The sequence below is a fragment of the Rattus rattus genome, chromosome 10 (assembly GCF_011064425.1).
Source record: "Rattus rattus isolate New Zealand chromosome 10, Rrattus_CSIRO_v1, whole genome shotgun sequence".
NCBI lineage: Eukaryota > Metazoa > Chordata > Mammalia > Rodentia > Muridae > Rattus > Rattus rattus.
The window spans coordinates 33,167,174-33,292,046 of record NC_046163.1 but is presented as its reverse complement, the minus strand read 5'-3'; the positions used below and the strand labels follow the sequence as shown (position 1 = coordinate 33,292,046).

Genomic DNA, 124,873 nt, shown 5'->3' with positions numbered 1-124,873 from the left:
TTTTTCTTTTTTTTGGTTCTTTTTTTCGGAGCTGGGGACCGAACCCAGGGCCTTGCGCTTCCTAGGTAAGCGCTCTACCACTGAGCTAAATCCCCAGCCCGGCTGAAATATTCTTAGACACCCTAAGAAGCAATGGAGTGAGATGGTGAATTATGTATACTCTGAGAGACTGTCTACCCATTTGCTGGAACCCCACTTTTATCACAGAAACTCTGAAAACAACAACAACAACAACAATAACAACAACACCCTTGGCGGAGAGCAAGAGATTCAGAAGTGGTGCCTAACACCAGCATGAAGCATGTTAGCCCAGGCCAAGGATACCGGACATAACCATTTCAAACAAACTTCCCGAGGACAGCTGCGTAGCGCCTCGAAAACTGATGTGTCTCTGAACACCCGAGTACATCCTCTGAACTTTTTACTTACTCACTTTACATCACGCCCACTGCCCCCTCCCAGTCACCCCCTCCCACAATCCTTCCCCCATTCCTCGTCCCCTTCTCCTCTATGCAGGTCCCCGCCCCCCGCGCCCCCACCCCCAGTATCCCTCCGACCCTGGCACTTCCAGTCTCTGTGAGGGTAGACGCTTCGTCTCCCACTGAAGCTAGACAAGGCAGTTCAGCTAGAAGAACATATCCCACGTACAGGCAACAGCTTTTTGAGACCCACATGAAGACCAAGCTGCATATGTGCTACATGTGTGTGGGGAGGCCTAGGTCGAGCCCGTGTATGTTGCTTGCAACTTTTGCCCTATTTTTACCTGTTTTGTCTGAGGTTGCTGAATTAGGAAGGCCTGGCCTTAATGAAATATTCATTCTCGGATCCTTTCATGTCCCAAATTAACTTTAATGAGCAAACAAAGAAAGATCAAGAGGACCGCGGCTGGGACTTGGGGGAACTTTGAAGCAGAAGCCAGGCTGGGGTAGATGCCCTCTGGCGATCGGCCAGCGTTTGCTTTTGATGACAGCAAACCCTCAGATCTCATCCATCTGAGCTGCAAACAGGGGGCTGTGGTACCAGAATACCAGGATCTCATCTTTTGCAATGCCTCTGTGTGCCGCACTCAGCAAACAAGGGTCAGACATCTGCTTCGAGCAAGAAACTTGACCTAACGCCCCCTACTAAAGGTTGCGGGTAGCACCTGAAGAGGAAGACGCTGTTATCCATGCTCAAGCACCACGTGTTCAGGAAAGCCATCGGGAATTACACAAATAGCACATAGTCCCCCAGGAAGAGGGGGCTGCAACGTGTCCTAGAGGAGGAGGTTCAAGCCTCCACCAGGGAGAGGAAGGCGCAGCTGCACCCACTTTAGGGGGACTCGGGTAGTTCTATGCAGGACGTCAGACGGGCATTACCTTTCAGGAAAACAAAATCTAAGTGAATGTGCAGATGAAGTATGTTTTATAAGCTGCTTCAAGTCCAGAGAATGTTCTGTGAACAAGAGTCGTACCTTCCCCGATTTCTTCCCTTTGCTTTCTGGCATTTAGATTTAGGGGTGTGTATGTGTATAAGTGGGGGTCTTGCTTCTTGGCTCAGGCTGCCACAAGCTCCTTATCTTCCTAATTCCAAGGGCTAAGAATATATGTGTGCACCACCGCACCTGGCTTTATGTGCAATCTTAAAATATTTTTGGTGTAGACAGGAATATATATGGTATATGTATGTGTGGTGTATGTGCATATGTACACATGTATAGAGATATCTTCTCTCCTAATCTACTACCTACTTTCACTTCTTTGAGATAAGGTCTCTCCCTGGAGTTGGCTGACAGGCAGCAAGCCCCAGCCAGCCATGGTGCTGCATACCATGTGCTCAGAAAGTACTCCCGGTACTGATCCCAGGACGCAGAAAGCAGAGACGGGAGGATCTCTGAGTTTGAGGACAGCCTGGTCTAAAGAGAGTGTCCCAGAGAGCCGGGGCTACATAAAGAAACCCTGTCTTGAAGACAGACAGACAGACAGACAGAGTAAAACAAAACTAATGTTTCTGAAGAGCAAAGGAGATAATCACCTAATAAAAAGACTTCACGCTGTCTGGTGAGAGGAGAGAACCCATTCCCTCAAGTCGTACTCTGACCTCCACTTGTACATAACCCACGTACACACAAAACAAATAAATAAAATGTGATAAGAAAAGCTAAACGATAACATTTGTAGAAAAAAATGGATAAAACAAGCCTGACCCAGGATGACAAACATTCTTTGACAGGTGAAGCTTATATTTGCAATTATATATAAGTGTCATTTTATTTCATAATTGTATAAATTTAATTATTAATATAATAATTTATATTACCATATAATATATGTGTGTCTGCATGTGTTAAAAATGAAATTAACAGCCTCCTCAGGGGATTCCCTCTCACCATTTTGGTGGTAGCATTCTCCTTGGGAACTCTTTGCAAGCTGTAAGGTAGGCTATCAGTTTCATAATGATTGGAAATGCTACTGCCGTTCCATGAGCCTGGGCTAGAGATATTGAACATTCCTACTGCACGAGATGGTATCAGGCAAAAGGAATGTTTCATGCCCCACACAAGTTTGGAATGTTCTGTCAGGCATCTGTTTAAAATGCAGAGCAGGGGAAGAGATACATTGCTATCCTAATCCCCAGGCACAGAACTTACAAGTCACAAGTAGTTGTGAGCTGCCCAACATGAGCGCTGGGAGTTGAACTCAGGTCCTCTGCAAGAGCAGCAAGCACTCTTAGCCACGGAGCCATCTCTATACCCATGCCCAGTCCTTTCCATTTTAAACTTCATGTCCCCGTCCACAGTGCACACCGGGACCGTGCGGCTGAAGTGAGTCCTTCTGTAGGAGCACAGCCCACAAAGGCTCATGACATCTTGTTCATACTTTTGTAAGCATCTCTGTCTTCAGTTTTCATGACACCCTAGTGACTGAGAAGAATTAGTATTCATATTAAATAGGTGGTAGGGGCTGGAGAGATGGCTCAGTGATTAAGAGCACTGACTGCTCTTCCAGAGGTCCTGTGTTCAATGTCTAGCAACCACATGGTGGCTCACAGCCATCTGTAATGGTATCCAATGCCCTCTTCTGGTGTCTGAAGACAGCTACAGTGTACTCACATACACACAATAAATAAATACATCTTTAAATAGGTGGCAACTATGGCGTTCAGATCACCAATGCTGTTTTCTGGGTTTATGTAGTGAGAAACAACTGGGAATTGAATGTTACAATCTACTCTTGCCATCAACATAATAGAGACGGCACGGGAGAGCATTCAATGAAAAGACGGAGTACACACAGAAAGGAAGAATTAGAAGGTGCCCTAAATTTGTACTTGGAATTAGATATTAAATAATAGGATATTTTAGGGAAAAAAATCTAGTTATATGCTACTGTGTTATAATAGGTCAGCCACAGGGAAGTATCCAGATTATAGAGCACATCCACAAAGAATAGAAGTCACTCTTACAAACTTTCATGTCCCTAAGTTGTAAGTATGAAACTTTCGCAGATAACCACATAATGTACAACCGGTCCACTCCCTCTTTAGACACAGTGTTAACCAGTTTACTCAGCTAATTCATTTATAAGGTTATGGAAGATTTTAAGATGCACATAATTGAAGAATAAAACTGAAATTGACTGCAGGAGGGATTAGAAGATGTACTGACAGAAACGTACGCTGACAGGCAGAGCAAAATCTGAAATTACTAAAAGTTTGGGATCCAGTGTAGATAGTCACAGGACCCCACCCCACCCCCATCCTGTTTCCCTTACCACTGGTTTCCAGTGTCTATTCCATATAATAGAATAGGACAAGCATGTGGGACAGAAGAAAAAAATTAAACTAGATCCAACGTACCTTATTAAAAATGTGAGGAAGGGCTACAGCTCTTGCTGGGCATACGGGAAGCCCCAGCACTGATGAAAAAATTACTAGTAGAGGGACTGGAGAGATAGCTTAGCAGTAAGTGAAGTTGCTGCTCTTTGAGAGGACCTGGGGTTGGGTCCCAGCACCCACATCAGGTGCCACGCAATTGCCTGTAATTCCAGGTGGAGAGAAGCTGGTGCCCTCTTCCGGCCTCCATGGGAGAGCACCTACTTGCATGGACAAGGCACACAGACATGCACTTAAACACAAGCATGTGAAATTAAACAAATCTTTTAAAAATAGTGACAAAGATCTCCAAATACATTTTTAGCAATGAATTAAAATTGAGGAAAAAGAAAAAGAAGACTGTCTTAACCACAGTTCTCTAGAGTCACAGAACTTATGGGTAGTCTCTATATAGTGAGAGAACTGGTTGGTGACTTATAGTCTGTGGTCCAACTCTCCAACAGTGATCAGCAGCAGCTGTGAATGGAAGTCCAAGGATCTAATGGTGGCTCAGCCCCACAAGGCAGGCAGGTTAAGAAGACTCTTCCTTCTTCCGATGTCCTTACGTAAGTATCCAGCAGAAGGTATGTCCCAGATTAAAGGTGTGTACCACCACGCCTGGATCTGGAACTTGCTTTGTCCCAGGTTGACCTTGAACTCAAAGGTCCCCTTGCCTTAAGCTCCTGGGATTCATAGCCACTTTGCCTCAAGATCTCCATACCAAGACCCAGGTCAGAAACTTGTATCTCCCAGCCTCAAGATCAAAGGATCAAAGGTGAGCCTTCCAATTCTGAACTGTAGTTCATTCCAGATAGAGTCAAGGTAACAACCAGGAATAGCCACTACAAAGACCTTTATCCTTTATTCTGTCTCTATTCTAGTCTTCTGAGCAATTTGATGGCAGTTAAGTTGGTTTTATGACCACTAAGAAGCATGTCCCTGTACATTTTTATTCTTAGAGGACTAGCAGAAATGTCAACTCTCAAAGTCACAGTACATCATTTTCTATGTGGATAAAAGTGGAGATCAACCAAGACTTTGAAGTAACAGGAACACACACACACACACACACACACACACACACACACACACACACCTTTCCCTGTTGTGAGACAAACATTAGCAGATTAGCTCCTGGCTGAAGCGATGCTAGCAAGAATGTGAAGGTCACTAACAGATTACAGGGTTCAACTGCTACAGTTCGGCTGCCTCTAACACTGCTTCACGTACATTCTGGACATTCTGTTCTTGGTTTCCTTCATCTCTCCTCCCAAAAGAGGAGGTGCAGAGCTCCCTTTCAGGTGACCTGGGACTCAGTTGCTATGCATCGATTCTCTGTGACTCCCTTAGTACTGAAGGCCAGCGATGGAAAGGCAGAGGAACTTCAGCCCCCAGAAGCAGCTCTTTCCAGACTTTGAATCACCTGTAGACCCATCCCTGAGAAGGAAGAAGAGGCCCATGTAAATGTGAAGTCTGTTCTAACCTACACACCTCCCTTCTCCCTAGAAAACAAGAACCTCTTTACGTTCCATTCCAAAGACCTATGCTGTTCCACTAACCTGCCACCTCCCACTTCCTTCAGGAAAAGACACTTAGGGCTGAAAAAAAAAAAAAAAAAGAAAAGAAACACAATGGGCAGATTTGTTTATTAGTCAAAATCAAAAGAAAACCCCAATTCTGATGGGAATAAAATACTAAATACTACTGGTAATTAGATGCCAATCTTCTGGGTCGATTCTGGGGTAAACCAGGTGGAAATGGGCCCACCTGTGGACATTTAATGCTAGTGGGTAAAAGGTCTAGCCTTAGTGACTAGGAACAGATTCCTATGTAAAAGCTGGATTTGGAAGGTTGGAAGTGTGGGCCTCTCAGCACAAGAACTAAACAAACCCATATGTTCACAAAAGACAAGGAAGCTGCTCTCTGCTAGTCCAAGGCAGAAAATGAAAGAAGGGGCTTTGGATGTAGCTGGTAGCTCGTTTGGTGTTTTGCTTACCCAGCATGCATAAAGCCCTAGGTTCCATCCCTAGCACCACACACACACACACACACACACACACACACACACACACACACATCCAGCAGTGATGCATACCTTTAATTCCAGAATCGAGGAGGTAGAGGCAGGAGGATGGAATGTTCAGAGTCATCTTTGAAAACACAGCAAGATCAAAGAGGGGGAAACCGAGAAACAAACAAAGCAGGCTTCTGTGAGCACCTGGAGCTTCACCAAATTCATGCTTAGGCAGTGCACAAACCCTACCAAGATATTGATGTGAAAGAGCCTCAGGCAGAGGAGACTCTCGCTCCAATCCTGAGGACACCCACCACCCCACGAACACACGGGACTTAGTCTTGATGTAAAAACAAGAGGTTTACTCAGGATACCAGCGCACTGGGGCTCCACATGGTCCTCACGCAGGAGGGATGTGCAGAGCCCGGAATGGCAGGAACACACAGTCTATATAGTTCCCACAAGGTCACACAGCTTCATTAGCTCAGCTATTTTGGTGCCAAGGATACCTGACTAGGCAGATGTTTCTCGTCCTGGAGTTCCTGGGACAAGGCCGCAACCATATCAGCGCAGCTATTCCAGTACCAAGGACGTCCGTCTGACTTGACAAATGTTTTTTTGTCCTGGGGTTCCCAGGACAAGGCCACAGCTATCTCATCTGTTCTTGTGTCTGGGTAGCTTCTTGAGTGAGTGGGAATGTGCGTTCCGTACTTTCTGGTCTAACGTCTAGGAGATAAGCAGAAGCTAACTTAAAATTATTCATTTTTAAGAAATGGCTGCACTAATGTCAAGCAGGGATCCTTCAGATGAAAATCCAGGCACCAGATTGGCGAGGTTTAGGGGATGCTTGCAGAAACAGAGGCGGCTCCCGGAGGACAGTGCATCCTCAGCTGCGATGGGTCCCAACTGACTACATAGCTCTGACCCCTGAGCTTGCTGGGGCTGCTGAATAAGGGACAAAAGACCGAGAGATTTAAACAACAGAAAGCCACTGTTAGTTCCAGAGGCAAGGGTTAAGAGAGCAAGGTACACGTTTCTGAAGGCCACAGAAATATCACCCGGGTTGTTTGCGTGCTGGCCCGTGTGTTCTCGATGTATATCCAGATCTTCTCCTTTAATAAGGACGCCAGTGATATCGGATCGGGGCCCCCACCCTACCCCAATAGGACCTCAATTTAGAAGATCACATCTCCAACAAACTCTTTCTTCCCAAGGAGATTGATTATCCTCTATGTTACTGGAGACTTCCTTCTATGACCACACAATCATATAATTATTATTATATATGTTGTCCACCCCATAACAGAGCTGATCCACAAGGAGGGTCAGCTGGCATTCACTCATGGTGGAAAGGACACGCCTCGGCCATGAAGTAGAGCAATCCCCACAAAGAAAGCCTCTGACCCTCGGGCTTAAACCCAGCCTCTTCCGCTGTCATGGAGAGGGGGCACCCTTCACACAGTGCAGTTGTTACGACGATCAGACTGGACAGAAATCCATGGGAGCTCCTTGCAAACTGTGGTTTGCTGCACAAGATTCTACGTTTAAATCAACTTGGTTCAGAGTAATAATTTTCATTTATCCAGCATCATGATAACTGTCTTAGTCAGGGTTTCTATTCCTGCACAAGACATCAGGACCAAGAAGCAAGTTGGGGAGCAAAGGGTTTACTCAGCTTACACTTCCACATTACTGTTCATCACCAAAGGAAGTCAGGACTGGAACTCACATGGGGCAGGAAGCAGGAGCTGATGCAGAGGCCATGGAGGGATGTTACTTACTGGCTTGCTTCCCCTGGCTTGCTCAGCTTGCTTTCTTCTAGAACCCAAGACCACCAGCCCAGGGACGGCACCACCCATAGGGGCCCTCCCTTCTTGTTCACTAATTGAGAAAATGCCTTACAGCTGGATCTCATGGAGGCATTTCCTCCAGGGAGGCTCCTTTTTCTCCAGCTTGTATCAATTTGACACACAAACCCAGCCAGTACGATAACCCTACATGTTGTGGCAGGGAAGGGCCTCACCTGGTCAGTCATGTTTTTTCCCTTGTCGGTAGTATAAAAGGAAGAGCTGTAAAATGGAGACCCTGTCAGAGAAATTGCAGGGGTAATTGGCTAAAGGGCCTCTGTGTGAGTCTTTTCCCTAACCTGTATATGAGGAATATGAAAAAGAATGCATCTATGCAAAGACAACTACACCTATGTAAAATAAAGTTGTAAGAGTGTGGGATCTAGAAGTGTGGTGGGCATCTTGAAACTGATGCTTGCTGGTCTGAGGACAAAGGTCAGTAAGACTAACTGAGAGAAAAGCTAGAAATAACCTGGCTCGTAATCACTTCTTCCTTCAGAGCAGCCAGCTCAGAGTTTATATTTTCTCTTGAAGTCTTGTTAAGTTAGTAAATGTTGGCTTTCAAAGAAATTATCTGCAGGTGATGATGGCACACGCCTTTAGTCCCAGCACTCAGATTACAGAGGCAGGAGGATCTCTGAGTCTGAGGCCAGCCTGGTCTACAGAGTGAGTTCCAGGACAGCCAGGGGTACATAGAGAAACCCTGGCTTGAAACACAAACGATAAGAAAAGAGAACGAACAACAACAAAAATTTCCCAAACCAGTGAAAATTTTATAGCCCAAATCATGCAAGATTTGTCAGCTCATAGATTTGTGTGAACAAATGAAATATTTCCTATAGAGCGTTTAGCTTTGTGAAATGTTAAAATTGGTTTTTTTTTTTTTTTGTTTTGGTTTGGTTTTTTTTTTTTTTTTTTTTGTTTTTTCTGTTTTTTTTTCCCCGGGTGGGGCTTGGGGAGGGAAAGGGACCCCCCGCCCTGGGGTATTTCGTCCCCGGTCTTTTTTGTTTTTTTTTTTTTTTTTTTTGGTAAAATTGTTAATGATACACTTTACTGTGAACTTTCCATTGTCTCTTTATCAGTAAATATCAGACTCTCCTAAAGACACGCATCAGAACACTTGGCCAGAACATACTGTTTTCAAACAAATACTATAGTAGTTTCAGTTCTAATATTTATGAAGAAGAGTGATATATTCACTCACTAGATGGTTAATAGCTAACACATCATTAGCCAATAAACTTTCCCCCAGAGGTACCCGTATGGACTCCCCAGTGCAAACACTTCCTGTGTGATCTAGGTGGAGACGATGTCTCCGAGAAGAATGTTTTAATTTTGACACTCATAAGTGAATTAGCGAATTCAGAGGGAATGCAAGCACTTTGACAAAGAGAAAAATGGAAGACCTTCCCAAAACTGCCTAGATGATGCCAGAACTCTAGGCTATCAGGGTTGGAAGGGGCACATGAGCCCAGGCAAGCATTCCCTTTTAACTACTTTTACATTCATATCTTTTACATACATATCTTTTAACTACTTTCTCTAAAGTCAGCTTCCCTTATGATCCACATGGGAAGAAACCTCCTTCCCATAGGCTGTTTGGGCTGCCTGGAATTCACGTGGATCCTGCACCCACATCTTACCACATCTTCAGAGTTGCTGCCAGGGACCAGATGGCCTGGCACGAGATCTGAGACTCGGTACCCAAAGCTGATTGCAAACATTAGCCCCTTATCCCTGAGGGGTCACTGAGGGTGAGGAGCTGGGAGGCTTCCTCACCCATGCACTGGTCAGCAACTATCGAGGAAGTCAGGTGACAAGGACCTAGAGGGACTCATCACACAGGTGGGTGCCAAGGCTATATGGGACCTACCTATTGGGCAGTGCTATCTATGCCAGAGAGAAATTTGGGAACTGTTGAAAAACTTTGTCCCTATTCTGCCAGTGTGATCTCTTGCCCCTGCACCCTCTCTCAACAATCCTTACCACCAGAAATCTCCTACACTTCCTTACTGCCCTCCCCCTTACCAGATGCCAATCTATTCAACTCTAATTTCAAAGCAAATGTCAACTGCTTTGTAAGGATTACCCTGACTCCTCCCATCGGAACCAATCACACATGTATGTTTTGACTATATACCACCACCATAAAATCAAAATCAAGACTTTTCAAATTTATTGTGCACCTGAGTCAACTAGAGAAGTTGGTCAAATGCAGGTTTGGACTCAGCCGGTCTGTGATTCTACCTATCCCTCTTCCCCTGGGGTAGGGTCCCTGCCCCCCCAGTTCGTTTTAATTGGTAAATAAAGTTGCCGGCAGCCGATGGCTGGGCAGGGAGACAGGTAGGACGTTTAGGATTCCCAGGCAAGGAATGGTGGACAGAGAGGAGGAGACAGAACAGCCAGGATAAGAAATGTGTAAGGACCAGGCCCGAGCAAACCAATCACGTAAGGGGCAGGGAAGAGCGGCCCTAGGTGGCCCCTGATTGGGTCTAGGGCAGCAAAGATGGGTTATAGATTTTAGTAATAATATCACGGGAATATTGGAGGGGAAGTGTTAGCTAAGCGTACCTTTAGAAGTGACCCAGCCATTGAGCTGTGTGTGTGTGTGTGTGTGTGTGTGTGTGTGTGTGTGTGCGTGCGCGCGCGCGCGCGTGTGTTTCATTTGAGACCCCAGAACACTGGGGTGGCTATGGAGGAATGTGTGCCACCAGCCGCTGCCTTCACCGCCACCGCCAGATCGATTTGATTAATTGGCGACTGTAACAGTAGGAATAACTGAAATAGTCCCACACTGCCTTGGAACATAGATAAGTGGACGGCCCCATGGAAGAACTACAGCAGATGAAGTTGACAGCTTGACAAATTCTCTTCTGCAAAAAGAGCTCACTTCTGGGGAACAGAATTTTTCTCCTGAATAAAGCATTTGTGCTTAGGCAGCTCTAGGGGGAGTCAGGCGGATTCTTGATTTTAAAGTCTCTGTGTTTCAGGACTGCTGTCAGCAAGCCTCCCCCTCCTCAGTTACATCCGCATGTCTCTGCTTTGTCTTTAGAACGTCATCTTGTGGCGTTTTATGACACCTGGTAATTTACTTGTTTAGCATTCATGACCTCTGGGCTTAGATTGGATTCTAAAGAGCCCAAGAGGATAAACGCATGCTAAGATCTCCCAGTAAATAAATGGGATGAAACTGTGAGACAAAGGCAATGATATTGACATCTACAGTTTGCACAGAGAAATGTCCTGTCCAGCTCGGGGGGAAGCAGATCTTAAGCCAAGCCTTAAAGGACAGATGAGGAAGCAGAGCTTCCCAGATGCAGAATGAGTCCGGGACAGAAATAAACGAACCAACCTAGAGCTTCAGACCCTCATGGAAAGCAACTGGAAATGAGAGCGGCCAAGTCAGCAGGTGACGGTTATTCAAGTGTGGATCTTACCTGTGCAGCCCCAGGTAAAGTCAAAAGGTCACTGAAGAGTTCATATCAGGCGCCGGCGCTGGCGTGATTAGCTTTCCTTCCTCAAAGCTCACCTGGCTGCAGTAGAAGTAGCAATAAAGGGAGATTTGAATTGAGATATGTTTTAATAAATACAGAGTTGTTGATGCCCAAACAAAGGACGTAAGCAAGGATAAAGTAGAGGAACTAACTAGAAAGTTATTTGGAAAAGAAAGTGTGTTGATTAATAGGCCGTGAGGAGCTGGGCAAGATGGCGCCTGCCCTAAACCCAGTACATAGGTGTCTGAGACAAGTACATCTAAGCCTGGGTTGAACAGCAAGACTAAAATTTAAAAAGAAAACATTTATAAAAAAAAAATGACTAGCAAGCTGCCCAACACATTCCTCAAGTCAATATTGGCTAAATTGATCCTATTTAAGCAATGGAAGGCATTGAATTTCTTGGGCTGGGAATATAGCCCAGTAGTAGAGCACTTGTTTACATATGGTAAGCAGTTAGGGTGGGTAGGTGGAAAACTCTATTTATCATGATTCTTTCCCCATTATATATGGATGAATGAGACAGAGAGAGAGAGAGAGAGAGAGAGAGAGAGAGCGAGCCTGCCTATTGAGAGCCTAAGTGACATCATAACAGCTGATGCCTTAGGACAAAACTAATTTTGATATTTTGAAGAACTCTCTCTTGCTGTAAAGTAGTTTTATCAGATATTAACTATTGCTTACATGTATAGTATTACCTAGTTTTCTAATTAAAAAAATATTGAGTATATATAAAATATTTCTAGAAAATACCTAAATTACACAATGTGACCCAATCCATGGCCTCACATACACCACTAACTCTAAGAGCAGAGAAATATTATCATATTTTCAATGTCTTCTGTGTCCCTTCCAAATCTCTCCTCTTTCCCCTGTTGGGGGTGACCATGTTCTTGAGTCTTTATTCCAAATGCTTCTCACGTTATTTATCTTTGTGTGGCTTTTGAACTTTACAAATGGAATCACACAAGATACAAAAGGAAAAACAAAAGTCCTCTAGAAGGAAATGCATTCTATTCTTTGAAGATGTTATGATTATATTAAACCATTGAAAATTAGAGCAGAGGCAACCCAACAAGAGAATCAACATGAAATTCAATTCAAAATTATAGTTTTTCATATCAACAATGATTACCAAATAAAATAGATCTCTCTGTCTCCATCATCTTTGTCTGTCTCTCTGTATCTGTCTCTCTGTTTCTGTCTCTCTGTCTCTGTCTGTCTCTCTCTCTGTCTCTGTCTCTCTCTGTCTCTCTGTCTCTCTCTCTCTTTCCCCCCCTCTCTCTCTTTCCCTCTCTCTCTCTCTCTCCTCTCTCTCTCTCTCTCTCTGTCTCTGTCCCTCTCTCTCTCTGTCTCTCTCTGTGTCTCTGTCTCTCTCTCTCTCTCTCTCTCTCTCTCTTCTCTCTCTCTCTCTCTCTTTCCCTCTCTCTCTCTCTCTCTCTCTCTCTCTCTCTCTCTCTCTCTCTCTCTCTCTCTCTCTCTCTCTCTCTGTCTCTGTCTCTCTCTCTCTCTCTCTCTCTCTGTCTCTCTCTCTCTCTCTCTCTCTCTCTCTCTCTCTCTCTCTCTCTGTCTTTCCCTCTCTCTCTTCAGGGTTTCTGTGTTGTTCTGGAACTTGCTCTGTAGACCATGCTGGCCTAAAACTCAGAGATCCTCCTGCCTCTGCCTCCTGAGTATTAGGATTAAAGGTGTGCACCGCCACTGTCTGGCTAAAATAAAATATCCTTTACAGCAACAAAACAGATAAACCAAAAGGGAAGTCTACCAGATATTTGTGAAACAGAACTTGAGACATCCCCTGTATTTGGCTGGCTGTCATGAAGGGTAACATGACCACCAAATTCTAAATAAATGTTTACTTTACAAGAGAAGATATTTCACAGCAAACTCACACTGAGTTTCGTGCCTTAAAGGGTTTCGTGCATGTGAGGAAGCATTGTGTCCACTGAGCAACAGCCCCAGGCCTCAATAAGGAATCTCCAGGAGCATAGACTGTAATGTACACGTTCTCTGAGTTCTTTACATTCTATGGGTTTAGAGATGTCACGATCAGAAGTTTGTATCTCTTAAAATTCATGTGTTGCAAGGTGAGCCTGTCAACTACCTGTCCCAGAAGAGACAGATGGTGGGACTCACGAGGTCCCAGCCCTCCCTGAGAATTTATGAGGGGTTACGGGTGGATGGTGAGGAAGAGACCTTTTCTTCTGTATTATAGCCACTGTCCGGTGCCCATGCTTCTGTGGAGAAATTCTCGTGTGCTTATAAACAACCCCAGTGTTACTCATTGGATCACATACACAAAAACACATGAAAGGAGAGATGAAGCTTGCTGGGAAGAGGGAGGTTAACTCAAGTGCGAGGAGGCCAGAAGAAATTAACATGATTGAAATCTTATGTGCCTGTTACAATGTCTCTGCTATAATGAAACCTGCTACTATTTATAATTAATCTGTGCTAATAAGACATTTTTTTAAAAAAAATTCCATGTGTTAATACAAGATGATGGTATTAGGAAGTGAGGTGATTTGAAGATGATATGATTATATTAAATCATTGAAAATTAGAACAATGGCAATCCAACAAGAGAATTGACATGAAGATCAATACAACATATCATCAATATCAATAATCATAACAGCAATGATTACCAAAGAAAGTAGACTCTCTCTCTCTCTCTCTCTCTCTCTCTCTCTCTCTCTCTCTCTCTCTCTCATTCACTCAATAGGGTTTCTCTATCTAGCCCTGGCTGTCCTGGAACTCACTCTGTAAACCGTGCTGGCCTCCGGGGAAGTAATCAGGTCATAAGAGCAAAACCTTTATAAGTGGTATAGGTACCCCTGTTAAAGAGGCCCCAGAGAGCAGGCTTGCTGCTTAGAAGATGTGCGAGCACAGGGAGAAAGTGCTGCTTGTGGGAAAGCGCAGCTCCCCAGATACTGAATCTTCTAGCATCTTCATCTTGAACAGCCAACTCTAGAAATTAAATATTTTCTGTTTATGAGCCACACGGTCTAGTAATTGGTACTATTCATGGTATTTTACCTCAGTGGGCCAAGACAGGAAGAAAGTGAGGAAGCTAGTGAAGGGACCAAGAACAGATGGGCAGAAAGACAGGGGCCCCAAGTTATGGGATGTGAAGACAGCTGATAGCCATGCATTGTGCTGGAGACACGCTGATTTCATTGTTTGCCGATGGGGAGCTGGTTATCAATGAACCAGAGCAGAAGACCAGAACGGAAACCACGACACCCACCCCACCCTAAGTTTGGGTTTCCTCCAGAGCCATTTCCCTTCTGCGGGTGGGTGCAGTGGGATGGGTAGGAGTTATAAGCAAGCTTTAGGAGGCTCCTGCCATGCTCTAGAAGCCCTGGGTGAATGACCATTTGCTTTTGTTTCTGCCTTTGATCACATCTCCCTTGGGATCCATGGGAGGGTTTGAGGGTCATCTGTTTCCTGGCCTGTCCTTATTCCTCTATGGACTTTATCATGCAGTGCTTCTCTCCAGGGCTCTGATATGCAACTCTCCTGTCCAATATCCACCAAGCCGTCCTTGGAGCAAAGGAAGATGGGCAAGGTTACGGCAAATGTACTACATCGGCTTTCTGAAGATACTGAGTTCCTGCGTCTTAGTAGCCCAAGAGTTGAACAGCATTCACTGGCAGTTGGTACTCATCACCAAGAAGTATCACCTGAGAAACTTCATGTACCGCAAACAGTGGCAGCATCTCACTCTCTACGTGTCCTTCTTTCTGAGTGGGTGTGCAGATGTGGTCAGCCAGAACCTGCTGCCCAAGCGGTGTGCCGTTCTGGAGCAAGGTGCCCAAGTGTTGAGCATGTATCTGTTTTTGCCCCTGATGGTGTCTCATATGCAGGATACAGAAGGAGTGGAACTGCAGACTCACATGCTGCTCATCCAGGCCATGTTCCTGCTGACCCTCGTGGGGACTGTAGAGCTGTGGGCTCCCAATGTGCTGCTGATCTGGGTGCTGAAGGCCTTCCTGTACATTGTCACCGGCTCCTGGCTGATACAGATAGGCTTCATGCTGTACAAACCAATCTCTGGCTACAAATGGATGGACGATGACGAGAACGATGTAGCATTTGCCACCACTTTCTTCTGCTGGCACGTGGCCTCTGGTGCCTTCCTGGTGATCTTGGCCTACGGTTTCTCCTTTTTGTGGCATCGTTACCTCGGTGCTGATGCCTGAACCTGGACATGCCCAAGTGGTTTCTGATTGCCTGCACACTCCAAAGACATCTGGGTGCCAAGCCCTAAGAGGGGAGCTGTCAGGAGGATCAGACGTCTTTCAGAGGTGCCCCATCTTGAGAGAGCAGACTGTGGGGGGGATGGGCTTATCTTCTCTCCCCTCTGGCTTCTTTTCATCTAATTTACTGAATGGTGCAGAAGAAAGATGCGTGAAATGAGATCACACAGCTATGACCTTCCTTCTCTCTCTCTTTTTTTTTCTTTCTTTTTTTCGGAGCTGGGGACTGAACCCAGGGCCTTGCGCTCACTAGGCAAGTGCTCTACCACTGAGCTAAATCCCCAACCCCGACCTTCCTTCTCTTAGTACGCCCCTGACCCCGCAAGCCTTTCCAATCCCCACCTCCAACCACAGCACCTGCTTGACTTCTACCTCTTTGCACCGTTCCCCCCTGGACCCTTCACCACCAACATGAGGACATAATGAATTTAGTAAACCCTGCTTTTGGAACTTTTGATAACCATCCTTTACGTTATTGTATAGAATATTAGCCAGAAACCACATTTAGCACGTCAGAATCCAGCCATCATAATAACCATTCCCTCATCCTTTCTTGTCCTTGACTTCCGTGATGCTTATTCCAAATCCAGACTGTTTTCTTGGCTATGTGAAATTCAGGACTGTTTCTGGTTTGTTCCTCACATCACTTTGTGATTTGTCTGAGTGAAGATCAGACCCTTGTGAACAGTGCCTTCCTCTGCAGAGAGTCCCTACACGTGGCAGAAGGCCACAGCCTCCCCAAGTATGGTCGTGTTTTCCTCCTCAGCCTCTCAGCCCATTGTCTGGACTGATCTCAGTAAGTTTCTAAATAGTAGACTTGACCAGACCCAGCCCTCTCTGTTTCCCATGGATAATAAAGTCTAACAGCTTGTTTTTTCTGTCTCACAATGATTCTGTCGGGAAATGTTACTCAAAGGGCCAACATCACTAAGTGCTACCTATATTCCATAATGCTATAGCGGGGTGCCCAGGGAGTGAAATTCCAGTTGAGCTAAAGCACCAGAGAGCCTTGGTAGAAAGAACATTCCTCACTCCAGATGGAGAGTAAAATATCCAGTTACACAAAGTAGGCTTGGAGTAAGGTTTTCAAAGGGTTATTCTGTTGATTATTGATTGATTGATTTAGTTTCTAGGGGAACTAGATATGTCCTCTGCTTCTGATCCATCTTGCTAACTTTCTTGTTTAGAAGGCAAGGTGCGTCAGGAGTAAATTATTATCTGGTGATTAGGAACCCTCATCCTCTGGTTTTGCGGTGGGTGGGGGGAGCTTGTGAGAAGTCTGAGCCCTGGCTAAAAGGAAAGTGATTTCCAGAACCACTTTGTGCATGCAACCACATCTTTGCATGTGCTCAGATCTCTAGCTCGTGGCCAACAATCCACAGTGGCTTGTCCTGCATCAGTAGGATCACTAAGCCAAAATATTCCTCTCGAATGGAGGAGAGGGGCCTTGATACGGAAGGAAGGGGCTCCCTTACACTCATTTCCACGCTTCTAACTAGTGCTGGGTCCACTGGGGCACTAGAATAACCCACGAGGGTTCTGCCTTTTCCTAATCATCACAATCCCAGTCCCCGTTTCCCCTCCACACCATGGATGTCTTTTCAGGTTTTGATTCAGTCTCTGAGGGTTTTTTGGGGGTGTCTTGAGATTGGGAACCCATGAGGTTCAGAACCCACTTTTCTTCCACACATTTTCCTGTGGGTGTAGCACAGCTCTTACTTCTGCCCCACTCCAATATCACTCTTTTTTTTTTTTAAGAAGAATATATTTTGGAGTGGGACATGGTGGTACATCCTTGTAGTTCCAACACTTGGCAGAAGCAAAACGATTCCATAGTTGAGGGCAGCCTGGACCACACAGCAAGGTGGTCCACACCTGTAATCCTCGCACTTGGGAAAGTGAGCTCAAGAGAATCAGGAGATCAAGGGCAACCCAGGCTACATGAGACCCAGGCCCAAAGCAGCAACAACACAAACAACGTGAACTGTACAGTGAGCTATTTAAAGAGGGAGGGAAGTGCTGGCAGTGTAGCTCAGTGGTAGAGGACTTGCCCAGCATGTGCAAGGCCTAGGTTCAAACTCTAGCACTATACAAAAAAATCACATACACCACCACACACACACCCTCTAATATCTCATGAACTGAACTCTGTGCTTACTCATGTCTCAGAGCTGTTCTAAGATGATATCTTTAATTAAACAGGGAGACACCAAAACCAGCTCGTGCTAAGGCTTGTCCAGCATTGAGCACTTTGAAGTTCAGATACAGATGACCCCATTTCTTGTAGCAGATTACTGATTGTGTATCTCTTATCACATAACTTCTAAGTAAGGTCATAAATGTCAAAGCCACAAAGAATTCTAGTTGCAATCTGATAGAGTAGTGAGATAAATAGGTAGGCTTGCTATTTAAATAACAGGGATCTTACTTTCTTTCTTGTTTTTTTTTTTTTTAAGATTTATTTATTTAATGTATATGACCGCACTGTCCTTTATACACCAGAAGAGGGCATCGGATCTCATTACAGATGGTTGTGAGCCACCATGTGGTTGCTGGGAATTGAACTCTTAACCACTGAGCCATCTCTCCAGCCCTCTTTCTTTCTTTTAAATTTTATTTTTTATTATTTTTAATTTTGTCTAAGTGTGTGTGTGTGTGTGTGTGTGTGTGTGTGTGTGTGTGTGTGTGTGTGTACATGTGAGTGCAGGAGCCCCTGGAGTTGTGAGCTATCTGATGTAGGTGCTGGGGACTGAACTTGAGTCATTTGGAAGAACACTAAGTGCTCTTAACCATTGAGCCATCTCTCCAATACTGACAAGGCTCTTTCTGCACTCATCTCTTCATGGTCGCTAAGAGCACTGGAGAATCCTAATCAAGGTTGAAGGCAAAACTAAATTACAGGTTTCGAGAGAACGGCGTACTGTTTTTCATCTTCCACAAGAGGGCGCCATCTTCACGGGAGCTGGAAAGACACACGCTCCCTTGTTGGTATTGAACTACCGATTTTTATTTAAAAAGGGAAGAGACAGGAGGAAGCTAGGACAAACATGTTAGCAAATGTGAAAACATCCAGAAACGTGGCGTTGATCTGTTTCATGACAGATGTGTGAACACAAAATAAGCACAGAATCCAACTAATGTACTCTTAGAGGGGTGCGTGTGTGCGTGCGCACGCATGCGCGTGCGTGCCTATGGGCGTGCGTGTGCGTGTAACCCTTTGGTCCTTTAGTCTCTGATAATCCGTTATAACTTGTGTGAAAAATAACTGAGTTTTTAAGGGAAAAGAAAATCTATCATGCTAGGGATGCCAGAGGGAATCGTTCATTTCCTCTTTTAGCCCAAGAATGCTTTCTTTGGCGTTTCTGTGTTTTCCATTCTCTCTGGAGGTACCTCCCACTTGCTGTGTAGCTGTTTGCTGAACTTCCCTGCCTGACTCAGAAAGCTGTGGTTTCTCCGCTCCTCTTCTCCATTCCCCTCCTCCAGGCAGTCGCTTAGATTTCTCACTTTGCCTGAACTGCGGCTTTTTTTCAAACATTAACAAAAGTGTTTCTGATTTTCCTTCTGTGTCTGTTGTTAAATTCTTTTACTAATGAGACTAAGAACCCTGAGAGGGGAATCCCAGTTTCCTTGGTAACCTGTGGTACTCAATGGAATCCCCCAAAATTTCTAGAAACAGTAATTTATATTTTCAATTTTTTTTTTTTTAAAAAGTTGTATATGTCTTCCTGTGTCCCCAGGGATATGTGGAAGCCAGATGTCCCTCCTCTGGAGTTTAGACAGGATCTTACTACGTAGCCTTAGCTATCCTGGAGCTGTAGACCAGGCTGGTCTCCAAGTCCCAACAACGCCACATCTCTTAGGTGTGATAATGAACTATTCTGTTCTCAGGAGTTTGGGAGACATTCTTGGTTAAGTCGTTGATGTATAAAGAAAGGCCTTACAGTCTTTCATCTTAAATCCTTATCAGAACAGAAAATCCTTATCAGTGTTAGAAAAAAATAATTTTAAAGGACAGAGAAACAAAGAATTGATGATGAAAACTAAGTGCCTGAGGAACTTTCAGAGATGGGAATTCAAGATATCAGAAACTTGATGGTTTAAGTCAGAGGTTCTCGAAGTCGGATGACCCTTTCATAAGGGTCGCATATCAGATATCCTGCATATAGGATGTTTGTGTTATGATTCATAACAGTAGCAAATTTACAGTTATAGACTAGCAACAAAAATTGGTTTTATGGCCGGGGGTCACCACAACTCGAGGAACTGTACTGTAAGGGCCACAGCATTAGGAAGGCTGAGAGCCACTGCTCTATGTGGACTGCATAGGCAGGAGGAAGGTTTTATGAAGGGTGCAGGCCAAGTTCAGTGCTGTGACTACTCGGGTGATTGGAGGAGATCTTAGACGTGGGAAGACCTTTCCAATGCGTACGTGAGTATAGGATGGGTCTGGTTTGTTCAGGGGGATCCCTCCCAGCGATGGAGGAAGAGAGGCTTACCGTCACATTCAGGTCTGCACCAGAGAGGAGGTGGATGGAATGGAATGCGGATGGAACACTGCGGCCACCTCACTGTGTGCTCACATTCTGTTCCTAACCAATCCGTGTCAGGAGGAGCATGGCAACATGAGCAACGCGGGTGAGTGTGTCTGATAATGTTCGAACCCAAGCTCGATACAGCAATGCATACAGCTAACGGCCCGCCCTCCTCCTTAACAGCCGCTGAGAGGCCGCTGGGTGACAGCTCCTGTGACTTTGATGTCATTCCTGGAGATAGAAGACATAGTTAATTGGGTTTCTGTTTCTGTTATTCAAAGACAAACATTGCCTGGTATCAATCATGAGGGAAAATGTCAGAGGCCATTGCTCAGTGTGCTTTATTTGTTTGTTTTTTTAAAGATAAGGTTTTTCTACATAGCCCTAGCTGTCCTGAAACTCACTCTGTAGCCCAGGCTGGTCTCAGACTTAGATATCATCCTCTAAGATGGCTGCCTCTGCCTTTGTCTCCAGAGTGCTGGGATTAAAGGCATGTACCACCATGCCTGGCTATTTTGTTTTCAAATTGTGCTATTTATTTATTTACATATGTATGTGTGTGTATATGTATGTATGTATGAATGTATGTATGTATGTATGCATGTATAGAATCTTGTGTGGTCTTGGCTGAGCTCAAACTTGGTATACAGATGAGGGTAGCCTTGAACTTCTGCTTCTCCTGCTTCCACTACCTAGGAGTTGAGATTACAGGCATACACCATCATGCCTGATTTATGCAGAGCTGGGGAATTGAACCCAGGACTTCATGAGTATCAGGCAAGGCTGTCCCAGCTGAGCTATGTCTTAGGCTCTCCCTTTCCTTATGTTTTCAAAATTGCACTCAGTGACATTAATTTCCCTCATCAGATGCCTAATTATTCTGAGACCAGGGCATAGTCTGGGTTACTTAGCTTATGCTTTGGCTCTCTGTCGTTATAAACCTCGGCTGTGACAGAAAACAGTTGGGCCATTGATGAAACGATCAGTTCGATATTCATGAAACCTTGATGTCTAAAGGGCATAGATCAGTCCTGGCATGGTGGCTCAAACCCATAATCTGAGTACATGAGAAGCTGAGGCAGGAGAATTATTGTGAGTTTTATTTTTATTGTTGTTGTTATATTATCATCATTATCATTATCATTATTATTGGGTTTGTTTGTTTTTGAACCAGGGTTTCTCCGTGTAGCCTTGGCTGTCCTGCAATTCACTTTGTAGACAAGACTGGCCTCGAATTCAGAGATTTGCCTGCCTCTGCCCCCTAACTGCTGGGATTAAAGGCGTGAATCACTACTAGCTGGCTGATTATTATTATTTAGGCTACATAGTAAATTCTAGGCCAGATCAAAAAAGCTTGCTTCAAAAGTCAATCAATCAATCAATCAATCAATCAATCATAGCTTAGACGGTGAACTGGAATAGCCTTAAAGGGATCATATCACCTAGCCTCATGCTAGACCTGTAGTATGACACTTAACATGTATTTTGTTATTTTACAATTTTCATTTGTTCTGTGTGTGACACACGTGTTGGTCAGAGACAATGAGCAGGAGTGAGTTCTCTCCTCCTACTGACTCAGGTGATCAGGCTTGGTGGCGAGGGCCTTAACGGCCACTGAGCCATCTCACCAGCCCATATTTAGCAGTCATATCCTGTGATTCATTTGAGCAGAATAATCATCACAATTGAGCTGAGGAACAAATGACTCACAAGCCCAAGTCAGTATCCAAGAAAGCTGAAACGCTGGACTCAGACTGGCCAAGGGAAAGTCTATTGGAATACACATAAATCCCTTCCCTTGTTTTCTGCAAGGCAACAGATTTAGGACGGTGGAGGTAACAGTGTCATGTGAGACCTTGCTCCCCGACCAGGACAACCCTGACTCAGGATACACTAATGTTACATGCTTGCAACACAGGTAGCCGTTCTCCCCCGCACCACCCGGGGAAGCATTTGTGGAGCAGTTCTAGCCAGAGAGCGAGGAAGTGGGTAGAAAGAGGCCAGCAAGGGAGATGGAGTGAAGCAGAAGGCTGGGGGTGTGGAAGGGGTTCTGAAAGGCTAGAGTCCTGTCTGGCCTAAGCGGAATCCTGTTAACAGCACACAGGGCCGAATGCCCACAACAAGATAAAGGCAGTGCATGTTAAAACAAAACAAAAACAAAAACAAAAACAAACCACAAAAAACCCTCTTGGTTTGCATCTCTTCATAAACAGAGCAGGCTGTTGTGTAAGGTGGTGAGTTTCCTACGGCTAGGATTCTATAAGAGAGAGACACTGGAAAAGAGGGCCCTGGAGGAGGGACACAGGGGTCAGATCTAAAGGCCACTGTGCTGAAACTTAGCGCGGCACGTCTGCCACCCATCAGCTTCGTTCTCTCCACCAGATACAGCCCCATGATCGGCTGTTTTGTTTTCTTTTCTCCATACGTAGAAATCATCTGTTCTACAAACCTTATCATTCTTTTGGAGGATGAAACATTTGCTGATTTTTTCAACACATTTCTTTCTCTCCCGGTAAGCATTCTTAGCCTGAATCCAAATGTCCCATTTGCATGCCTAAGTGTCTGTTTTGTTCATTTCCTTCTCAAATTGAAAGTGTTTCCTGTCTTTAAATTTCTTTATTACATTTATTTTGTGGGTGGGAAGGACATAGTGCATATGTGGGCGGGCATAGTGCATATGTGGGAGGGGCATAATGCATATGTGGGAGGGGCATAGTGCATATGTGGGAGGGGCATAGTGCATATGTGGGAGGGGCATAATGCATATGTGGGAGGGGCATAGTGCATATGTGGAGGTCAAAATAAAACTTGTAAGAAGTCAGTTCTCCCCGTCCACTCTATAAGACCCAAGGACCAAATTCAGAACATGAGGTTAGTGGATACTGACTTCACCTACTGAGCCACTTGGACTGCCCCGAAATTTGATTTGAGCAAACAAACAGGAACCAGAACCAACTCTCAAGTCTCCAGGAACTTCCCAATCGAATCATAAATGCGAAATCTTCATGTCCTGTCCAGAACCATACCATGCTTCTGCCACTGTCCTGGGTCTCAGGAACCAATTTAAGACATGATAATTAGTTCACAGTAAATGTTCTAGAAACAGTGGAGTGAAAAGGAGATTTTCCAGCCAGGGGTACAGGAGATAAAAAAAAGCTATTTCTAATTAGAAACGGGTTTAGACCATCATTTTCTCCATGAGAAGGTACATATTGCAATGCATTAGCAAATGCATTCTACCGTCAGGGGCCTTCGCATTTACACACAAGCAAGATGGCTCCTCGGACTACACAGGGTGTATATCCAAATGAAAAGTAAATCTTGGGGTTAAGTCATCTTGATGTTCCCGTTCATGGCAAGCGGTTAAAGTGCAAAATACCACTTGAAATTGTAAAGCCAGGGAGCACCTCTTTCCCCGTGGCTGCAGAAGAACTCTGCTATATGCACGAAGGCTGCTTCTGCTCTCTGGACTAGCTGCTTTTCTATTGCTGTGACAAAACACCGTGACGGAGGCAACTTGAGAAAGAAAAGGTTTATTTTGGCCTGTGCTTCCAAAGGGATGCAAGTTCACGATGGTGGCGCAGACACAGCAGAGCAGAGCAGGTGGCAGGCATGATGGCTGGGGCGGGAGCTGAGGGCTCACATCTTAAACCACCAACACGGAGGGGTGGGGCTGCGCAGAGAGAGACAGAGAAAGACAGAGAGAGACAGAAAAGACAGAGAGAGACAAAGACAGAAAGAGAGGGAGACAGAGACAGAGACAGAGAAAGAGGTGGGAGAACCACAAACACAGAACAGAGAGGGGTGAGGGAGGGAGGGAGGGAAGGAGGCAGGGAGGGAGGGAAGGAGGGAGGGAGACAGGGAGGCAGGGAGGGAGGGAAGGAGGGAGGGAGGGAGACAGGGAGGCAGGGAGGAGGGAGGAAGAGAGATGAGAGTACAAGGGAGAGAGATGACTCTGAAACCTCAATGCCTACATCCAATGACTTCCTTCAACAAGGCCACCCCATCTAAACCTACCCAAACAGCGCCACCAACTGGAGATCAAGCATTCAAACACCTGAGTCTATGGAGGGTATCACCTTTGTTTTTGATAATGTATTTTAATTACATTTCTCCCTTCCCTTTCCCCACTCCATATGCCTCTGCATACCCTCCTTCAAACTCATGGCCTCTTTTTTTTTTTTTTTTGATCTATTTATTTTTTTTTTTTTTTTTTTTTTTTTTACTAATTGGTTCATTTGAACTCAGGATAACCACTGAGCCATCTCTCCAGCCCTAATAGACTTTACAACCTTTATTTTGTCTTTTTTTTTTTTTTTTTTACTAATTGTCATTGCATATGTGCATTCGTAATATCACATAGATTCCCAACTATAACCTGTTGGGCTCTAATGTTACTTGCAGGTATATTTTCAGGGTTGACCATTTGGCACTGGACCACGTTGTACTCGTCCCCAGTGTTACTCAGGTGCCCACCGTTCTCTGTGTGGGTTGAAGCCCTGTGAACTTTTCCCTGTCCAGTTTGGCTCGCCATTATTGCCTTACTTTATTCAGCTCACATTTAGGCAGTCATGTTGGTGAGATTTTATAAATATGACTTCTGATGTTACGAGTAGACACAGTCTCCCAGAGAAATCTCTGATCCTCTGGTCTTACAGTCTTTCCGACCCCTCTTCCACGGTGTTCTCTGAGCCTTACGTGTGGGAGTGTTTAGGAGATGCACGGATTGGGATGGGGCTCATGGAGGATATTCTTATTCAAATTACCACATTCTTCTTCACAGGTCTTTGGTCAAACACCATTTTATAATGTTGAGTTATCCCAATGGAGCTTGTGGCCAGAAATACCTTGTGACTTGGTAAGATTCTTAAATGGCAAAGGGCTCAGGGCAGAAGAAGGGGTAGGGGGTTATTATCTGAAGAATTTAGAGATGGAGAGGAAGAAGATGACTGGAGGATGGTCCTAGAAGAAGGTGAGAGACAGGTGAGTGGAAGAGGTGGTGTTGAGGCAGGAAGACAGTCCACAGGTTTACCCAGCCAGGATAAGAAATTGCTGCTAGGGGTTGGGGATTTAGCTCAGTGGTAGAGCGCTTGCCTAGCGAGCGCTTGCCTAGCAAACGCAAGGCCCTGGGTTCAGTCCCCAGCTCCGAAAAAAAAAAAAAAAAAGAAATTGCTGCTGAATTCTCCCTTTATATTCTTGTGAGTAGTTAGGAAACCTTTCAGGCCTACTACAGTTGTTGTGTAGTAGATGCTTGGACTCTGCTGAGAAGTCCGAGATCACACACCTAAGCAAGAAAGAATCTAAGACTTAGTTGGCAATAGTATGAGGTGGGGAGCTGGGGCCATAGCTAAGATCAGATCTGCACTACAGATACAGACAGAGGTCAGGGGCCTCTCTTCTCAAAGCATGACTTTCTCTTACATTTCACACCTTGCTTCTTTTCCCTTTTCTTATAAGTTATTCTTTTTTTTTGTTCTTTTCTCATTACGTAGACATTAGATATGCCAGTGGCTTTCTGTGCTCTGTTAGTGGTATGCATTACTGGAGAGATCACAATGGGCCTTGTTCACAGCAAGAGTTTGTTTCTGGGTTTTAGAGACCTAAGAGAAGCCGTCCTGTTGAAATAATTAATAAGTCTTGGCATTCCGTGGTTTCACTATCTGCCTTAGTGGTTTACATTCTCAAACAAAAGACATATATACTCACCCCAAGATTTATATATATAAAAAAATTACATCATCATCTTACTTCAATTACTAAGTTCGGTTTCTCTACTATAGCTCGAAACTTCACTTTTTTTCTTTCTTTGGTGGATTATCTCTCAGGATCTCCCCTTCCTCTAAATGGTGGTATGTGTATGTTTTTTCTAAATGTATTTGTTGTCGTTGAAAGAGGAACTTGCTATGGAGCTCAGGCTAGGCTAGAACCCTGGATTCTCCTGCTATGAGCTGACGTTAGAGCTATGAAGTATCACATGGGGCTTCTTTGTGTAGTTCTTACATGTGCAATTGACATGGGTTGGGGACTTCTAAGAAATGATTTGGACAAAGAAACAAGCTAGTAGAATTGGACCTGACATTGCAAGCAAGAGTTTTGCTCCTGCTGCTGCCTCTTCCTCCTCCTCCTCCTCCTCTTCTTTCTTTTCTTCTCTTTTTTCCTCCCCTTTTTCTTCTTGGTAAAAAACACAGCTGTTTTCTTAAACAAATTCACTTAAGAATAAGGAAAACTTTCTGGGAACACATTGGTGTTTAATTTAGGGGGAGAGAGAGAGAGAGAGAGAGAGAGAGAGAGAGAGAGAATTTTATTTCAAACTGAACAACTTTCATCTTTGAGAACCTCAGCTCAAATCTCCACTCCCCTTAGGCACAACTTTTAGTCAGCACTAATCCAGCCAGATATGCAAATAGAGCATGATTTGATGACCCTTCCTGTGCTGCATTTCTTAAGGGTTCAGTTCCATTTATCTTTCTGTTATTTTGTTTGAACTCTAGATTACCAAGTACAAAGGATTATTGACCTGGTTGGAAAAATACCGGTTACCTTTCTTCTGCAAAACAAACTTGTGTTTCTATTACATCCTCTGTCAGGAGCTCATCAGCTTCGTTAAGTCCCCAGAAGGAGGTGAGCACTGGTGTGAGAGTGTGTGGAGAACTCCGGGAAGCCACGCTGCATAGTGATTCAATGCTTATTGGTTTTATGGTATGATACAGATACAGCCCAACAGCTGTTGCATCACTGGCCTACATATACCCACAAAAACTGGAGGATAGAGGGACAGGTTGTGATATGTCACTTTTAGGTATGGCACAACTATTACTATTATGGACACAGCAGCCTTGGCTACTTCCTCTAGACCTGCACAATACCAACCCTGTCAATAATCAATTATAGATGGAAGAAGGGTTCGTGTAATTCAGAACAGGCACACATCTGCTCAATGCCTGTCTTTTCCAACCCCTTCCTACACACAACAACTCATACTACACACCAGTAGTTCCTGTCTCTGTACCGTTCCAGTACCCCTGTACCCTTAGTGGCTTTTCATCTTGGACCTCATCTCTTCTCCAAGTCCTTGGTCACTTGGTCCACCCCAGCCTCACTGACTGCCAGCAGCTATCAAGCATGTGGACATCTTCCTACTGCACTGTCGTGCATTAGCTGTTCCTCAGCCTGGAGTGCCGTCCCCAAGATAGCCACAGGTCTCTCCCCTGACCTTCTCATAGAAATCTCATCTCCGGTGAAGGCTATTCTAATGGTCCCTGGAATCCTGTCCATCCCACTCACCTAAAATTCCCAGTATGCTTTGCTTTGCTCTACCATATTTTAACTGTACTTACTACCTTTGTTCTTACTAAATAATGTACTCATCATATATATTTATGGTGCATCCCTCTCATGGACATATAAACTCCTTGGGGGCAGGAACTTTTGTTTGATATTCTAAGCATCTGGAATAGGGACTGGCATTTAGTAGCCATGTAATCAATGCTTATTGAATGAAAGAACAAAACTTTTATTTGGGGTCGAATTGGAAACTTTTGACTCACTAGCCAAAGAAAGTGACATTCAGGGGCATCTGTGGGGCTAAATACTGTACCAAGCACCCTGCTATACTCAACTACCATTTCAATTACATTACACACACACACACACACACACACACACACACACACACACAAAGAGACAGACAGACACCGTGGGGGGAGGATAGAAGTAGGAGAGAGATTCAAATGGATATTAAGGGCACGTAGGGAAGAGGGTATTTTTGAGCTGTGGATTATATGCATACATGTAGCCCCTGCATATGCCCCTGACATATGTTACCAGATGGTCCAGTGACTAGTTTGAAAAACATGAGTCAGGACCTCCATTCATCCAGCTGACTCGCCTTGAGTGAATGGGACTCTGGTTGTGTTCAAGGCTAAGAGAAAAACAAGAGTAAGAATTTACACTCCCTCTCTTGTGGACTTTTCCTCGCAGCCAAGATGATGAGATGGAAAATGGCAGACCAGTGGCTTCTGGGAAAATGTATCGCTGGAGTCAGAGGGATGTGGCGGTTCTGCTCCTACCTTAAGGGCAGTGCAGGTGGGTTTCTGAGATTGTTCCCCAAATCTGAAAGCTCTCAATATGTTAAGGGTACCTGAACCCCAGATAGCAGTTATGTGTGTCGATGGAAAATGCAGGCTATATTTAATGGTGCAGTTCGGGTAAAAGCCTGGGAAACTAGGATCCATAAGATTAGTTGCAGCAAAAGCAATCCCAGTCCCTTTCATTCATTCATGTGACAGCATTTGCTAAGCGTCTCTAAGTGTCAGTCACTGTGCTAGACAGATGGAACGCACCATAAGTTCCTGATTCTTAAAGCTTCCTCTGAGGTAGGAGGCCGACACGGAGCCTCTGGTGAGAGGGAAGCACTACTTCCTGTTGCGTTGGTTCCTGTGGTGTCAGGGTGCTGGGAGGCTAGCAGCTGGCCCAGGATGACACTCCAGTCCAGCACATTGGGTTTCATCCAGTTTTAAGGATAGAGCCCAGGGTCTGTTGGAGAGCAGTAAAGGAGAATTAGACAGGCTACCCCTTTCAGTTTACTGTTTGGGTAGGCAGAGTTATTAAATGGGTCTCTGGCACCGTTGGGCTATAGCCCATCTGCAGGCTGGTCAGAACTCATGATCTAGGAAATATTTTTCCCCAGTTCTCCCCTGACTTTCTTTTTTTGACAACACACAATATCCCATGATTTGTACTGTCATCATTTTCCCTAAAGTCACTTTGTTTTTTAAAGCAAAAGCAAAGAGAGACAGAAAGGTCCCTTTTCCATTAAGTGCCTTTCCCTATGCTTCTCATCCTCACACACTGAGGACTCTCTGGAGATGCTGGAGATGCAGTCTTAACTGGAAATTGGCTAGCGATGATGTTTGGGGCAGCAGAGCATGCCTAGATAGGAGCAGCTGCACCAAGATGTCATCCACCAAAGGGGTGAGACTAGCATACAGCTCTCGATCTCTCCTGTCTGACCTATAGGTGAAGAATTGCTGGATTTCTGGGTCCTCGCTGAGAAGATTCTGAGCATAGATGAGACGGACGAGTATTTGAAAGACTACTACCTCTCCCTCCTGCTCGTGCTCAAGGCCACTCACCTGCAGGAAGGCTCCAGGGTGGTGACTCTCTGCAATATGGACATCAGTAAGAACTGTAGAGCGTGTGTGAGATGGAATTCTTGAGGGATGGAACCAACAACTCCATCCGGTCGCTGGTCACCCCCATCTTCTGCTTTCCATGCTGTAACCTATTCCAGCAGCACGATGTCTGGGATGCAAGTGGAAATCATAACTATAAAACAGAGAAAGGTCGAAGGGCACCAGCCATGTTTAGGAGGATGGTGTTTATGTTTTCCCGAGGTACCGCTGGCCAGTGCCGGTTGGCTGGAAGGAGAGAATAAGAAATGGGACGAGAGAGCTGGGAAATTACTGTACCTTCTGAGTCTACATAGCTTTGTTTTTTTTTATGTAAATGAGATACTCTCTAGAGCAAACAACCGATGAGCCCAAGGCCGTACCTGTGACCTTGGCAAGAAAAGAATGTTTTTAATTTTGAAAGAATTCAACAGAAACATTTGTGGTTTACAGAGCTTAAAATGGCTACTGTTTGTTCTCCTGTCGGAGACTGTAATTCTTTCTCCATACCGTCAGGTTCCTTCTTGTTAGTGTGATTGAAAAGTGAGGAGGCACCTCGTTCCAGAAGATACACTGTTTGAGCTATTCTTCTCATTCCTTCTAATTAGGAACTGATGACATTACCTGGGTGTGGGTGCATGTGCCTGTAATCTCAGCACTTGGGAGGTAGAGTCATGAGGTTCAGGACTTTAAAGGCATCTTGGCTACATAAAAGTAGATCGGGTTATATGAGACCCTTTAAAAAACTGACGACTTTAAATCCGAGGCTAGCAAATGGTTGGCTATTATCTGAAGGGTTCGACTCCTTGGAATGATCCATTACAGATGCTTTGGTTATTGTTTAGAACCGTGAGCCCCATTCGCTTGCATATAACCTAGTTGTTAATCACGTTTTCTTGTAGTTTTGCTTTTGTTTCCAATACGTTCTTAAAATGTGCTCAAGAAATCCCACAAAATGTGTTGTCTCTATAGGGAAGGAAACAGTAATGAGGGAAAGCAGGCGCTGTGTACTAAGTAGACCTCAAAGGCCTGCCACTGTGTTCTACCTGTTCCTATCCCCCGGATTGCACCCAAAACTAGCAACGTGCTCTACACAGAGACATTCCAAAACTCTCCAAATCCCCTCTCCCCATCACAGCCCTCACTACTATGTTCTTGCCACTTATCTCTCTCTGTTCTTTCAGAGTCCCTCCTGAACCTGTCCATCTGGCATCCCAACCAGTCTACCACCAGAAGGGAGATCCTAAGCCACATGCAGAAGGTGGCCCTGTTCAAAATCCAGAGCTACTGGCTCCCCAACTTTTACACCCACGCCAAGATGACAATGGCCAACGAGGAAGCGTGCCACGGCCTGCTGCAGGAATACGAGACCCGCCTGTGCAGTGTTTGCTGCGCGCATGCAGGGGGGCTCCCTCTAAATATGAGCATTAAGAAGTCCCACCGCTCCCAAAAGAAGTACTCAAGCAAGAAGGCCAAGAAAAAGATGTGGCATTTGAATAATCCTATCTTTTGGCCTCTGGAAACAGACCCCAAACCAGAAGTTCCCACGAAGGCCCCAGAAGAAATGAGTCTTCCGGAAAGGGTAGTCTTACAAAAGCCTTCTCTGGAAGAAGATAGTTCAAAGGAGACCGTAGTCCATCCCCTGTGCAAAGATTTGCAGAATGCCAAGAAACCCACTGTGAAGAAGAAATCCAAAATCCAACTCCACATGGAGGGCCTCCTTGAGACAACGTTCTCTAGCCACCTGAGAACGTCCACTCCCATGATTAACCATGCTGCCCCACTGGTAGTCAAGAAGTCACTCAAGCGAAGCCTCTCCTTTGGGTACACTCACTGGGCCCTGTGTGCTGACGCCTGTGCGGGGAGTCCCTTCCGATACCACCTGAAGAAGATGAATTTGAAGGCGGAGGTCCAACTCCTGGACCTTTGGCAGGACCTACAGCACTTTGTCAGCGTTCTGATGACTAACAGACAGAACGGGAATGCACTCTTCCGTCACGTGCTGGGTAACCGGATCTGTGAACTCTACCTGAATGAACAGATCGGGCCGCCCTTACCACTCAAACCTCAGACCATTCAGGGCCTAAAGAAGCTTCTGCCATCTGGGGAGGTGAACCCCTGGATCCCCAAAGCCCAGAGGGAGATCTGCAAGGTAGGTGGTGGCTCAAAGACATGAGTTAGCATCTGACGGACTAGGTCAGGGCCCATCAAAAACGACATCTTGTTATCTGTACTCACTTGGATAAAGGTAGAATTATCCACACAAACCTTCGTACGCTGAGGACCTGGTTAATCTCAGGTAAAATCCTTTGTGATTTCTCGAAACAGTCAAACTCCAAGGAAGAGTGAGTAGATGTGTGGTCAACGTCCGTCTCCCATTCCATATCGCTCCTTATGCACAGCTTCCCCAAACCACAGAACTCAGAGTATCTTACTGAAGCAAGCCTTAAGATCTCTGCACTGGACATCAGGAAGCAGAGTCCTCTCATTCTAAGTTAATTTCTTGACTTAGTTAGGGTTTTACTGCTATGAACAGACACCACATGACCAAGGCAACATTATAAGGACAACATTTAATAGGGGCTGGCTTACAGGTTTAGAGGTTCAATCCATTACCACCAAGGCAGGAACATGCCAGTATGTAGGCAGGCATGGTGCAGGCAGGGCTGAGAGCTCTCCATTTTCATCTGAAGGCTGCTAGTGGAAGACTGGCTTCCAGGCAGCTAGGAAGAGGGTGTTAAAGCCCACACCCACTGTGACACAGCTACTCCAACAAGGCCACACCTCCAAACAGTGCGACTTCCTAGGTCAAGCGTATTCAAGCCAGGACATTTCTGTTGCTGTAGTAAAATACCCAGACAGATGACAGCATGGGAGGGCAATGTTTATTTGGCTTACAGTTTTAGGTTGCAATTCATTATTTCAGGAACGTCAAGGTAGGGACTTAAAGCCTGACATCTACAGTCAAGAGCTAAAGAGAACAAGTGTACCATGCTGCCTGCTTGCTTTCAGGAGTGTCATTCACTTAGTTAGCCCAGAGGATTCTACTCCCAGAACTTATTCTTTGACTGGGTCCAGAGCTCACAGACTACTCTTCACAGCCAGCTGCTTCAGTGTGCCCCCCTGCCTTCATATTCCAAGGCTGAAATTACAGGTCGCCTGCTACACACAACTAGCATTTGTGTGGGCCTTTAAGATGCAGATGCTGGTCCTCTTGATTGCAGCAGCAAAGCACTGTAACCACGGAGCCATTTCCCCATCCTCCTTGTCTTAGGGTTTTACTGCCGTGAAGAGACACCATGACCCAGGCAACTCTTATAAAGGACAACATTTAATTGGTGCTGGGTTACAGGTTCAGAGGTCCAGTCCATTGTCATCAAGGCAGGAGCATGGCAGCATCTAGGCAGGCATGGTGCTAGAGGACCTGAGAGTTTTATATCTTGATCTGACTGCAGCCAGGAGAAAACTACCACTCAGACAGCTAGGATGAAGGCCTTTCAAGCCCCGCCCCTACAGTGACGCAACAAGGCAACCTCTCCTCGTAGTGCCCCTCCCTGGGCCAAACGTATTCAAACCACCACAGTTCCTTACAGAGTTCACAAGACAGTTTTTCACAAAACACCTTTGGCGCCTCATTGTAAAATAATGCCCACATTGCTGAGCCAGTCATTGGACTCCCTCGTAGAGACCGCTAACCCATTGTCTCTGCTTCTTTTCTTTCCAGTCCTCCATCTCCCTGGGTCTTCTTCAGAATAGAAATACTTCAGAGATTACCCATCATCCTCAAACAACCCCTTTCTCTCCCTCCAAGCCTTTGCCTAAGCACCCTCTACTGCCTGGACTTTCCTCCGGCAAACTCCTACTTATCCCTGAAGGTGCAAACTTGAGTTTATATTTTCTTGTCTTCAGGATCTCTTCTTGGGTTTTCTTGACTCAATCAGACGCAACAGTTTCCTTCCTCTCTTCCCAGAGAACTCTGCCTTCATGTCTGTAAACCACATGTAGCAACTGCCGCTCACCCCACTGGGAGCTGAGGTCCTTGGAACAAGTCTGGGGCCAGCAATTTACACAATGCCTGGCACATGGGAGGCACAGTAGAAAATATTTGTCAAGTCCAAAGAATGTGGGTAAATAAATTCAGCTTAGATTTGGCTTTCCCTAATGTGTGGAGCAGCATTTAAAATCGGGAGAGAAAGGCCTCTAATGCGAGGTGTGAGAGCAGAGTTGCTTGGTTTTTAAAGCCATTTTGAGAACCAAAGACACAGCTTTGGGAAGGCACAGGGGCTCTGAGTTACTTTGCCCTTTCAACGCGTATGCATTACCATTTTCTGAGGCTTACACAGAGGCTACGAAAGGTGATATATTTTACAGAAATGAAGGACTGCCCACTGGATGTTACGATTGACGTTTGCCCCCTCACTAGATCTCCCACTGTGAGAAGCCTCTGCAGCCCGCCCTACTGTGTGGGGTGGCCACAGGCAGAAGGAAGCTGAGGGTCCGGCTCACAATGTTTCCTCTGTGCTTGGATTTCAGATGCTCAGCTCCCGGTATGATGAATTCCTGATGGAAGAGGACTACTGGTTTCTCGTTTTCACAGTAGGAGGGACTTTGGGTTGTGGAGGATTCAGGAGGGAAGGGGAAATACGTCCACTTTGGAGGCTTAGAGTAGATGAAATTAAGACTTCTTCCTGGAGACAGCTGGAGCTGGACACGATCCCTGGTGCTGTCAAAAATATAAATCTGAAGGGTTGGAGGATTGGCTTAGAGGTTTAGAGCACTTGCTGTATGTCCGGAGGGCGCAAGCGCCCCAAACTCACTTTGGATAGCCCGTAACTGTGTGTAACTCCAGCTTCAAAATTTCAAAGTTTCTGACACCTTCTTCTGGCCTCTGCGCGTGCGCACACACACACACACACACACACACAGGTGGGAGGGAGAGAAATACAATGTCTTTTAAAAATATATAAAGCTCTCAAGGAAAAAAAACTCAATACACATCTAACTCTAAGGGAGTTACATGCATGTAGCATTCTGAGAGTTGGTTTGGGGGCAGGCACGGCAGAGTGATGGCTCTAAAGGCTATCAGGAGAGGTCTATGTAACCCGGATACGTGGAGGACTGAGTTACCACAGATCTCTTGCTTCCAACTGACTCCGGCAACTGTTCTTGTCTCTCCCTTCTACCCCCAACTCCCCCCCAGACTCAAACACGGTTCATCAAAGCCCGGTGGTATAAAAGAGAAGCCATAAACAAAGAAGAACATGTCCTTCTTTATAAACGGCTCCAGGAGTCTCTGCTGCTAAGCCAGGCCTTGGCTAACATGCAGGAAATGGATTCTATCCAGTGGCAGAAAGTGGCTACCGAGAACCTGCGCCAGGGTGGGTCTCTCCAGGTAGAACTGACGACTCCAGTGTTCTTACAAGGTAAGGCGGTCACTTTTTCTTTCTTCCTTTAAATCGTGACCTTTAGGGAACTGGAAAATACAAGACTTATTTTATCAAATAAGTTTTATCTGGCAGGGAGTGGGGAGTCGCCTAAGTTTCAGGTGTGTGCCCACAGAGTCTCCGGGTCTTAACCTGCTCTACCTTACCAAGCTTCCTGGCATGGTTTTACCGTCCAACACCACCCCCCCATGCTTGAGGACCCTCTTTTAGAAGTTCCACTCACTATTTTTCAATGCTTTATTTTCTTTTAATAATCCTTAATAAAGCCTTATTCTAGTCAAGTGATAGTGGCGCACACCTTCAATCCCAGCACTCAGGGGGCACAGCAGGCACATGTCTGAGTTTGAGGCCAGCCTGGAGCAAGTTCCAGGACAGCCAGGGATACACAGAGAAACCCGGTCTCAAGAGCCTTATCACCTCCTCCTCCTCCTCCTCCTCCTCCTCCTCCCTCCTCCTCCTCCTCCCCCTCCCCCTCCTCCCCCCCCCTCCTCCCCCTCCTCCCCCCCCCCCTCCTCCCCCCCCCCTCCCCCCCCCCCCCGCCCCCCTCCCCTCCTCCTCATCCTCCTCCTCCCCCTCCTCCTTCCTCCTTCCCTCTCCTCCTCCCTCTCTCCCTCCTCTCCTTCCTCTTCCTCCTCCCCTCTCCTTCTCCTCCTCCTCCTCCTCCCTCTTCCTTCTCCTCCTCCTTCCTCTTCTTCCTCCCCTCTCCTTCTTCCCCTCCTCCTTTCTCTTCCTCCCTCCCTCTTCTTCCTCCTCTTCCCCTCCTCCCTCCTCTTCCCCTTCTTCCTCTTCCTCCTCCTTCTCCTCTTCCTCCTCCCCCTTCTCCTCCTCTTCCTCTTCTCCTCTTCTTCCTCCTCCCTCTTCCTTCTCCTCCTTCCTCCTCCTCCTCCTTCTCCTCCTCCTCCTCCTTCTCTTTCTCCTCCTCTTCTTCCTCCTCTTCCCCCTCCTCCTCCTCCTCTTCCTCTTCCTCCTCCTCCTTCTTCTCCTCCTCCTCCTCCCACCTCCCTCCTCCTCACTTGTATCTTTAGCATTCATTGGCAGGAAACTATGAGCCATTAAATCACATTGGTCTTGTCATCCTATATCACCCTGGTCTACAAGCTTCTAGTTCTGAAACTAATTCACAAAAAGCCCAAAACAAAGAAGATCCTAATTTTATTTGCCACATATGTAAAAAAAAAAATTAAAGCAATAGCACAATATTTGATATTCACTCTCATCTCCTCATTTCAAGAGACGATTGTTTCAAAAGGATCAAAAACCATTCAGACGAGTAAGTTACTTCTTAATATTGAATTAACAAGAGTTCCTTCAACACCATATCCCTGTCCTAGCAGAGAAGGGGAAACCTATCTCAGTCTAGAGTGGAAGGGAGTCTATGTTTCCTTGGTTCTCATTTAACTTAAAAAATGTGTGTTCTTTTAAACACCTCTGGTTCAAATAATATTTCAAAGGAAATGTCTTCAAGGTAAGTCCTGGATATTTGAACTTAGAATGGACAGCTCAACTCTGTCTCTGTTTTTCCTTCCCAGATACAAGTAAAATGTCCTTTAAGGATCTCTCCTTTAAGAATCCAAAATTGGCCATAGAAAAAATGAGTGAAGACTACAAAATATACTGTGAAAGGGTACCTCCGACAGGCAAGTATTTAAGGTTGGAGGTAAAGCAAGTGTGCTTTCTAAATCTAAGAATTCCCAGACTGCAGAGGCCTAAGTCAAAAGGGAAGTCCTACCTTGTTTGCAAAGAGATAATATTAATGCAAACAAAAGGCAAGTTTAAATCATTGAAGATGACAACAATTAAGATAATTCATTTCTTCTTTATTATCTAATAGACATTTTAAATAATGTGGCTTCATCTTCTGCCAAGTTTCCTGGAGCCAAAGATTTTTGTTGTCGTTTCCTTTCGGAGTCGGGGATTTGTGGAAGAATGTTAGGATGGATTCTTTGAGTGAGGAAAGCATCCAGGCTTTCTCAGAACTCTCCAGACTCCAATGGAAACTCAGAAGTTACAATAGCCTTTTAGAGTTGTCCCTCTAAAGGGAAGGTACCTGGGCTTTTGTACTGCCATCTTGACCCAGATGAAACGTGTTTGCCTCTGGGGCAGGGGGTACAGATACAACTGTCCACTGGGTCATCCAGTTTACCTTGGTTCAGGCACCAGAGGGAGCAGTGAGAGACCAGTAGTCTACACTGCTGGCACTAAGTACCTTAGTCCTAAAGGGAGGACGCAAGCACCCCCACCATGCCCGCTTGCTTCTTACAGAGAGTCCATCACATCTTGCAGTAACATCTCTGGAGATCGGGTTGGCACCTTGGAGAGCTTATTCTAGGAAGGAAATCGCACCACTGCAGTGTATACGGAGAGGAAGTCATCTTCCCTCCCTCTGCTCCCCATGCTGGGATCCCTCCCACTCAGCTGGTCTGGGGAGTCTACCACACAGGGCAGGGTAACTCCCGTCCCTGATGTGTGTGAGACCTACATTGTCATGAGTTCGCTGCTTATTGCTGCTTCCTTCACTTGACGATGTATCCTAGCATTGGGCCAAAGAGTACCAAAGAGTGGCAGGAACATTGTCCCTTTACCCTAACGTCCCCGAATGCTGGGCTTGTTCTAGTTGTCTCCTTTTCCACATTTATCCTTCCCTTCTCTGATAATGAAAAACCTCACTCCTATTGTCTTAAATTCAATTTTTTTTAAATAGCCCTGTCATGAGCGTAATCTGTCGTCACCACCATCCCTTTGTCTCACACATGCCTTTCCTCCCTCTCCTGGGCTTTCGTGCTTGGCACCAGTACCTTCACGCATGAGTGACTCCATATTTTGGCTAGAACTCCATGGCCATATTTAGGCCGATCCTTTAAGGGAAAGCATTCCTCATCCTGCTCTCTTAAGTTGACCCGAATCAGCAGGGATAAGGGACCTGAACTGCGAGGTACTGAGTGAGAGGGACGAGGAACAAAAGGAAGAGAAATAAAGACAGAAACAATAGCTAGGACCCCAGGGCCTTGCGTATGCTGATGACGTATGCCAATCGAGTTTGTTCTACCTTGTTCTTGCTTTTACGCCTAATGATTTTAGAACTCAATTGTTAAGAGTATGAAGCCAGGGCTAGAGAAATGGCTGAGGGGTTAAGAGCACTTGCTGCTCTTGCAAAGGATCTAGATTCCATTCCCATATGGCCCCTTACAACCATAACTCTAGTTCCAGTGGATCGGACACCCCCCTCTTCTGGCTCCCATGGGCACTGCACATATATCCATTCAGGCAAAAACATTCATACGCATAGATAAAAATCATTTTAGGGACTGGAGAAATGACTTTTGTCTAGATCTCTGTGTCCAGTAGACCCACTGAACTGGACCTCATCCAGGACTCCTTGAAATCCTACTTCTGATAAGCATCCTCTCTAATGAGGGCCCGTGGTGGCATTCTGAGTATCCAGGCAACAGTGCTGACTGGACATCACCTTTCTACACGTGGAAAGTCTCCTTTCCAGCTGTCTCTCACGATACGATGCCTGACAGAAACAACTCATAGGAGAAAGGGTTTATTTGGCTTCTCATCCAGGTACAACCGAAGTAGGAACTCGGGGAACGAGGTGCATCCACAGCCAAAGAGTAAAGAATCTTCCTCTTTGTTACTGAAGGAACGTCCGGTTTCTTAAGCTTCTCTCATTTACAGAAATGCCAGTTATCTTAAGAAAAACACGGTGTGGGAAATTTTCCTATTTTTCAAGTCCCGAACTTTTCTTTATGCTCACTATGTCCTACACACTGAAAGTTATCGTTTTTAACACGCTCTTCCCATGTTTAACATCTTTTTCTTATCTTGGTGTTTTAACTGAGTTCTTGGGGCTTATTTGTGACTTTAAAATGTGCTTTTGTTTTGTCCCAGCACTGTTTACGTGTTTAGCCTTGGGAAAGATTGTTGTTGTACACCTTGGTGGGATTTTTTTTCTTCTCTATCCCAAGTCTTCTATTGTTCGAATTTCATTTTTCAATCAATCCAGTTGCATTTATTTAGAGCCAATGTACATATCTATTGTTTTTTAAATAACTTTTGTATGCCGCCTATCACAGACATATTTTCAAATCAGACAAAAATGCCCTGAATGTGCACATTGTATTCACCACGCCTCTCAAGCCATCAACTGTTTAAGTAGACCATGCTCTGGTTTTGAACAGGGAGATAACTCTGTATCTGCTCTTGATGATCTTGTAGTCGGGGATTCTCTCCTCTAAAATTAGAGACTCTTAGGTAGCCAAGGTTAGCCTCAAACTCACTTTATAACTCACAATGGTGTTGAGCTTCAGATCTCCTGAGTCCACTTTGGAAATGCTAGGACGACAGGCAAGGACATCATATTGTGCAAGGGGTTGAACCCAGGGTTTCACGAATGCTAGGTAAGCACTCTGCCAACTAACAACATCCCAAACCCTCAAAGAGTTTTGATGACGGTGAGATCCATGGAATCTATTATCTTTCAAAAACATTTAAGTACATTTCTTCGAGTAATTGGTCTAATGTACATCCGCTGAGCTGTTCTGAGCTGTGTGAGGACTGCCAGATCGCCATTGTGGTGGGAGTCACTTCCTTAGAAAGAAAATGGTTCTAGCCAAAGCAAGAAGTCAAGCGGGGCCACTTTAAGATGAGGTCAATAGTCTTAAGTTCAAATGGCTACAAAGTAAAACTTTCAAGAGGCAAATACTTCTATTTGCTTCCAAGAAAACAGCCAAAGTGCCAACAAAGACAGGACGCCATATGCATCGTGGCTGGATGAAAGAATTACACTGGAAGGTCGGTAGCATCTCACCTTCTGTAAGGTACAGTGACTGTGCCTTACTGTACCTTACTGTACTCCAGTAAGAAGTACAGTGCACTTGGTGTCAGCAGTCTCTCAGGAAGATGGGCTCTAGGCATAATGGCCAGCATCTCCAAGGAAGGTGGCCTCTGGCCTAATGGCCAGTGACTTTAAGGAAGGTGAGCTCTAGGCCTGATGGCCAACGTGCATAGTTAATACACCTTGACCTGATGTCAGTGTCCAGCTGTGCCTGACACAGGAGTTGTGAATGATGCCTGATAAATGTCCCTTCTCATTAACTCTTTATAAACTATTGTTACCTAACTGTGTGGTCTTTCTCAGATTTTACAGTGGAAATTATCAAGCAGCCCAGGGTCTCATACTCACAAAGGAAAATATCCTTTGTCAAAAGGTCCGTCATAAGGAAGCCTTCCATGAGACCGAGGTAAGATGGTGGGTCTAGCTAGAGTAGTGTCTCTAGGCATAAACTTCATTTCTATGTTGGGGTTCCCAGACCTTTTTCTGTAGATCGTATGCATATGAACAAGACACTCTACATGTTAAGTCGTTTGTTTTATAATGTACCGTATAACATGTATTACAAAATAACTTTTTCAAACTTAAACTATAACAGACAACTTTTAAAATTTGTATGTATTTCTTAATATACATTCATACACACACACACACACACACACACACACACACACACACACACATACACACACACATCCATCCATCCATGATAGCATATTGATGGGTCAGTATTTTGTAGACCCTGTGTAGGTCACTACTGATGTCATGGGTCCACAGCCATATCTGAAAGACAGCATTTCACAGCACTCTGTATTCTCCACCTCCTACATTCTTTCTACCTTCGCTTCTGAGATGTTCCCCGAGCCTTAGAGAAGGTTGATGTAGGTTTCCTTTTTCAGGTTGAGCAATCAGCAGTCACTTTTTCTGAACACTTTGACCTGTTAGGAATCTCCACATTAACTGTCACTATCATGGATCCCCTTCTATGTTAGCCTGCATAGGTCGACTGTCTTCCACACTGTAGATGAAGCAGGCTTTGCTTAATCCTGTCTTCTCTCTCTCTCTCTCTCTCTCTCTCTCTCTCTCTCTCTCTCTCACACACACACACACACACACACACACACACACCTCGTTGTGAATAGCACATATATCCCAACTCATTTGGGGACTTTAGGTCCCATACTGTTAAAGTAGCCTCTGGTTTCTTTCTTCATATCTCTCCACTTTCTAAATAGTCTAAGAGTCCATCACTGCTGATAAAAGATTCTGTGGCATTTCCCACATAGGCACAAATGCCACTTAGACATAAAAGGTTCTCTGAGAGTTACATCTGCTGTAATTTCCTGCTCCCAACTGTATCCCCAGAGAGCATGGCCAATATCACATGTTACTTTTTAGTGCTTTATTTCTTAACTATGCTTCCTCCTTTCTTGGTTATAATTTTCTCTTAGGCCAACTTACTCATTTTACTCCATTTCTGTGTAATTACTAGCTACATGAAAAGTTCATCTCTAGATTATGAAAACATGGTAGTGTATAAAAATACAGTCAAATATCCAGAAAAATATTTTGTATATTAAAAAAATGCCCACAGGAATGCTTCTGTTACTGTAGCATTCGCCAGAGGTGGTGAATCCTCTGTCTGTCCTAAACACTGTGACTAAATCTTCCTCCCCTTGGATAATGGAAACCATTTCCTGATATGCAACCAACCATTCCTCTTTATGTTCTAGTCTGTATTAGTCACCATCCTCCACTCAGACGACGCAACTATTTCCAACCTAGTTGAGCATGGATCATAAAAAGTCTTTTCTAAACCAGATAGCCTATGACTTAAGATCACAGCTAAGGCCAGAGATGTCACATGCTATGTCTTGGCCATCTAATGATGTTGATGATAATGGTATAATATAATATGCATCATAGCAATAAAGACAGTTCTTGTCTTTTGCTATTTGTTGTTCGCTTTTGTTTTGTTTTGTTTTGAAGACAAGGTCTCATTTTGTAGCCCTGGCTGTCCTGCCTCTGCCTCTCAAGTCCTGGGATTAAAGGCTTACACCACCACACCCAGCCATTCCTGCCCTTAATCTAAGACATATACTTGGGAATTAACAAAGCTGACATTGAAGTTTTATGACTAAGTTTTGTCTGAACCCTATGGGTGTATAGTAGAAGAGAAAAAAAAATTGAGTGTGAATTAAGAAAAGTTAGACTCCAGGAAGAGTCTTAAACTGCATGTAGGGGCTCCACTTCATAGAAAAGAGACCATGTGTGGAATCCCAGATAGGACAAAGATGGACCCAGTTAGCCCATTTTCCTTGGCTTACCATAAGGCCTTAAAACTGTAATTAAAAATGAAAAGAATGGGTCCTTGAGAGACGGCTCAGTGGTTAGGAGAAGTCGCTGCTTTTGCAAGGACCTGAGTTCAGTTCCTCGCATCTGTTTGATGCTCACAACCTCCAGGATCAGGGCTCCAACACTTTATTCCAGCCTTTGCACAAGCAGACACACACGTGTTACAGACAAAGAGCTCATACACATAAAGCACGATGCATACATCTTTTACAGTACTTTTTAATTTTTTGTGGTGGATAAGCACATGAGATATTCAATAAGAAAAGTATGGGGTGCCCTAGGAAGCCCCGCAGCCTCTATTCTGAGTTACTATTTGGACTGTGTAGAAGTTCGTTGTGTTATACAGTCTTTGGGTCTGGTTTATTTCATTAGTATATATTAATAAAAATATATATTTCAATATTATATAAATTATATCTATTTTAATTTGCCGCCCTTTTATTATAAATTTTAAAAGAAACTTAAGGGAATGGAAAACACTTAAGAAAAAGCAGAGGGGGTACCACGCAAACACACTGTGAAGCGCAAGTTACTTCAATAACTTCATTAACAAGTTACCGTAATAATCTTCTAGAAATGCTCAGGTTTCTAAAAGCTGATTCGAAGACAACCTGAAAGTGTTGCTAAATTTATAGAAACAGTAACAAAATAAAAAAAAAAACAGAAATTGTGATTAAAAACTGGTCTCCTTCAAGCAGGATCAAAAAGGAGGATTTTCCAGGTATGTTGGTGCACATCTTTAATCCCAGCGTTTGGAGGCAGAGGCAGGCAGATCTCTGGGAGTTCATGAAGTCATTCCCAGTACAGCCAGAGCCACACATTTAGACCCAGTCTCAAACAAAAAAAGTGATAGATCTTTAATTATTTAATTTTTTTCATATAGCACATCCTAGGTAGTATCACTGGAGAATTCTGGGAAATATTTAAAGGAGAGATAGTACCAACATTATAATTGCTCTTTGAGGGAATAGAAGAAACTCTTACTTATCCTATGAGGCCAATATCCTCCTGATTCCCAAAGCAGAGGCATCTTAAAAGCCTCAGACTACTTCCCTTTGAATCCAGACACACAAATCTCTAACAAATAGGAAACCAAATCCAGTAACAACAACAATAAAAAAAAATATCACATAGCATCAACAACTGGAATTTGTCTAAGGAACACAAGATTCAGTTAACATCTAAACGTCTGTATTGGTCTTCCCTAGAATAACAGTGTTGATAGAATGAGTACGTATTGAAAGGAAATTTTTTTTGAGATTTCGTATACAATATAACTGGAGTAGTCCACCAATGGCCACCTCACACTGGAAAGATTGCTCAGCTCAGGAGGCTGGGTGCCTCAGGAGGTGCGGTCTGGTGTTGAAGACCTGGGGGGATTCCTGGAGAGTCACTCACTGGTCATAGTTGAGGAAGCTAATTCTAGTATCGATGAGGAAGAGCATAAGAGCGAATGCAAGTAAACAAATACAATTTTTTTTTCTTTTCCCTTATACTCGGGCTGACACTGAAAAATTCAACTTATATTTAGGATAGACCTTTCCATTTCAAATAAATCTGCTCAAGAAATAAGACATACCTTTTAGTCAATTTCAGTCCCAATCAATTCAACAACCAAAATTAACCACCACATATGCCATATTAAATAAATGAGGTAGAAAACTTACATGATTATCTCATCTGATATCTCTTAAACCATGGTTTTAAAAATCATGATTTAAGGGGAAAAAAGCCTTCAGAATGAGAATAGAAAAAAATAAAGCTATGTCATCCTGATAAACGATGCCTATCAAAAACCTATGGCTATTATCCAACATAAAAGCATACGTCCATAAATGGGTAAATTGGTCAAAAGATGGTTACATGCAGGCAGCTTTGACTAATAACTGTGACTGTGACGTAAGATGAGGTTACGCGAGCAGTTAAAATTAGAGAGGGGAGTAACTAGAGATACAGTTACACCCTGCCAATGAAGATGAAACCCCAGAGGGAGGTCAGCCTACTCAGAAAAGACTTGTGAGAGAAAAGGAAAGGGGATTGTGGGTGAAACATTAGCTCTAACTCCATTCAAGGAGCAGTCGGACGTGCTGGGGTCTCGCCTTTAATCCCTGCACTGGAGAGGCAGAGGCAGGCAGCCTCCCAGCCCCAGAAGCTATGCTGTAACTCATGTTCCACTCCATTCCCTACCCAGAACGGTCTCTGAGGTCACTATCTTTCCTCTCTCTCAACACAATGCTCCGTTTTCCAGGAACATGACAGAAATCCTCCTAAATAATGCACACCTGGAGTACTTCAGAGAGTTCCTCAAAGACCGGAAGTCTGAAAACCCGTTGCAGTTCCTGGTAGCCGTGCAGAAGATCATGACGGAGACCAATGAGAAGACGTATAAGACAACCTTAGAAAATATAACCAAGACTTTTCTCCACGGCAAGGTCCCTCCTGGTGTGTCTCTCTTTCTCTTAATTCTCCGTTCGGTTTCTTGGGAGGAAAAGTGTGGGAAGTAGCCTGACTCCATCAAAACCGCTAGAGAGAGCCGAAGAGGGGACTAGCCACATGGGGGCAATATTGAGACACCGAGGATGAATGCAGAGAACAATTTTAAGCCCAAAGTCATAAACATTGGTGAAAGGAGCCAAAGTGAGATACATTTATATCCGTGTATCATTAATTACCTTTATTTTGGGGGAATCTAATCCCAGTAAGGTAGGAATTAGTAGCTGCATTTTCTAAACAAAGAAAGTGCAACGCGTGGAAGTTAGCTAACTTAGTCCATTTAATGTAAATTCCATTTACTTATCATCAAAATGGGGCTAGCCATAAGCAAACAGGTGGTGCCCTCCGTCTTAGGAAGAAGAGTTGAGCTGGAGAACCGTCTGTCTGACAAACATTTATAAATGGTGACTTGTTTTCCTGTCTAAGATGGTGGTAAACTTGGCCTGTGGGAATACATCTTAGCTAGAGATTGCAAGTAAAGTTTAGCTTGTAAAAAAGGAGGTGAGAACACAATGCCCTTCTAACGCTGTGGCGCTGAGCTTCCTGTCTGTCACAGGAGAACAGGCAGAGTTTATGTAGGCAGAAAGGAGCTCGTTTGTTTGGTGGGTTTTTTGTTTGTTTGTTTTTGTTTTTTGTTTTTCGTGGGGTTTTTTTGGGGGGGAGGGGACTTGGTTTTGTTTTGTTTATCCAAGACAAGCATAAAAATACAAAAAAAAAATAGAAGTTCGAAAGTAACAAGTGTCTCTAGTTCATTTATTTGTTTGAAACAGGTATTGCCACATTGCAGACTGGCCTGAAACTCAACTATGTAGCCCAGACTGGCCTTAAACTCTCAAACTTCCTGCATCTGCCTGCAGGTGCTAGGATGTGCCAGTTTGTAGGTACAATTCAAATGCATTAATAATAAACTCAGAATCACCAATGTTGCATTGATATCACATTAATGCAATTATAAGAAGTTATAAAGCACTTCCCCCTTGTTGTGCCTTAAACAAGAGGGAGCCCAGATTTGAATTTCTACTTTTCCCTTGTCTTCTGCCGGGAGCTAAGTTCCACTGCCAACTCCACAGGTTCACTGACAGCCTAAACTATAATTCTTATGTCTAAGTTAACACTGAACTTTTGCATAGATAAAACCAGTCAATACTTTATCTTCTGTCCTTGCAACTACAATAAATCATTCTTTCCTTTTATGATCTTTAGTTAAGGTTTTATGGCCTAAAAGAATGTATTCCTAAATTGTGAATCTGCCTGCCTGCTTTCAGTCTAATGAGATTAACGTGTGACATGTGAAGACTGGCAGAGTTCTAATTGCAGTTTTCATGTCAGAGAGGACTTTAATTGCAGCCTTTATTATGAAGGGCTGAATAATTATTAGTATAAATTTAGGAATTCTTATAGACTCATCAGAATTAAGAAATCATCTATTTTGTCCATATTGCATCACTACAAGACAGTACATCTTCAGTGATCTGCAGAAAATCTGCCCAGAAGGGTGGGCTAATACCCAGGGATTGTTAAATTAATTTAATGATGACAGGAAGGACATATCAATAGCAGGAATCAATCCTGAGATTAGTCTCTTAGGGTCTTGCCTCCAGAGTGTGTCTACCATCATCTATGCAAAATGGTGGACATTTCAGGAAAAGTCATCCTACAGTCTTAGCCTCTTCAAGATGGCTCCTGGCAGTCTTCCATTTCGTGAGTATGAACCTGTGCCTGCCTGAATGCTGTCTTGTGGATCCGTCCCTGTGTCTGTGTGTTCCTGTGTATAACAGTCCATGGCAAAGGGTTGTGCTCTTTCTTACTGAACAGCACAGGAAGCACAATATGAAGACGGAATGGGGTACTTTACAGAAATCATTAAGGGATAAGGGATGAAGTCACTGATTCCAGCTGATTTCAACTGACCCAGATGTCAAACAAGCCAATGCTATCAAGCGAAATCCATACATTGCTCCAACATTTTTTGTGGACATTCATTTTACAAAGCTGGTTTGGTCCTATTTTCTGTCCATAGCAAATTACCATAACATACATGCATTCATTCATCTTGGGACAGGGGTGTGGGGGAGTATGTAATTTGAGATTTGCATCAGATGTAAAGATTAATTACACGGGAAATCTAAGGCAAGGAAGGTCAGTTGATATATTGTTCTCTTAAAGGCAGGTTAAACAGCCTATGTATACTGCAGTAGTAGACCTATAAAGCCGTAAGTGACCTCAGGGTACATTATTAACTCTGTGAGGTCCACACAAAGTTCCTGTCCTTTAGAATGTAAGAGATACTTTTATCCTAATGCATCAGCACATACAAGGAATACTTGTTTGCTGAGTTTCAAGATGAGTTTTGTACATCATTCCGGAGGGTCTCAGAGAGAAAGCAATATCCAGATGCCCCACAGTGCATTCTCAAGTCATTAACAAACCGACTGTCTCTGGACACGAGGAGTGTCATGGTGTACTCCACAGTGATTTCCATATCTCGAGCTCTCCTTCTGTACCTAAAGATTTTGTTTTGTTCCTTTCCTCCTAAGCCTCTCTCTAAACTGAAAAACTTCACCCCAGCTACAGAAACGAATTTAAATTTTAATTTAATAACATTTTATTTTCTTTTAAGCTTTCATCTTTGAAATGGGACTAAGGAAGTTTCCCATAATTAGTTTCCCATAACATTTGAAATGTTCTTTGGAGATTTGTAAGTTGTAGAAGGCTCAGCTCATAGTGAGGTCAGCTTAAGAACAGAGGGCCATGAGCCTCATGAAATCACCAAACGACAGACAAAAATGACCCTTCTTCCCTTCCTCCCTCTCTCCCTCCCTCCCTCTCTCCCTCCCTCCTTCCCTTCTTTCCTTTCTCTTCTCTCCCTCCCTTTCTCTAATTCTTTAGAAGAAATTCTGCAGTGTGATGCTCCTTTTGTCAAAGAAATCGTTAACACGCGCCATATCACCACCACCACGTTGCTGATGCTCCAGGGCATTGTCATGAAATCTGTAGAAGAAAAGTGGTGAGCATGCTCAGAGGGTTTGGGGCTCCTTCTAGAGTTGCTTCCTAGCTTTGAAAAGTCACATTGAACAAAGGTGTCCTAGACCTCCTAGTGTACTGCCAGAGCCGTCCTCCAACAGAAACACCAAGCTTACTTTGAAATCTCCTGCCTGACTGTGTTGTGTGTTTGCAACACACACACACACACACACACACGTACACATATACAGACACATATACACACAAACACACACACATATACACAGGCACATATACATACATACACAAAACACAGAGAGAGAGAGAGAGAGAGAGAGAGAGAGAGAGAGAGAGAGAGAGAGAGGAAGAGCACAGCATTAAGAAGGATAGATAGGCTGACTTTATATAAGAATTGAGATAGCAAGAAGAGAGCTTTTGAGTAACCCACCATTCCCATTGTAACTCCTGCAGAAGCTGACATGGAATAGAGCTTGTTGTATTTCACACATGGTGGTTCTATCCTCTTTAATGTTCTCTCTCTGGTAGGTTTAAGGAATACCAAGACTTGTTCCCACCGCGTCCTGTGGAGGTAGAGCCTGTTGAAACTCATGTCGTCCCTAGGAAGCCCTCAAAGACAATAACAACACACCTACATGATTCTCAGGTCAGTGAGAAAGAAGAGAGAGGGGAGGATGTTTCAGGCAGGAAAGCCATTGTCCAAGCACTGTCAACTGTACAAAAGATTGTCCCTGTTAGGCCACCTGATACATCACTGGAAGAAAGGATTATTCTTGGCTGTGTGAGTTGTGTTTTAAGCCCCATTTTACAAAAGGATAATCTGAGGCTCTGGAAAAACTGTCCTGGGAAGTCCCTTTCTGATCTGCCTGCCTCTGGCGCCAATACGTGAGAGTCACAAGCTCTCCGGAGATGGCACTGTCCGTGTTGCTGCAGCTCATGTTTGCTTTAAGGATGTGGATTGTCGGTCAGGACAAATGGTTTTGCTCATCTTTCTGCACAAAGATTAGATTGATTAGCCTGGGCTCATCCAGTCACTGGCAACATGAGCGTCACCTTGCAGTATGACAAAGGGTGGGCCTGGAGCATGTGTCCCACAGACCAGAAGATCCCAGAAAGATGATGCCAAGGGCTGGCAGTGAGCATGCCCACTCCTCCTCCCAAAAGCAACTGCCCCTCTTACCCTTTTTCCTTAAAAAGAGAGAAAGGGAGAAGAGACAAGAATGGCGCTCAGGGAAGTCATTTCACGAGGTTTGAAAAGGCAAACATACTCCTTTAAGGAACCTCATATTCTGTGTGAGTCATTTAGGTAGAAAAGATTGAGCCCAATTCTATCGGATCCCAAAGATCAGGTTAAAATAATATCTAAAAATAAGATTGAAGACCAGCAGTGTAGACATGAAAATGTGCTGGTCTCCCCTCTCTGCTCTCGCTGTTTATGAGCCAAAGCTGGCACGGTCTCTAAATCTGGATAGTTGGATGCTTGAGAGAATGTGTTTGTCGAATCAGCGAGCTTTGTTATAATTTCAGCTTTTCCGGGGCAGACAAAAGGAAACCAGAATGTTGTTAGTGCCTGCTGTGGGTAACACACATCCTAAGGCTCGCCACACCGCTGAAGGCTGTTGTTTTTGTGTTACACAGAAACACAAGTAAACTGACCTGAGTTACACATCTATGGAGACAGTAGAGTCTACCCTGAAAGTCTCTAGCTCCCAAATCCACTGCACTTTAGTGCTCCACCGCCATCTCTAAAGCCGTGTTTGCGTTGACCTTCCCTCTCCAGGGACTGGGGTAAAGACCTGAGCACTTTATCTCAGCAATAAGATAGTTTTTTTTTTTTTGTTTTTTGTTTTTTTTTTTTGGCTTGACTTAACAAATTTTCTGGAATGAGCCCAGTACCTATTAGAGGAATGCAGAAACAGAATGTGTTCGCTTGTACAAAGGAGGAGGAGGCCCAAGTGGGGTAATGGATACCTTAAAGTTTTCTTAATGGTTAGAAGTGGGTTCACGGCTTTCTCTATTTCTTTAACACTTTAAGATCTGCTGAGCCGTCATTTCCTCACAGCAGCTTGTTCCTTCCCAATTTTTTTGAATGCTGACCTTCGCTGCTGCCGGAAGGGTGTGTGGTAAAAGGAGTTCGAGCACAGGCTTCATGGTTGGAGCCAGACTCCTCTATTCGGCAACTACTTAGTCTGAGGCAGACTTACTTGGGTTCCCTCACCCTTAAAATGGGTGCTCCAAAGCATCCCTCTGTAGAAGTGAGGAGTCCCAACGTCACAAAAGTCAGGTTTGTGGCACACACACACACAGTAGGTCCTTTGTGAAGAGTGACCATGCTAATGGCTGCCCTCTCCCTTCCACAGAAGAGGGGATGGATGAAAATGATCAGCTTCATCAAGAGTTTTTGCAAGTACCGTAGATTCATAGCTAATGCCAAGAATCTCCAAGAGTTGACAGATTTCATCTACCTGGAAATGTACAACAACAAAGAGAGTGAGTCACTTCCCTGACATGGTGGGCAGCCCACGTGAGCTCTCTCAAGCTACTTGCTTCGTGCCAGGCCTGCATCGGCCCTCAGTGAGCCTGGGTGACTAGGCCTTCCCAGGCCTGACTGGGTAGCAGTGCTTCTCAAAGAGCCAGCTAGTGTGGGAAATAACAAGGGCACTCCAAGCCCTCAAGTTTTACATATATAATATTTTTATTTATTTTCTGCAAATCATATACATAGGTACAATATATTCTGATCATTAACTTCTTGTTAATCCTCCTCAGACATACTCTCTGCCTCTCTACCCCATTCCAACTTCATGTGTTTGTTTTGTGTTTTCACAACCCCTCATGTCCAATTTCTGCTGCTCATATGTTTATGGGTGTGAGGCCATCCACTATGGCACGGCTGTCTTAGCAAAGAGGACTCGCTTTTTATGAAATGGTTTCTTTAGGTCATTTACTGTGGTCTCTAAAAATATCTTTAAATTCTTCCTGCTACATAATCAATACATGTTATTAATAAAGAGGCAACAAAGTTACAAGAACATGTAGTAAACAAATGAAAATCTTCAGAACATTGCCAGTGCCTCGAAGCCTACATTCTGATTACATGTGCATACCTACACATCTATGTCTCTCTCTCTCTCTCTCTCTCTATATATATATATATATATTCATAGATATAGATATAGATATGTATATTTCCATATTTTCCATTTATAATTTAACATTTTCCTTACTATTTTAGATTGAACATCCTTTTCTATCAGTACACATCTATCTGCCAAGTTTTTGACTGGCATAAAGTGTCCACTGTATAGATTAATTCAACTGCTTCATTATTTCATTCATGACCCTTCCCAAGAGTGCTTTAAGGTATGCACCTCACCAGGTGCTGAGGCTTCAGTAGTAAAAATACAAAAGATATTCTACCCTTACGACCTACAGATTCTCTACAGGAGCTGTAAGCCACAGATAATAGATTGTGCCTACCACTTTTACTTGCATGAATGACTCATGCCTCCATTTCTTCATTCATAGAATGAGAACAGTAACGACTCTTACCTCACTGAATTGTCGTGAAGCTAAGAGAGGTGACAGCTTGAACATCTTTGAATTGTGCTTAGCAATACTTTGCAGCAGGATAGTTTAACCACACTCCCTATGTAAGTGTGAGGAGTGACTTCAATAATGCTGCCAGACGGACCCCAGTTGATACTGGCAATGGTCAGGACAGAAACTCTTCCCCGCAAAGGGCATGAAGTTGAGTTTTCAGGAGTGAGCAAATTAAGCAGGTGCCATGGGAGAGAAAAGAGTGCGCACCGAACCCTAAAACAAGAAAGTGAGTGGTGTGATCTAGAAACTCCAAACAAGATGCTTGGGTTAGAGATGGGACAGGAAAGTACCTGGGGTGATGAGGAAGAAATGGGCGGTGACGGACCATGTTTCTCTGGACTCGTGAGTTATTCTAACATTCACTCAAACGAACTAAGTTTCTATGGAAACAAACGCCTTCGGGTTGTCGTTGTTCAATTTGGATTATGTAGAACATTTGCACTAATTCAGACCTCTACTGAGGCTATAAATCAGGGTGTGATTCTTCACAGTCTCACCAACACAGACTATGATGTATTTTGAAAACTCTTACTGTGACCATCCTTAAAGTGCCCATGCTATCTGCTGTGGCCAGGCTGCTCAGAGTTCCCACCATGCTGTTGGTATGAACAACCCTCCAAGATGTCTAACCCCCATCCATCTACCTCAGTGGCCCCCTGAGGGCTTCTGAGAACTTCCGTTCTCTATCTTAGCTTTCTGCTCTCCTTCCCTTTAGTTTTGAGGTTTGTTTGTTTTTTTTTCCAAATTTCCTAGCCTACATAAACCTTGATTCCTCCCTGATAAACCTGGGAGTGTCCTTTGATCAGCACCACATTCCCATCTGAAAAGCTGAGCCTTCATGGGCAATTCTCACGGTCTCTGCAGAAAGCCTTACGGATTAACATGGCCCCAGACGTGATTGTCGCTCCTGAAGTCAATTCATTGCTTAGCTATCTCTTGATATGAGTGCTGTCACACAGTCACACACCTGAGCAGAGACCTCTTCAGCAGTTGTGCACATCTGTGTAAGAGGCTGCAGGAGACACAGGATGTGTCGCCTTCACTAGGCCCAGAACCTGAGCTCACAGTGGTGAAGCCCCAGGTGAAGGTTTAGGACCCGAGAGAAACGTGATCAAACCCGACTGTAATTCCTTGTTGTCTCTCTGTTAGATTTCTCTTCCTCACCCACCCCATCTGCACGTCATACCCCAATATACCCAGGCGCCCGGAACACAGAACCGGAAAATGGAGAAACAGCCCTTGTCAAACGCCGGATATTTGGCCACAGAATTATCACCATCAACTTTGCCGTTAATGATATATATTTCTTTTCTGAAATGGAGAAGTAAGTTCTCATCTTTCTTTCCTCTTGTGAGGCTGTGGAGATGCCTCTCAAACATGAGGACCTAAGATCCTCAGGGGATGGGGTGGGAGGAAACTGCCCATTTGGAATTCTGAGAAGACAGAGACCAGAGGATTCCCGGGCTTGGGGCTTGCTGGCTGAGCACCCTAGCACAAGGGGAGCTCCAGGTTCAGTGGGAGACTGTATCAAAAACTAAGGCAGAAGCTGACTGAGGAAGTCACTAGACATTGATCTGTGACCTACACACCACACACACACACACACACACACACACACACACACACACACCCCTCCTAGCAAAAGTTGGTTTGACATGTCAGAGCCACAGTGATTGTCAGGAGAAGCACAATGATTTAGCTCTGCCAGAGAAGATGCTCTTGAAAGTTCCCGGGATAGCTGTCACCCTATCAGTTTCCACCCTTCTTCGGGTCCTAGGGGATCTTCTCAATGTCCTGGAGATCCCTAGGCTATACAGAACATAGATGTTTTTCTCTATTTACAAATATGAAAGGAACTGTCTCATGGATCACCCAGGGACCAATAGTTCTTCACTTAAAGCCAGACTGTCAAAGAAGTGTGTGTGTGTGTGTGTGTGTGTGTGTGTGTGTGTGTGTGTGTGTGTGTGTGTGAGAGAGAGAGAGAGAGAGAGAGAGAGACAGGCAGACAGACAGAGACAGAGTGTGTATGAGAGAGACAGACAGAGACAGACAGAGACAGAGAGACCGAGAGAGACAGACAGAGAATGAGATAGTGAGAGAGACAGACAGACAGTGTGTGTGTATGTGTGTGTGTGAGAGAAAGAGAGACAGACAGACAGAGACAGTGAGAGAATGAGAGTGTGTTTGTGTGTGTATGAGAGAGAGACAGACAGAGAGACAGACAGAGACAGACAGAGAGTGAGAGGTGTGTGTGTGTGAGAGAGAGAGAGTGTGTGTGTGTGAGAGAGAGAGAGAGAGAGAGAGAGAGAGAGAGAGAGAGAGAGAGGTGTGAGGGAGGGGTGTTTAGATTAAGTATTTTTAAGTCAAATGTGCTAATACACATTTACTTACTTGCCAAACCTCAAGTCAGCATACAAGTAGAAAGTTTATACATTTTTTGTATAAGCTCTAAATTATGCTCCAAATACTGTCAGCCATCTCTAATTTCATTTTTTTTTTTTTTTAAATGGAACAAGGGCTACAGATGGCTTGGCCTTTAAAGGCTAGGCTTACAACCAAAACTGTTAAAGTGGAACAAAAATCTAAAACTTACTCCAAAGCAACTTAAGATTTATGGGTTTTTGTTTGTTCCTGTATGTATTCTGTAAGGGTGGGATCCTCCCCGCCCCCCATGAGGGCCACACCATGCAAAGCTAAAAGAAATGAGTTATGTTCTAGCCAAATCCTCTCCCCCTCCCAATCCCTCCCCCCCTCCCCTCCCTCTCCCTCCCCCCCTCCCCCTCCCCTCCCCCTCCCTCCCCTCCCCTGTCCCTCCCTCTTTTCTTAGGCAGGTCTGACTACGTAGTATAGGCTAGCTCAAGCCTCCCCAGCTTCTCCAGCACAGTTTGTAGTTTCAGTTGTGTCCCCATGCCCTGCTCTGGTTCATTTTTATGGAAACAATAAGTACTTTTCTTTTTAGATTTTAGATTCTGCTCTGTTCTATGAATGAGTTCAAACTTAAAGTAAAAGATATTTGGGGGGAAAAAAAGAATTAGTAACTCCTGGAAAACATCTCCACTGGCAAAAGTGTAAGAGTGAACTAAAGATAGGCCACCAATCTATGTTCACCACGCCAGGGACATTGGTTAATGTGGTTTTCCAAAATGCAGAATGTCAAGAGAGTTTGACCCACTGCACTCTGTGGAGGGACTTCCTCAGGCCTCGGTGTTCACTGATGACCTCCCCCTTATCGAGCAGAGCCTCTGTCTTTATTGACTTGTATCTCTATCAGCCCCAGACTAAGAATGCAGACAAGACACACATAAAAAGGTGGGGAAGTTGCTTGGGATGACAGGTGCTAGGTAAAGTTGGGGGACCAGAAATATAAGCATTTGTGAGTCCTCAGCCATGGTGTCTTGTCCTGGAGCTGACCTGGACCAGCCATATCAGGGTCTTCAGTGGGAGGACCAGGGATGAAGAAAAAGAAATTATGAGAGGGAAATCTAAAAGCTAGGTTCAGGAGACCTGAGAAGGCTGTCCCAAGCCACCAATGCTTCTCTAAATGGTGCAGCTCTTCTTAGACCCCTCAGATGTGGAAGCACAGAACATTTCAGCAAAGATCATCAGAAAACAGAAGAGTGCAGAATATCTCCTTTCCCTTTAACAGGGAACATGCTGGGATGGCTACCAAGCCATTTCACAGTCAGTGAAAAATGACAAGAGCCAGTTCCTGGACCCTGAGACCCCGATGCCAGTCCATAGCAGCCTTGTCTGGCAGGACTCTGGTTATGTGAGGGATAAAAAGTCCACATCTCATTGTCAGGCCCTGCCCGCAGTCTCCAGTTTAAGCTAGTTCTCAACTTACAGCCAAGAGACACCTTGACCTTGGAAGGATGAGTGACGTTAATGAGATAAGATTGTTCCCTGAACAACCATTAAGGGAAGTCATGGGAAGTGGGGAGGGAGGGGGAGAGAGAGAGAGAGAGAGAGAGAGAGAGAGAGAGAGAGAGAGAGAGAGAGAGGCCAGTGCATAGCTCCTCCTGCTGCCACCAGCTCCCCTATCCCATCTACTTCCTTGCTTTCCCTCTGCAAACTATTCTTTGTAGAGCAGTGATCCTTAACCAGTGGGTCGACACCTTCACAGGGGTCACATGTCAGATATCCTGCATATCAGATACTTACATAACATTATATTACATTACAGAAGCAAAATTACAGACACGAAACGTAATAAAATGATGCAATAAAATGATTTTATGGTTGGGGGGGGTCACCCGCAACATGAAGAACTGTACTAAAGGGTTGCAGCATTAGGAAAGCTGAGAACCACTGCTGTACAGCAACCAGGGACACCAATAAAAAGCCTGAAACCCAACTGTTCCTCTCCTTCTGAGAATGCTCGGATGGGTCCCTCATTACCACTGAGGTTCAGTCTAAGCCACTGTCTGAGGTACTCCTCATGATGGGTGTCCACCTGCATCACAGGGCAGGTCTCCAGCTAGCACAGAAGGGCAAAGAGCAGGAGAGCCCTGAAGTTCTTGAGTTAGTCATAGGTGAGACCTTTTGCAGGGCTAGGAGGAGACCAAGGGATGGAGGAGTGGAGGTGGAGATTGTGGTGAAGATGTGTACTAGACAGAGAGCCTAGCATGGGGCCTGCTGTGTTCCCTGTGCTCAGTTGATGCTAGTGGGAGAGTTGAGATTGAGTGAATGAAGTCACAATCTGGCTCAGAACTGACCCTGCCCTTTTCTTGCTAGAAATAGGTTTGAGTTAGTCCCCGTATCCAGCATCTGCTCCTACCTTCTCTTGTTGACTTCTCCCCTTTGCCTCTTCTGTAGATTTAATGACCTGGTGACTTCAGCTCACATGTTACAGGTCAACAAAGCATATAACGAGAATGATATCGTCCTGATGCGGTCTAAACTTAACATTATTCTGAAGCTTTACCTGATTTCTGATCTTCCTCCAAAGTTGAGGGTAAGGGGTAATCCATTCCTCCATAAAACCCTAAGATTGAATCACTGGGCACCTCATAGCAAAACCACAGGAAACTGCCTCTGGAGAGGTGGTGTTTTAGGGGATGCTAAGGGTCAATAGAAGTCATTTCCCCTTCCTGTGGCCTCTAACAGTGACATGCTTCCACCCCGTGGGTAGGTGAACATCTCTGAGTCTCAGAAGGACATCATCTTCTCTGCCATCACAGAAGGCCACCTAGACAGGACCATCTTCCATGGGGCCATCATGTCCGTCTTCCCTGTCGTTATGTACTTCTGGAAAAGGTACTTCCATCGTCCTACCCACTGACTACCAAGCCAAACAGTTTTTTGCCTTCCTGAGTCCCATCATCCCCAGTTTTGTGAGGAACTAGGAGGGCTGTTCCTGCCCTACCCACTCAGCTCCACCAGCATGCATGGAGTTAAAAGGAGGACAGAAGAGTGAGAACAATAAAAACCAGAATGCTGGCTCCACACCTCTCCTCCTCTTGTGCTTCCTTGGATCAGGAGCATGAGTTTGTACCTAAGCCTAAACTCTTCTCCACTAAGCATGAGGCTGACTGCAGCTCCTGAGGGACAAAAATCTGTCAAGGCGGAAACTGTCTGTAGTAAAGAACCTTAGGCCAGAGCAGTTTCCCATTCTATTTCACCTAATCATCACTGAGGCATGGAGAGAAGTTGGTACTCAGTTTTATGTCACCTCTCTCCCAAAAGACAAATGACAAACGTCACTTTAAACTTAAAATGAAGACATGGCAAGGAGCCAATGAGGGCCAAAATTCAAAACCTAAATTACCAAAATACTTGTCAACCAAACACAACTGCACCAGGAGCCAACTGGGAGAAGCTGAAAACTAGCAGGTGACCTTCCTGAGATGGTTCCCCCATGGACGCTGAGGTACGATAGATTTGCTTCTTTAGGCAAGGGGGAGGAGATTACATTTGAGGAAAGATTCCTGCTATTAATGTCCTTTTCCTTTTATTATTAAATATGTAACTATCACCAGGTATTAGCCCACCCTTTTGAGCAAATCTCTGCAGACCTACAAAGATGGACTACCTTGTAGAGACGCTGTATAGACAAACAGATAACAAGTCTATAGAATTCCTCATTTGACTCAAACAATTTTAGGAAAAAAGTTTTTAGAGATGGTCTGAGTTGCTAGAAAGATGTAATAAGGTAAGAATCAAGAAGAGAATGTGTCCACTCTTCCAAGTAGTAAGTAAAGGCTGCAAAGTAAGAAATACAATGAGCTTTCATAATTACACTAAAAAGAGAAATAGGCTTGGGTCAAATTTGTGTTCAAGGAAAAACATTTAGGCCTAAGGATAAAGTCATAGGTGTGTACTGTGATAAGGCAAGACCATGTAAAAACGGTTGCTTTCAACTTATAATGAGCATATTATAATGAAACACGGCTTTGAACTTACTATCAGCGTCCTTCTGTAACTCCAATTCTATGTAACATTTTATCTCTGAGGTAATTTTCTAGAGAACTTTTTATGTAAGAAGGTACAAAAACACCAGAGAAAAGAAAGTTGTTGGTTGAATGGTTTGCTTGGAGAGTTTTGCCCTATCCATCCATCCATTCATCTATCCATCCACCCATCCACCTACCTACCCACCCACCCATCCACCCACCCACCCACCCATCCATCCACCCACCCACCTACCCATCCATCCATCCATTCATCCATCCAAATGCATTTGTCTTTTTGTCTATATATTTGTGTGTATGCATATGTATATATGTAAGCATGCATGAATACTTGTGGAGTTGATGGTGACAGACAGTCCAGCCTGGCCAGAGTGTGGGTGTATGAATGTTTGAATGTGTATGTGTCTATACATATCTGCCTGTGTAAACATCTTAATTCTTTTCCTTTCCTTCCTCTCTGGTTCACCAGTTTAACCAGCTTAGCCAGAGAGGTTTCTGGCTGACTCACCAGAGACAGGAACACCACCACCTTTTTACTTAATTCCCCGCTGCTAAGCAGTATGTGTTAATCACCAAATGTTAGCATTTATTAAAGCACAAGTAAGAAAGAGTTAAGTTTCCCCAATGCTTAATGAGGCACAGAACAGTAAGAAAGAGTTTTTGTTTTTTTTTTTGTTTTGTTTTGTTTTGTTTTGTTTTTTTTAGCACAGAACAGTAAAAAAGAGCTAGGTTTCCCTGGCTTTTATTTAAGCATAAAGAGTTAAATAAAGCACAGAGTTAAAGAGAAAAGAAGCCAGCGGTTTTGTTTTTGTTTTTGTTTTTTTTTAAGATGTATTTATTTATTGCATGTATGTGAGTACACTGTCACTGTCTTCAGACACACCAGAAGAGGGCATGGGATCCTATTATAGATGGTTGTGAGCCACCATGTGGTTGCTGGGAATTGAACTCAGGACCTCTGGAAGAGCAGTCAGTGCTCTTAACCACTGAGCCATCTCTCCAGTCCAAGCCAGCAGTTTTTAACCATAGCTAGGACTTTCTAGAAGTTATCAGCAAGCATTCAGTATAGTTAGAGAGCTAGAAGGCCAGAGACCATCAGTCTTCAAAGCTACATCCAACACTGTGTCCCGCTTCAACCCATTCCAGGTACAACTGTGTACCTCTGGCTCATAACCTGTCCTGCTGAGTTGTCTTCACAGTCTGGCCTGAGCTGTCCCAGCTGACTGTCAAGTCTGGGGTCCTACAAGAGCCTTCTGGGTTTCTCATGTAGTTTGCATCCTCAATGGCAATCTAGTTGGTCTGGCTACTGTGTTTCCTTTTCTTTAAAAAAAAAAAAAAAAAAAAAAAAAAAAAGGCCTGGGGGGCTGGAAGATGGCTCAAGTAGGTAGAGCATTTGTAGAAGACTTGAAATCAATTCCCGTTAGGCAGCAACCAACTGCTTACCACCTATAACTCTAGCTACAGGGAGTGTGACTCCTTCTGCTTCCTTTCTGAGCATTGTATGCATATGGTACATATACAGGCAAACAGGTACACACACACACACACACACACACACACACACACACACATCTCTTAGGTGGGTAAACAATGCATCCTTGCTTATTGGAGCAAAGCAATTGTAACAGAATAGCCTGGCCCTTGGGGAGCAGGAGATGGGAGCAGGCAAGAACCATGCTTACCTCAAGCTGAGGGAGTTCAAGTGCAGACAATTAAACCTAATCTTACGAACCAAGGAGCCCTGGGAGGAGGGACCAAAGAGGAAGTGTTGAGTGTTTTTGAAATCTTCTGGGAAGTAACATTTCACAAGTAATAGTCAGTATGACAGTAAATATACAAGTTTGAGGAACCAGTTATTTTCTGGGGGAAAAGCATGCTGGGATCCAGGAGGGGAACAAGCCTCTCAGGAAGAGACACATGGGATCCCAGCTGGGTATGCTGGGTAACTTAGGCACTAGACAGAGGTTACAAAGCCCGACATTCAAAGGGGCACAGCTAACTACACCCCAGGCTGGGCATAGTAGTTCTTCACAGACTCTGTTCACTGTGGTTCCAGAAGGGAGTCTGCCACATAATGCTCAGGTCAGTCGTCCACTGGAGCCAAGCCTGGCCAAGGAGAATGTCCTTAGACAGGCAGCACTTTCAGTGCAGTACAGCAGACCATATCTCTCCTTCTGTTGAACACCCACAGTCTGAATGGCTGATCTTACCATCTCTCTCCTTCTGCTGGACACCCACAGTCTGGATGGCTGATCTTACCATCTCTCTCCTTCTGCTGGACACCCCACAGTCTGAATGGCTGATCCCACTCAAGCTGCCCTTATATTCGTCATTCCAACCCTTCTGTGTAACTGGCAGCCATTCTTCCCACAGGTTTTGTAGCTGGAAGGCAACACGCTCCTATATAGAGTACATTGGGAAGAAGTTTGAGGATGGAAGAAATCCTCCCAAATCTGTATACAAGTACCCACCATGGAGTGGAGGTAAGTCCACCCTGGGTCCATAGCCCCATTTCTCCAGCCAGAGATGGGTAAAGAGAGAACAGAAGTCTAAAGAGCTAGCTCTTAAGAGTTACAGGGCACAAAGGTGGTGGCTATTGTAGTGGTCATCACCTTAACTTGGCCCTTAGAGAAATAGCAGTATTAGTGCTCATTGTATGATATTAAGGACGAGGGGTGCCATCCAGAGCAAACCGAGCAGGGCGTCCTGGGATCCTGCTCCCCTGCTCCACATGCAGAGCCACCGTAACCTCTTTGGCAGCTGTTCAGGAGGCTCCCGTTCAACTATCACCATGAGAACCTTAGCATTCAAGAAGTATGCATTTTTATTGAGTTAAGTGAGAAAATAAGTGAAAACTAGAAACACAGTGATAAATGTACAAATTTTCATGTATATACGTGGAAATGTAAGGGAAATGTAGGAGTTAAGTTGAAAGTGTTGAGTATCTTGGTGTTATGGTTATTAATGAGATATAGTCATTGTTAATCTATATTTATAGAACATGTGTATTTATAAAATGTGCGCGTGTGTGTGTGTGGTGGTGGTGGTGGTGGTGGTGGTGGTGGTGGTGGTGGTGGTGGTGGTGGTGGTGGTGGTGATGGTGGTGGTGGTTTAAATGAGCCCGTAGGGTCATATTTTTGAGTGCTTGTTCTCCAGTTAGTGGAATTGATTGTTTGGGAGGAATGAGGAAGTATGATCTTGTTGGAGGAGATATGTCACTAGGGGTGGGGTTTTGAGGCTTCAAAGACTTGCACCATTCCCAGTGTGCCCTCTGTCTCGTGGTAGTGGATCAACACGCGAGCTCTCAGCTCCTTCCTCACCCTGCTATCATAGACTCTAAGCCTCTGAACCCATAATTCCAGTTAAACACTTTTATAAGTTGCCTTGGTCATGGTGTTTTATCTCAGCAATAGAAAAGTCACACACACACACACACACACACACACCCCACCTTATTAACTCTCTCATCCATAGGTGGTTTTCTTGGCACAAAGTCATTGTGCTGATTATACTTTTTTTTCCAACTTGACACAATTTAGAGTCATCAGGGAAGAGAAGACCTCGGTTGAGAAAATGATCTATTGAATTGCCTGGAGCCAAGTCTGTAGGGCATTTTCTTGATTAATGATTGATTTTACAGTGCTCACCACACCTGACACTCCTAGGCAGGTGGTCCCGAGTGTATGAGAAAGCAGGCTAAGCAAGCCATGAGAAGCAAACCAGGAAGCACCTTCCCTCTATGGCCTCGGCTTCAGTTTTTGCCTCCGGGCTCCTCCCCTGAATTCCTTTCAGGACCGATTGTAAGTTATCAGATGAAATAGACCCTTTTCTTCCCAAGTTGCTTTTGGTCTTGAAAATTTTGGCACCCAGATATTTAATGTTGGAGCTAAGTGATGTGTGCTGGAAGAGAAAAGGAGACCAAGGGGAGGCCTGGTCTGCACTGAGATAGAGAGGGGAGTGACCTCATGGCCAAAACCCACCCGAGTAAGCGAGTAAGCAGCAACTCATGAAAGGAAAGGGCCAAAGAATTTTCCACCCCTAAAAAGCACTAACAAGCAATTAGGCTTCCTCAAATGTGATTCAAGGGTGCGGCAGAGAGTGGAGGCCCAGTTCATTAGACTTCAGCAGAAGGGAGTGAGGACTCTATCAGGAACTGCACTAGGTGCCATTTGCGTGATGCTTTGACTAAGAATACGGCTTCATTCTACCCTTGTCCAGGAAATTTGAGTGAAGTTGGATTTAAAGACAGTGGACTAGTTTGTCTGGCAGAGGAGGTTTTAAGATAGGAGAACGTTTAGTGTAATAGGAATTAAAATCCAGCTAGTCCATATAAAAGCATGCTCTCTGGGTATTTTATTTACAATCTGTAAGCCTAGATTGGGCAGATTTGGAGCCATGCCAACTTACCTCTCAGTCATATGTCCCTTGTTATTTGTTGTTTCTCACCATGTGATCATGGTTCATGGCAGCCTCCGCCACTCTCCACATCTTTTCTTCTTCCCTTTGATCTCTCCTGAGACCGCCCCCCTCAATCTTCAAGTCCTACCTTTGACCAGTTAAATTGGGGAGCAACATTTATCACTTGCTCCTCAGGGTAACCAGATCTCAGGAGCCAGTATTAGCATTTAAACACAAGCAGCACCGGACCGAACCCCTACAGTTCAGACTGGCGCTTAGAAAGCGGATGCAATTATTTGAAGAGACTGGAGGGACCAAGAACACTGCACCAAGGCAGTAGGAAAGGTATCCTGAGGACAGAACCTCACACATCAAAAGCTCTAACCTTGGGAGGATGCAGGCTTGCTTGAAAGGAGAGCAGAAGTCAATGCAGCCGTGGTCCAAGGGGACCAGACAGTGTCATCCATGTGACACATCCATGTGTGGAAGACACAATATTGAGAGGAACATGTAGTCTTAACCCTCTGTTTCAGACTAAGGCCAGTCAAGGTGTTTCATGGTCAGAGTTCCTACAAGGAGGCACTGAGAGACCACTGTGTGGATGTGAAGGTGGAACTGAATTTGCAGTAGAGACTCTAGGATACTGGATGCCAGCACTGTGGAATGTCCAGGAGAACTGTAGGAGAGCACGGCTAGCCCAAGAGGGAGGGTATGTGCCCTGCAGATACGGAGCAGAAGTGGTGGGCCTGCCTAAGCCCAGTGGAGCCCAGTCAAATTTATCATAAGTCCTAGATGCTAAATACAGAATTGCAGGATTTGGTGTTTTCCCTGCAGGATTTGGGGCAGGTTTTGGTCTAATCACTCCTTGCTATGCCCCAACACTTCAGCTCTGTTTAGTTTTGGTTTTGCTTTTCTTTTACAAGGCAGGGTTTCTGTCTATAGCCCTGGTCCTGGCTGTCCTGCAACTCACTATGTAGGCCAAGCTAGCCTTGAACTCAGAGATTCTCTGTCTCCCTAAAGTGTGGCCACCATACCCAGGTCTGATTCTTCAGTTTTGAAGAAGGAATATTTACTATGTATTATTATGTTTTGCAAGCGAAGGGACTGGGGTAGCAGAATAAACTCCATTTTGTTTTTAAGACTCCATTCTAAGTTAACTTTCCCTTAGAGAGGCATGGTCCCCTCCCTTGAGGCCTGAGAAACAAAATTATGAAATGTCCCTGGCAGTTGCAGACACAACAGCTGCAGCTGGCTGATAACAGAGTGGGCTAAGAAAACAAACCTTTCCCAGGTCAAGGTTCTCCTTTTTGATGTATACTCCCTCCTCGTGGTTTAACCTGGTGCTATAAAACAATTAGCTTGAAAGATCAACATTCATTTACCCTCTTACTTAATGCCAAGGCTTTCGGTGTTTTCCTTTATAAACCCCCTTCACTTAGACCTGGGGGTGTATTCTTCTTCCTGTTCCATCAGGAAGGTTGGTGGCCCCAGCTCTAGCTTGAATAAAGACCCCCATGGGATTACATTGGGTTGTGATTCCTGGTGGTCCCTTTGGGGTTTTTACAATCTGGGTACAACAGCAAGTATGTATTTTGGGTTTTGTTTTAACTTTAGAGGGATTTTTAAACTTTATTTATTTTATGTAAATGAATGCTTTGCCCAAGGAGGAGAGAACAGGGTGTCAGAGCCTCTGGGACTTGAGTTTACAAATGGTTGTGAGCCACCATGTGGATGCTAGGAACGGAACCAGGTCCTCTGCGAGAGCACAGTTAAGAGTGCTCTTAACTGGGAAGCCCTATCTCTGGCCCCTGCTTTTGTTGTTTGTTTGTTTGTTTGTTTGTGTCTTTTATAGAAGCTCAACAATTAAGGCTTTGGACTTTTAAAGTTTGGAAATTTTAATGACTATGAGGACTTTCCATGTTGAGCTGAGTGCCTTTATGCTACAAGATGCTGCTGAGCCAGTGGCCACGAGGGATAGGTTATGGCCTGAGAGCGATGGTTCGATGGTTCGGTTGGTAAATATGCCTAATGACCCCGGAATCCACACAGTAGGAGAGAACCGACTTCAGCAGGTTGTTCTCTGACTTCTACAACTGTGCTGTGGTACATACATACATACATACATACATACATACGTACATACATACATACATACATACATACGCATGCATGCACTGCACATAGACACATTAATAAATAAGAACGTAATTTTTAAAAATGGTATGTTTGAGTGTCAATTTGACAGTGGGTGGAGCATGGTCATTAGTACGAGTTGTCGGCTTGGCGGAATCTCGTATCACCCAAGAGCCAAGCCCCTCAGCGCCTGTGTGGAGGAATTGAAGGGGAATACCTGTGCCCCGAGGCAGCGCCATTCCCTGACTGGGATCCTAGACTGAATGAATGGAGATGTGGAACTGGGCAGCAGCGTTCGCCTCACTGTCTTCTAATTGCGGGTGCATCCCGACCATCTGCTGCCTGTCCCCACCACCTTAACTTCCCCGTCACGACGGTCTTCCACTCTTCTTGTCTAAGCCCCTTGAGTTGAGTTTGTCTAAGTATTTCAACAGAGCAAAAGGAAAAGCCAGTAAGACATCTGCGATTGAATGACTTGCGATAAGCAACTTAAAAGAAGGGTTTGCCTTCACTTACATTTCAAGGAGATTCGAACTGTCTTGGAGGGGAATGGCAGAAGAAGCAGGAAGCTGGTCGTGCTGTATCCTCGACAGGAAGCAGAGGAAGAAGAATGCTAACTCTCAGCTCACTTCCTCATTTTTACTCAGAGGGTCTTGCCTCACGGACTAAACACCTCTGGAAACACTGTCACAGAAATACGCAATCAAACTGACAGCAAAGATGAACTGTGGGGGACAATGGAAACTGAAATTGATAGGCAGGCCAAGCAGAGAATTCTCCTCCTGAGACCAGTTGCCTTAGTGGTGGCCAAAGAGCTCCCCACTTTTACTGTATTTCCTAGAATAGGATTCCATAGAAATAAACCCCAAAGTCCTATTCAGTCGCAACATAAAAAAGAGAGGAGCAGGAGAATCTGAATCATGGGGTCAGGGCCCCAAGCCTAGAGAGTCACATGGGCCGAGGAGTCCTGAGATGTGCTTCTCACTGTCAGCCCCAGACCCCTGATCGCAGATACAAAGTCAGGCTATCGGTAATGTTCTGTCATTGACATTCTATAACCTGCAGATGTTAAACAGCGGCTTTTGCCCTTACTTGAGAAAATCTTGTTTTGTTTTCTGAGTGATGCTATATATAGAATTTTAATGTGCCTCCTCCTTTCTTCTCAGGTGACCATACTGTCTTAAGGTTCAGCTTACTCAGAGGTATTGAGTGGTTTCGTCCTCAGCATCCCCGGGATGTACTGACAAATTCACTCCAAAACTGTGAGTTGAAGATTCACTGATTGAAAAAGTTCCCTGGCCAGGTAGGGTAGTTCTAAGTCCAAATCAGCCCATTTTCCTATTAATTATAAAGAGACTAAGCTCCTCTGATGTAAATGAATAATTGTTCAAGGCTGTATAGCTTGTGAGTAGGATGTGTAAGAAGTTTTCCTGGTTCCCCTCTAGGCTCTGTGCACAGCTCTCACCTGAATAATCGTGTCTTGTCCATTCCTTTGTAGCCTTCTGAAGAAGAGGCATAAACCCCTCTGTCTCAGTCTGGTTTGAGCCTAACACAAAATGTTTTCTAAGAGACCACAAAAGGCTTTCTCCTTTCACAGCATCCACCTGCTGATTTGAACAGCATCTCCATCCTGCTTTCTGGAGACTCCTATCACTATGCTCCTCATTACTGACTGGTCCTTGCCTCCCTTACTGAGAGCACAGTATGCTCTCTTCCCCATCTTCCAACTCAGAGAGTCAACTTTACTGCCAAGCATTAAACCCGCCTTTGTTTCCACACAGAATCCATGCGTCCCCGGTTCTTAGCTTGTATTGGGGGAGGAAGTTAGGCTTTTCTGCTTCTCTAAGGCATGAAATGCCAGGATGGTTGTGATTCTAGTGGTCCCGTTGTAAGATCTTTACTTCCACGGGTCTATATGACTAACATCGTGTACAGCCTCTATAACCAAATGAAAGCTCTCCTGAGAAAAAGAAAACGAATCACGCAAACCAGGTCTCCGGGACCCCCTACAGCATGAGTTCATCTCCGCTTGCCTAGCAGCTCCTTCCCTGCAATGTGAAACAGACAACTCTGCAGCCCACGTTTTCTTTACTGCAAAAGTAGAAGCTAATGCAATGCACCCTTTCTATCCTAATAATGAATTTCAAACCCAACACAAACTGGTTGATTTAAACCATGCATGCGGCCATAACTATTTTATTTAAAAAAAGAATATGTGGGGTTGGGGATTTAGCTCAGTGGTAGAGCGCTTGCCTAGCAAGCGCAAGGCCCTGGGTTCGGTCCCCAGCTCCGAAAAAAAAGAAAAGAAAAAAAAAAAGAATATGTACTTATACAGAATGAAGATACCTTTAAATTTAGATCCTTATAGCTATAAAATAAGACATATTACAGTGGTTAAGAGCCTGTAGTGCTCTTGGAGAGGACCCTAGTTCAAATCCTAGCAGCCGCATCAGGTATTAACTAGCTGCAGAGGACCTGACACCTCTGGTCTCTGAAGGGGGCACCTCTTCTCACACGGCTTGTGCACACAGACATGCACAGTTAAGAATAATAAAACAGGACGAGGCATGACAGTGCACGCCTTTAAATACCAGCACTCAGTCGAAGCAGAGGAAGGCAGATCTCCGTGAGTTCGAAGCCAGCCTAGCGTACATAGTGAGTTCCAAACCATCCAGGGGTACGTAGAGAGATCCTGTCTCAAAAAGAAGAGAAGGAGAAGAAGTTTTAAATTTTTTGGTAAAAGATATGTCTAATTTCACTCATTCATAAACGCTTCGCTTCCAAGAATAGCAGTATGTTTTTTTAAGCAGCTAGAAAGTCAGAGTATAGGAGCCTACATTCCTGTTACAATGCTGTTACAAGGTACCCCTGGGTTTTGAGAAAAGCAAAATACTCCAAACCGCGTTCCACAGCGTGGATATATTTGCACGCTTAATCACTAGGGAGTGGAACTTTTTTTTTTTTAACTATTTTACCTAGTTACATTCCAAATGGTACCCCCTTCCCTGTCCCCCCTCCCAGAGTTCTTCACCCCATCCTCCTCCCCTTTACCTCTAAGAGGGTGCTCCTACACACACCCACATCCCTCACCCACCCACTTCTAGCTCACACACACTTCCCTCCAAACATCCCCCTTCCCTGGGGCATCAAGTCTCTACATGGTTAGGTACATCCTCTCCCATTGAGGCCAGACCAGGAAGTCCTCTGCTACATACGTGCCAGGGGTCATGGACACCAGCCCATGTATGTTCTTTTATAAGTTGGTGGCTTAGTCTCCGGCAGCTCCCAGGGGTCCCAGTTAGTTGACACTGTTGTTCTTCCTATGGAGTTGCCATCCCCTTCAGCTCCTTCGATCCTTCCCCTAACTCTTCCACAGGGGTCCCTGACTTCCGTCCAGTGGTTGGCTGTAAGTATCTGCATCTGTCTCAGCTGCTGGTAGAGCCTCTCAGAGCACAGCCATGCTAGGCTCCTGTCTGCAAGCACAACATGGATTCAGTAATAGTGTCAGGGTTTGGTGCCTGTGCGTGGACCGGTCACTGGATGGCCTTTCCTTCAGTATCTCCTCTTGAGGATAGAAGGACTAGTAAATGTGGCCTTATGGAAGTAGGGATGGCCTATTGGAAGAGGTCTGTCACTGGGAGTGGGCTTCAAGGTTTCAAAAGCCCATGCCAGGTCTAGTGTCTCTCTCTTGGCCAGAGGCCTGTGGATCAGGATGTGAAGCTCTCAGTTACTGCTTCAGCTCCATGCCTGTCTTGTGCCTGCCACGGTGATCACAGGCCCCAATTCAATGCCTTCTTTTATAAGTTGCCTCAACCATGGTATCTCCTCATAACAACAGAATAGTAACTAAGACACAGAATGGCTAGATGATGTTTACAATAGTAAAATGTGTCATTCTTGTGCTTTTGGTTTTTCTATGGCGTAACTCAAATATGTAAACACACAATCCGTTAAATAAAGATCTTTTATCAAGTATCAAAAAAAATCTAGTCTAGAAATAAATGTGTATAAGAGGCTAAAATTGATTTCTTCAGCAGCTGATCCCGGTAAGTGGGCAGGAGGAGCAGAGGGGAGGGGTCTTTGCTTTGCCAGGATATGGAGTATGCTGTGCATTCTGACTCCTTTGTTTGTATCTTGTTTTGGTTTTTTTTGTTGTTTTTTTTTTGTTTTGTTTTTTTTTTTGTTTTTTGTTTTTTTTTGTTTTTTTTTTTTTTTTCCGGAGCTGGGGATCGAACCCAGGGCCTTGCGCTTGCTAGGCAAGCGCTCTCGCTGAGCTAAATCCCCAACCCCTTTGTTTGTATCTTACTTTTACAATATTTATTTATTTGCTTATTTATTACCAGTACACTGTTGCTGTCTTCAAGACACACCAGAAGAGGGCATCCGATCTCATTACAGATGGTTGTGAGCCACCATGTGGTTGCTGGGAATTGAACTCAGGACCTCTGGAAGAGCAGTCAGTGCTCTTAACCACTGAGCTATCTCTCCGGCCCCTTTGTATCTATCTTAGCTTCATCCAGCAACCTTAACCAGGCCAGTCAACCTGGCCTTTGTGATGGATGCTCAGAACCAAAACTGGGGTCTTCATGCTCGTGCAGCAAGCACTTTGTCAACTAAAACCATCGCTCCAGCCTCATCCTCTTCACCTTGTATCTGTCCTTTTAGACCAAAAATACCCTAAAAAAAAAAAGAGGAAAAATAATCATGCCAAGTCCAGAACTGAGGTGGATGATTCCTTATCAGCTTCCCAGTACTGACAGAACCCTTTTGGTCAGAAATAAAATGTCCTCGCACCATGCGGAAAGATCAAAAAGGAGAATGGGACAGCCCAGACAGAGCAAGACCAGACCATAGCGGGTAAGATGTGGACAGAGTGCGAGAGACAGCCCCGGCTTCCCATGCCCTCCTTGAGACTGGGGGGGGGGGGTCTATGAGTTTGTGGGTTAGGTCACCTGACCTGAGCTTAAGATATTAGACCACAGTTCCATAGCCTTGTTCAAATCGTGGCTCTGGGCTGTTGAGAAATCTCATGATGGATGGATGGATGGATGGATGGATGGATGGATGGATGGATGGATGGATGATGGATGGATAGATGGATGGACGGACATGTCACCAAGTACCACAGGAAGTGAGGTGCTCCATTTTCACAGGGACTCACTCCCATCCATTGTCTATGCAAATCTTGAGTGGGAAGGGGGTGAAGGAGCTGTTGGGCTAAGCAGGCAAGTGACTTTCTCATGTAGCACTTCCTGTTCATTGTCACATTCTTATCCTAACATAAACATCCCTGCAACTTTCCGTGCATGGAAACAGTTGCTCTTCCCTGAGTTCTGAACAAAATTTGACAACTAATAGATTCCATAAAATTTTTTTAAAACCAAAACACCTAAGCAGCAGGCTTTGTTTCAGAATAACCAGACTCATTGTGTATCTATTGAAAAAGTCAGGAGTAAAAACCACAGGATTTTATGAACTAATCAATGTATCTGTGCATTACAGAATACAGAACTACAAAGCACACTAAAGAATCTCTTAAGGGGGCACAAATGTGTCCTGTACCGATAACTTTTATCCTAGACTTTCCCAAGGGATAAAATACATTACAATGTTACTACAACAGGGCCCATGACCCCCAGGGCTGAAGAAGTTTAGTGAGGCTAGAATTGCAGCAGGTAGTGAAAGACAGTAGGCATGCTTATCCTCAGAGGATGTCAGAGGTAAGCAAGACCCAGGTAGAGTGCTTTAAGGACCCCCCAGGATGGCCCATCTAAGACAAGTATTCAGCACAAGGAAGGTTCAGAAGGAAGAAATGAATCTTCCCTTGCCTCACAGGATAGAAGCTTAAGAACAAGACCTCAATTCATAACGAGAATACTGACAATGAAACAGAATTATAATTCTTAAAAACCAGGTAAGATCCCAGAAAGGAATGAAGAAGAGCCTCATTACTAAGATTGATATCTTTGGAAAGAACTTAATCCTAAAAGAGCAAGAGGCCAGCACTTGAGACCAGAGAGGATACAAAAATACCCACAGAGTTACTGAAGAGAATCTAGTGAAATGCCCACTTTGGGGTCCCGCACTAAGTGCTCTCCTGGTAGATTAAGACATAGCTGAACCTATTAGCAGCCAACAAGTCTCACTTAAGGAAAGAAAAGGTGGTTTCATTTGCATGTGCGCAGGTGCGCATGTGTGGGCATGAGAGAGAGAGAGAGAGAGAGAGAGAGAGAGAGAGAGAGAGAGAGAGAGAGAGAGAGATAGATTGATTTTTGTCCTGTTTTCTCATTGATCATTAATAGAGGGATACTCCTATAGCTTTGCCCCTTACAGGCATGTGATATATAATTTGTAGGGCAAAGGCCACATTTTATTTTTCTTTGTACTCCCAGTACTCAACCCAGTGACACCTTAATAGTTTCCCCATAAATACATACCCAATACATGAGTAAATGAATTGGCCACACCACTGGGCATGTAGTAGAGAGAATAAGCCATGAAATTATGCTTTTGCTTTTCCTGGCCTCAGAATTTCCTGACCTATGACAAGAAAACAAAACCAATAATCAATTACAGCCATCATGACCACAGCAAAGAGGGAACAGTAATGAGTGTCTCTTTATGTTCCAATCATTCTTGGTGCTTTGAGAACTTTTTAATTTTTTTATTCTTAGGGAGTTCATACAGCCCATTTAGATCAAGGAGTGACCAAAAGACACAGAGGAAGAGAGACAGAAGGATCCATCTTCAGAGAAGCCTTTGCAGGTGCATGCATCGGAGAGAGACAAGAGAAGTATGAGGACATCTGTCTCTCACATCCACCACCACTGGATCCAGACGTTTCCTCAAGGAGAGGGATTGGCTTATGTGTACAGGACCTTGGGGTACTAGACTTCACCCCTACACAATAATCGGGTCTACAGGTCATTAGCCAGAATAAAGGATACACCCTAAATAGTATCTTACGTTCTCACTCATATGTTGAAGCTAAAGTAGGTTGAGCTCACAGAAATAAGGGCTAAGATATAGGTTACCCTGGGAGTCAGGGTGGCCTGAGACGGTTAGCAGAAGACAGAGGCATGCAGCTGGATAGAAAGAAGTTCAAAATTCTATAACACAGTATGACTATTGTTGATAACAGTACACCACTAGATAGTAGAAAGGATTTTGGAGGTTCCCAGCCAAAAAAAAAAAAAAAAAAAAGTAATAAAATCTAAAACCACGGACATGACAATGACCTATATGGATGGTACATATCATATATGTGAGTTGAAATATCATACGGTGCAACACAAATACATAGAAGCAATTTGGGGCGGGGGGAATGGGGCTAAATATGTAGTTCAGTATCAGAGAACCGGCTTAGCACACGCAGGCCCTGTTGTCAATCTCTAGTAACTCTTCTCATTTTTAAAAAACACAGAACACCTAGTGTGGTGTTTTGTGGGTCCTACAGCCCCTGGGTGGGGCCTGGTGGACCCGGTGGTGGACTCTGGTGGACCTGGTGAGGGAGGCTTCTATATTGCCCTAATAGTACAAGTGCCCATGTTCACAGGCATCCTGCGTGACACAAAATAGAGGGTCTATTATATCTTTATTACCGCCATCATCCCAGCCCCACACCTAGCCAAGTTTCACGAGGTCAGGGAGCAGGGCCTGATCTGCTGATTCTGGATGAGAGTATTTGAAGACTGAGGGCGGAATAGCCCTGGCTTGTAGATGATTCATGATGTCCACTTTCTGGGCTGCCCAGTCACTGAGGCCCAGACGCACCAGAAGCAAACCTTCCAGTAAGGTGAATCATTATCTCTGGGTTTCTGTTTCAAAGGGCAAATAAAACACCAATTGCCTCAATGTTATAAAATATACACAAGGAAGGGGAACGAAGCACACACTTGGAACTCAAAGACGAGAGAGGTTTTCCAGGAAATGGAAAGTGGAAAATCTCTACACTTCTTATAGGTTGGTGCTCTTTCTACTGTAGCTGTCAAATCCCCTTGGGACTTGTGGCTTCAATGTTAAAAGCCAACATGATGGCTAACACAGCGGTGGTATTACTTTTGATGCCTTAAGAATAAAAATAAACATTGTTTACATATAATCTATCAATGGTTTTCCAGAGTCTCAGAACAACCCAGTTCCTTGTTTCTTCTTCCCACCCTGTTCTGCCCTCCTGTCAGAGCATCGCACATTCTTAGTCTGAGCGTACAGACCGTAAGGTGACCGGAAACTGCAAGCATGGTTTATAGAGATGAAATGTTGCACCATTTTTTTTCCCCTGAGAGAGATGGTATGTAGATGTTGTCACATTTATTTCCTGAGAGAGAAAAGAGGAAGTTCATGAACGTCGGGGAGGGGCAGCTGTGTTGTGTGCTAAGTGCTTGACTTCGTTACTTTGGTAAAAAGGTTAAAAAGTTCCTAAAAAGCCAGCGCACACATCAGTTTAGGCTGCTGTAACAAAACCCCTTAAACTGGGTGGCCGAAACAGACGGTAGTCCTTTCAGTGTCAGAGGGCGAACGTCTAAGATGGACTCACTGACCATTTCATTCTCCTTGTGGTACACAAATAGTTTTCTTCATTCTCTATGCCCTTCTGGAAAGGAAAGGTAAAAGACAGTCTTTTGTATGAATTAGGTCCCTTCCATTGTATGAATTAAGTCACAAAATCCCATCATGAAGAGCCCACCCTGAGACCTCTTCCAACCCTAATTGCTTTCCAAATGCCTATCTCCTAACACCATCTAATTTAGGGACTTCATACGTCATTCGTTCTGTCCACAGCAGTGATTCAGAATAGCAATGACTGGGCTGAAGAAATGGTTTGGTATGTAGGGCCCTTGCCCTTAAGTGTGAGGACTTAAGTTCAAATTCCTAGACCCTCTGTAACGCCAAATGTATGTATGTCTATGATCCCAGCAATTCTGTGGCAAGATGGGACAGAGAAAGGAGAGTTCCCACAAGCCTGGGGGCCAGCTAGCCTTGGGTGTAGAGAAGTAAACAAAGCACCCTGGGGAACAACGTAGAAGGTAAGGGGCAACCTCCTAGCTTGTACTCTGATGTATACACACCCGCACCATGATGAACACAAACGGGCACTCATGAGCGTGTGCATGCGCACACACACTAAGAAAGGCAGTGATGACCTTGACACCCGGGCCGCTGCTCTCCAGCTATTTCCTCTGAATTAAGAGGAGAAAGGAATTCAGAAAGCTATGGAATTTAGGAGCCTTCTCCCACGGTCATCTATCTGGGGTGTATAACAAACAGGCACTTGTTCCTGCCTCTCCAGGAAAAGCACCAAACAGCTGCTGAGGAGAGGAACTGAGAAAAGTCCCCACACATCTGAACAATAGCCAGTGACCAGTTCCTCATTGACACGTTTGTCTTTCCAGGAAGACTACTGTCTAAGACCCTCCAGCTGGGACGTCCATCCTGACATCTCTGTTCACTACGTGTGCAAAGGACGGTATCCTAGCAACCCTCTGAGAGCAGCAGTTGTCTCTCCTACACGATGGGAATGGCAGCATCTTCTGGCACAGTCACGGGCATCTTGTATACCACACACAACATCTCTGGCCCTTAGAAAACAAGAGATTGGATTGCTTTTACCCTAGGCCACACTCTTTGTCCTGTATGTTCTTAACATGTGCTGACACCTCTATATGGCAAGGCCAACCGCGCCTTGCTTAACACAGTATCTAACGTGTGACAGGTCCAACAAAATATCTGTAATGGTGAAAACTGGATGAAAAAAATTTCCTCATCTATCCAAATGGAATAGAATGGAAATATAAAGTGGAATGCTGTGCGTGTGCGTGCGTGCGTGCGTGTGTGTGTGTGTATACAGGCAGGTATGTGCCATGGCATAGATGTAGGGGTCAGGGACAATTTCAAATGTCAATCCTCACCTTCCATTTCATTTCAGACAAGGGCTTTGTTTTAGCTTTTAGCTTTGAATACAAAAATCAGTTGTCCCACAAGAATCCTGGGAATTCTTCTGTCCCCACCTCCCATCTCCTTGTAAGAGCGTAGACAGACATTTGCCCTACATTTCTGGCTCACTCATGAACTCTGCGAACTGAACTTAAATCCTCACTCATGCACAGCAAACACTTTGACCCACTGAGTCACTTCCCAGCCTGTCCTTTTCACGTTTTTTTTTTTTTTAAAGAACAAGGCTGAAGAGATGGCTCCGCGTGTAGAGCCTTACCTCCTACACTGCTGGACAGGGTTTGCCGTTCACATCTGCGCACCCCGGGCTAGCTGGTATCCATGCCTGTGGAAACTCTCCTGTCCCTGCTTTCATCTTGCCATAGAAATGCTGGGATTATAGACAGATGCTACTACCCATCCTTCCTTAAAATGTACACTGGATTTGTTTATCATTTCTAGACATTTCCTGATAGTCTTTGGCATTTCTTAAGTATAATATTATGCCATCTGTAAACGGGGATAACCTAACTCCTTTTCCTGTCTGTGTCCCTTGGTTTTCACTACTTGCCTTACTATTCCAGCCAGCGCTTTGAGCACAGCATTGAGTAGGAATGAGGAGAGTGAGCTGTCCTGTCTCATACCTACGTCAGTGCGACTGCTTCAAGCTTTTCTCCGTTAAGATGATATTGGATGTAGGTTTCTCTAGATAGCTTTTACTATGTTGAGATACACACATCTGTGGTGGCTACATCTCGGGCTTTTATCCTGCAGGCATGTTGGATTTTGTTAGACTTTCTCTGCATCTATTGAGATGACCATGCAACTTCTTTTTGTCTTTAAGTAAGTCCATTTATGTGGTTTATGATATTTATTGACTTGAATATGTTGACCCATCCCCGTATTTCGGGGATAAATTCAAGATGGTCATGGTGGAAAATCTTTTAGGGGGATAAATTCAAGATGGTCATGGTGGAAAATCTTTTAGAGGTGTTTCTGCTTGCAAGTGTTTTACTGAGTATTTTTGAGCTTCCATTGATGTTATCATCTTTGGTTGTTTCTTTCACTTGGTTTAGGCATTAGAGTGATATTAGCATAGCGGAAGGATTTCGGAGCGCCTCTTCTGTCACCAACATGACCATGTGAACCTGAGTTGAGCAAGAATGCCACCAATGGGCATGCTAGCTAAAAAGGGGGAAACTCATGAGGTCTCAACCCATTAATATATCAATCAATGAATTTAAGGGCATGAATTTAAGAGAAAGGAGAGGAATATGGAGAGGTCCGAAGGAGGTAAGGGAAGAAGAAAATGATGTAGCCATGATCTCCAAAAAGAATCCTTAAGGCAAACACTGCTTGGAAAGACTTCCTATGAGAGCTGTATGACTAAATTATCTAAAGAATATTTAAATTTCTATTGTTCCAAAGGTAGATTTCTATTCCCAAGCATGAAAAGTAGTTGTGAAGGATAGTAGGTGTCTGATGAGTATGAAGTCCACTCCATTTTCAGCAGTCAGGAGGTAGCTTTGGGCATGTGTGTCTTTCCACCTCTCCCTTCAGAGTTCTTATGTGGGGTGTCACTTGTATAGTACACAAGATAGGAAAGACAGTTTTTCTATAACATATCCAAGAGGCAGAGTTTAGAAATTTCACCCACATAACTTCTTAAAAGCCTACAAACGGAAAAGTAAAATGGTTCTCACAGAATAAAGTTAGTAACAGGGCAGTGACTGATGGCCGGGCCAGATGGGGAGTCTCCCCCACTAACCTACTCCTAAGGATTTACTCTCTCTCCTTTCCTTCTACGACTAACCCAAGTCAAAGCATAGGTATTAAAGTTCCCAGGAACTGCTGATTCATTGACTCTCTCGCCAGTCACTGACAGAAAATCCTACTTAATGAAATGATTCCCATCTTTATTGAGTATTCTTCACACATGGACATTTTGATTGACATATCCAAGTCAGACAACAAAACTCAATTTTAAAACATTTAATTTTAAATTTTAAATAAGCCATCCTTTAAGCTGTTACTCTGTTTCTTCCAGTGTGCCTTAACTCCTTACAGTGACAGGGACCTATTCGCTTCAAGATGCCTCCTTTTGGGAAGGAGTCTAAGATAGCATTTAATTCCCATTCTAAAGCGCCATCTTGTTCACCACAATGAGAGGTGAAAAGAACATCAGATATCACACCAGAAAGTCTGTCCAAATCAAGGTAGTGAATCTCCATGCCATGTGCCTAGAGTAAACAGAAATATTTCTAGCCTTACTTTCCTCATTGCCAAAATAAAGATCACAGTGCTTGCCTTACAGCACTGTTCTCAAGACAAAATTAAATTTAAAAACATGTACATATAATGTGTAAATCCTAAAGGTTTATCATCGTCGTTGAACATGTGCAAAGATTGTCCATTGATTATTCAGTTGAAACTTATCAAGCATTATCACAGAGCAAAGTTTTTACTAAGCAGTAAAGATACAAAGGCCCTAAGGATAGGGCTTTGATTGGAGGAGGGCTGGAGCTCAAAAGGATAAAGTTTGCACCGAGGTGACAGTGTGTCAGAGAACTAGAGAGAGTATCCCAGTTAGAGCATTGCACCATGGAGCATGGAAGTGAGGGAAAGTGAGGACTCCTGTGTGGACACCAGAAGGAGTTGCTTCATTTCAGATCCAGCATCAAGAAAAGACACCCACATCATTCTTCTGGGGGTGTTCAGTGTACTCCACAGTCCTGGGTCCAGGGCCAGCTCAGAACAGTCTTTCTCTGCCTCAGCACCCCTGATACGTAGTGTGCCTAGTGTGGCATTGTGGGTAGCTGCCTCATGCATCACTGGAATGTTTGCTGGCATCGCTGGTTCCTCCTTACTCAATGCCAGTAGTGCCATCTCCCCGCCGCCAGCCGTGACACTGATAAATGACTTCAAGTGAGAACTATAGCCTCGAAGTCATGAGACACCAGTACAGATGCTCGCAGAAGGAATGGAATTCATTTAGATGGTGCCTAGATATATACAGTACCCAGCAAATACGAAGTCCTTTTGGCATATGTTGGCCTATTCCTGAATTTCATCCAGAAGAGATGCTGGATGAAGCCCCCATGTGAGAGGTGACAATAAAATTGTGTCTTTTTTTTTTTTTTTTAAACAGTGCTTTGCGATCCTGGGCAAGTCACTCAGATTCTCTGAGCCTCAGTTCTTCAAGGGAGACAATGAATTCTGTTCTGTAAGCTCACTGGAAGGATTAAATGAGATAAATATAAAACTTACAGCCACAGGAGTCTTGATACACATCTCGGGAATCATGGGAAAATGGGAATCATGCTGCTGGGCATGACTCAGTAGAAATGCTTGCCACATAAGCCTCACAGCATAAGTTCAATCCCCAGAACCCACAGAAAGGTAGAAAGAGAAAACCAACTCCACAATCAGTCAGTCAGTCTCTCCCCTCCCTGTCTGTCTGTCTGCCTCTCCCTCCCCCCCTCCTCCTCTGTCTCTCTGTCTCTCTGTCTCTCTGTCTCTCTCTCTCTCTCTCTCTCTCTCTCTCTCTCTCTTTCACAAGCATGCACACACACACACACACACAGACACACACACACACGTAATTTTTTTTAAACGAAATCTTAACAGAAGGCGCTCCCCATTCCATCCACTAAAATGGGGCAGTATAGCTTTGTAGTACACTGCTTTTGTGATCATGGAAATGTGTAGAACTTACTGCATCAGAAACCGACACACTGGCTATCTAAGTGCTCACAGCAACCAGGCTGCTTAAGAGACCAGAAATGTGCAACTTGCCAAGAACTATACTGACTGGAAGAAATGGTCCCATGAACTTTCAAGACTCAGCCCTGTACACCCCCTGGTCCCGCTGCCTCTGGCACACTGAGGCTTGGTGGAGGCTGAGGAAAGTGTTTTCTGAATTCCGTTTCCTTTAGTTTCTTGTAGATATAGATTACAAGATCTGGAAATGTCTCCTGAAAATAACGAGAAGGGTCTCCAAGTATCTCCTTCATTCTGAAAGGAAACACAAATAGGTCAGCCTATTGGTTCGTAAGCTCTTCCTCCTTCTCAGAATAAACCCCGGCAGCTTGCTGGACTCTAGCAAGAGCAAGAAGGACTTTGGAATCCGATATAAGATGCCTCTTGACTCTTCAATAGGTGTTTGCAACGCAGTCTTTCTGAACTTGTTTGCTCGTTCATAAAAAATGGTAACAAAACAGGGAGCAGGGATGACCCTCCCAAGGCCCTACCCCTAGATGAGGACACAGGAAGAGTTAGAAGGGAGAAAGAAGGATGGAAATTATGTAAATACAGTAGCTATGTATGAAATTCTAAAAATAGATATAAACAAAATGGTAACAATGGTAAAATAATACCACAATCCCTTATATACACTCTCTAATAATAAAAAAGAAAACAGTCTGAACTGCAAAGGTGTGTGTGTGTGTGTGTGTGTGTGTGTGTGTGTGTGTGTGTGTATGAGTGTGTGGAGGTGAAAGACCCACCCCATGAGTCTTAACTCAGAGCTGCAACAGGCTTGAACGAGCCCAGGCACGCCCAGATACCTAGGGCCGAGTCACCGTTAAAACTAACAGACCATAAAAGGAAAGGAATACAGAACAGACTAGGAGTACTGGATCTGGCAGGAAGGGATAAGCCCCTAGCCCCCGACATTCAGGACGTCCCAGCCCGCACGTACTCTTTTACAACCTCATTCGAATATGATTCAAACCTGCCAATGTGTATAGCTATACCTTATTACCTCATCATGTGAAATAACCAATCATATGTGAACATGTCTATATGCCTGTTTAAATCCACCAATCCCCAGAACTATGCATCTGCTTCTGTACGCCCGCTTCTGCTTCCCCAAACCCTATAAAAGCCCCATGCTGGAGCTGCTGGGCGCGCAAGTCCTCCGAAGAGACTGTGTGCCCGCAGGTACCTGTGTTTTCCAATAAACCCTCTTGCTGATTGCATCCGAGTAGCCTCGGCTCGGTCATTGGGCGCTTGGGGTCTCCTCCTGAGGGAAAGGTCCTCTCCGGAGGTCTTTCAGAGGGATGGGGATGTGAGTGTGATAAGAGTGTGAGTGTGTGATGAGTGTGAGTGTGTGTGTGTGTGATGAGTGTGAGTGTGTGTGTGTGTGTGAGTGTGTGTGTGTGGAGGGATGGGGATGTGAGTGTGATATGAGTGTGAGTGTGTGTGTGTGTGAGTGTGTGTGTATATGTGCATTTGCAGCTAATGTTTTTTGACAGCAAAAGATGATTTAATTAATGTGGGCAACTTTTGTAAGCCTACATTTACATAGCCCTATCTTCTATGCTTATTAACACAGAAAGCTTCTTCTGTTCAACAGAACTCAGCAAAGCTGAAAAGGAGGCCTGTCTGTAATTGACGATAAAACCAGCAGGGTCTTACTGTGCAGTTCTGGCTGGCCTGGAACCTACTGTGTAGACCTGGCTGACTGCTCAGAGATCTGCCTCCCTTTGCCTCCTGATTTGTGGAATTAAAGGCCCCATCCTTGCTTTTCTTTATCAAAGTAAGTTTTCTTCTTTCCATACTGACAAACTTAGAAGTGGATTTTCTAACTGTTCTCGGTCCACGTATAACGCAGGCAGAGGAAAGCAGCACTTACTGCCTGTTTTTTTCCTCATTGATGTGTTCTCCTATATTCCGAATAAACTTCAGCAGATCACCTACAGTATCCCGATAACCCTTTCGGTGTTTATAGAAACCATTCATGTCAGACATGACACGTTTGTTGATCTAAAAAACAAAACGTTAGTCCAAGATATGATGACAACATAAAACAAATCCTGATGGTATGTTAATATCAGCAGGACAAATACAAATTTGAACAAATGCCCTCGACCAACAAGGAGCTAAGCAAGCAGACAGAAACAGATGAAAGGCACAGGATACTCAGAGCGAGGTACACAACCCCGTCGATTGTGCTGCATTTGAATGCGTGTTTGTAAGTTACTAACTTCCCTTTTGTCTGTACTTGCCTAGTTTCCAAGGAACCGTGCCTATTAAAAACCTTTGTGGGAGTGTCAACTAGCCTAACCACTATGAAAATCAGTATTGAGGTTCTTCAAAAATCTAAAACTACACCTACCTTACAAACAGCTACAATTCTGCTGAGTATTTATTTATCCAAAGGACTCTCAGGAAACATATCACAGGGATGTCAAAGAACTGCACACAGTAGCCAGGGCTTGGAGCCAACCTAGGTGTCTCTCAATAGTGAAATACTTAAAGAACAAAGTTATGCTGTTTGCATGAAAACCGATGGAAACGGAGCTAGTCACAACAAGCAAATTAAGTCATTCTCATCACAATGGGACTTTTTTGGCGGGGACTTGGGGGAATGGAAAATGTGCAGGGTCAAGGCCATCCTCAGGCAGAACTTGAATGATAGTGTGCTCTGAAGGAGGGAGCAGAGACCCAAAAGAGTCAAGAGGGCTCATCTGGAGAAAAGAGAATTACCTCATTCACTTCCTGGTAGCAACAGGCTGGTGTATAAAATAAGTTAGAAAAGGCAGCACAAACTGTTAGGCACGCTCTTCTTCCTAGACCACAGAAGGTAGGTGTTCCTACCTTAGACGTCCACTGATCAAAGCTTCTGGAAGGCTCGTGTGTCTGAGGCTGCAGTAGCTTGAGAAGTTTACTTTTATTATTTCGTACTTTGATGTCAGATTCATTTCCCACATCCCGAAGCATTCTATAGCGGCTGAGGACGATAGAACTACCATGGTCATTCTGTATTTTCCAAAAAGGAGAAAACGCGATATGCTTTGATTTTTTAATAAAATGTCTGCATACTGGGAGAGGCCTTCCTGTTGCTTTCCACTTATTCTTCAGTAGTTAAAACCAGAAACCTAGGGGCTGGAGAGATGGCTCAGTGCTTAAGAGCACAGACTGCTCTTCCAGAGGTCCTGAGTTCAATTCCCAGCAACATTTTCATATACATACAATAGATATTAAAAAAAAAAAACCAGAAATCCATAGGTTGTCACCCTGCCCAAGGACACACCTTCAACAATGCTGGGGTGAGAGAAAAGCCTGGCCTGCTGATTCCTAGCCCTGACAGTAGCCCACACCACTTCTCCCTCTCCACAGAAAAGCCTGCAGCACAGTGGTTCTCCACCTATGGGCTGCGACCCCTCTGGAGTGGAAAGACGCTTTCACAGGGGTCACATATCAGATATCCTGCCAATTAGCTATTTACATTGCAATTCGTAACAGTAGCAAATTTATGGCATACTGATGAAAATAATTTTATGGAGAGGCTCACCACACATGAAGGAACTACACTAAAGGGTCACAGCGTTAGGAAGAAACAAGAACCACTGCTGTAATACACAGCCAAGTCCTACTTACCTCTCCCAAGTCCAAAAGAAAGGATGGCCAAGCAGGTCCATCAGACGGTTCTTTACATTTTCTCCAGGAGAAAACAGGCAATGAACGAGGTCCTTAGTCTCCTCATTTGGAGCGATCGTAAGCAATTCTTCATCATTCTGACCCTTCAGTGTCTCAAAGGGGATCTCACCTTTGTTTACCACATAGAGAACCAGCCGTCCAAGGTCCTGCACAGAAGCCATAAGTCGAGGCAAAATTTCAGTGTGTTACCTCTCTATGTGGGTAAACGTGGACGATTTGAGAGTTAATATTTGCGATTGTCGACTTCGTTGGACAGAGATCTGCTCTATCAAGCCCTTGCTTCCAGCCTGAGCTGAAATCTCTGAGTCCATAATCTAAACAAACCCTCATTCAGCTTCTTAGTGTGGAAATGGAAGGCACCTGTGGGCTGTATTCCTGTGGTCCTGCAGTGTTATGGCTAACACCCTGAACTCCAAATCTACAGGGGGAGAAAGGCCAAACTCTATGCACAAAGAGTTCTTCGGGGCAGCATGTGGCCCATGCAGCTTAAGCCTCCTGAAAGATAATCCTGGTCCAGAGTCCATGGGATAGACTTGTGGGCAGCAGAAGAGTCTACCTGGGTCTGGAATATTCTGACAGAATATAAATAAGTCAGAGAAAGGGAGGATGCTTTAAGCAAAGGGGACAGCCTTGGGACAAGTTAGGAACTGGACACAGTGAGGCGACAGATAATGGAGTCATTCCCAGTCAGATGGAACACAGAGCTAGCTGAGGGAACTAGGTTTCAGTAAGGCAGAGAAATAGGCAGTGACCAGCACAAGAGACAGCTATACTAGATACCAAGGGGGTGCGGGGATGGGTGGGAGTAGGGGTGTGGTGGGGACTGAAGTTAGAAGCCACCAAACCCAGAATCAAAGCTATTGCTCGTTGGTTATTATCCAGGATAGGACTGCCCAACTGTTCCTGAACCAGCCTGGAAGCTTCCATGCACGGGACCTAGCTCTGTGTCCTTGCAGAAGCACTTTACAGTCTTGACACTTGTGCTGAGCTCTGCCTCCTCCAAGCCTGAAGGCTGACCTCACCCCTCCCAGGAAGAGCCTCCGTCTCTGGATTTTCTTTGGTGCTCAGTGGGTGAGTTTGAATAGAGTTGGGAGGAAATCTCATTGCTTTATCTTTAGGCAGGAAACTGTTTGCAGAGGGAACCACTGAAGTGTTCAGATATGCCTCCTGGAAGCCTTGGAAGAGGCACCCTCTGTTTAGTTACTTATCCAGCTCGTGGAGGAGGAAGTGCAAAGTTAGAGACCAAGAAAGGGGCCACGGTGAAAGATGACTCCATGCCAGTCTAGTTATTATACCCACTCCTCTGCCCCATGAAAGTTCTCCTGTAGGAGAGACGCATGGAAATGCCACTGTGCGCAAGGTGGAGGAAGCTGTGGAAAGTCTTTTCTTCCGGGTTAAAATAAGTTCTCTACCCGGCCGCGGGAAGTGAGGTAATGAACAGACCAGGAAGCAGAGAACAGAAAAGGTTAACTAGAGCACAGGAATTACCTCCAAGTCTCTCTGGACCGTCTGTGACTCTTCCGTCCACCGGATGCTCTCATCAAAATCTGCCAGCCGGACAGCTTTCTCGGAATCTAAGAGACAGTTTCAGAGGTGCATGAAAGACAAAAAATTATGGAGTGACTGTCAAATCACTTAAATAAATATGTAACAAGTTATACAATCTATTTATCCTCTCTGAAGATCAATAATTATGCTATTGGCTCATATCCAGCCTCATTTGACCTATTAGGCATCTGTCAAGAGCAGGACACACATTTTAGTTTTCATAGGGCAGACAGTAAGAAAAGATGAGGGTGACGTTAAGCGCCTCTCGACTCCCACAGCTCCTGGCGCACAGCACTGGAAAGGGGCCGGTGGTCATAGTTCAGGTTATATCCTACGGCTCACTAACCGCTAACCAACAGGGTTCTCAGGTCTTAGCCTTGACTTCCGTTCAGTCAGTCCCAAGCTACTCTGCTACTGTACGCTACCATCATGAGCCAAAGATGTGCTGGTTCTGAGCCTCTCCCCAGCCCCTTCAGACCCTTCTTCCTTCTTAAAGAAGCCATTGAGTCCCCAGAAAAAGGAATGAGGGAATGATGGAAGTTGGCAATGAGAGGTAAAGGTGCATTGAAGTCAAGGATTTATGTAGTGAGATTTGGGCCTGGCAGCTTTGTAACTGCATGGCCACAGCTAAGAAGTTATGGGATTGTTGGACAGGCCTCTCCCATGTATTTACGGCACAGGAAGAAAAGACCAAGTAATAAACACCCGGTGTCTCCACTGCATGACCCCTGCTGAGCCCGGCTGACGCATGTGGAACTGACACACCTGGGCCACACCTGGGTGCTGGTCAATTTACTTCTGCCTTTTACTTCCTCAGCCTTTATCCTTGAGATTTAGGCTGGTCTTCTGGGATTTCTCCCTAATTAATTCAGGTCTCATAGTTGGTCTTTTGTTACCGAAGTCACGAGCCAGGTAGTCACGAGCCAGGGTTTCCCACTGTGCTTCCCAGTTATTTTCTACCTGGAGACTTGGGTATATAAGTGGTGAATAAAGCTACAGGAGTCTCTCACTATTCCTCCTCACTCTCACTCTTCTTCTGTCTCTCTCTCTCTCTGTCTCTCTCTCTCTCTCTCTCTCTCTCTCTCTCTTCCTCTCCTGGCTTGACACGATAACCTGTGTGTGTGTATGTGTGTTTCTTTCATCCTGTAGGCTTTCGCCCGATTCTCGGTACCATGTCGGTGCTGGCACCGACAGATTTAGCCTACGAGAGGTGACCCCTGCTAATCTCCATGACTACCAGAAATAAATCTGCAATCATTACAAATCGCTTAGTCTGTGGTTCTATCCCAGGCACACATACAAGACCGTCATAGGGCCTCACCTATTAGGATGTTTGGCGGTTGCAGGTTCTGATGGGAATATCCATGCATGTGTAGTTTTTGAACACCCTTAAATATAGACAATAGGACACTGAGGGCAAACTTGTCTTCCCCTTTCTCCATAGGTTCCTCTCTGGGCACATTCGGGAACTCTTCCAATGTCCACTCACACAGGGACACACACACATACCAAATGCCCCTGTGCTCCTCGCTTCCATAGAAAGTCAGTAAGTTACTGTGGTCTCCACAGTCCCGCAGACAAGAGACTTCCTTACGTCCACGTGAGCTATTCTCACAGAAGACCTTCACAGCCACCTCTCGATTGTCATAGATCCCTAGGTAGATGCCCCCTTCAGAAGTGCTGGCAATTTTATAGTAATCATTCATGAAGATCTTGAGTTTGCCAATCATGGGTCGAGACATACTGTGGAGTCTTTTCAAGGCCTCCCCCCAGCATGCACTGTGAGGCAACCAGTCTTTAGCAGGAGGGTTGGTGTCGTGATTAGCTTCATATGAGCGAAGAAGTTTTTCTAGACCATGGTCATACTTACTCTTGGCTATCCAAACAAGATTGCCACACTTGGTATCGGCTCCCTTTTCAAGAAGCAGCTGGACGATTTCCCTCAGTTTGAGTTCAACAGCAATTCGCAGCGCCGTCTTGTCCTCGCTATCTCTGTCATTCACCTTTATGCCCTTCTGACTCAGGAGCATCTGCACCAAACCTGTGTGCTTCCTCTCCACTGCTGAGATCAGAGGCGTCTTCCCTCCCTCCCCTCTCACATTAATATCAGCACCATATTGAATCAGAACTGAAGTGATCTCCTCCACATGATTTTCACAATCGAGTTTCAGCAGAGAACGGATCAAGGCATTTCTGCCCATATTGTCCCGAGCATCGGCTTCTGCCTTCATTTCATCGAGGAGAATTCTCACGACTTCCGGGTGGCCTTTCTCTGCAGCGCTCATGAGAGCCGTGGCCCCTCCTTGCTTCAGTCGCGTTTTGTCCTCCGTTGTCTCCCGTCTCAAATTCACATCGGCCCCTTTAGCAAAAAGGAATTTTAGGGCTTCAACGTTACCATACTCAGCAGCTTCCATGAAAGCCGTGAATCCGTGCATGTCACGCTCATCGATGTTTGCACCTCGAGAGAGGAAAATCTGGAGCAGACTCACATCTCCACAGATCCCAGCAATGATGAAGGGGGTGGCCCCATTCTTCTTCCTCCGATGAGGGTCAGCACCATAACGAAGCAGGAGATTCACAATATCTACCCTGCCAGACTGCACCGCGTTGTGCAAAGGTGTCCAGCCCCCAGATTCTTCACAGACATTGGCATCAGCCCCTTGTTCTAACAATTGCTGGACCCTGTCAACATCTCCCTCGTTAACAGCTTCTATCAACAAAAGATCATCTGCTGATGCGGATCCACACTGAGGTGTGCTATGATCCATGGTCTCCATGATAGTCAATGCCTTTTCCTCGAGCAATGAACACGTGCGTTTCTTGGGGACACGAAGAGAGTCTTGCGGTAGGAATTGGGCTGATATATTCTGTCTTCTGACAGCTCATCTGTACATGAATAAAGAGGGGAGCTTTGTCATTTCAGACAGGGGGGGGAAAAGTCCCCTGGCTTGGGATTCAGTTTTACCTCTACGTAGTCTTTCTAAACACGTTTACATGCTTAATTAATAATTTCTTAGACGTATAAAATGTATACCATGTAGACTAGTATGAATCGAGGTAAATTTAAAATGAAGAAACTATTACCCCATGGACCCACACCCCCAAAGTGACTGCTACATGTTTAGTACACGTGTACCACAACAAGATCCTACACTTGGCTCCCTATTCACACAGCGACTGGACCATTTCCTTCAGTTTGAGCTGAACAGCAGTTACAGAGCTGTCTTGCCATCTTCGTCATCCATGTTTATATCACGCCGTTGTTATATTTAGTACACGGGGACAGCTTTCTTTCCAGGCTGGGGTCAGGCTAAGTGACACACTTACGTGCTTGTTTCAATTTTCTAACCTTCAATATTTTAATATTTGAAATGATATTTCAAGAATTAAAACAAGTCTAAATGATGTTGGAAATCTAGCTCATTTTTATCTAGTTCTCCTATAATAGTTCTTATAATAGACATCTTAAAATTTCATGACTAGTCATGAAAACGAACTACTTTTTTTCTCCAATATTCTATAAACGTACTTACCGAGTAACTGGCAGCTTCTGGGGCTAGTGGGGAGTGCAAGCTCCTTTAGGAAGACAAGTGGATTTGTTTGACTTTGTCCATCTGGCTTTCTTTGTCCTAGGTGAGACTGGTCACTCCACACTCACTGCTCCTCCTCTCCGGACCCCTGCCTGTTTTAATTGAAGCAGTGGCGGTTGAAAAAAATGTGAAAAGTAGAACTCAGCTTTGAGTTTCTGGGTCTGCAACTTTTGACTGCCACTTCCTGGTTGCACATTCTTAAACCACGGACTCACAATTTTGTTTCCTCAACAGAAGACAACAATAAACAGGACCATTGCAGACGGTGTCCTGGGGAGTGTAGCAAATACTCCCCCCACACTCACTCATCCATGTACCCTACCAGGAGGGTCATTTAGCCCAGGGCCCTCCCTCAGCCCGAGGTTTACCTGTTCATTCATCAGCCTGAACATCTAATTATCTGTGTCTGCTACAAAATGTACAAAACCCCCTCCTTTGAGATCTGCATCTGCGGTATATTCTGAATACCAAGCACCGAAGCGTTTTCGTAATGGGTCCTAACTGCCACAGGCTGTGAAGTGGGTTGGTGTATGGTAAGGAGCAGAGGAGGGAAGAAAATCAGGGCATGCTGGGAGGAGAAGCCCAGTCAGAATGGAGCCCCGCAGCAAACGAGCCTACTTTCACTTTCGTTTTCTCCTTCCTCTTAGCAGAGCTGCCCCAGAAACAGAGGATGCAAAGAAACAGTGTAGGAGCCCTCAAGGCACCTTAGGAGGAAAGGCTTTCAAGCAGGCAAGCATGGGGCTGCTGCCCAGTGGCTATCAGTCCCAGCTCCCCAATCCTCCCGGCCACCCCCACCCAGCCAGAATGAGAGAGAGAGAGAGAGAGAGAGAGAGAGAGAGAGAGAGAGAGAGAGAGAGAGAGAGAGAGAGGAAGAGAAGAGAAGAGAAGAGAAGAGAGATTAGACAAGGAACGACTCCTCAGCCAGCTCTCCCCAGTGTACCTTACCCTCCTCCTCTCAGCAAACATTCCTATGACAGCAACAACCCCTTAAGAACACTCCTTAGAGGAAACATTTCCTTGTGGCGGTGTCCCTGAGCCATCAAGGCGGAGCCAAGAAAGGAGTGAGAAAATGAAGAACAGAAAGCATTGAGTGCAGGGTCAGTCCAGGGACAGCCTGAGCAATCTTCTCCTCCTGGAGGAAGACAAGAGCTGTTCCCCTGACCTCGGAGGACAGATTTAGTAGGCATCACTGCCCTCACCTTTCAGGTTATAGGAACCAACGTCACCCATTACTCTGTGTCTTCTCCGTTATCACAAGTCCCCTTGGAAGAAAACAAGGAAATGACTGCATAATCCACTAGGTAGTCATCTTGGCTTAGTGAGGGTTTTACCACTGTGAACAGACACCATGACCAAGGCAAGTCTTATAAAGGACAGCATTTAATTGGGGCTGCCTTACAGGTTCAGAGGTTCAGTCCACCATCATCAAGGTGGGAGCATGGCAGCATCCAGGCAGGCATGGTGCAGGCAGAGCTGAGAGTTCCACATCTTCCTCTGAAGGCTGCTAGTGGAAGACTGGCTTCCAGGCAACTAGGAGGAAAGTCTTAAAGCCCACGCCCACAGTGACACACCTACTCCAACAAGGCCACACCTCCTAATAGTGCCACTCCCTGAGCCAAGCATATTCAAACCATCCCTTAGCTAATACATAGCAGGCAGAGAGTCTGTTGCCAGTGATGACTGTTAAGTGCTTGGAATACAGCAGCTTACTACACCAACCCTTGAGGCAGAGGAGGAATATTGTGTGCGTGTACATGCGGTGTATGTCTCGGCAGGCTGATGGAGGTCGAAGGCAACTTTGGGTGTCAGTTCTCTGCTTCCGCCTGTGCAAACTTCCAGAGTTCAAGCTCAGGTTGCCAGGCCTGTCTGGCAAGCATCTTTACCTGCTGAGTCTCTAGCCCCATTAGTACATTTTACAAAAGTGTATATAATAAGATTTCCAGGTATGAAGCAGTCCCTCACAGCCCCTATTCCTACAGGCTTCATAGGTGCTGTCTTCTAGTGCCTCGATATATCCTGCTGCTTCTGATGTGTCCTCGTGTGTGCTATTTTGCTACCTGAACAGATAATAGTAACGAGGATTCTGGTGGTGCTGCTGGTGGTGGTGGTGGCGATTATGCAAATAACAGAAAACATTTGCATCGCTCTTGGGTCTTCAGGAACTGTTCTGAGCACGTCACAAATACCAAGTCAGGGGAGCCAATCCTGCGATAGCTACTGCTTTTCACCCCACTTTACAGCTAGAGAAACCAGGGGATAAAGTGGGAAAGTAGCTTGCTGTGCTTTGGAAATTGGGCTGTATCAAGAGAAGGACACGCCCACCTTTGTTCTCACTGAAGCCAGACAGGGAAGAGAAGCAGCCCCATCATGTAGTGAGTCTTATGGTGAAAAACCCACAGGGAAGACGTGGGGCTGGGGAGCCCCGGGGGGTTAGAGTCCTGGAATGGGAGTCCCAGAGACACAGGCAGTCATTAAAGTGTTGGCCCTGTGAGCATGGGGCCTGAATTCAATCTTAGAAACCACTAAAAAGAGAGACTCGGCGGAGGTCTCCTGGGTCTACTTGGTAGGTTCTAAGCCAATGAGAGGTGGTCAGTGCCTAAAGAATGATACTTGAGGTTATCCACTGGCCTACACACACACACACACACACCAGAATGGAGACTTTCCATAGGATGATAGGTGGTCTTTGTTCCAAAGACATTTGAGCAAAGTCTGGGGGAAGGCTCAGAAGCACACTACACAGACACCTCAGTAGGAGCTGTGGGTACAAAGGGCCTGAGGCCAAACGGTCCTGGTATAATCGAGGAAGAGCTTACAGACCAGTGAGGGAGAGAAATGGGGAATGGGGGGGGGGTGCGAGTCATGTAGGACCTTAGGGACCCTTGTAAAGACTTCGGATTCCATTCTGAGCAAGATGGCCGCCAAACTTGGGAAGTGGGGAGATGTTAAAACTCTGTTTGGTCTTGGGGTGCCTCTGTCCTCAAGTAATAAGCCACAACCAAAGTTAACTCATAACTATGGAAAGTTTATGAATGTACTCTTGTCACAGAGCATTGAGTCTCAGCCAACCGCTGCAACTAAACTTCAGCCAGTTTCAGCTGACTGACTGAGAGGCTAAGCTTTAAGGAAGCAAGCACACCGTCACTATGCGTCATTTCTGTGTTTCTGTCTCTAGACAACAGTCCGAGTTTCCTCTGTTGCTGTGGTAAGGCACTGATTAAAAGCATGTTGGAGAGAAAGGGCTTATTTGATTGCTAGTTATATACTCCAGCATCAAGGGAAGCCAAAGTAGAAATCAAGACAGGAACTGAATCAGAGACCATAGAGGACGATGTCGACTGACTTCCCCCAGAGCCTGTTCAGTTTGTTTTCCTTCTATAGGACCACCTGATCAGAGGTGACACCACCCACATTGGTCATTAATCAAGAAAATGCCCCCACAAACATGCCGACAGGCCGAGCTGATGGGGGCAATTAATTCCCTAGCAGCAGCTGTGTGACCACGGCTCTGAGCTCTAAAACTGTTCTGGTTTTGACTGCCACCTGAGCCACAAACCACTTCCGATTCAGCTGAGGCTTGCTAAATGGAATGCCCAAAGTGTTTCCTTTAACGGAGACTGTTAGAATTAGGCAGACGAGGTGATAAAGACTCCTAGAGCATACTGGCTCTTTGCCTCACCAGAGCAGCTTGTGGGGAAGCCCAGGAAGCTTGCCTGTGATAAACAGTGTAGGAAGTTGCTACGAATAGGAAAAACTCCGCCCAGAAAACACTGAGTAGCTTAGAGAAAATCCAAGACTTGATTACCTGAGCCTGACAAGCTTGGGCTATTCGGATGATCTGAGGTGCAATGAAACAAAGATCCGGGAGTGACTCGATGCTGTTTGGAAGCAAGACGAATTCCACACTGGCCACTTTCGCTGTTGTTTTCTAGGAACCAGACTAAACAAAGGGGAGCTAGACACCTCAGAGGCAGCAGTCACTCAGGCTAGCCAGCAGAGGCGACCTTCAGCTCCTTTTGGTCACGCTTACCAGTTCTCTTGTTTGTGTCTTGTTCCCCGGACCGCGATCACGGGATGGCTCTAATTGCTGCTGTCATCTGCAGGGCTGTTTATGTCCACGGGAAGTAATTCAAACAGCCGCTGAGCCGAGCTTCCAGGGCAATTTTGCTCACGTGTATGTGTGTTCTCTCATATTTAGAGTTGAGCCACAGTTGATACACTGGAGAAAAGGTTCCGCTTACAAAAGAAGTCAGCCAGTCTGAATGGGTCATTTTGAAAAGCTAAGTACTATTTCCTACATCCTGGAACTTTCTCCTCAGAGAAGAGTTTTAAACAACCCAGACCAGATCCTGGAGTAGTTGCAGATCTAACCGATTTGTAAGAGATAAGGCATATATATATATATATATATATATATATATATATATGTGTGTGTGTGTGTGTAATATATGTAATATATATGTGTGTAATATATATGTGTAATATATATGTAATATATGTAATATATATGTTATATATGTAATATATATGTGTTTTATATATATATATATATCCAAACCCCAATTCTAAAAATTACGTGAGGCCACCTATAATAGAAAATGTGCATATAATAAAATCCTAAAGACAATTAATACAAGAATAACAGACCCAGTGAATAACAGAGGAAGGCAACCATCAGATTCCAATAGAAAACTGAACTCTGTATCAAGGCCAGGACTGGAAGTACAAGTCCTCACCTTGTGAGGAAAACATAGTAATTCTTTAATGGTCATGTCACGTGAGCATGAGAGGAAGGGCAGCTGGCACCAGACAGGAACCGTGACTTCCTTTGGACCATCGTGAACCAAAAGACATGGTCCAAGAGAAAGATCTCTTCCAGCAGGAGAAGAGATCAGGCCGTTGACTGTAGTGCCATATCGGATTTGGGCCTGGCCGCTTTGTAACTGCATGGCCACAGTAAAAGTCATGGGATTGTTGGACAGAGGCCTCTCCCATGTATTTACGGCACAGGAAGAAAAGACCAAGCAGTAAACACCCGGTGTCTCCACTGCATGACCTCTGCTGAGCCCGGCTGATGCATGTGGAACTGACACACCTGGACCACACCTGGGTGCTGGTCAATTTACTTCTGCCTTTTACTTCCTCAGCCTTTATCCTTGAGATTTAGGCTGGTCTTCTCGGATTTCTCCCTAATTAATTCAGGTCTCGTAATTGGTCTTTTGTTACCGAAGTCACGAGCCAGGGTCTCCCACTGTGCTTCCCAGTTATTTTCTACCTGGAGACTTGGGTATATAAGTGGTGAATAGCTACAGGACTCTCTCTCACTCACTATCACTATTCCTCCTCACTCTTCCTTCCTTCCTTCCATCTCTCTCTCTCTCTCTCTCTCTCTCTCTTCTCTCTCTCTTCCTCTCCTGGCTTGACACGATAACCTGTGTGTGTGTATGTGTGTTTCTTTCATCCCGTAGGCTTTCGCCCGATTCTCGGTACTGTCTCGGTGCTGGCGCCGACAGTTGACAGCCCCTGGGTGGGTTTAAACTTTGAAGAAGGAATAATTTACCAAGGGTAGACAGGAGTGAGTGGGAAGCCAGGACTGGATACACAGGAAGGAAACACACGGCGAGGCAAATGGGAGGATATCCCCCTCTTCCTCCTGAACCACACTTCTCGGTGGTTCAGGAACAGGGGTAGGAAGCCTCAATCCTTTGTTTGACCAAAAAGAGAATCAGACTGTGGGGCTTGACTTCAAGCTCATTTCCAGACCTGCACTTAGTTTACCAAAAACCTCTGGGATCTCGGGTAGAAGGCAATACGGTACGGATGAATCGACAGGTCGTTGAGCTTCTCCTGTCTGCAACGTGCGAATGGTCTGGATGAGCTTGCTGGGCAGCCTCGGCTAACGGGCACCTCTTTCCATTTGAGTGGTTCACTTAAACTTCCTGGCATCTATGTTTTTAATGTTATAGGATTCTTACAAGGATTACAGGAGTTAACGTAGGTAAAGTATTTAGAGCAGCGTCTGCCTCAGTCACCAGGCTGTCTGACACACACTTTTCACACGTTTCCCACCATTACTAAAGCTCTCTGAAGCCAATAACTATTTATAGTCACATTTTATAACACAAAGTGAGAGTCTGAGAAATTGAGAAATCTACTGATTAGCAAGCCGCAGGCATGAGATTAAAGTCAGTCGCGTAGCTCTGAGCGCTACGCCATGCTTTCTGTGAGCTGCCCTGTGGATGGCTAAAAGGAGGACTTTCCCTTATATGGAAGCTTGATACAAAAATCCACACATTCTTGCTTTACTCAAAGTCTAAGGCGGTGTCTGAGCTCGTGGCTGTGATGGTTAGTCTCAGCTATCACCTGATCGGATAGGATATTAGCAAAGAGAAAAGTGTGCAGCACCTTTTAGCTGCTGCTAAGATCTGCAGGAGAAAGGCTGCAAGCTTTGCCTGCCTGCCTTTGCTCCCTGCAGGTGAGTGCATCTACCCTGTAATACGGTCCCTAAGCCCCTTGCATCTCTCGCCCTTAGGATCAACCACTTAACTTAGGATCCGATACTTAACTTCAGGCTTCTCTGTCTTCTCCTGGACCAATTTCAAGCACTCCACCCGCCTTGAATTTGCACCTCATAGTCCCTGGACCTCTGAACAGTCTTTTCCCCTATGAACTAAGTAAATCTTGCCTTAACTCCTATACGCACTGTGTTAGAAACTGTGTTAATAATTCCAATTTCATCAAAATTTTCTATGTTCACCAAAATGAATTAATAAAACAAATTCTAGCCATTATATAGAATTCCACGGGGAAAGACACAGCTTTAGAAACCAGTGGAAGTTTGGGCTGGAGAAGGCAGCTCCGCTGTTAAGAATACATCTGTCTGGAGGACCCAAGTGCTCCCAGAACCCACACTGAACCGCTCACACCCATCTTTCATCCCAGCTGCAGGCCCCTGCATTCATAGATAAATAGACTCAAGAAGTTAGACAAACCTAAGACTATATATACTTATGGCCACAGGAGGGCAGCAGAGCATAAGGGATCGGCTGGCTCTCCTCGGCCCTGGAAAGCACTGTTCTGGCCTAGGTTTGTTTGCTGACTGTTGTGTTCTCCATGACATACTGGCTTAACTGATGCCTGCCCCCTCATCTTACATTTTCTCATCTGGGGTTCTGGAATTCTCCAGGCAGAAGATAAAATACAGAGAAAAACCAGGGACAAAAACATGCATAAAGCAGGAGTCTTTAGTCTGGCAAAAGGAGGTTATGACCCTTTGTAGCATTAAGGAATAGCCATGTTTTTATGTGTGCAAACATCTACAGCAGTGGGAAAACAGGGACAGAGGGCCCATGGCTAGCGAGATGGCTCAGCAGGTAAAAATGCTTGCTGCCAAGGCTGACCACCTGAGTTCAACCCCCAGAACCCAAAAGGTAGAAGCAGAGAACCAGCTCCTGTAAATTGTCCTCTGATCTCTGGCATGCACACACACACACACACACACACACACACACACACACACACACACACACACACACACGGGGTTGGGGATTTAGCTCAGGTGGTAGAGCGCTTGCCTAGCAACCGCAAGGCCCTGGGTTCGGTCCCCAGCTCCCAAAAAAAAAAAAAAAAGAAAAAGAAACCACACACACACACACACACACACACACACACACACAGATGGCGCCCCCATCAGGAACTTGTGCAGCTGTTGTCAGGACCATATGAGGTCAAAGCCTGCCTGTTTGGTCCCATATTCTTGCCTAAGCCCTCGATGTCAGAACCCCTCCTGCTATCACCCGAGAACCCTGGATCTAGGTGTAGGGTGCAATTCTAAGAGGTCTCTACAACCAAGGACTTGAACTCTGATCACACTGAGGACTTAGGGGAGAACTGAGACCCAACAGCGTGTCAGGCCTGTGCCAACAGGTCAGATCTGTGTATAAGAAGATATATATATATATATATATATATATATATATATATATATATATATATCATCACATAAAAACATTTTTTTTTGAATCAAGATCTCACCATGTAATCTAAGCTATTCTCAAATTCACAATCCTCCTGCCCCACTCTCCTTAAAGCTAGGATTGCAGGCATTCACTGTGTACCTGGGCAAGGTTCTTTTCAGGTAGTGAAACCGAAGAGCAGGATTTCAGGACTGAGGTGACCCAGAAGGCAATGGACAGAGGGTCCGGACACCCTACTCCTTGAGGACTACGCTGCAAAACTTTTCAAAGCCTTTGGTTGCCTTCGGCCACCCACCCTGTCCCGTGTCCCCACACCACAGAATTGCCAGAGCTCTGTGACACCACCGGCTCTCCATATTCCCCTGGATCCTCATACTAACCACGTGGTCCTTGGAAATGGGATATTATTTTTTGAGTTTTATTTTCATTTTTTTTACAAGAATATAACATGCTCAAACAGAAAAACAGGGATTTCGTACACCACTGATAAAGGAACCCAGCTCCCTTTGTTAACAATAAATAAATATTAACACAGTGGGGAGTCCCCCCCACCCACCCACCGACAGCCCTCAGTGGTTCGCAAGGCTTGCTGAGGTAGAGTCTGGTAGGGAGGAGGCGCGGTCGGGCAGCAGCTCCCGTTGAGTTTCTTCAGTACGGGCAAACAAATCACAATAAATAAGAACAGCAAACAACAGCAGCTGAGACAATCAGCACAACAGAACGACATCGTATACTTAAAAGGATTTTCTCCCGGAGAAGCCTCAAGTGCAGAGAGAACAATGCTGGCAACCTACGTCTCCACAGCCATCTTGGTCTCTGGTGCTGGAAGTCCCAACTTGGAATGTTTGTTCGGTAAGACTCAGAGGTGATAGGCAGATTGATCCCCCCCCCCAGCCCCATCCTTCCAGGCACCCCCCACATCCTCAATACTCCCTTGGCTGCACTAACTTCTGTTCCAGAGCTTTCTTGACCCCTGACCTACTTCTCCCCTAACTACGTTGGGCATCTCATGTCAACAGGAAAGAGGTGCAAGGCTCCCCTTCCACCAGGGGGGTGAGGGGTAGGGGGCATCATTTTCCCATATTCATAACCGCAAAGAGAACTGATTTGACTTCGGCTGGTCTTTTGGGCTCCCCCTACAGAAGGATTTTTCCACGACTTCTCTCCTTTGCTCAGTTGTCGGACATGAATGCTGGTCCCGGGGCTTGAAGCCTCCTTCCTCCCACCTCCCTCCTTAGACCTCATCTAAGGAGGTACAAGGCCCAGTAAGGCTTCTCAGTTAGCCCTGTTCACAAGCAGACCGTGCTGCAAATGTGAGGTCAGGGGCCCACCTACAGAAAGCCACCGAGAGCGCCCGGCCTAGAGTCACGTGAGCAAAATGGCTTCTTTTTGCAGGGTTCATTGTTGACCCGGAAAGGGGCTCACAGGCCAGTTTCTGAGGTATAGAAATCTCATCTGGGGCAAGAATCAGACGGACTCGCTGACCTCCGTGAGACTGTGAGAATGAGCTTAAGAATGAGCAGAGGCCTCAGCTAGGAGTCTCTGGGTGTCCCTGGGAAGGCAGGGGCAGGGGAGGAAGGTTCCACATACATAGCCTTTTCTAGGCCACATCCAGGACTGAGGAAATCAAGACGGGATCAAAGCCAACTGTCTGGCAGGTAGACAGCTGCCATGACGCTCTCCGGCTCCCATACTCAAGGTTCCCAACCCCCCAGCATTCCTTGAGTGTGCCTGGGAGAAAGAACATAGGTGCAGGACCCTTCCCCAGAGCACCCCACACAGCCTCCATGTCAGCCCTCAGCCACAGGTCCTGGCAATGAGGAGTCTCTCCTACGCTGGGCCCACCACAGTATCTGGAGGAGAGGGAGTTCTTCACACTCAGGCTGCGGGGATGCCCGTCTGTCCGTCTATCCCTTCACTATCCTCTCGCACTTGCTGCACAAGGCCTGCCTCCCACACAGGGCAGCTGCTTCAGGGATGGGTGACTCCACCTCTCTTCCTTCTTGGTTGCTGTGGAGGCTCAAGTGTGTGAAGGCTCAGCTGGGCTGCTGCCGGAAGCAGAGGTGGCCGAGGCTTGGGCAGCCAGGTCGCGGTAAGCAGGTGACTTGAGGAAGCGCGGGTAAGAGTCCTTCTCCATCAATGTGCGGGTCTTCCCCTGAGCCACGTCGAAGCAACTGGGAGTGGCGGCCTGTAGGTTTGTCTTGGTCAGTTCTCGGGTCTCGTGATCTATGTTTACCTGTGGGGAAGGCAAGACAACCACAAAGGTGAGTGGTGTGGAGTGGAGTGGCGGGGCAGGGCAGGGAGTTTGGTGGGCAAGTGAGGTCATTGAAAGAGTACCAGACACTAAATAAAGGAGTCTCCCTTGACACACACACACACACACACACACACACACACACACACACAATTTGTATGTATATATACACACATACATATAATCTGTATGTATATGTGCCTGTATAAGTGTGTGTACCAGGTATGTGTAGAGCCTCTAGAGGCCTGAAGAAGGTGTTGGATTCCCCAGAACTGGAGGGAGGTTGTAAGCTGTCATGCTGGTGACGAAATATAGGAGTTTTAGACGTATAGTGCGGGGTGACCTATGTCCTCTATAAGAGCAGTCAGTGCCCTTAACCACTGAGCCATCTCTCCAGCCCCACTCGCCAGCTTTTCAGCTCTGGGACAGTTCCTACATCAGACTCAGGAGTTGGTCCTCTGATCTCTGGAGATTAACATAAGGTGTATTGAGCAATAGTACTCCCTCTGATGGTTCCAGTCACCACCTCTGCCCTGGCTGTGTGCAATAATTCAGGGCTTGCCTCCCCTTGCTCCCACTGTCTGTCTGTCTGTCCTCACAGCTGCTACACCAAGCCCACTCGGTCTGGAAACACCTTAGTTTCCTCTCCAAGTCATTCAAAAGAAAAGCTAGAATGACCACATCTGGCCACCAGCCATGTGTATGACCTCATCTGTCCCCGTTCCCTGTGGCAGGATGTCCTCCTACCCCCTCCCTCCCTTCCTCCCTCTCTCCCCCCTCCCCTCCCCTTCCCTCCCCCTGTCCATCCTTACAATTCTTGGCTCTTGCACCCACCCCCTAACTCCCACTGTGTGTCTTGTGCACATCCCTGGCTTATACTGAATTGGTTACTGATACCTTCTCCTGTTAGAATACAGTTCCATTAGGAATGTTTCTTTGCTATGTCCTCTAAGACAATAAAACCTCTTTGCACAAAATTGATACTTACTAACTCTTTCTAAGAGTAACTGAGATAAACAGAAGCAGCCAGAAAACAAGATACACAAATACAGCATTGCTCAGGTGTGCCCACCAGGTGGTGCCACTGCTACTGTGAATATCCATCCAGCCGGGAAACCAAAACCAAAAAATGTTCCCAAAGGGTGGACACAGGTCAGAGTGCTGTTACCCAACTGTTACTGAAGTCCTGTTCCTCGGTACTTCATGTGCTGAGGCTTTTAAGAAACATAACTAATTTACAAATGTGGGTATGGAGAGAAGACAAAAAAATAATCTCACTGCCCTTGTGCTGTGCCACCTTGGGTCACAAAGTTTCCTGTCCGGCCACTGACTCCCTACCCTTTTGTAACCATGAAGACTGCTGCACTGCAAACTTAATCCTTCCCTCGCTGACCCCGGTTCTCAGTTGGGAAGAGGCAGACAGGGTCTGGAGGAGTTACAGCTGGTGCTGGGACACTGACCTCTTTAGGGGCTTCACTGCGAATGTACTCATCGAAGATGTGGTGGGCCCTGGAGGCCAGTTTGGTGGCTGATCGGATCTTCTTGAACTCCTCGCAGGCCAGCCAGAACTCCAGGTTCTCCTCGCTGAACTCCGTCTTTAGGAAGGCGTGGAAGGCGGCCACCCCATCTGGTGGTAAGGGAGAAAGGAGAGACAGGTCAGACTTAGAGGACAGCTGGGAAGAAAAGACAGCAATTGGCGTTAATGGCTCTATTTTTAGAATGTCATTTTCCTGAACAAGGCTCTGCCTTTGTGTTCCGAACAGAGGCTGGCACACTGGGGGACCGGGGTTATTATTACTACTACTATTATTTAGCCCCGTGTTTTTTTCAGCATCGCTGGGACAAGCTCCAAGCACATGAGCCCGCACGTGCCTTTCACAGACAGACAACAGGGTCCTACTTACTTTTACTGTTCAGCAGTGACTGGAAAGACTCTCTCCATCCCAATACATCTTCTGAGAAGCTTCTGTCAGGGGAGGAGGAAGGGGGGAAGCAGAGATTTTTAAATTCATTAAAAAACAAAAACAAAACAAAACAAAAAAAAAAAAAACAAGAGCATAGCACACATCCTAAGGTGAAGTTGATGGTTGTCAAAACAAACCCCTCAAACTCCTGTGAAACAAGTAGCGAGTTATATAAGGGGCATCTGGACATCCAGCAACCCTTTAGTCCCTCAGCCAGTATCCCTAACACCCCCTCTTCTGTAAGCAAATGGATTCTACTCCCAAGACTCTCAACTTTGGTTTGCACACCTCTCCAGTGAAGCAGGAGGCTGGGAGAGCCTAGCTACCTGCGACCCCAAAGCCCAGCATAACACCTGGCATCTAGGCAAGATGCTCACTAGACGGGAGCAGACCCTGCCCTAGCCCTGTATCCGAGTGTTCTGACATCTTCAGATAAACAGGAGTGCATGTCCTATTGGCACACATCTGCTGGGGTTAGCAAAACCTGGACTGTACCAGACTGTACCACCTCCACAATGGAGCTCCGCGGCTACAGCACAGCAGTAAAGTCTCACTAAAATCTCCAGAGAGGCTTAGGGCCACCTAGCTCGTCTGCTATTTTCCTCTCAGGCCTCCCCCACCCCAGCCCCCACCCCCGAGCCCTTGGACTGGTCAGACCATAGAACTTACCTCTCTTTGCTAAGCTTACTGGCCCACTCGAATTTGCCGTTACCCCCAGTATCCGAGCTTAGCTCTGATTTATGAAGAAAGATCCCCAGGCGTGTCTTGAACTCTTTGGCTCTGAAAGACAAACAACAGCATGTAAGGATTCTGTTTGCTCTGCCAGCACAGAGACGTTTGGGCAGGGGTGGGAGGGTCCGGGGGGGGGGCGTCCCACAAGAACTAACTCCATCACCCCAAAGTTCAGTCTCAAGAAACTTGGGGACACTCGGCCATTTCCAAGGCCCTAAGCCCTTCTCTCATTGGTGTCTTGGAGTTCTGGTCCATAAAAAGGTTATGCCCTGATAGCTCTTAACACTTTGGGGTCTTTATGGCACTGCAGTCCCGCCTCGCTGTCCCCGTTTCCCCGCGTTCCCAAGGCTGAGCGTTGGTGGATTCCGGACTTTGTCGCCCGGACGGCTAAAAACAATTCTCTTACCTTTCCAGGCAGGTGTTAGGGAAGGTGGCCAGGGTGCGGCACATGGTTGCGGGCGCAGGGCAGCACGTCGTGGGGAGGATGGTGACGGACCGGAGGGCGAAGAGAGAAAAGCGAGGCTGTAGCAAGTTCTGACCTGCGCTGATGGGGTCGGGCGAGCAGCACGCGCCCGGCCCCTGGCTACTAAGTCTTTTATCCCGTGGGGGCGGGGAGGGGCCGAGCGTCGCCGACCAATAAGAGAGAGGGGCTGAGCGTAGCGAGGGAGGAGGCGGGGCGGGGAGCCAGATGGGGTGGGGCGTGACTGGCAGCCCCCAGGACCTCCTCCAGAGCGCACGGGGCTGTCCCCACCTCCGAGGTCAGAGACTTGGGGGGCCAGGAGAAGACCAGACATATGCCCACAACTTGTCAGGAAAACAACAACAACAAAACAAACAAACCCCGCCGACCTCTAGTAAAAGCAGGAAAACAATTTAAAATGACAGGAGGGGTTTTGTATGGGTGGAGAGTGCACGCACCGGGAGGACAAGTACACGGGGGTTCATTCCAAGAAAAAGTACATCACCATTATCCTGCGCTCTCTCAGGTCAGAACAGGTACCGTTCCATGGGCGCCGCAGGTGATGAAGGATCAGAGGATCATTAAACTAAAGACTTGGCCAAGATCAGCAGACACGTGCGGAAACATTTACTTAACACAATTATAGCAGAAATCTTTGCAACGATGCTTAAAAAGCCGCATTGCTCCGCACTCTGTAGTTAGAGGGTAAGTCTTGGTGCTTCGGTTCAGCTTTGAATGTACCCGCGTTGCTCCCACTGGAAAACAACAGAAACTGCTCTGTAACTGGCAAGTCATCCTGAAGCTAAGCAACTGCGAGTTCAGCTCCACACCATCCCTTGTAGGCGCCATAGTCTTCCCTGCTGTCCCTCAGCAGCTCCCTTTAAGATTGCTGCTAAGAAGCAGCAGTGAGGTTAAGGGGTAGATATTTAGGCAGTTTCAAATCATGTTTCTGCTGTGTAATTATGAGAGACCTTAAAGACTTCAGTTTCCAAATGCTTCCATTTCTTTGGGTCTAGGGTTTAGAAGCCACAGTGAGTTCACTGGCCCCAAGGATTGAAGCCAGGGGAATCACCATGGAGAACAGGTTGGGGGCGGACAGAGAAAGGGCACTTGAGAATGTCCGTTCATGGGGGAGGGGGGAGAAGACACTAAAATGCCTGGGTTATACAGAGAAGAGCCACTGGGAAAGAGCTGCCCAGCCCCTGGGTTGGAAAGTTCAAGGTTGAGGTAAAGACTGAAGGATGCTGGGAGAACTTAGAGTCCAAGTCCGCTTTGATATGTAAAATCAGCATCTCAGTTCCTTGTACCCATCCAGCCCAGTCCAAAACCAACATCTGGGACAACCGTTCAGGCTGAGGACTCCCCTCGCTGAGCCAGGCCCTATGACCTGTGACCTAGTGTGTCAACCTGGTGCATGCTAAAGAACCATTTGAAACCGTTCCCAAACTCCCACGTTCTCAATGCAGAACCAAGGCAAAAGGGGGCCGGCCCATTCCCTGGCACACTTCTATGTCAGATGCAGTGAACACCAAATCCACATGCCCATCTTGCTAAGCTCAGCTCCTGAGGGCTTCGTACCACACAGCCCCAGGGCTAGGCTGCACGGTGCTGGGCAGTGGTGCGTAGGCAATCTGTGGGCGGATGCCTTGCTGAGCAGCTGTGTATCTCGAGTCTTCATCCACACGGAGCAGTCAGCCAGCCTACCAGGCGTACCTTCTGGATCTGAGGGAGAGGTGCTGAGCCGAGTTGAAGGTTTTGCTTTGCCCGGTGCTCCTCATACCCACAGACACACGTTTATCACACAGCTGCCAGGCATAGATGTGGGTGTGGACCAGGGCACAGCCGTTCTCCATGTGACACGGATGGATCAAACTCTAGTCTCACCGGCACGCTCACCCATATTGGAATCAACCCAGACACAGCCACGTGACAACAATACTGATTTCTGCAGAGGATCCACGAAAGCCCCCCAACCCCGTCCATTCTGCATCCTTGTGAGGTTTTTAAGGAGGTTTTAAATTTCCATCTCATAGGCAACAAAATAGCACGGCCTAAGGCGTTCTTCATTAAATGCATCCAGGCCGAAGCCAGGGCTGTCTCCAGATTCCTGGACTAGTATGTTCTATTTGACAAAGCAAGCGGAGACAAAGGAATTGATACGCAACCGCAGATCTGAGAGCACACAGCTCCCTGCTGGGGATGAAGAGCCCTCCTCTGGGTTCAACTTGCCTTCCCAGTTGCCATGGTTACCTCTCCAGTTTCCAGACAGAAACTTTTTGAAGTTCACAATGTATCCCGAATTCTCTTCCCAGCGGGTCAGTTCCTATCTGTGATTTCAGAAATGTGATTGACTCCACCGTTGCTGTGAATCTAGTCCGTTAAATGTGCTTGTGAATTGCACTGGCTTTGACAAAAACCTGACCTCATTTTTGCCCAGCACGGCCAGCACAGCTGCCATCTCTTTAATGTAGGGTGTGGGGACAACAGCTTTGTGCCCTGGGTCATCCGGGATCAGCAATCTGGGCAAAGCTGGGGTCAGGATTAAATATCCTATAGTGTGTCAGCCTCTCTAGCCTTCATCTCTTTCAGCCCCTGTGGTACCCCATGTTACCCTTTCTGTGGTAGCAGGCTTCCAGACAGAAGCTTTATCTAGTGTAAATGGTATGGGGGTAAATGAATGTAACCCATTAAAACACCCCCACCACACACACTCTCACACATACACTCACACACAACACGTACATGCACACTCACACACATACACATCCATTAAAACACCACACACACACACACACACACACACACACACACACACACACACACACAAATCCTGAGCTCAGGATCCTCCAAACTCAATCATGAGTCTCCCCCCTCTAAATATTCATTTAAAATTTATAGTGTTCCCAAGTCAGAGGGAAAACACTTGTTAGACTCCCCCTTACCATCAGGACCTCACAATTTAGGAGCTAGGAAAATGGCCTGGTGGGTAAAGTGCCTGCTGTACAAATTCGAGGACCTGAGTTTGGGTCCCCAATGCCTACCTAAAAAGCCAGGTGGTGGTGGTGGCCACACGTCTATAGTCCCAAGGCTGGCAAGGGAGGGTGTGAGGGATGTGCTGGGCTGAGGAGTGACAGAGCCCGATGGGCCCCTGCAAGTTGCGGTTCAGCCCAGTCTAACTAAAACACAGGTTCACCCTATCTCCAAAACTATGTTAGGGAGTGTCTAAAAACTAAGGTGGAGATCGTACAGACAGACAGACAGTCAGTCAGACAGACAGACAGACAGACAGACACACACACACACACACACACACACACACACACACACACACACAAAGAAAACAGACTTTATAATCAAATACTGGGGTTTGATCTCTAAGCTAACTCCAAAGCCCACATTTCTGAGCATTCACCACGTCAACTTCTGTCTCCTCCGGCTCTGACTTGGTCCATTCCTGGAGGAAATGGCTGCTGCTACACTCATCCTCTGTCACAGAGCTCTGTCTCCTGCATCCTCTCTCTCCCCACCCCCGTCACTCGCTGGCTCCATTCCTTTCTCCCCACTCACATTTTCCACTTTCTAGTCCTTGCCCTTAGCTGTGGTGGCGTCACCGGCTCTGGACTTTTCTGCATTTTTGCTTCCTGGTCCCTTGTGTCTACAGTTCCTCTGTGTGGCTGTGGAAAGCCCCTTCCTCTGCTGAAGTCCCCAGATTAATCTCTGAAGACTTTAGTCCCCTGCAGCCTTTCCCAGCCTACACTTCATCCTCCTTTGCTCTGAGAGAGCCTGATTCCCACTTGTGAGGGAGACTAGGGCCAGTGTCCCGTAGTCAGAGCTTCATAGCTCCCCAAGTCAGAGGTACAGGGACCTAATGAGTCCGGAAGATCCTTGCTCCTCCCCGTCCTCCAGGGCCCTGGCCTTGGCTAGATGGAATCTGGCTCTCTGTGTTTATGCTTCCTGGGTTCTGATGTGTTGGTCTGCATCCTCATAAGCGTCAAGCATGTCTGGGCATATGTGAGCTTGTCTGCCAAGCTATGCTGTCTTTTCAATACCACAAGGGACAGTCCACCTGCCTCAGCCTCCTGAATTCCCATGACTATCAATGACCAGGTTGCCTGACCTCTTCCTCATGCTTTACCACTCCATGGTGCCTCAGTTTCCTAACGTCTCTCCCATGCTTTTCTGCCCCATGGTGCCTCAGTTCACATCGGCAAACACACCTGCCCACTGCTCTGACGTCATAGTGATGCGTTCCCTGGAGACCGAGCCAATCAGTGGCGTCTATGAACCCACTTAATACTAACATCGCCATTTTCAAACTTCAAGAATAATCTGAGGGGTTTCTCAAGGTCTTCCTTTTCCTCACTGTGGCTCCCCATCCCTTTCCTCGAGGTCGTCGAAGATGTCTCTCCTCCAAGAGCACCTCTCCTATGTTCACTACTACTCAGGAACACGTTTCGGTGAAATCTAGATTTTCCTCAGGCATTTTTCCAAGGCCCTGAGAACTCATTTAGAATAAGAGACCCTAGATGAGGGGAAAACTGTGGCTTACCATTCGAAAGTGACTGAAAAGCAGGGGTTAGATATCCAGTTCCCTCTAAGACTGGGCACAGAGCTGCATGGTCCTGCAGGTTCTGGGTGAGACTCTGCTCTGTCTCCGGCAGGAACTTAACATCTGCCGCCCAGGAACTGGAGTAGAGGAGGTGTTCTAACTGTCCCCCACCCCAGCCATTTGTCACCCACCTTCAAGCAATGCGTAACAAACAGCCCACAGCTGTGCTTGTGGCACAGCGGAGATCCAGGACAGATGAGGTGGGAGCGCTGTTCAAACCTCAAAATCAGGATGGCAGGACTTAAAGATGCTCACAGAGGAACTTTCCGCGATTAGCCCAGAGCAAATTAGACCACCATTCCTGGTTTGAAGGACACTCGGGTCCTCTTCTTGGTCGGAAGCTGCCTTTGAGATAGAGGTACTTGCTTAAGCAGGGCTAAGATGACCTCAAGGATGCTTCAAACCCCAAATTTTAATTCCCCACACAATATCCAATACAATATACACGTTCACGAACACAAAGAACGTTAACACCCTTGGAGAGTCGAGTCTCTGTCAACCCTGCCTCCCAAGGGTCTCTGAGTTGCAAAGTCTTCTCTGTTGAATTCATGCCAGGCAATTTTCTGGAAACGGGTCCCAGAAGAGCTAGATTATGCAGTGAAACTCAGTGCTCTGCATGCCCCTAACGTAGGCAGCCACTGTAGCTTTTGTAGTTTTATGAAGCTCAGGAAAAGGGGCCAAGTCTGGAGGAGGAGCAGATAGCAGGGCTGGAGCTTAAAACAAGACAGGAAGCACACACCTAGAACTTGCACGGATTCTCCTTGTCCCCTTAGTATAAAACTCTCAGAGCATCTCACCTCCTTTGTGTCCTCTGGGGGCCGGGGGACATCCCTAGGATGCCTGTATCGGGATGCCAGCCAGTTAGCTAGGAAGATGTCTGTGGCACTACCAGTCTATCAGTACTCCAGACTTGTCTCGGCATGAGGAAAACCACTGTTTTCAGGGACCTCCATCACCCACCACTTAACTCCATGGTTTAGAGACACCTTGCTAAAGATGGAAAGATAGATGTTAAGAGTAAGAGACCTGCCTATAAATGACACACCCAGGCTACAGAGATGTCAAAAGAGGGCCCCCAGAGATGTTCAAAAGATCCAAACCCGGAACTACTCAATGCTGACCTCAGAGCAGCTCGGGGCTGGGCCGTAGTTATGTCTCCACATTATCCTCGAGGTCTCCTAGCCCTCAGCTGGGGCAGAAAACAGCAAGCGGCAGCCTATGAGTATCAGTGGTATCTTCAGATGTAATTAATGCCAGAGGCTCTGGAGGACCCTGCCATACCCTAAGAGTTAGGGACCCTTGTACAACACCCCCTCCATTTTTGAGCCACCCTCCATGGCAGGGAAAGTGGGATGAGGGATGAGGAGGGCTGGCACGGGTGGCACAGGTTTCATGGGAAAGCAGAGGGCTCCACACAGCTCCTGCACTGGCCATGATGCTGGGACCAGCTGTGAGCAAACGTGCGTGTCTCTCTCTCTCGATGCTCCCACAACACCTGAGCAAAGGGGGAGAAAACGTGGATTGATGTGTGAGCAGCCAGGAGGCTGGGTCGGAAAGCCCGGGAGGGGGAGGGCAGGAGTGAGCAGCCGGAACAGGTGGGCCTTTCACCAGCTCTCAGGCCACCCGCCCCTGACACAGCAGCTGTCCCAGAAACAGGCCCAGGTGGACAGAGGGAGGAGCGCGGCAGGGGGCCCGTGATGTTTCGCCGAGAAAGAAATGAGCTTTTCATAATGGGCCCCACACATCTGAGCAGGGGCGACACGCGGGGAGCTGTGTGACTGAGCCTCTCCTCCCCACCCACCAGCAAGCAGCTGGCTCAGCGGTTCCAAGGCCACCAGGGAACCTTCTGGATCCAAATCCCCAGGCTTCTGCCTGGCTACAGTATTAACAATGGTGACTGTGAGCATTTAGTGAGTGTTGCATCTGAGTTCTCCGCTTTCCCATAGTCCCACCGAATCCTCCCCCCAACCTCTGAAGAAGGCCCAGGGAGTGCGGGTTTTCGGGTGAGGGAAATTGAGGCATAGAGGGGTTAGTTGAGGTACAGACAGAAGGACCAAGCTATGGGTGGACCCAGGTCATCTAATTCCAGTACGATCTCAGTCAGCGATCCACTCTGCAGACTGCCCAGCCCCCATGTCTTACCGTTCCAGAAAGTTATTTCTTGTGCTGAGCTCCAGGAGGGGGTCCGGTAGCAAATGTTTTCTTTCGCATATGCTTAAAGCTGGTCTTCACTTCTCAGAAGGGATCAGAGGGAGCTGAAGAAAAGGGCTTTCAGCTTCCTAAGTGCAGTATACAGAGGGCCAGCGCTGTCACTCTCGGGAGCTTTTGGCTTTGGGGCAGCCCTATTCATCATTTAGAACATCCATCCACTCTAAACATAATTCACTTATCCAAGCGCTTTGAAGCCCTCACTTGGGAGTCAGGAATTTCGCACGCAAGGGCTCATCTAACGCTCATTAGAACCTGCCCACTAGGACTGGTCCTCTATCCCCCATCTGCGTACTTTATCAACACAGCCCAGGATTGTGAACTGGATCCTCGTCTCTGCTCCTACTCTGGCCTCTACCAGAGTCGTGCTGTTGTTTCAACCACAGCCACACCTACGCTGGCCTCTACTAGAACCTGTATTTCCACCTGAAATGTAGATGTCTTCATATGTAACTTATCCAAAGTCAAGTCGGTATCTTATATGTATCTTCCCACACCCGACTTCCCTGGATCGATGGCATTAATTTAACGACACTAGCGCTTTGAACAGGACTGCCTTTTAAAACCATCTTGCTTTTTTTTATAAGCTGTGCTTGTAAGCTCAGTGCCCTGCAGGTGGGGACAGGAGAAGTTTGAGGTCATTCTTGGCTCCAGTGTGTGTGTGTATGTGTGTGTGTGTGAGTGTGTGTGTATGTGTATGTGTGTGTGTGTGTGTGTGTGTGTGTGTGTGTGTGTGTGTATGTGTGTGTGTGTGTGTATGTGTGTGTGTGTGTGTGTGTGAGTGTGTGTGTGTGTATGTGAGTGTGTATGTGTGTGTGTGTGTGTGTGTGTGTGTGTGTGTGTGTGTGTGTGTGTGTGTGTGTGTGTGTGTGTGTGTGTGTGTGTGTGTGTGTGTGTGTGTGTGTGTGTGTGTGTGTGTGTGTGTGTGTGTGTGTGTGTGTGTGTGTGTGGGGGTGTGTGTGTGTGTGTGTGTGTGTGTGTGTGTGTGTGTGTGTGTGTGTGTGTGTGTGTGTGTGTGTGTGTGTGTGTGTGTGTGTGTGTGTGTGTGTGAGTGTGTGTGTGTGTGTGTGTGTGTGTGTGTATGCTCACACACACTCGAGAGCACGTGCCGTGGTGCATGTATAGAGGTCAGAGGACAACCTCAGAAGCTCAGGTGTTGCTTCTCCATTGCCACCTTGTCTGAGGCAGTGTCTCTTTGTTGTCTGTCACTGTGTCCACCAGGCTAGCTACCCCTACAAGCTTGCAGGGGGCCCTGTTTCGGCTTTCAATCTCTTTGTAGGAACAATGGGACTGCAGATGGGTAACAGCATGCATGGCTTTAACCTGAGTCCTAGGATTCGAACTGGGGTCTTCAGCTTGTACAATAAGCTTTCTATCAGCTGAACTATCTTCCAAGCCCAGAGATGAATTTTATATCTTACTTCTTTCCAAATGTTTCATACACACACACACACACACACACACACACACACACACACACACACACATTGGTGTAAGTCTATGCCTGCTTTTCTATAGTTCAAAAAAAAAAAGGGACCAGTATGCAAATGCTGGGGGAGGGGTTGTGGCATCTAAGTAATAGGCATTTATAGTTATTTCTCTATTCCTCTGCATGCTGGAAATTCTCTCTAATAGAAAGACTTCCTTCCGAATTGCCCCCTGGCAAGGCAATTTACCTTTCTCTCCTTCCTTAATAGTATATTAATTAAGTGCTTAGAAACCTTCTACAGATCATTTCCTCTCATGAGACTGTACTTGAGGAGAAACCAGCCAGGGATAGGGACTCCGCCAGGGTTGTCATAACCAGCCCTTCCGTGCTTCATTCATGGGCACAAGAGAGGAAGGCATCGTGGCAAAATAATGAACCACTCGTTGCTGAATGAGTTGTGAATGAGGTAACGTGATAGAAAACACAGGAGATCTGTACTCTGGGACTGCACCGTGATTAACTGGCTGTGTGGCCATGAGCAACCACTAACCTCTCTGTGCCTCCACTGTCGTCTCATTAGCAAGCAAGACTTAATGACAGTTGTTTCCATCAACAAATGGGGGAAGGTGGTTGAAAGTTCTCTGAGAAATGATTCTGTGTGTTCATTTTATTTTATTTTTTTTTTTGTTATTAAAATAAAAAAGATGTTGTCCAATGAGAGATTGTGAGTCAGGGTGAGTGTGTTGGGGATAGGGGGGAGGGCGCTACGTTTCCTCCATGAAGGACGGGAATTTCCACTCAGCTGGAAGTAGTGTGCTCCTGTGGCTTGGGCCTCATTGTCTCTCACCCCCTGCCTCCACCACCCCCCCTTTCCTTTTCTCTAACCAACTGACAAGTGCTGGGAAACACTGGGAATCTTAAAATAGACAGATCTCTCCGGCTCACAGCCGAGGGCTTGGCTGGGCTGTGGACTTGTGCAGGACTCAACAGTTGGTTTACCATGGCCCTGTGCTCCGGAAGAGCCAGGCCATGGAAAAAGCAGCCACATGCCTTCCAGAAAAGGGCCATCCTCCGGGATGCTGTGTTTGGGTTGGCTGTCCATCTGAGGCCCTGTTGGCTGAGATGCTTTGGCCCCAAGAGTCTTATGCCTCTGGGGACCCAGCTTTCAGAAGGACCAGCTCTTCCTGGAAATGGTAGCAGTCCCACTGGCCCTGGAAAAACCAGGATACAACAAGAGGCCCCTGGGCAGGGTTGGGGCAAAGGGCCCCAAACTCCTTCCTTTGAAAGGTTCTTGACTTCAGGCTGAGGATCAGATGAGAGATGCTTATGTAACTAAACAGGGATGGATACACTGTGGGCAAATGGGAAGACACTTTGAGGAGTGGGCCCAATGGGTACTGAGTAACCAAGTGGCAAACTTTCTACTTGACTCTTAGAGGAAAAGTTACCTCCTGTGTGTGTGTGTGTGTGTGTGTGTGTGTGTGTGTGTGTGTGTGTGTGTGCATGTGTGCGTTAATCCCCCCCCCACCCCCCAAAACCCCAACTGTTCTGTCACCTGAGTGTCAACTAACCTGGTGAGGCTTGAGCATGGTGCCAAGCACTTCCTGGGTACATCGGTGCCTTTGCTCCCCACCAGCGCAGAGCACAGAAAATACTCTTAACCTGCCTTACAGACAGAAGAGCTGAGACACACACACACACACACACACACACACACACACACACACCATCTTCCCACAACAGAACCAGGATCCAAAGCCAGATACTGGCTATAGCTCTCGTGGGTTCCACACACAGCTCTACCAAGCAGCCAGCAGGCCCTGACAGAATATAACCCTACGCTGACCCACATTCTCAGCGTGAAGTTGGGATGGAGCAGGACTGAGGAAAAGTCACATAGCACTAATAGTGATTAATGCCATAAAGAAGAAGTTGAAGGGAGACTCCCCAAAGAGGCCCTCTGAGGAGGGAACTGATGGGGTCTCTGAGGGTATGGGAAGACAGACCTTCCTCCAAGTCAAAAAGAAACACGAATGAATGTTGGATAGCCCCCAGAATGTTCAGAGAACAGACAAGAACAAAGCGAGGCAGTTGAAAACCCCTCCACAAAACCACTTTGATAAGGCACAGCAGGTGCTAGGCCTTCCGGCCAGAGACCTAAGCCTCCTCCACAGCCAAGCAGAACTCCCCAAGCGCCCCCACAGCCTCGGCTACCCCTAGAAACTAGATGTGACAGCTTCTGCGGTCCACAAGATGGATCCTGTACCATCCCTCCTCTCGGAACCACCAATCCTGATTCACAGGCCCAGAGGGGTGTGTCTCATTACCACCCATGCTGCTATGAAATGCATGTTGGACAGACACACAGCTGCAGGAGTTCCCAGTCCACTGAGTGTGCAGACCAGAGCCAGGGAAGGGTAGCAGGACATAGAGGATACTGGAAACTACTCACTCTTTTCATTCATTCATTCATTCATTCAGTCAGTCAGTCAGTCAGTCAGTCAGTCATTCTTCAATGTGTGTGTGTGGTGTGTGAGTGTATGGTGTATGTTTGTGTGTGTGTGTGTCTGTGTGTGTGTGTGCGTGTGTGGTATGTGTGTGTTTGTGTGTGTGCTTGTGGAAGTCAGAGGACAACCTTGGATGTTGGTCTTACCTTGTTTGAAGCAGGATCCCCCTTTTCATCACTGCATAGACTGCTGTCTCCACCTCCCTGCTGCCATGTCAGAGCACTGAGCTTATAGACCAGAGTGTCACAGTTTTGGGTGGGTTCTGGGATTCAAACTCAGGGCCTCGTGTTGGCACAGCAAGCACTCTGCCCACGGAACCTCCTCCCCGACCTACTTATTTCTGAGGTGGGGTCTTCCTATACAGCTCAGACTGACCTCAATCTCTTGATCCTCCGGCTTCAACCTCCCAAATACTGAGATTATGACCATGGGCCAACCCACCTGGTCATCCACTCCACACTAAACTACACCCATCCGCAGCATAGTTACAGACACAACCTATTTCGTCTCCTGTCCCCTTTGCCCTTCTCTGCATTGAATTACAGCCTCTTGTCCAGTAAAAATAGCAGCTATTGATTTTTGAGCACTTATTCGATGCAAAGCCTTCGAGATACCACGCAGCCTCTGTACTCCCCATTCCCAGATGCAGAATCAGGGGCTTTTGCAGACAAAGGAGTTTGCCCGGTCTCTAGGAACCAACAGGCAGATACTCAAAACCGACTGTGCTAGACAGCTTCATGTCAACATCACAAGCCAAAATCATCAGAGAGGAAGGAACCCCAATTAAGGAAATCCCTTCAGAAGACTGGGTTGTACACAAGCCTGCAGGGCCTTTTGTAAATTAGTGATCGATATGGGAGGGCCTAGACCTTTGTGGGTGGTGATCCTCAGTACTCTAAGAAAGCAGGCTGAGCAAGCCTGTGAACAATATGCAGACACACACACACACACACACACACACACACACACACACACACACACGCCCTCTGCACCAGCTTCCGCCTCCAGAATCCTGCCCGGTTTGAGTTCCTGTCCTGACTTCCCTCGATGATGAAGAGAAGTGTGAGCCGATAAACCCCTTCTTCCTTAAGTTGCTTTTGGTCGTGGTGTTTCGTCACAGCAATAGTAGCTTAACTAGGACACCAAGCCCGGTTTGTAATGCTCTTAGCATATGCTCCCTCCCAAGGAGCTGATAAGAAAACCCAAATATCAGCAGCACAGAAGTGATCTTACCTCCTCCCCATCTAGATGTCCCACCATGGCACACAGGGAGAGGGGAGAAGAGTTCGCAGCTCTGGATTTAGGGCAGAGACTCTGCAGCCTTCCAGCCAAACTTCAACACCTACTTCTGCAGACTCCCAGACGGCTGGATTGGAGTGTCCTCCACCCTCTGAACCCATCACACTTGAAACCTCCATAAAGGACCTCTGGGTACATCACTGGGTGGGTATTCAAGGGTCCCATGACTTGCCAGTTGTCCCTGCCATTTTTGATCTCCAGCGACTCTTCAGCCATCATTGACCCCTGGGCACTACAGGCTGATGCTGTTTTCTCCATTTCTTCTCTTCGGAGCAAGCAGAGGAGACACATATGCCAATAGTTAAGTGGGCCCCGGAAGTGCGATACCAATGGATTCTTAGGGGAAATCATCTTATAAAATGAAAGAATGCTGTCTGATAGGAAAGATTACTCTCTAGACATTTCTATCATGAATTGGATTTTTTTTTCCTTTTGGCTCTTTATTAATAATGCTTCATGCATAGTCACCTAGTCATATCCAGTGCTTTTAAATGAGTAATTTGGTCAGAGATTGGGAAGAAGAGAAGCACAGTGAGAATGGATGCTGACTTCTAGATCTTTCTATTGCTGGGTAATCAGCCGATTTCCTATGACTCAGTTTCTCTCTTTGCATAGAGAGTATAGCATAGAGTCATTTGTACTTTTGTGAGGCAGTGGTGAGATTTAAATTAAACTGTCTGTTTAAGGCCCCTGGGGCCTGCACGGGTATTAAAACGCAGCCTGTAAGGCACCCGAAAAGAGAGCTGACTGTCCCTGGGTTATTGTTATTATGCAGAGGCTGCCACCTGCCAAGTGCCCTCCCCAGGGCTAGGTGTCTATCTTCCCAAAAATGCCAGGGCTGAGTCACTCCTAGCAAGGAGGGCTGGGGCAACAGCACTTTCTCTAAGGCCAGAGCAGCAAAACAGGCAGATGGATACAAGGCTGAAGACTGCTGTCCCCGGCTGCTACTGAGAATCAACACACAAGTGTTTCCCCTGGCAGCAGACAGCTGCTGCGTTAGGTGTGAATCAAACGTGTAAACCTCTGGAGATTTCTCTCGCGCTTCTATGAGACACAATTTAGCAGAGCTGCCGAAAATATGGTGACACATTGCCTCAGCACGGAGGCTCTGAGGGCGATGGAGGCGGGGAGCCTGAGCTGTCTCCCAGCAGGGCTCAAAGTGTCCAGTCCTGTTAGTGCCCTCCTCGTGTGCCTTCCTGTTGCTATGCCAGCTCTGTTAAACTCAGACACTTAGCTAAGACTCTAAGTCTCCAGACATACTTAGTCTCCACCTAGAGACCTCCAGGTAGACTAGAAGTGAACCTTCTACTTCTCACATCTCTCCAGGTTTCTCCCTTAGGAGACCGAGGCAGGCAGATCTCTGCGAGTTTGAGGCCAGCCTGGTCTACAATCTCAAGTTCCAGGCCAGCCAGGGCTACATAGTGAAACTATGTCTTGGGGGGAAGGGTACGACTTCTAAATAACCACACCTGGGGTGTGAACACACACACACACACACACACACACACACACACACACAACTTCTTGAGTTAGAAATCTGGTCCATTTGTACACATAGATATCCCTACATGTAACTCCCAAATTAAACCCACTGAAATCCTCTCCATAAATTCTGCTGTGGGCAGCTGAGAAGCCTACCATAGCCCCCTCCCCCCTCTTCAGGCCTAGGGATCTCTTTTACACCATTGCTATTTTATACACTTGGCACTATTTATATGTAAATGTGCATATACCCGTTATCAATCTCAGCACACGAATATGTTTTATTTCCTGAAGCTCATCTGAATTTCTCAGTCAGAGCGCTCATTCTACAAAACGAGGAACCTAACCTTCTTCCCCTGATACTTCCCCATGAGTGACATTGAGGTCATAATGCCAAGACATCAACCGGGGGCATGAGCGGCCCTGTGGGGTCTTTGCTGTTTCCTTCTCTCTGTTTTCCACTGACGTTCTGTCTGTGATGCTTTCGTCCAGTGCCCTCCATTGCTCATAACTTCTGTAGTTGTCTTGGTCAGAGGAGCCTGGACCATCTTTTGCCCTCTCAATCATTCCTCCCTAGGTAGTTGTTAATCCCTTGGGCATGCTGCCCAGAAACAGGTCCTACTTACCCCTGCTTTGGTAGCTGATTATTCCTTCCTGAGCCTGCCCCAGGCAATCTCTTTCCAAGGAGGCAAACCACTCTAGAGAAGATGCTTACAGGGGCTGAAATTTGGGGTTGTCGGTGGGAAAACGACCCAACTGTCTGAAAGTCACACCCTTTGCACAGAGTTCCAGTCATACCCTTGGTGTCTTGCTCTTAAATATTGCAAACCTATCAAGGGTCACCAGGACTTAGAGCAGAGTCTCGAATTTAAGGAAGAAAGCTAAAGAAAGCCAAGGTTAGAACTAGAGCTCAGGGTGGGGGTGGAGGTAGAGCATGGGTTCCAGTGGACCAAACAAAGAACCAGAGACAGGAGTTGGGGGACAAGAGGAAGTGATGGGGAGGGAACAAAGAAACAAACAATACAGGGAACAGAGTAAAAAACACACTAAAAGAAAACAAAACTCCTCTTCAGTACCAGCAAAAGCAGGAGAAATTAGTGAATTCATAAAAAGAGTGCAGTATTTTGTTTTCTAATGAAGCTGGAGAAAAAATACAAGCTTTATTTTGGTTGATTTCAGTTTTTTAATAAAATACAGCTGTGTGGTTGTCTTAAATTTTATTTGAAAAGTAAGTTGCATATAGCTATTTAACAAACAACACATTAAAGAATATATATATATATATATATATATATATATATATATATAGAGAGAGAGAGAGAGAGAGAGAGAGAGCAGGTCAGTCTACAGGAAAGGGGTTTTCAATGATGCAGAGCAGAAGGACTCTGGTTTGTTTTCCGATTGGTTCTGAGTCACGATTTGTGAACCTTGGCTAATGTTGACTCATTATTGATAGTTGCTTCATTCACTAAAATCATTGTTCAGATACACTCTTTACTTGTGGCAGACCCATCCTTTATCTTCAGTTTCAGTGATAATAACCCATCTTAGGCTTTTTTGAATATGAAGTCTATTTTTCCATCATCTTCTAGGTCCACATGGAAAGTTTTTTTTTTTTTTTTTTTTTTTTTTTTTTTTTTTTTTTTTTCGAGCTGGGGATCGAACCCAGGGCCTTGCGCTTCCTAGGCAAGTGCTCTACCACTGAGCTAAATCCCCAACCCCGGAAAGTTTTTGTATCACTATTTTTCTTCTATCTTTTGGCTTTTGAATTTATAGATATAAATTTCTTCAAAATTAAGCTCATCAAAAAATATATTAAGAACTATTTTGATTGGAGATATAAATGAAATCCAATTGTAGTCTATGAAATCTGAGTCCCCAAACAGAATATATCATTAGACCATTCTAAATCCACTATTTTTTGATACTTGGATTTTCAAATAAAACTGCTTGAAGACATTTTTGGAAAGGATTACCACCAGTCCAATCAAAACACGAGTACATGCAACTTCATCGATGACTATGTCGATAGCAGAATCAGGATTGCTGACCAGGTCTCTTTAAATATAAAAACCAGTTCCATGTTTTGGTTCACAAATGCATGAGACAGTCTCCTCCCAGGAGAGGCAAATGTGCAGCCTTTAAACTCCAGGCACCGTTATTGCGATCACGTGACAGCGCTGCGGCTGTCGCCTTCCCCCCACCCCGCCCCCATACCCACAGCATCCCTCACCACCATCTGACCAGAAGCCCATTGATTCCATCAAACTCAGCTGAGCGCCCCAAGGACTCTGTGCACCAAATTACAAATTCTTAAAAACACAAAGCAATCAAAAAGTATCACGCGCCCACCCGCAGCCCCACCAGGAGTCTTCAAGGGTAATACTGGGGAAGTCCCACACAAGTTGAAAGAAGATACAGACAGAGGCCAAATGCTGCCACTTTTGAGGGAGGCTTAGCCCCTCTGTCATCTCTTTCTCCACCGCAGACAGGCTCCCCACTGTGACCTTTAGAACATGCCACCTCGTTGGAAAGGATGAGGGGATGCCCTCCCTGCCACCACCCACACCCACAGCCTGGTTTGTGACTTACCCCGGGTCTAGGAGCCTCACTTTGCTCCTAGGACAGAGCAGTCCCACAGCATACCTCATAGCAGGGTCTTAACCACTAGCCAGAGACCCGACTCCATTCAAAGTATGTGAAGTAAGGAATCTCCTCTGTGGGCTATTGAATCTCCTACCCCAGCTTCTCCCGATTCGGGTGGCCCGAGTTACTAAAGGATAGTTCACCTGACATTCACTGCCATGTTTCTCTATTGAGTGTGGAAAGAACTTGATAACAAGGAAGAAGAAAAGTAAAGTGCAAAACCTAAGTCTCATTTCCAGGGCCAGGAATGGCTCTGGGGTAAAGGAACTTGCCACTTGAGCCTGACAGCCTGAGTTGAAACCCAGCGTGAAAGGAGAGAACGGACTCCCAGAAATTGGTGTGTGACTCCTGCACACATGTCACAGCACTGCCCACACTCACGAACACATCCCCAACACACACAAAAATGCCGAGAAATGAAAATGCTTTAAAAAGAAGGAGACTCGTTTCTAATGGGAGTTCCGGAAGTAGGGTGAGAGAAAACAGAGCAGTGGACATTCTCAAAGAGCTAAAGCAGAAAATATCATCCCGAAGTGTAAATAAATCAGCAGACAAGGCCTATCAGGGGCACTTACTGAATGTAGAAATCCAGTGTCATTGTTCATACAGAATCCTGGGATACAGAGGGGGCCTGAAGTCTTGGAAGCCAGTAGGAAAGTGGAGGGCAGGGGAACCGACCACAAGGGAGGTTGGCAACAAGAATCAGATTGAAAGCAGATGACAAGGCAGAGTAGCATTCCAAACTCCCCGTGAGGGCTATAAACCAACCAAGTCAAGAATAAGCAGAGAATGAAGAGGTTTTTGTGGGTTGGTTGGTTGCTGTGGGGGGCAGGGGCGGGTTGCTGTCATTGTCGTCTCTGTTTAACAAGCTGAGCGAGCGTGTAGCACCACTGATACTGTAGTCTGCCGTGCATGAAGTCCTGCGTTAGATCGCCAACCCCACATTAACCTGTCATAAGGACGCTCGCCTCTCTCAGCAGTGGAGAGATGGAGGCAGAAGGACCAGAAGTTCAAGATGACCCTTGGCTACTCGGTGAGTTGGAACTCAGCCTGGAAGTCCATGAGATTCTGTCTTAAAGAAAAAAGGAAAAGAAAAAAAAAAAAAGAATCTCGGAAGCGGTTATCTCTCATGCGTCCCTTCTCAGAAACTACGCTGGAAATCATGCTCTGTTGGAATACGGCAACCAAACGGAGAGCAAGATGGAATTAGAGACGGGAGAGATAAGAATTCTCAGGAACCCAACAAAGGAAAGAGCAAGAAACTAGGCAGCCGACCAAGAGACCGGCCAACTCCAAGTATGGGGTCAGAGGACCCAAAGTGGTGTCTGATCCGGAAATACACACCTCATGGGCTGGCAGCTATCAGTGGGGCCAAAGCTCTGAGTGGTGTTTCAGAGCTCTGGAGACATGGAGAGTTTAGCTGTTACTAGACAAACAAAAGCCCCCCAAAAAGGAGGCAATCATTAGCTCCAGGAAAGACAAGAAAAATTCTATTAAGTGTAAGAATTAATGTGTAATTAGAATGTACGACTCTGCTTAGCAGTAAACAATATTCAGGCAACCGTTACCTCAGAATACCATAGCGTAAGAAAACAGGCTGCCAAAGGCAGAGGCGTGAGGAAACCAGAGGCAGGCATTTCAGGACTGTGTCGTACCAAGTGTAATGGATGAGTTAGGACCGAAGAGTGTTCTGAGCAGCAACAAAACAAGATCCCTGCAGCCCAAGGCAGGAGGAGGGGGCTCTCCAATAAGCAAGACAGAGCAATCTACAACCAAGTGAAGTATATATACTTGGGCTTCTTGTCAGGCATCAGCTGAGAAATCGTTGGTGTAACCAAGCATGGTGGTGCACACTACATAGCAGGATCCAGGTAAGTATTGGCTATAGATGGGGGTAGGGATGCGGAGGGAGAGGGAGAGGGAGGGGGGGTGTAGGTATGGTTGTACACACCTTTAATCCCAGCACTCAGGAGTCGGGACAGGGGAGGGTGGCCAGGGAACGTGTGCAGACAGAGACTGAGACAGAGAGACAGAGACAGAAGGAAAGAAGAGGTAGAGAAGGAAGCGTCTGGGTCATCTTCGGCCAGGACACTTTGTCCTACAGAGCTTCCAGTGCGTCTTAAGGACAGCCGGTGGGTGAGAACACAGTCACAGCCAGGACGGCAATGGCTAAGTCAAACTGGAGCCCTATAAATCGTTAAAATTAGAGCTTCATTAGCCAAGCCAAGGGGCAGGGGGGCCTAGAAAAAGAGAATGGAGAGTGTGCAAGTGTAAAATTCTCTTTCCCGGAAGTGGAACACAGTAACCAATGTTGAAAGCTGATGAAGCAATTGGGAGCTGCCCCTCCTGTGAGCTGGACTCACAGTGGAGGGCAGGAGAGATGGTTCGGGGGGGAAAATACTTGCTATTCAAGCATAAGACTTGAGTTCAGAACCCTAGCACACACATAAAAAGCCAGGCAGTTGGTGCCTAGACCTCACTTCTGAGAGACAGAGAGAGAAATCTGGGGCCTCAAAGAAAAACTCCAGCACAAACAGCGAGGGCCAGATTCAATGACAGACACTATCTCAGAAACATAAGGTAGAGAGTGAGGGAGGAAGGTGTCCTAATGCCAATACCGACTCATACACACACACACACACACATGCACACACACACATGCACACACACACATGCACACACACATGCACACACACACATGCACACACACACACATGCACACACACATGCACACACACATGCACACACACACACATGCACACACACACCTGCACACACACACACACACAGTGGGGAGATGGCAGGCGAATTGCTTGACTTGGATGTGAAAGGGGTTTTCTCTGGAGAAGCAGGAGTTAGAATAGAAGGGAGGGGTTGAGATAGAGTCTATTGTATTCTGTTTTATTCCCGAATATATATGCAAAATCAGTTGCCTAGCAACCGTTCCATTCAAAATAAAGTAAATATTTTAAAAATAATACTCTTGTTATGTACACATACAAGCAAATCAATAAGCAAAAGGTACCGCCTGGGCATAGACAAGCTGGGCAGAGACAACACCTGGGTCTACTAGTAAAGAAGGGTCAAGCATTTCATGGTTCTTCCTCCCCACATTCTCCAGGAGTTCTCCTCATTCTGTACACACACACATACACACAATGAATGTATGTGTGCACACGCATGCACACATGCACGCATACTCACACAGACACAGCTCTGTTGAGGAAACCTTCGGGACAAGGCAGGAACTCACCAGCCATGAACAGAAAGGCAACAGAAGCGGGCCTGTGTATCTTGAGTCAAGCTGTATCACCCACTAGGCAATTCTGGAGAAGTTGCGAACTTACCTTGGTCTCCTCAGATGTTCCTACCTTTCAGGGTCATTGAGAGATTGAATGAGTCATTGTATAAAAGGCTCAAAACAATCGGTGAGTGTTGTAGTCTTTCCATAGACTCTAGATGATCCACTGATCCCAGGCATGGAATAAACACCGAAGATAAAAATGGCTAAGCAGGCCCTGCCCTTCAGGTGCAAGGAATAGAAGATGCACCTGTTAATAAACATGCATTTATTAAATTCACTGTACTATACCAACAGTGATGTAGCGGTGGATGGATGCAAAGTAGGGAGGGGCTGTTTCTTAAAAGAGGATTCTGTGGATCTATACACGCCAAGAAGGTCTGAGCAGGCTGGAAAGATGGGCAGCATTTGAACACGTGAAGGCCAACCTTGGGTTGGCCCAGTGGAACACACCTGTCACCCTAGCCCTGAAGATGCTAAGGCTAGAAAGTCGTGAGTTTCCAGCCACAGTAAGACCCGGGCCAGTTTGGATTGTGTCTCTAGAAATGTCCCTATTCCCCTCTTGCAATTGACACGTTGCCACAGAAGGGACCATCTCTGATGTTGGGTCCTCCTCTCCTTGACCGAGTGAGCACATCCAAACGAAACTGTGTCAATCAGCTGAGTAACCTCGGTCACCTGAGCCTGAGAGAATGGTCTCCCTCCCAATTTCTTTGTATTAAGACTGACACGTAAATGGGTGCTATTGGCTAATTTTCACTGTATGAATGGAGGGAGAGGGGGAGGGGGGGGAGGGGGGGGGGGGGGGGGGGGGGGGGGGGGGGGGTGGGAGGGGAGAGGGGGGAGGGAGGGGGAGAGGGGAGGGAGAGGGAGGGAGAGGGAGAGGGAGGGAGGAGGGGAGAGGGAGAGACCCATGAGTGGGACAGCGTGTGCGAGAACCCTGGTGAGAAGAAGCAGGGCTCTGGGTTCACTAGGCCTCTCATCCATTTCTCATCCCAGATGGGCTGTTCCTCCATCCGGTGTCTATGATGTATTCCAGTGTGCTGACCAAAGTCCCCCTCCTGCCAATGCTAATTTGCCTTGAATTTATGTCCATATCAAAATTTCCCTAACAATGCCAGGCTCTCCCCCACTTCTCACCCTCATTTAAAGCATCAAGAGAAAAAGATCTGTCCATGTTCCCAGGTCTGTTGAGACATTTGATAAGCCAGAGCCTGGAAAAACCCAAAGGAGTCCCCCAGGTTGCATCAAAATGTAATCTGGCTCTAGACCTGGGACAGAGCAAGGTCATCTGTTCTGGGGGTGGGTTTGGACTGTGGGACATTAGAGAATGACAGCAATGGCTGAGCTCCTAGGTTTCAGTCAGGTTGGCGAGGGCATCCAGAGCTGGAGTTCATCCAAGCTTGCAGTGCAGAGCCTGCAGCAAGAAGACAGGATGAGGAGGCTTAGGAGGACCTGTAGTCATGGCAACAGGTAGGTCCTTCTTTGCCACCGAGGCAAAGGAGAACTAAACATGGGTGAAGCTAGGCAAAGCACAAGACCAGTCAAACAACGGGTGGTACTTGCCACCCACTGAATTTTGGTCATTTTCTGTCTATTTCATATTAGGCAGCAGCATCTTAAGGGAGGGAATGTAGGGTTTGCTTTTCGGTGACCTAGCTGTGCAGGTGAGTCACAAATTATGGAGTCTTTCCTCACCACTCCTGTAGGCGGGCACGGCTCAGGAGCCTCCAGTCTGCACCTTCTAAGCCTACAACTCCAGTTGCCTAGCAGGCAATAACAGAGACCATTGCTGGAAACTTGAGAAGGTTCTGCAAATGAGGAGAACCTTGAAAGATAAGCGGCATTTAGACATGTGAAGACCAACCTTTGCTGGACATGACGGCACATGCCCGTCATCCAAACACTCACGAGGCTACAGCAAGAGCATCGAGAGTCGCAGGCCAGCCTGGGCTGTATACAGAGACCCTGACTCAAAAGATAAACTGAAAATAAACAAAGAGAAGCTTTCCCAATGCCCCGCTAGACTCCACTCTTCAGCGTAGCTCTGTTCTCAGCAGGTACACAGCACTGTTGCTTAACTGAACGAGAGTCCAAGTATTTGGAGTAAGTAAAGGCAAGGGAGGAGAAATGGTCTGATATATGTGATATATGAATAGGGGTTGGGGGTAAAGCTATTTATGGGTAATAAAAAGCACAGCAGGCAGGGCTGGAGAGCTAGCTCAGCAGTTAAACGTGCGGAGTGCTCTTCCAAAGAACCTGAGTTCTTTTCCCAACACGTTTATCAAGTGGTTCCCAATTGCCCATAGTTCCAGCCCCAAAGGATCCAACACCATTATCTGATCTCCAAGACCACCTGCACAATACATGACACACACACACACACACACACACACACACACACACACAGGGACACACACACACACACACACACAGGCACACACACACAGGCACAGGCACACAGGCACACACACACAGGCACAGACACACACACAGGCACACATACAGACACACACAGGCACACACACACACACACACACAAATAGAAATAGAAATAGAAATAAGTCTTTAAAGGTTGTAGAAGAAGCCATGAAACAGACGTTGAGGAAGAAATCGAAGCCAGAGCTTTACTGCACAGCTACTGTGTGTTGAGTTCTCTGAAGACAGGGCCATGACTTCATCTTGGCCTTCCTGGTGATAGGCTCAGGGCCTGAGGCAAAGCAGGAGTGTGAATGTGTCCAGCGAATGAGAGAATACAGAAAACTGTCCCATTAATTAAGTGGTGAAGAATTCACCACTGAGTTCCTTTAAATCACACGTTCCTCAATCCGTTAACTTAGGACTCAGTTCTTAGAAATTATACTCTCCAAAGAACTTTTAAAATGAAGTTGACCTCGTTGCTTTTCCTACTGCTGGGATATAATACCCTGACAAAATTAACTTAAGGGAGGAAGGGTTTGTTTGGGTACCTAGTCCATCATGGTGGGGAAGTTAGGTTGGCAACTCATCACAATTCTGGTCACACTGCAGAAGCAGAGAGCAATGAATGCCTGTGCACATGTAGTTTCCTCTGTATGCAGTCTGGAGACAAGCCTAGGGAATGCTACCACCCTTTTAGTCAGTCTTTCTACCTCAACTAGCCTAAAAACAATAATCCCTCACAGGCTTGGCCAGAGGGTGAATAATCCCTTACAAGTGTGTGTGAAGCTTGTCTCTTGATGATTCTAGGTCTTGTCAAGGTGACAATGTTAAGCATCACAGAAGCCTACTGATATACTACGCCCTTTGGTAGTAAACCTGGCTCTGACCCTAGCATGATGCTTAAGGGGAACACTACCTTCTGGTTCTTCTGTTCCCACATTAAAGGACTGCCCTAAAGTAACACCTGAACTTTTTCCCTAATTTAGTCAGCCCTATCCATGCCCATGAAGCCACAGTCCCTATTGTCCTGGAAGTTTAGTGGAACTTCAGAGGAAGCCTGCCATTTGAGCATCACGATCGACTCAGGAGAATCCATTTGTCATTATCGAACTCTGAGCCAGGCCCTCCAAAAAGCTTTTATTAGAAATCGGCTGACATCTTCATCACTATCTGTCTGATTCCGGTGTCAAAGGTTAGAAGTCACAGAGTTGGAGGTGTTGGTCATTGGCTCCTCCAAACACTGTTTTTCCCCCCCACAACACGGAGCTCCATTTATTTCCCATATGCTTTATGCCCTTTGAATCCTTTTTAAAAAATGGATATTTTATTTATTTACATTTCAAATGTTATTCCCTTTCCTGGTTTCCCCTCTGCAACCCCCCTTTCCCATACCCTCTTACCCTGCTTCTATGAGGGTGCTCCCCACCCACCCCCCCACTCCTGGCCAGCGCCCTAGCATTCTCTACACTCAGGCCTCAAGCCTTCTCTCCCATTGATGCTAGATAAGGCCCCTTCAGTTCCTTCAGTCCTTCCACTAACTCCTGCACTGGGGTCCCTGCGATCTGTCCAATGGTTGACTTCAGGCATCCACATCTGTATTGGTCAGGATCTGGTAGAGCCTCTCAGGAGAGAGCTATATCAGACTCCTGTCAGCAAGCACTTCTTAGCATCAGCAATCGTGTCTGGGTTTGGCAAACACCAACTCTTATTGGCCTGAAATTTTCTTAGCAACGAAATGGCTATGATAACAGTATCTGTCACATAGATATACAAGAGTAAGGTGTTAGAGTCCTACTACGTGCAGGTTGACCTCACCTTGACCTCCGTCTCTGACGTCCTCTTTAAGCACATCTGCAGGAAGGCAGGCTCTGTATCTAGCCTAATGCATGAGCCTTCCATAAAAGTTGAAAAGGCGGAAATGATTGTAGCAATTCTCAGTAATTTGTTTATGTCCTTGAATACTTTAAAATAGACTTATTAAAGGACAACAAAAATACAAAAATTTGTAAATGGGTAAAGTAGATATTCTCCCCAGAAGCTATAATTCCCCTTCTGTTTCCATGTCCCATATATATATGCTTATATTTACATCTACTTAAATCTGTATTCTACCTAGGAGAGAAAGTAGGCAATGTTTTTTCATCTCCCACACTGCCTTCTACTGCCCCCACCCTTGGAGATGTTTCCTCTCCTTTTCTAGTTACTGTCTACCTTATGTTATATATGTATTTAAATCTAGATTCTGCATATGAGAGAAAATGTGATATTTGTCTTTTGAAATCTAGCTTGTTTCGCTTAACACGGTGAATGCTCCGGTTTCATTCATTTTTTTCCTGCAAATTATAGGGTTCTATTCTTTTCGAGTCTAAATGAAGGCTTTGTGTGCAGGTCACAGTTTCTCTCCCCATCCCTTGCTTGTGTGCAACCAAGGTGGGTTCTATATCCTGGCTGCTATGAAGAGCCCAGCAGTAGACATTGCATAAGTGACTTTCGATAGACATATATTTTCTGGTAGGTATACATTTAGCTTTATGTGAAATGCCCAAGTCTCTTCCTGAAGTGCTTTTCATTCACACCACCACTTGTGTGAGAATTTTAGGCAGGCCACACTCTTGCCAGCATTTCGCGTGGTCTAGTGAATTTACAGAGCAATCTCACTGGAGGACTTGGATGATTTTTCCAAAAAATTCCCCCAGTCCCTGGGAGAGCTTGCTGGAACTCCAATGAGGTTGGCTCTTCTTTGAGCTGTCATTTGTACTTCTGGACAGCAGAGAATCGTCATGGTGCTGGTAATGATGCTTTGCAGGCTTGCAGAGAAGAGTAACCACAGCCCACTTGGATAGTGCTCCCTGGAACAGAGCACCACTAATACACCACTTGAGAGCTTAGAAAGTCGGTCTGTAAAGCTATACATAAAAGTTATATAACCATTGACATCTGTGGAAATCTGGCTGTATCCCTGTGGCTTTAGTGCTATAGTTTAAAATAATTTGGAGGAAGAAAAAAGAGCTATGAAAAAAGGGGAGTTAGTCAAAGAAGGAAAGATTTGGAGCTTGCTCTGGTTAAAATCAAGGTCCTCAGAAGGGCTTTGTGTCAAAGCCTTGGTCCCTGAATGCTCCTTTTGGAAGTTTGGGGTCACTAATAATGTGTTCTGGATGGAACCCGGCCTCTCAGTCTCTTTTCTTCCTTTTCTTTTCTGGCTTGTGATATAAGTGGGGCTTCCCCTACTCTCCTGCTATGATGAGCTGTCC

At 45.8% G+C, this 124,873-nt stretch overlaps 4 protein-coding genes across 5 annotated transcripts; 2 read left to right on the top strand and 2 right to left on the bottom strand.

Annotated features, from left to right (window-relative positions):
- The first annotated feature begins 14,606 nt into the window (after positions 1–14,606).
- Positions 14,607–15,603, top strand: LOC116911207 (transmembrane epididymal protein 1-like). The gene has a single exon (XM_032915083.1). The coding sequence runs from the start codon at positions 14,627–14,629 to the stop codon at positions 15,407–15,409; it is 783 nt and encodes a 260-aa protein (XP_032770974.1). The 5' UTR covers positions 14,607–14,626; the 3' UTR covers positions 15,410–15,603.
- A 4,416-nt stretch (positions 15,604–20,019) lies between these two features.
- Positions 20,020–70,997, top strand: Rgsl1 (regulator of G protein signaling like 1). Of its 2 annotated transcripts, XM_032915081.1 has the most exons (22): positions 20,020–20,101; positions 22,428–22,510; positions 24,782–24,856; positions 26,490–26,619; positions 27,979–28,083; positions 29,017–29,178; positions 30,353–31,320; positions 33,702–33,764; positions 34,369–34,591; positions 36,142–36,249; positions 39,756–39,858; positions 44,053–44,246; positions 47,187–47,304; positions 47,808–47,925; positions 49,640–49,769; positions 52,032–52,206; positions 55,698–55,836; positions 56,014–56,138; positions 59,666–59,775; positions 64,990–65,085; positions 68,489–68,680; positions 70,498–70,997. In XM_032915081.1, the coding sequence occupies exons 1-21, from the start codon at positions 20,089–20,091 to the stop codon at positions 68,578–68,580; spliced, it is 3,330 nt and encodes a 1,109-aa protein (XP_032770972.1). In that variant the 5' UTR covers positions 20,020–20,088; the 3' UTR covers positions 68,581–68,680; positions 70,498–70,997. The 2 variants fall into 2 exon arrangements, with proteins under 2 accessions (XP_032770972.1, XP_032770973.1); XM_032915082.1 differs by lacking the exons at positions 68,489–68,680; positions 70,498–70,997 and having other exon boundaries at positions 64,990–65,142.
- Positions 70,998–77,355: 6,358 nt separating this feature from the next.
- Positions 77,356–87,135, bottom strand: Rnasel (ribonuclease L). Its single transcript, XM_032914999.1, has 7 exons — positions 86,278–87,135; positions 84,066–85,630; positions 82,685–82,770; positions 81,137–81,342; positions 80,354–80,486; positions 79,389–79,519; positions 77,356–77,767 (listed from the first exon to the last, which is right to left on the bottom strand). Exons 2-7 carry the CDS (start codon positions 85,519–85,521, stop codon positions 77,596–77,598), a joined length of 2,184 nt encoding a protein of 727 aa, XP_032770890.1. The 5' UTR covers positions 85,522–85,630; positions 86,278–87,135; the 3' UTR covers positions 77,356–77,595.
- A 7,570-nt stretch (positions 87,136–94,705) lies between these two features.
- On the bottom strand, positions 94,706–99,965 carry Rgs16 (regulator of G protein signaling 16). The gene is made up of 5 exons (XM_032915388.1): positions 99,667–99,965; positions 99,198–99,308; positions 98,469–98,530; positions 98,025–98,191; positions 94,706–96,546 (listed from the first exon to the last, which is right to left on the bottom strand). Exons 1-5 carry the CDS (start codon positions 99,708–99,710, stop codon positions 96,331–96,333), a joined length of 600 nt encoding a protein of 199 aa, XP_032771279.1. The 5' UTR covers positions 99,711–99,965; the 3' UTR covers positions 94,706–96,330.
- Between the last annotated feature and the right edge of the window lie 24,908 nt (positions 99,966–124,873).

What these genes read in the sequence shown, in the direction of transcription:
- LOC116911207 (XM_032915083.1), top strand. Translation starts at nt 14,627, where the DNA reads ATGGGAGGGTTTGAGGGTCATCTGTTTCCTGGCCTGTCCTTATTCCTC.
- Rgsl1 (XM_032915081.1), top strand. An exon ending in CAGAAATACCTTGTGACTTG is followed by an intron (nt 24,857 to 26,489) that starts GTAAGATTCTTA and finishes TTTGAACTCTAG; the next exon opens with ATTACCAAGTACAAAGGATT. An exon ending in CTACCTTAAGGGCAGTGCAG is followed by an intron (nt 28,084 to 29,016) that starts GTGGGTTTCTGA and finishes TCTGACCTATAG; the next exon opens with GTGAAGAATTGCTGGATTTC.
- Rnasel (XM_032914999.1), bottom strand. Translation starts at nt 85,521, where the DNA reads ATGGAGACCATGGATCATAGCACACCTCAGTGTGGATCCGCATCAGCA. An exon ending in CGGTCCAGAGAGACTTGGAG is followed by an intron (nt 81,343 to 82,684) that starts GTAATTCCTGTG and finishes GCTTCTGTGCAG; the next exon opens with GACCTTGGACGGCTGGTTCT. An exon ending in AATGAGGAAAAAAACAGGCA is followed by an intron (nt 77,768 to 79,388) that starts GTAAGTGCTGCT and finishes GTTTCCTTTCAG; the next exon opens with AATGAAGGAGATACTTGGAG.
- Rgs16 (XM_032915388.1), bottom strand. Translation starts at nt 99,710, where the DNA reads ATGTGCCGCACCCTGGCCACCTTCCCTAACACCTGCCTGGAAAG. An exon ending in CCTAACACCTGCCTGGAAAG is followed by an intron (nt 99,309 to 99,666) that starts GTAAGAGAATTG and finishes TTTGTCTTTCAG; the next exon opens with AGCCAAAGAGTTCAAGACAC. An exon ending in GCAGTGAAGCCCCTAAAGAG is followed by an intron (nt 96,547 to 98,024) that starts GTCAGTGTCCCA and finishes CCTTCCCCACAG; the next exon opens with GTAAACATAGATCACGAGAC.